The sequence below is a fragment of the Drosophila suzukii genome, unplaced genomic scaffold (assembly GCF_043229965.1).
Source record: "Drosophila suzukii unplaced genomic scaffold, CBGP_Dsuzu_IsoJpt1.0 scf_6, whole genome shotgun sequence".
NCBI classification, from domain to species: Eukaryota; Metazoa; Arthropoda; class Insecta; order Diptera; family Drosophilidae; genus Drosophila; species Drosophila suzukii.
Genome location: NW_027255938.1, coordinates 1,733,326 through 1,877,504, shown reverse-complemented (window position 1 = coordinate 1,877,504; position 144,179 = coordinate 1,733,326). Strand labels below are relative to the sequence as shown.

Genomic DNA, 144,179 nt, shown 5'->3' with positions numbered 1-144,179 from the left:
CAGTGGCATACGCATCAAGATCCTTTACGAAAGGTGAAAGCAACAAGAGCACCACAGAACAAGAATTAGCAGCCATTCATTGGGCAATAACACACTTCAGACCATATATTTATGGTAGACACTTCACTGTCAAAACAGACCATAGAGCACTGACATACTTATTTTCAATGGTAAACCCAAGTTCCAAACTAACACGAATGAGACTTGAATTAGAGGAATATAATTTTACGGTGGAGTATCCAAAGGGTAAAGACAACTATGTAGCCGATGCGCTCTCCAGAATAACAATCACAGACCTAACAAATATACAAACAAGTAATAAAATTCTGAAAGTCACAACCAGAAACCAAAGTAGACAGAAATCCTGCGCAGGAAAAGATCAAATAGAATTGCATAAGCAACCTATAGAAAAAGCTTCAAAGCCCAACGTATATGAAGTCATAAACAATGATGAAGTACGTAAAGTAGTGACCTTGCACGTAAATAATAAAATGTGTTTATTTAAGCACGGAAAGAAAATTAAAGCAAGTTATGATGTTAGCGATTTGTATACTAATGGAACCATTGACTTAGGTCAATTCTTTCAAAGGCTTGAAAAGCAGGCCGGTATTCACAAAGTCAGCCAACTCAAAGTGGCACCATGGGAAAATATCTTTGAACATGTTTCAATTGATAATTTTAAAATGATGGGCAATAATATGTTGAAATCATTGAGAGTAGCGCTACTCAACCCGGTGACCATAATCAAGAATAATAAAGAAAAAGAAGCTATCTTGTCTACATTCCATGATGGTGGTCATACAGGCATTACAAAAACCTTGGCCAAGGTCCAGAGACACTATTACTGGAAAAATATGTCCAAAGACATAAAAGAGTACATAAAGAAATGTCCTAAATGCCAAAAGTCGAAAACGACTAAACATACTAAGACCCCACTAACTATAACCGAAACTCCACAAAGAGCTTTTGATATAGTAATTGTAGATACTATTGGTCCACTTCCAAAATCTAATAACGAAAACGAATACGCAGTAACACTCATCTGCGATTTAACTAAGTACTTAGTAGCTATACCTATACCAAATAAAAGTGCAAATACAGTAGCAAAAGCTATATTTGAAGATTTTATTCTAAAGAACGGTCCAATGAAGACGTTCATTACGGACATGGGAACAGAATATAAAAATTAAATTATTGAAGATCTATGTAAATACTTACATATTAAAAACATAACTTCAACTGCACACCACCACCAGACTGTAGGTACCGTGGAACGAAGCCACAGAACACTAAATGAGTTCATTCGTTCATACATCTCAGTTGACAAAACAGATTGGGATGTATGGCTACGATACTTCGTATATTGTTTTAACACAACCCCATCTATGGCACATGACTATTGTCCATATGAGCTAGTTTTCGGTAAAACTTCAAATCTACCAAAACACTTTAATAGCATAGATAAAATAAAACCACTTTATAATATAGAAGATTATGCTAAGGAATCCAAATTTAGATTAGAGCAGGCAATTAAGAGAGCTAGACTAATGCTAGAATCTCATAAGCTAAAACAGAAAATTAGTTACGACAAAACTAGTTTAGATTTCGATTTAAAAATAGGAGATCAGGTTTTATTGAAAAATGAAACAGGACATAAGTTAGATTCGAAATATACAGGTCCTTATAGGGTAGAACAAATAGGAGATAGAGATAACATAACTATAATAAATAACAAAAATAAAAAACAAATAGACATAAAGATAGATTAAAAATGTTTATTTCATAATTGCACTTAACATGGCCATGCTTAGAAATACTTATGAGTGTAACCATGTTTAGAAATTCTTTTACACTCCATGTTTAAAAATACTTCTTCTTTTAATACATATATTATTCCCAATTCCATTCTCTTTAAAAAAAAAAAATAAGAAATTTAAAAAAAAAAAATTTTACAACAAAAAAAAAAAATCTTTAAGTAAAATATACTAACAAAATAACTTCATAATATTACGTTATTTTTCAAAAGGAGGGAGATGTAGTATGCACTTATATCGAATATCTACTGTACCAAGAGTACTTGAAACAAACACACTGTAACACTTTGTTGCAGTGTTTATATAAACAAAAGGCTCGGTCAAAAACCTAAGTGGCCGAAACATGAGTCGATCGGCACGCTCAAAGAAAGTGCAAGTGTCAGCATTCTGTTGCACACGCCGGCCGCTCAGCCACATACACATGCCCTCGCGCTCCAGCCAAAGAGAGCATAATTAAATACACTTTATATACATAAGATATACATAGCCATCTCTCTGCCGCCCAACTGTAAGCAGCGCAGCTACGAGAATAAGGCTTACTTAGATCCCAAGGCAAATTGTAAAATCAGAAACAACTTGACGTTGGAAGCGGCATTAACGCTGCTCCTGCCATGCAAACCAAATTAATAAAGAATATAACAAAACTACCAAAAAGATGCGTTATCAATAAATGGATAAAGATTATTAACATTTCCAACACAAGGAGTTTCACACAACAATATACTCCACAGATAAAAAGTTATTTTAACCTTCTAGGGCCGTAGTAGACGTGCGTGGACCCATCATACAACTTGTGAACTTCTTTCCTAAAACCAAGACCATAAATTCATTGTTCAAAAATCAGTATAGCATAGACATCGTTAACGCACCTCCTTTACACAGTAGCTCCAATGGGCAAGCGGAACGATTTCACAGCACCCTAACGGAGATAGCAAGGTGTATATAAATTGACAAACAAATTAGGGACACCGTCGAACTCGTCATGAGAGCCTCTGTAGAGTACAACAAAACGCTTCACATAGTCACGAATTTGTAACCAAAAGATGCTATGCACCCAGCCAGCGATGAACAAAGGTTGGCAACAAGACGACAAATCGAAAAAGCACAACAAGCTAATCTGAATAGGTTCAACCCAACAAGACAAAATCGCATTTTTGAGGTAGGAGAAAAAGAATACCTTAGGTTAGGTTAGGGAATAAACTAACTCCACTGTACACAGAAAAGCGCGTACAAGCAGACATGGGAGCGTCTGTTCTCATTAGAGGGAGGGTGGTCCATTAGGACAATCTCAGATAAAACCCCTTTTAATTTTTCTATCGGCTCACACGCACCCGACACTTACACATATTTACCCTATAAGGTGCACAGTAGTTTTAACCTTTCGCTTTTTTACAGGATCGCAGGAATTGCATTAATAACGTTAGCTGTAGCTAGCGCTAGAGTGACAGACTACTCCCACGCCCAATACGTTCCTGTCACGGATGGGATCGCACTGGTGTGGGAACAGAGTCATGTTTTGCGGCACTCAAGCAATTTAACGGAATTCTCAGCAATGATAGACGAAACTGCTAAGTTGTCCGATTTATTCCCACAGTCGCACATGCGAAAATTGCTAGAGGTCGATACTGACCATATTAGAAGCTCATTGTCAGTGTTAAAAATACACCATAGGATGGCCAGGAGTCTAGACTTCTCAGGTACCGCACTTAAAGTGGTAGCGGGCAGATACTGTTAATAAAATTATTAAGTATTAAGTATTAGTAGATCACCCCACACAGGTCCCTATCATAAGCCTATTTGAGGCATCTAATATTAAAGTCCTTCAGTCCGATAATATCATATATGTGCTGATTGCATATCCTAAAATTAAAATTACATGAAAGGTATCACACCAACACACCATCCTGACACTGCAGAACTACGTAGTAGCCGAATGCAACAATGGTGTCCTAGCCCACGATTCTTGCGCTCGAGGCCTACATGCAGTGGGTATAGCACGATGCGAAACGCAGGCCAGCCATCTAAGCCCCATCACACTGGTTGACGACGGAAAACTAGTTATCAACGAGTGTCCAGCTCGGGTCAGCACTGACGATGGCCCTGAGGTAACTATCAACGGTTCACATCTCATCACCTTCGAGCGAATAGCTTTTATCAATGGCACTAAGTATTCGAATCAACGTGAAGCTATCAAAAAAAAAAAGGGCATGGCGGCATCCCCATTGCTAAACATCATCGGCCATACTCTAATGCTAAGTATGCCCCTTCTCCAAAGAATGAACAACCAAAACTTAAAGGTCATCCAAGGGCTTAAGGAGGAGGTGAAATCGGCTGGAGTCACCAACATCTGGTTCGCTGTCGGCGTGAGAATCAGCATCCTTATCAGCTGCTCTATCATACTCTTCCGAGTGTTGAGAAGGCAGCGAGCGACGCGGGAAATACAAAAGGTCATCGATAAATTCCAGATGACCAAGGACGGTCACACTTCTAAGGGGGGAGTAGTTAACACAGTTAAGGAGTAACTTTTAAGTCGGAACAAACCTTGGGCGGTTCTCGGGTCACCCTAGTGTTTTTATGTGCAGACTCAGCATAAGACGCCTTTAGGGGCCGTGCCTGGTTCTTGGCATGATGAGTTATGCACTTTCTGCTAGTGTCAGCATTTTTGTATGACAAGCGGCGGCTTGCCAGCCACTTTTAGCCAGGGTACAGCTTATAAGTTTTAGTTCTCATTTGTCATTCATTGAACAAAGAGCTTGTGCTCCATTTAATTTAGCTTCTTATCACTTCAAACTGTCTGAGTCTCTAGGCCAACAGGTTAAGAAGGGCAGTAACCCTTCCATCCTAAACTACCTAAGTCAACCGGCCACCAACACCAATTGGAATATCGTCGAATAGACATCACGTCATTACTGACAGCCACCGGCCAACCGGCCACCAACACCAATTGAAATATCGTCGATTAAACACCATGTCATCACTGGCAGCGGCGAGGGAAGACTACAACTACAATACTTAATTTATATAAGTTAACTAACTTAGCCGAGCGACGGCATTAACCGATCGCCCAGAAGTTCGCTCCGGCCAAACTGGTGACACAGCGTCTGGTCGGAAGCTCATGCATAGCCGCCAAGCACTGCCCATTGGAGAGTTCATTTTCAACATTCAAAGAATAAAGTACAGAAGTTCATTCTGAAATAACTCCGGCAACCGCCGTATATCTTCTTATTACTTAAACACTGACTGTGTCTCTAGGCCAGTAGCGAACGGAGGGCAGTTACCCTTCCAGCGTAATCTTCATAACTCTTCAGTAGATGAGAAGCTAATCAACCGACTACAGGCAGCTAATCGAGAGCTACTGCGCAGAAGACTGGACAATTATCATTTCCAGAGAACACATCAATTTTAACCATCGGCCAACCGGCTACTGATTGAGGACTGCAGCGAGAGACTCTTCTGCAGCTACCCCCATACTAAACCTAATTCAACCGGCTACGGACTCTTCTGCAGCTACCCCCATACTAAACCTAATTGGCGCCCCACCGTATATTACCCATTGATATAAAATTGGGAAACCATGTAAGTGAGCCCCTCATACATATATTTTCCCGGCATCTGCATTTGTTAAATATTTAAATGCATACACTGCCAGAATATTTTCTGCAGCTCCGTATTAAAGTTGCGTGTGAACAGTTTTATTAATTAACATACTCGTTAATTGTTTGACAATTTAATTGGTATTATCACAGGTGATATTGTAAATGTTTATCGTTTTTAAATTTTTTAAATAAATATCTTAGTGCCAAACATTATTGCCCATATATCAACCAGGCTTATTAAATATCCCAGACTAGGCGCAAAGGCGCTGCTGGAAAATAAATGAATTTAGCATTTATTAAATTAATTTTTTGGCGACTGTCACTGTCTCATTTAAATCATTTAAATTCACCTTTTATATGTAGTTGTTTTTTTTTGCTTGCACCGAAATTCTTTGTGTTAGCTTCGCAACAATCTTGGGTTTGTCTTTTTATCGCTCCCCACTCCACTACAACACTCGAACTCGACACCCCGACGTTTGTATTCCAATTTTGTAAGCTTCGCTTTTTTGCCCATCAGAGCGGCCTTCGTTACCAAGCGGCGACTCAGCCCCCGCAGCCCCCTCGCCATATCCATGGGCAAGACTGCTTGAACATACATTAATTCGCAATTGCGATTTAGTTTACACAGCTCCATATGAGCGACCCGTTGCAGCAATATAGGAGTAACAAACAGTTCGACAGCCACTCTGAGTCCGAGACCGAAGGGCCGACCAGAGCTTCTACACCGAAAAGTGTAAACGCTAGCACATCCGCAGCTATAATATGGCATTTCACCCAGACCAAATAAAGGCGGTCGTACAGGCTGCCTATTACTATGATCTCGAGGACTTTAAAGGACAGGGAGGTTAATTATGCTACCAACGAACGGGAGCTATTAGCCATAGTTTGGGCACTGACCAAATTGCGCCATTATTTATATGCAGTCAAGGATATAAATATCTTTACTGACCACCAACCATTAACTTTCGCAGTGTCGGAATCCAATCCGAATGCGAAAATCAAAAGGTGGAAAGCTCGCATTGACGAGTCCGGCGCTAAAATTTTTTACATGCCCGGCAAGGATAACCTCATCGCAGATGCCCTCTCCAGACAGCAACTTAACGTTGTGGAGGAGGAAGAAGCTTATTCGTGTGCGGCCACTGTGCACAGTGAAATGTCGCTAACACACACAATTGAAACCACGGATAATCCTTTGAATTGCTTTCAGAACCAGAACTTTCATCAGAACTTTCCGTCGAAACGCCCCTTCGTGCTGTTCGGAAACAAGAAACGTCATGACGTTAACTTCGTATGCAAGGAGTCGTTGCTAGAGGAGCTCGCAGACATTATTGTCCCTAAGGGCATAAACGCCATTCATTGCGATTTGCACACGCTAGCGATGATACAGCTACCAAAATTTGGCACTGCCAAAACCGTGTTACGGATATTTTTGCACTAACTGAGAGGCGAGAAGTCCTCACAGCTGAGCATAATAGGAAATAGGAATAGGAAAATGTTAAACAAGTACTATCAGGGTATTACTTTCCAAAAATGGCAAAGTTGGCGAATGAAATCGTCACTAACTGCAGGACATGTGCCAGGGTAAAGTATGACAGGCAACCAAGGAAACAAGAACTCGGCGAAACGCCAGTCCCGTCGCGGGTAGGAGAAATGCTACATACAGACATTTTTTGCACAGATAGGAAATACTTCCTTACGTGCATTGACAAATTTTCAAAATTTGCCATGGTCCGGCCGATTCCATCTAGAACCATTGAGGATCTTAAACTCTTAAAGGTTTTCCCCAAAGCTAAAGTCATCTATTGCGACAATGAGCCGTCATTGAACTCGCACACTATTTTCACCCCGCCCCTCCACAGCGTCTCAAGTGGACAAGTGGAACGTTTCCAACACACCCTAGTGGAGCTCGCCAGATGCCTTAAAATTGACAAGGGCATTAGCGACACCGTGGAGCTAATTTTGCTGGCCACTGCCAGGTACAACAAATCTATCCATTCGGTCATCGACAAGAGGCCAGCTGATGTGGTTATGGCACAATCGAGTGACCCACAGTACGAAATTCAGGATAGGATTAGGCAGGCCCAAGACAAGCTTAGAGCCAGGGAAAATTCTTCCCGACAAGATAGGGTGTTTAAGGTTGGCGACAAAGTCCTAGTGAAATCCAACAGGAGGCTAGGCAACAAGCTTTCACCGTTATGTGAGGAGAAAACTGTGGAAGCGGACATGGGGACCAAAGTCCTCATTAAGGGGAGGGTAGTCCATAAGGACAACCTTAGGTAGGCGAAACACAACCATGTTGTCATTCGTCTGGTAAATTTTCTATTATTTTCACTGTTTTTCACCCCTATCCACTTGGCATACGTTTTTGTTATCATTACGCTCAAATAAACACTAAATTACATCCAAAATTACAGGTTTACGTCCATATCCCTGTTATCCTTGTTGACCTTAACATCGGCCCACGTCACGGACTACTCACAGGCTAAATATATTCCCATCATTGATGGTCGAATTCTAGTTTGGGAAGAATTCGCAAAGACATATTGTCCGTTGCGTCCGTGAAAATATTACAGTCCATTAACATATTGCATTTTATTATTAAATTCCCTAAAATCAAATCGGCGTGTATTAAAATCACTATTTTCCCCGTGTCACATCACGACACGATGCTCAGGCTAGAGGACAAGATCATAGCGGATTGGGATAATTGCTCCGTAACATCTGGAGCTACATTTTGCCAGCTGGCGCATAGAAGGTCGTGCGCCCAGGAGCTCCACGCTGGGGTCATAGCGCATTGTGAGATCCAACACAGCGACCTACATCCCATTACCTACGTAGATGAAGGCATCTTTATTGTAAACGAACCTCCGGCACGTGTGAGTGTGGATAATGCCACTTACATCCATATACGAGGCACGCACCTCATCACCTTTTCTGAAAGTGCCACGGTTAATGAAACCCGTTATGTCAACCATGACATGGTCCAAAAAAGGGCCCCAGGAGTAGCTAGCTCGCCCTCCCTGAATATTACTGTGGAGCATATGCTGCGCGTTGATCTGCGTCGGCTTAACTTATCGGCGAGTCATCCAGACCAGGAGATCTGCGGCCCAGATAGTAGAAGTGATCGCCCAAATAGGGTCGGCCGAGGGCAGCCTTACTCCTGAGGGGGAAGTAGTTAACTGACTCAGCCGAGCGACGGCATTAACCGATCGCCCAAAAGTCCGCTCCGGCCAAACTGCTGACACAGCGTCTGGCCGGAAGCTCATGCATAGCCCGCAAGCACTGCCCATTGGAGTGGCCGCTATGAAGCTCAATTATGTTAGCTTTAAGATTCAGTTCATTTTCAACATTCAAAGAATAAAGAACACAAGTTCATTCTGAAATAACTTCGGCAGCCGCCGTATAACTTCTTATTCAGTTTCACTCTAAGCTTTGAGGAGTAAAGACGTGTGACTAGCGAGCGAGCCCCAGACCTAACCCTTATCAGTTAAAAACAATAACTACAACAAAAACAAGTGTACAAGTGCACAAAACAAATTTCGAAAAAAAAAAAACAATAACAAAACAACTACTGAACAGTTCCAAAAACCTCAGCAGGGCACCTGCCCTACAACAACAACAATGCCCCCCGATATAAATAGACTTTTCAAGTCAAGCGACACCGGCCCGAAATTCATCAACATAAACAGAACAGACCATAAAACATTTGAAAATGTATCCCCCTTCCTAATCAAAAAAGTAATTGACTATACATGCAATGGTCTAGTGGAATCGTGCAAAAAAACAAGAATTGGCGGTCTACTAATCAAGACCAAAGACACACTCCAAGCCATAAAACTCATAAAGCTGAGCATCTTCCATGACTTTCCCGTATCAGTTAGTGAGCATAGTACTCTTAACTTTTCCAAGGGAGTAATTTACTCAAATGATCTTAGAAACATCGAAGAAGAAATCATATTGCAAGAACTCAAATCGCAAAACGTCACAGAAATACGAAAAATTAAGAAAATGGATAACAACGAACTAAAAGAAACCGGACTCATCATTATAACATTCGCATCACTGACACTCCCAGAGACAATGATGATTGGTTATGAAAAGGTAAACATACGCCCATACATACCACTCCCACTCAGATGCCGCAACTGCCTCAGACTTGGTCACCCCACAACAGCTTGCAAATCAAACACACTATGCAACAACTGCTCCGCAGAGAAACACACATCCAATGACGAAACATGTGCCAATGATAAGTTCTGCATAAACTGCAAATACGACCTCCCAACCAACAAACACAGCCCAATTGACAAAACATGCCCAGCATTCATAAAGCAAAAAGAGCTGACATCAATCAAAACCCTAGAAAAAGTTGACCACAAAACAGCCATCAAAATATACTACACCCGACACATACACCAACCAGCACTATACTCTACCATATCAGCAGAACAACCAACCAAAAATGCAACAATACCCACAAAACCACCTTCTTGCTTCTCCAATCACCAAACTGCAGTCAAACCATCCAAAAATATCACACCTGCCCAACCACAACAAAGAAAAGCAACATCATACGACGATCTCGAAATGCCCATGGACACCACACCCGCATTAGCCTCAACATCAAAATCAACATCAACATTCAGCTCATCCCTATCAGAAGAACTCAAACTTAAAATTTACACAAGCAAACAAAACACACTTGCCAAGCCCCTTAAATCTAAGGAAAAAAATGAACAAAAACCTAAGAAAAACAACAAAATAACTAACCATTTGCTTAACAGCGATAGCGACAGCATTTAACCTTAGCCTACATACAAGAAAATACCATATAGCACTATCAACAAAAACCTAACTTTAACAATGCTAAAAGTCCTCCAATGGAACTTAAACGGGTATATTAACAATTATAGCCAGTTGCAAGTCCTCATTAAAAACCACAACCCAAAAATAATATCATTACAAGAAACCCACCTACACTCCACCCAAAACATTCCTATCCCAATTAACTATACCTTTTACCACGAAAATACGGCTATAAACGGATATGGAGGTGTAGCACTTCTAATCCACAACTCAATACAACAACAAATCGTACCGACTAATGCACCCGACTTTGACACAATAGCAGTAAAAGTTCACTCCAAAATCAAATTCACCATAATCTCATCCTACATACCCCCCAGCAAATCTTTTAAAATCCAAAACCTCAGAAACATCTACGACAGTCTACAACCACCCTTCCTAATTACAGGAGATTTTAACAGTTGGCATAGAAGTTGGGGCTCACAGGCCAACAACACTAGAGGCAACATAATATTTAAATTTATTAACCAATCCTCACTAATAACACTTAACAACGGATCACCAACTCACTTTACAACACACCATACCTTCAACCACATAGACCTCTCCATCGCATCACCTTTACTCTCTCTTAGCTCCAAATGGTATACAGATAACTCCCTCTCGGGTAGTGATCACTATCCCATCCATATCGACTTGTTTGAACAGAACATCACCTGCCCTGTCGAAAGACCCAGATTCAACCTTAAAAAAGCTAATTGGCCCCTATTTCAAGAGATTTCCGAAAAGTTATCTAACGAAAGATTTCCCAGCTCAAACATAAACAAAGAAGCAGCCAACATAACTAAAATAATTATTCAAGCAGCCAATGAAACCATTCCCCAATCACATAAATTTAAAATAAAGAAAACTGTTCCATGGTGGGACCAAACCCTTCAAAAACTCAAAAACGAAAAAAACATATGTTGGCTCACTCTAAACAGAAACATTGACATGACAAACATACTTGCATACAAAAAAGCAAACGCCAAACTTAAACGGGAAATAAAAATTAGGAAACGAACATCTGTTCAAGACTTTACAGCTGAAATAAGCCCAAAGTCCTCCACTCGACAACAATTTTCCCCCAACCTTCATTCACCAAAAATCAAATTCAACCCACGACTTCTCACACATCCCATCTACTATTGCCCTTAGTATTGAAAAAGATATTACCATGATCGAAATGCTAGCTTCCATTAATCAACTTAAAGGCACGACTCCGGGACGAGATCGTATTAGCTACCCAATAATAAAAAACCTATCTCCAAGCCTACTGCAAAGACTTCTCAACCTTTTTAATAACATCCTTAACTCACAAATCCCCCAGCAGTTTAAAGTGAGCACTATCATACCTATACCCAAACCAAATATGGACAAAACCTCCATTGACTCTTATCGCCCTATCTCCCTCAACCCATGCATAGCGAAAGTCATGGATAAAATTATATCTAAACGGCTTTGGTGGCTAGCTTCAAATGGCAAGCTATTAGACAGCCATCAATTTGGATTCAAAAAGGGAAAATCGGTCTCTGATTCTCTAGCCATGCTAGATTATCAGATAACCTCCTCCCTGTCAACAAAAAATCATGCCTCTATCATCTCTTTAGACTTTGCCAAAGCCTTTGACAGGGTAGGCATCCACAGCATCATGGACGAACTCAAAGATTGGAAAATAGGACCAAAAATAGCCAAATATATATTTAACTTTCTCACCAATAGAAAAATATCAGTTCTTGCCAATAAGGTATACTCGACATCACAATCCTTAGACAACGGTATACCCCAAGGTTCACCCTTGTCGGTTATCCTGTTTGTTATAGCCTACAACAAGTTAAACCAAATAATAGCCAAACAAAAGAACTGTCAATTCACCGCCTATGCAGACGACTACACTATAATATACAAGCTCAACAAAAAAACAACTAATCTCAACATAGATCCACTATTTAGGGAAATCCTTGTATGGTGTGACTACTCAGGAGCCAAACTCTCAGACACCAAATGCAAACATTTGCATGTATGCAGGAAGAGAAACTGCAACTTTGCCTTCCACCCATCTAATATAACATTACAGCATGTAGACACCTTAAAAATCCTAGGAATAACAATAAATAAGAAATACAAATGGAACAATCACATTGAAAACTTAACTTTACAACTATCAAAAAGACTTAACATAATAAAATGCCTATCCAGTAACAAGTTTGAATGCAATGTTACCACCATCCTTTATGTAGTAAAAGCAATCTTGATGTCCAAAGTCGATTATGGAATACATTTATATGGCAATGCCCCCAAGTCCTCCCTAAACAAAATTAAAACTTTATACCACACAGCTATCCGACATACCTTCTCCGCTTTTCGTACAACACCAATAAACAATTTATTACTTGAAGCAAACATAAGACCCTTGGAATTTAGAGCATTACACGCCACACAAAAAAACTTCAAAATAATTTTAAACTCTAAACACTCACCTATCGAAAAAATTTATAAAAATCTAACTAAAACCAAGAAGACTCCAAAAATCCCCTCCTCCCTCTATAACACTATTAAACTCTGCAACCAACTCAACATAACATTGACCCCCATAACCACCAAGAAAGAAAAAACACCACACTGGCTTGGCAGCCAAACAATCACTAATATCTCCTTAAATTCCACCAACAAAACAAACACAACCCCGATTGCCTATCAACAAAAGTTTAAAGAAATTGTTAATCAAATGAAAAACCGTACATTTCTTTATACCGACGGCTCAAAATCACCAAAAGGCGTATCATATAGCGTCACCACAGATAATGAAATAATTCTGCAGAAACTACTCCCTGAATTCTCTTCCATTTTCACGGCGGAAATTGCGGCAATCCTTGCCGCATGCATATACGCCAAACAAAATAGAGGAAAATACGTAATATGCACTGACTCCCTCTCCTCCTTAAAAGCAATTAACAACACCAACAACCAAAACTATTGTATTACACAAGCGAAATACGAAACATAGTATGCAAATACAAAACTGACAAACTGACCCTGCTTTGGATACCCGGACACTGCGGTATAAAAGGTAATAACCTTGCAGACACAACTGCTAAAAACACCCACATCTTCCCTCTTATCACAGAATGCAACTACAACCCATCAGATGTAAGCAAATACATCAATCAAAACTTACAAACTCTAGACAACACAACACTTACAAAAGCATCCCCTTACTACAAATTAATCTGCCACGAAAAAGCTACCCCTGAGATAGTAAAAAACACATCACGGACAAACTTCAAAAAATTCAGCAGAATCAGACTCGGACACACCAACTTAACCCACAACTATATCCTTAACAAATCCCCACCAACCCTCTGCCCCAACTGCAACATACCCCTTACTATTTGTCACATTTTTATAGATTGCCCTCTCTACCACAATGAAAGAACCAACCACCTTGATAATACAATAGAGAAAATAACTTCTTACAAACACTTAAATAAAACAATAGACTTCCTAAAAGCCACAAACCTGTACCACCTAATTTAATATAATACACACCCTTAGCTTCTTCTTATTACCTATAAATTATATTACAACTTAAGCCCTTTGAATCAGAAAAAAAAATCATGTAAATAATCACTCGGAACCTTAACTCAAATAAGCTTAAGGCCTTAGTTGCTATAGCTTTAATCATTAAGCTAATCGCGGATTTATAATTTTCGTTTAGCTGTTAATAATAATAATAATAATAAAAACTTCTTATTACTTAAACACTGACTGAGTCTCTAGGCCAGCAGCGAACGGAGGGCAGTTACCCTTCCAGCGAAATCTTCATAAGTCTTCAGTAAATGAGAAGCTAATCAACCGCCTACCGGCAGCTAATCGAGAGCTGCTGCGAAGAAGGCTGGACAATTATCATTTCCAGAGATCACATCAATTTTGACCATCGGTCAACCGGCTACTGATTGAGGACTGCAGCGAGATACTCTTCTGCAGCTACCCCCAAACTAAACCTAATTCAACCGGCTACTGATTGAAGACTGCATCGAAGGACTCTTATGCAGCTACCCCCATACTAAGCCTAATTGGCGCCCCACCGTAAATTACCCATTGATATAAAATTGGGAAACCATGTAAGTGAGCCCCTCACACATATATTTTCCCGGCATCTGTATTTGTTAAATATTTAAATACATACACTGCCAGAATATTTTCTGCAGCTCCGTTTTAAAGATGCGTGTGAACAGTTTTATTAATTAACATACTCGTTAATTGTTTGACAATTTAATTGGTATTATCACATGTGATATTGTAAATGTTTATCGTTTTTAAATTTTTTAAGTAAATATCTTAGTGCCAAACATTATTGCCCATATATCAACCAGACTTATTAAATATCCCAGACTAGGCGCAAAGGCGCTGCTGGAAAATAAATGAATTTTGCATTTATTGAATTATTTTTTTGGCGACTGTCACTGTCTCATTTAAATCATGTGCGTTTAATTCACCTTTTATATGTGGTTGTTGTCGCAACAATCTTGGGTTTGTCCTTTTATCGCTCCCCTTTCCACTACAACACTCGAACTCGACACCCCGACGATTGTATTCCAATTTTGTAAGCTTCGCTTTTTTGTCCATCAGAGCGGCAGTTTAGCCACCACGGTCCCCCGACTGTGACAATTTGTTGTTCCTTCGTTACCAAGCGGCGACTCAGCCCCCGCAGCCCCCTCGCCATATCCATGGGCAAGACTGCTTGAACATACATTAATTCGCTATTGCGATTTAGCTTACACAGCTCCATATGAGCGACCCGTTCCAGCAATATAGGAGTAACAAACAGTTCGACAGCGACTCTGAGTCCGAGAACGAAGGGCCGACCAGAGCTTCTACATCGAAAAGTGTAAACGCTAGCACATCCGACACATCCGCACAGACCAAATAAAGGCGGTCGTACAGGCTGCCATTAACCATGCCCTACATGAAGCGGCCGCAGACGGCCAGCGTAGGGAAGATCAATTACGTCAGACTATTCAGGAACTGGCCAGCCAAGTGGCGGCGATACAAATCGCGCCCGCCCAAACAGTAGCCCCTCAGATAAAAGTTTATGCACCTATAGATATAAACAGGGACATAGTTTGTAATGAGCCGCTAGACGCTGGAGACATACGTCTCCTGGCGGCAAGCAGCAGTAGGCGCGTATTACATATTTAAGAACTTCGAGGGTAGTTCACGCCATTATCAGGCGGTTATTATTATTAGGAGTAAGATTAGAGGCCCTGCCGATGCCGTACTATCTTCATTTGGCACCGTGTTGAACTTCGATGCGATTATAAATCGACTCGATTTCACATACAGTGACAAGCGAACAATGCACGTCATAGAGCAGGAGATGGGTATCCTCAGACAGGGAAATCTCTCGCTTCTACAGTATTACGACGAGGTGGAAAGGAAGCTTTCCCTCCTCACTAATAAGGCAACTATGTCATATGAAGCCTTGGCGGCACAAGTTATATGCGAAAAATTCCGGGATGATGCCCTCCGCGTATTTATCTCTGGACTAAAACGCAGTCTCACCGACGTCCTCTTCTCGGCAAAGCCGAAGGACATGCCATCAGCACTTGCATTGACTCAAGAAGTGGAGTCCAACCATGAAAGGTACACCTTTGCATTATCTTTTGCAAGAAGCCAGGAGGATAGGGACAAAAAACTATTTCCGAAGCCGCAAGAGCGCCAACAGGCCAATCCGCAACCAGGTTCTAGTAAAAATCCGTACTTCAATAAACAGCACAAAGCTCAAGTACACTCTGCTCGACGCAGTGATAGACTTCAAAGAAATACTCCCGAACCCATGGATGTTGACCCGTCACTGTCCAGGATGCTTAAACCATCTCAGGCCCCGGCATACCAAAATAGGAAGCCGGCCGCGTCCGATCGATCGGAACCACATAAAAAACAGAGGGTTCACCATGTCGCGCAAAGCACAGGCGATGCAGAAGAAACATACACCACCGCAGCTTGTAGCGCGGCGCAAGAAATTAACGACGACGCCATTTGCGAGTACGACTCGGACGTCATTAATTTTTTAGGGGAAAATCCCAGCTACCCGTCATCAGACGAAGAGTAGCGTGGATTGACATGAAGCTTCTCATAGACACGGGCGCGTAAAAATTTTATCCGACTATATGAGGGATTGAAAGGCGTCCGCCCGGTAGAATCGCCATTTAGAATCCATTCTATTCATGGCGCCACCACTATTACAAATAAATGCTTTGTATAAATTTTTAACTTGAAGGCCACGTTCTTCATCTTACCTGATTTGTCCTCCTTTGATGCTATTGGTGGTCTTGACCTGTTAAAACAGGCAGGGGTATCACCTTGTCTAGCCCCCGGCAACCTCAAATGGGGCAACGAAGTAGAAAAAGTCGAATTTCAATCATGCACCGATGCACCGCCTCTAGCTAGCGATGCTTTTGTAAAAATGCTCCGCGACAGTAAGAAAGCCTTCGCGAACCCCAACGAAGCCCTTCCTTACAACACGTCGGTGGTTGCCACCATCAGAACTATTAGTGAGGAACCCATTTATGCCAAACTTTACCCATACCCAATGGGAGCGGCAGATTTCGTCAACAGCGAAATTCAAGATTTGCTGAAAAATGGCATAATTCAAAAGTCGAAATCCCCCTACAATAACCAAATATGGGTGGTAGATAAAAAGGGCGTCGACGAATCGGGCAACCGAAAAATGCGGCTGGTGTTAGGCATTCGCAAATTGATCGAAAGGACGATACCCGATCGCTACCCTATGCCAAATATCTCTATGATACTTGGAAACTTAGGCAAGGCCAGGTACTTCACAACGCTAGACTTGAAGTCTGGCTACCACCAGATAACACTGGCAGAGCACGACCGCGAAAAAACCTCCTTTTCCGTAAATGTGGGGAAATATGAGTTTCGCCGACTGCCATTTGGGTTGAAGAATGCTGCCAGCATCTTCCAGAGAACCATTGATGATATTCTACGAGAACAGATCGGCAAAATCTGCTATATTTACGCAGATGATGTTATCGTTTTTCAGAAGACGAAAACGCCCACATCCGGCACGTAGACTGAGTTCTTAAGAGCCTACACGATGCTAATATGAGGGTGTCAGCACAGAAATCACGTTTTTTCAAAAAAAGCGTTAGCTTTTTGGGATTCATTGTCACCAACAACGGTGCCACTACTGACCCCGAAAAAATTAGGGCCATTCAGGAATTTCCCGAACCTAAAAACGTATTCGAGGTCAGGTCATTCTTAGGCCTGGCTAGCTATTATCGATGCTTTATTAAAGATTTTGCATCGATAGCTAGACCCGTTTCTGACATTCTAAAAGGGGAAAACGGAACTGTCAGTAGGCACAGATCAAAAAATATCCAGGTGCAGTTTAATGAGCAGCAGCGGCTGGCTTTTCAAAAATTGCGTAACATTCTGGCTTCCGAGGATGTCATCCTGAGGTACCCCGACTATAAAAAGGCGTTCGATCTAACGACGGATGCCTCAGCACATGGCATTGGCGCGGTGTTATCCCAAGAGGGACGACCTATTAATATGATCTCGAGGACTTTAAAGGACAGGGAGATGAATTATGCTACCAACGAAAGGGAGCTATTAGCCATAGTTTGGGCGCTGGCCAAATTGCGCCATTATTTATATGCAGTCAAGGATATAAATATCTTTACTGACCACCAACCATTGACTTTCGCAGTGTCGGAATCCAATTCGAATGCGAAAATCAAAAGGTGGAAAGCTCGCATTGACGAGTCCGGCGCTAAAATTTTTTCAAGCCCGGCAAGGATAACCTCATCGCAGATGCCATCTTCAGTCAGCAACTTAACGTTGTGGAGGAGGAAGAAGCTTATTCGTGTGCGGCCACTATGCACAGTGAAATGTCGCTAACACACACAATTGAAACCACGGATAAACCTTTGAATTGCTTTCAGAACCAGAACTTTCATCAGAAATTTCCGTCGAAACGCACCTTCGTGCTGTCCGGAAACAAGAAACTTCATGACGTTAACTTCGTATGCAAGGAGTCGTTGCTAGAGGAGCTCGCAGACATTATTGTCCCTAAGGGCGTAAACGCCATTCATTGCGATTTGCACACGCTAGCGATGATACAGGATGAATTGGTTCCGCAATTCCCAGCTACCAAAATTTGGCACTGCAAAAACCGTGTTACGGATGTTTTTGCAGTCGCTGAGAGGCGAGAAGTCCTCACTGCTGAGCATAATAGGGCCCACAGATCGGCACAGGAAAGTGTTAAACAAGTACTCTCAGGGTATTACTTTCCAAAAATGGCAAAGTTGGCGAATGAAATCGTCACCAACTGCAGGACATGTGCCAGGGCAAAGTATGACAGGCACCCAAGCAAACAAGAACTCGGCGAAACGCCAGTCCCGTCGCGGGTAGGAGAAATGCTACATATAGACATTTTTTCCACAGATAGGAAATACTTCCTTACATGCATTGACAAATTTTCAAAATTTCCCATGGTCCAGCCGATTCTATCTAGAACCATTGAGGATCTTAAACCGGCCCTATTACAACTCTTAAAGGTTTTCCCCAAAGCTAAAGTCATTTATTGCGACAATGAGCCGTCATTGAACTCGCACACTATTTTCACCATGCTGGAAAACCACTTCGGCGAGAGCATCTCGAACGCTCCGCCCCTCCACAGCGTCTCAAGCGGACAAGTGGAACGTTTCCACAGCACCCTAGTGGAGCTCGCCAGATGCCTTAAAATTGACAAAGGCATTAGCGACACCGTGGAGCTAATTTTGCTGGCCACTGCCAGGTACAACAAATCTATCCATTCGGTCATCGACAAGAGGCCAGCTGATGTGGTTATGGCACAATCGAGTGACCCACAGTACGAAATTCAGGATAGGATTAGGCAGGCCCAAGACAAGCTTAGAGCCAGGGAAAATTCTTCCCGACAAGATAGGGTGTTTAAGGTTGGCGACAAAGTCCTAGTGAAATCCAACAGGAGGCTAGGCAACAAGCTTTCACCGTTATGTGAGGAGAAAACTGTGGAAGCGGACATGGGGACCAAAGTCCTCATTAAGGGGAGGGTAGTCCATAAGGACAACCTTAGGTAGGCGAAACACAACCATGTTGTCATTCGTCTGGTAAATTTTCTATTATTTTCACTATTTTTCACCCCTATCCACTTGGCATACGTTTTTGTTATCATTACGCTCAAATAAACACTAATTACATCCAAAATTACAGGTTTACGTCCATATCCCTGTTATCCTTGTTGACCTTAACATCGGCCCACGTCACGGACTACTCACAGGCTAAATATATTCCCATCATTGATGGTCGAATTCTAGGTTGGGAAGAATTCGCATACGTCACACACTCGGCGAATCTCTCAGAGTATAGGCGCGTGGTGGAAGAAACTAATGGCCTGACCAGCATGTTTCCCCAGTCACACATGCAGAAACTTTTGAGCGTCGATGTCGCTCACCTGCGTGACCTGCTCGAGTCGTTGAGCATCCACCATAGAGTAGCTAGAAGTTTAGACTTCTTAGGAACAGCGCTAAAGGTAGTGGCAGGAACGCCGGACGCAGAGCATTTCGAAAAAATTAAACTTAATGAATTCCAGTTAGTTAATACAAACAATAGGCAGATAAGCATCAATAATAAGGTTCAAGACCAAATCAATAATATTTCCCCCACTGTCAATCAACTTCTGAGGTCGGCTAAAGAAGCCCAAATTGACTCGGGGCATCCATATGAGATGTTCTTATCTCGAAATAGGATACTTACAATGGAGCTGCAAAATTTATTACTGGCAATAGCGCTTGCTAAAGTCAATATCGTTAGCCCTAGCATACTAGACCATGCAGACCTGGAAGGTATGTGGATGGAGGAGCCCACAGATACTCCCATCAAAGACATATTTTCCGTTGCGTCCGTGAAAATATTACAGTCCATTAACATATTGCATTTTATTATTAAATTCCCTAAAATCAAATCGGCGTGTATTAAAATCACTATTTTCCCCGTGTCACATCACGACACGATGCTCAGGCTAGAGGACAAGATCATAGCGGATTGGGATAATTGCTCCGTAACATCTGGAGCTACATTTTGCCAGCTGGCGCATAGAAGGTCGTGCGCCCAGGAGCTCCACGCTGGGGTCATAGCGCATTGTGAGATCCAACACAGCGATCTACATCCCATTACCTACGTAGATGAAGGCATCATTATTGTAAACGAACCTCCGGCACGTGTGAGTGTGGATAATGCCACTTACATCCATATACGAGGCACGCACCTCATCACCTTTTCTGAAAGTGCCACGGTTAATGAAACCCGTTATGTCAACCATGACATGGTCCAAAAAAGGGCCCCAGGAGTAGCTAGCTCGCCCTCCCTGAATATTACTGTGGAGCATATGCTGCGCGTTGATCTGCGTCGGCTTAACTTATCGGCGAGTCATCCAGGCCATGAGATCTGCGGCCCAGATAGTAGAAGTGATCGCCCAAATAGGGTCGGCCGAGGGCGGCCTTACTCCTGAGGGGGGAGTAGTTAACTGACTCAGCCGAGCGACGGCATTAACCGATCGCCCAAAAGTCCGCTCCGGCCAAACTGCTGACACAGCGTCTGGCCGGAAGCTCATGCATAGCCCGCAAGCACTGCCCATTGGAGTGGCCGCTATGAAGCTCAATTATTTTAGCTTTAAGATTCAGTTCATTTTCAACATTCAAAGAATAAAGAACACGAGTTCATTCTGAAATAACTCCGGCAACCGCCATATAACATCTTATTACTTAAACACTGACTGAATCTCTAGGCCAGCAGCGAACGGAGGGCAGATACCCTTCCAGCGTAATCTTAATAGCTCTTCAATAGATGAGAAGCTAATCAACAGACTACCGGCAGCTAATCGAGAGCTGCTGCGAAGAAGGCTGGACAACTATCATTTCCAAAGATCACATCACATGACCATCGGCCAACCGGCTACTGATTGAGGACTGCAGCGAGAGACTCTTCTGCAGCTACCCCCATACTAAACCTAATTTAACCGGCTACTGATTGAGGACTGCAGCGAGGGACTCTTCTGCAGCTACCCCCATACTAAACCTAATTGGCGCCCCACCGTAAATTACCCATTGATATAAAATTGGGAAACCATGTAAGTGAGCCCCTCACACATATATTTTCCCGGCATCTGTATTTGTTAAATATTTAAATACATACACTGCCAGAATATTTTCTGCAGCTCCGTTTTAAAGATGCGTGTGAACAGTTTTATTAATTAACATACTCGTTAATTGTTTGACAATTTAATTGGTATTATCACATGTGATATTGTAAATGTTTATCGTTTTTAAATTTTTTAAGTAAATATCTTAGTGCCAAACATTATTGCCCATATATCAACCAGACTTATTAAATATCCCAGACTAGGCGCAAAGGCGCTGCTGGAAAATAAATGAATTTTGCATTTATTGAATTATTTTTTTGGCGACTGTCACTGTCTCATTTAAATCATGTGCGTTTAATTCACCTTTTATATGTGGTTGTTGTCGCAACAATCTTGGGTTTGTCCTTTTATCGCTCCCCTTTCCACTACAACACTCGAACTCGACACCCCGACGATTGTATTCCAATTTTGTAAGCTTCGCTTTTTTGTCCATCAGAGCGGCAGTTTAGCCACCACGGTCCCCCGACTGTGACAATTTGTTGTTCCTTCGTTACCAAGCGGCGACTCAGCCCCCGCAGCCCCCTCGCCATACGTAGGGCCGACCAGAGCTTCTACACCGAAAAGTGTAAACGCTAGCACATCCGACACATCCGCACAGACCAAATAAAGGCGGTCGTACAGGCTGCCATTAACCATGCCCTACATGAAGCGGCCGCAGACGGCCAGCGTAGGGAAGATCAATTACGTCAGACTATTCAGGAACTGGCCAGCCAAGTGGCGGCGATACAAATCGCGCCCGCCCAAACAGTAGCCCCTCAGATAAAAGTTTATGCACCTATAGATATAAACAGGGACATAGTTTGTAATGAGCCGCTAGACGCTGGAGACATACGTCTCCTGGCGGCAAGCAGCAGTAGGCGCGTATTACATATTTAAGAACTTCGAGGGTAGTTCACGCCATTATCAGGCGGTTATTATTATTAGGAGTAAGATTAGAGGCCCTGCCGATGCCGTACTATCTTCATTTGGCACCGTGTTGAACTTCGATGCGATTATAAATCGACTCGATTTCACATACAGTGACAAGCGAACAATGCACGTCATAGAGCAGGAGATGGGTATCCTCAGACAGGGAAATCTCTCGCTTCTACAGTATTACGACGAGGTGGAAAGGAAGCTTTCCCTCCTCACTAATAAGGCAACTATGTCATATGAAGCCTTGGCGGCACAAGTTTTATGCGAAAAATTCCGGGATGATGCCCTCCGCGTATTTATCTCTGGACTAAAACGCAGTCTCACCGACGTCCTCTTCTCGGCAAAGCCGAAGGACATGCCATCAGCACTTGCATTGACTCAAGAAGTGGAGTCCAACCATGAAAGGTACACCTTTGCATTATCTTTTGCAAGAAGCCAGGAGGATAGGGACAAAAAACTATTTCCGAAGCCGCAAGAGCGCCAACAGGCCAATCCGCAACCAGGTTCTAGTAAAAATCCGTACTTCAATAAACAGCACAAAGCTCAAGTACACTCTGCTCGACGCAGTGATAGACTTCAAAGAAATACTCCCGAACCCATGGATGTTGACCCGTCACTGTCCAGGATGCTTAAACCATCTCAGGCCCCGGCATACCAAAATAGGAAGCCGGCCGCGTCCGATCGATCGGAACCACATAAAAAACAGAGGGTTCACCATGTCGCGCAAAGCACAGGCGATGCAGAAGAAACATACACCACCGCAGCTTGTAGCGCGGCGCAAGAAATTAACGACGACGCCATTTGCGAGTACGACTCGGACGTCATTAATTTTTTAGGGGAAAATCCCAGCTACCCGTCATCAGACGAAGAGTAGCGTGGATGGACATGGAGCTTCTCATAGACACGGGCGCGTAAAAATTTTATCCGACCATATGAGGGATTGAAAGGCGTCCGCCCGGTAGAATCGCCATTTAGAATCCATTCTATTCATGGCGCCACCACTATTACAAATAAATGCTTTGTATAAATTTTTAACTTGAAGGCCACGTTCTTCATCTTACCTGATTTGTCCTCCTTTGATGCTATTGGTGGTCTTGACCTGTTAAAACAGGCAGGGGTATCACCTTGTCTAGCCCCCGGCCACCTCAAATGGGGCAACGAAGTAGAAAAAGTCGAATTTCAATCATGCACCGATGCACCGCCTCTAGCTAGCGATGCTTTTGTAAAAATGCTCCGCGACAGTAAGAAAGCCTTCGCGAACCCCAACGAAGCCCTTCCTTACAACACGTCGGTGGTTGCCACCATCAGAACTATTAGTGAGGAACCCATTTATGCCAAACTTTACCCATACCCAATGGGAGCGGCAGATTTCGTCAACAGCGAAATTCAAGATTTGCTGAAAAATGGCATAATTCAAAAGTCGAAATCCCCCTACAATAACCAAATATGAGTGGTAGATAAAAAGGGCGTCGACGAATCGGGCAACCGAAAAATGCGGCTGGTGTTAGGCATTCGCAAATTGATCGAAAGGACGATACCCGATCGCTACCCTATGCCAAATATCTCTATGATACTTGGAAACTTAGGCAAGGCCAGGTACTTCACAACGCTAGACTTGAAGTCTGGCTACCACCAGATTACACTGGCAGAGCACGACCGCGAAAAAACCTCCTTTTCCGTAAATGTGGGGAAATATGAGTTTCGCCGACTGCCATTTGGGTTGAAGAATGCTGCCAGCATCTTCCAGAGAACCATTGATGATATTCTACGAGAACAGATCGGCAAAATCTGCTATATTTACGCAGATGATGTTATCGTTTTTCAGAAGACGAAAACGCCCACATCCGGCACGTAGACTGAGTTCTTAAGAGCCTACACGATGCTAATATGAGGGTGTCAGCACAGAAATCGCGTTTTTTCAAAAAAAGCGTTAGCTTTTTGGGATTCATTGTCACCAACAACGGTGCCACTACTGACCCCGAAAAAATTAGGGCCATTCAGGAATTTCCCGAACATAAAAACGTATTCGAGGTCAGGTCATTCTTAGGCCTGGCTAGCTATTATCGATGCTTTATTAAAGATTTTGCATCGATAGCTAGACCCGTTTCTGACATTCTAAAAGGGGAAAACGGAACTGTCAGTAGGCACAGATCAAAAAATATCCAGGTGCAGTTTAATGAGCAGCAGCGGCTGGCTTTTCAAAAATTGCGTAACATTCTGGCTTCCGAGGATGTCATCCTGAGGTACCCCGACTATAAAAAGGCGTTCGATCTAACGACGGATGCCTCAGCACATGGCATTGGCGCGGTGTTATCCCAAGAGGGACGACCTATTACTATGATCTCGAGGACTTTAAAGGACAGGGAGATTAATTATGCTACCAACGAAAGGGAGCTATTAGCCATAGTTCGGGCGCTGGCCAAATTGCGCCATTATTTATATGCAGTCAAGGATATAAATATCTTTACTGACCACCAACCATTGACTTTCGCAGTGTCGGAATCCAATTCGAATGCGAAAATCAAAAGGTGGAAAGCTCGCATTGACGAGTCCGGCGCTAAAATTTTTTCAAGCCCGGCAAGGATAACCTCAGCGCAGATGCCATCTTCAGTCAGCAACTTAACGTTGTGGAGGAGGAAGAAGCTTATTCGTGTGCGGCCACTATGCACAGTGAAATGTCGCTAACACACACAATTGAAACCACGGATAAACCTTTGAATTGCTTTCAGAACCTTCGTGCTGTCCGGAAACAAGAAACTTCATGACGTTAACTTCGTATGCAAGGAGTCGTTGCTAGAGGAGCTCGCAGACATTATTGTCCCTAAGGGCGTAAACGCCATTCATTGCGATTTGCACACGCTAGCGATGATACAGGATGAATTGGTTCCGCAATTCCCAGCTACCAAAATTTGGCACTGCAAAAACCGTGTTACGGATGTTTTTGCAGTCGCTGAGAGGCGAGAAGTCCTCACTGCTGAGCATAATAGGGCCCACAGATCGGCACAGGAAAGTGTTAAACAAGTACTCTCAGGGTATTACTTTCCAAAAATGGCAAAGTTGGCGAATGAAATCGTCACCAACTGCAGGACATGTGCCAGGGCAAAGTATGACAGGCACCCAAGCAAACAAGAACTCGGCGAAACGCCAGTCCCGTCGCGGGTAGGAGAAATGCTACATATAGACATTTTTTCCACAGATAGGAAATACTTCCTTACATGCATTGACAAATTTTCAAAATTTCCCATGGTCCAGCCGATTCTATCTAGAACCATTGAGGATCTTAAACCGGCCCTATTACAACTCTTAAAGGTTTTCCCCAAAGCTAAAGTCATTTATTGCGACAATGAGCCGTCATTGAACTCGCACACTATTTTCACCATGCTGGAAAACCACTTCGGCGAGAGCATCTCGAACGCTCCGCCCCTCCACAGCGTCTCAAGCGGACAAGTGGAACGTTTCCACAGCACCCTAGTGGAGCTCGCCAGATGCCTTAAAATTGACAAAGGCATTAGCGACACCGTGGAGCTAATTTTGCTGGCCACTGCCAGGTACAACAAATCTATCCATTCGGTCATCGACAAGAGGCCAGCTGATGTGGTTATGGCACAATCGAGTGACCCACAGTACGAAATTCAGGATAGGATTAGGCAGGCCCAAGACAAGCTTAGAGCCAGGGAAAATTCTTCCCGACAAGATAGGGTGTTTAAGGTTGGCGACAAAGTCCTAGTGAAATCCAACAGGAGGCTAGGCAACAAGCTTTCACCGTTATGTGAGGAGAAAACTGTGGAAGCGGACATGGGGACCAAAGTCCTCATTAAGGGGAGGGTAGTCCATAAGGACAACCTTAGGTAGGCGAAACACAACCATGTTGTCATTCGTCTGGTAAATTTTCTATTATTTTCACTATTTTTTACCCCTATCCACTTGGCATACGTTTTTGTTATCATTACGCTCAAATAAACACTAATTACATCCAAAATTACAGGTTTACGTCCATATCCCTGTTATCCTTGTTGACCTTAACATCGGCCCACGTCACGGACTACTCACAGGCTAAATATATTCCCATCATTGATGGTCGAATTCTAGTTTGGGAAGAATTCGCATACCTCACACACTCGGCGAATCTCTCAGAGTATAGGCGCGTGGTGGAAGAAACTAATGGCCTGACCAGCATGTTTCCCCAGTCACACATGCAGAAACTTTTGAGCGTCGATGTCGCTCACCTGCGTGACCTGCTCGAGTCGTTGAGCATCCACCATAGAGTAGCTAGAAGTTTAGACTTCTTAGGAACAGCGCTAAAGGTAGTGGCAGGAACGCCGGACGCAGAGCATTTCGAAAAAATTAAACTTAATGAATTCCAGTTAGTTAATACAAACAGTAGGCAGATAAGCATCAATAATAAGGTTCAAGACCAAATCAATAATATTTCCCCCACTGTCAATCAACTTCTGAGGTCGGCTAAAGAAGCCCAAATTGACTCGGGGCATCCATATGAGATGTTCTTATCTCGAAATAGGATGCTTACAATGGAGCTGCAAAATTTATTACTGGCAATAGCGCTTGCTAAAGTCAATATCGTTAGCCCTAGCATACTAGACCATGCAGACCTGGAAGGTATGTGGATGGAGGAGCCCACAGATACTCCCATCAAAGACATATTGTCCGTTGCGTCCGTGAAAATATTACAGTCCATTAACATATTGCATTTTATTATTAAATTCCCTAAAATCAAATCGGCGTGTATTAAAATCACTATTTTCCCCGTGTCACATCACGACACGATGCTCAGGCTAGAGGACAAGATCATAGCGGATTGGGATAATTGCTCCGTAACATCTGGAGCTACATTTTGCCAGCTGGCGCATAGAAGGTCGTGCGCCCAGGAGCTCCACGCTGGGGTCATAGCGCATTGTGAGATCCAACACAGCGATCTACATCCCATTACCTACGTAGATGAAGGCATCATTATTGTAAACGAACCTCCGGCACGTGTGAGTGTGGATAATGCCACTTACATCCATATACGAGGCACGCACCTCATCACCTTTTCTGAAAGTGCCACGGTTAATGAAACCCGTTATGTCAACCATGACATGGTCCAAAAAAGGGCCCCAGGAGTAGCTAGCTCGCCCTCCCTGAATATTACTGTGGAGCATATGCTGCGCGTTGATCTGCGTCGGCTTAACTTATCGGCGAGTCATCCAGGCCATGAGATCTGCGGCCCAGATAGTAGAAGTGATCGCCCAAATAGGGTCGGCCGAGGGCGGCCTTACTCCTGAGGGGGGAGTAGTTAACTGACTCAGCCGAGCGACGGCATTAACCGATCGCCCAAAAGTCCGCTCCGGCCAAACTGCTGACACAGCGTCTGGCCGGAAGCTCATGCATAGCCCGCAAGCACTGCCCATTGGAGTGGCCGCTATGAAGCTCAATTATGTTAGCTTTAAGATTCAGTTCATTTTCAACATTCAAAGAATAAAGAACACGAGTTCATTCTGAAATAACTCCGGCAACCGCCATATAACATCTTATTACTTAAACACTGACTGAATCTCTAGGCCAGCAGCGAACGGAGGGCAGCGTAATCTTAATAGCTCTTCAATAGATGAGAAGCTAATCAACAGACTACCGGCAGCTAATCGAGAGCTGCTGCGAAGAAGGCTGGACAACTATCATTTCCAAAGATCACATCAATTTTGACCATCGGCCAACCGGCTACTGATTGAGGACTGCAGCGAGAGACTCTTCTGCAGCTACCCCCATACTAAACCTAATTTAACCGGCTACTGATTGAGGACTGCAGCGAGGGACTCTTCTGCAGCTACCCCCATACTAAACCTAATTGGCGCCCCACCGTAAGTTACCCATTGATATAAAATTGGGAAACCATGTAAGTGAGCCCCTCACACATATATTTTCCCGGCATCTGTATTTGTTAAATATTTAAATACATACACTGCCAGAATATTTTCTGCAGCTCCGTTTTAAAGATGCGTGTGAACAGTTTTATTAATTAACATACTCGTTAATTGTTTGACAATTTAATTGGTATTATCACATGTGATATTGTAAATGTTTATCGTTGTATGTTGTTTGCATTATTTACATTTTTTAAATAAATATCTTAGTGCCAAACATTATTGCCCATATATCAACCAGACTTATTAAATATCCCAGCCTAGGCGCAAAGGCGCTGCTGGAAAATAAATGAATTCTGCATTTATTGAATTATATTTTTGGCGACTGTCACTGTCTCATTTAAATCATGTGCGCTTAATTAACCTTTTATATGTGGTTGTTTTTTCTTGCTTGCACCGAAATTCTTTGTGTTAGCTTCGCAACAATCTTGGGCTTGTCTTTTTATCGCTCCCCACTCCACTACAACACTCGAACTCGACACCCCGACGTTTGTATTCCAATTTTGTTAGTTTCGCTTTTTTGTCCATCAGAGCGGCAGCTTAGCCCCCACGGTCCCCCGACTGTGTAATTTTTTTGTTCCTTCGTTACCAAGCAGCGACTCAACCCCCGCAGCCCCCTCGCCATATCCATGGGCAAGACTGCTTGAACATACATTAATTCGCTATTGCGATTTAGCTTACACAGCTCCATATGAGCGACCCGTTCCAGCAATATAGGAGTAACAAACAGTTCGACAGCGACTCTGAGTCCGAGACCGAAGGGCCGACCAGAGCTTCTACACCGAAAAGTGTAAGCGCTAGCACATCCGCAGCTATAATATGGCATTTCACCCAGACCAAATAAAGGCGGTCGTACAGGCTGCCGTTAACCATGCCCTACAAGAAGCGGCCGCAGACGGCCAGCGTAGGGAAGATCATTTACGTCAGACTATTCCTGAACTGGCCAGCCAAGTGGCGGCGATACAAATCGCGCCCGCCCAAACAGTAGCCCCTCAGATTAAAGTTTATGCACCTATAGATATAAACAGGGACATAGTTTGTAATGAGCCGCTAGACGCTGTCAAGTGCCTGCCCGAATTTGCGGGAACCCAAGAGACATACGTCTCCTGGCGGCAAGCAGCAGTAGGCGCGTATTACATATTTAAGAACTTCGAGGGTAGTTCACGCAATTACCAGGCGGTTATTAATATTAGGAGTAAGATTAGAGGCCCTGCCGATGCCGTACTATCATCATTTGGCACCGTGTTGAACTTCGATGCGATTATAAATTGACTCGATTTCACATACAGTGACAAGCGAACAATGCACGTCATAGAGCAAGAGATGGGTACCCTCAGACAGGGAAAACTCTCGCTTCTACAGTATTACGACGAGGTGGAAAGGAAGCTTACCCTCCTCACTAATAAGGCAACTATGTCATATGAAGCCTCGGCGGCACCAGTTTTATACGAAAAATTCCGGGATGATGCCCTCCGCGTATTTACCTCTGGACTAAAACGCAGTCTCACCGACGTCCTCTTCTCGGAAAAGCCGAAGGACATGCCATCAGCACTTGCATTGACTCAAGAAGTGGAGTCCAACCATGAAAGGTACACCTTTGCATCATCTTTTGCAAGAAGCCAGGAGGATAGAGACAAAAAACTATTTCCGAAGGCGCAAGAGCGCCAACAGGCCAATCCTCATGCTAATCCGCAACCAGGTTCTAGTAAAAATCCGTACTTCAATAAACAGCACAAAGCTCAAGTACACTCTGCTCCACGCAGTGATAGACTTCAAAGAAATACTGCCGAACCCATGGATGTTGACCCGTCACTGTCCAGGATGCTTAAACCATCTCAGGCCCCGGCATACCAAAATAGGAAGCCGGCCGCGTCCGATCGATCGGAACCACATAAAAAACAGAGGGTTCACCATGTCGCGCAAAGCGCAGGCGATGCAGAAGAAACATACACCACCGCAGCTTGTAGCGCGGCGCAAGAAATTAACGACGACGCCATTTGCGAGAACGACTCGGACGTCATTAATTTTTTAGGGGAAAATCCCTGCTACCCGTCATCAGACGAAGAGTAGCGGGGATTGACATAAAGCTTCTCATAGACACGGGCGCGTAAAAATTTTATCCGACCATATGAGGGATTTAAAGGCGTCCGCCCGGTAGAATCGCCATTTAGAATCCATTCTATTCATGGCGCCACCACTATTACAAAGAAATGCTTTGTATCAATTTTTAACTTGAAGGCCACGTTCTTCATCTTACCTGATTTGTCCTCCTTTGATGCTATTGTTGGTCTTGACCTGTTAAAACAGGCAGGGGTATCACTTTGTCTAGCCTGCGGCCACCTCAAATGGGGCAACGAAGTAGAAAAAGTCGAATTTCAATCATGCACCGATGTCAATTTTACTAACGTAGATTGCTCCGATGCACCGCCTCTAGCTAGGGATGCTTTTGTAAAAATGCTCCGCGACAGGAAGAAAGCCTTCGCGAACCCCAACGAAGCCCTTTCTTACAACACGTCAATGGTTGCCACCATCAGAACTATTAGTGAGGAACCCATTTATGCCAAACTTTACACATACCCAATGGGAGCGGCAGATTTCGTCAGCAGCGAAATTCAAGACTTGCTGAAAAATGGCATAATTCAAAAGTCGAAATCCCCCTACAATAACCCAATATGCGTCGACGAATCGGGCAACCGAAAAATGCGGCTGGTGTTAGACTTTCGCAAATTGAACGAAAGGACGATACCCGATCGCTACCCTATGCCAAATATCTCTATGATACTTGGAAACTTAGGCAAGGCCAGGTACTTCACAACGCTAGACTTGAAGTCTGGCTACCACCAGATTACACTGGTAGAGCGCGACCGCGGAATAACCTCCTTTTCCGTAAATGGGGGGAAATATGAGTTTCGCCGACTGCCATTTGGGTTGAAGAATGCTGCCAGCATCTTCCAGAGAACCATTGATGATATTCTACGAGAACAGATCGGCAAAATCTGCTATGTTTACCTAGATGATGTTATCGTTTTTCAGAAGACGAAAACGCCCACATCCGGCACGTAGACTGGGTTCTTAAGAGCCTACACGATGCTAACAGGGGGGTGTCAGCACAGAAATCACGTTTTTTCAAAAAAAAACGTTAGCTTTTTGGGATTCATTGTCACCAACAACGGTGCCACTACTGACCCAGATAAAATTAGGGCCATTCAGGAATTCCCCGAACCTAAAAACGTATTCGAGGTCAGGTCATTCTTAGGCCTGGCTAGCTATTATCGATGCTTTATTAAAGATTTTGCATCGATAGCTAGACCCGTTTCTGACATTCTAAAAGGGGAAAACGGAACTGTCAGTCAAAAAATATCCAGGTGCAGCTTAATGAGCAGCAACGGCTAGCTTTTCAAAAATTGCGTAACATTCTGGCTTCCGAGGATATCATCCTCAGGTACCCCGATTATAAAAAGGCGTTCGATCTAACGACGGATGCCTCAGCACATGGCATTGGCGCGGTGTTATCCCAAGAGGGACGACCTATTACTATGATCTCGAGGACTTTAAAAGACAGGGAGATTAATTATGCTACCAACGAAAGGGAGCTATTAGCCATAGTTCGGGCGCTGGCCAAATTGCGCCATTATTTATATGCAGTCAAGGATATAAATATCTTTACTGACCACCAACCATTGACTTTCGCAGTGTCGGAATCCAATTCGAATGCGAAAATCAAAAGGTGGAAAGCTCGCATTGACGAGTCCGGCGCTAAAATTTTTTCAAGCCCGGCAAGGATAACCTCATCGCAGATGCCCTCTCCAGTCAGCAACTCAACGTTGTGGAGGAGGAAGAAGCTTATTCGTGTGCGGCCACTATGCACAGTGAAATGTCGCTAACACACACAATTGAAACCACGGATAAACCTTTGAATTGCTTTCAGAACCAGAACTTTCATCAGAACTTTCCGTCGAAACGCACCTTCGTGCTGTTCCGAAACCAGAAACGTCATGACGTTAACTTCGTATGCAAGGAGTCGTTGCTACAGGAGCTCGCAGACATTATTGTCCCTAAGGGCGTAAACGCCAATCATTGCGATTTGCACACGCTAGCGAAAATACAGGACGAATTGGTTCGGCAATTCCCAACCTCTCGCTGAGAGGCGAGAAGTCCTCAGGAAAATGTTAAACAAGTACTCTCAGAGTATTACTTTCCAAAAATGGCAAAGTTGGCGAATGAAATCATCACTAACTGCAGGACATGTGCCAGGGTAAAGTATGACAGGCAACCAAGGAAACAAGAACTCGGCGAAACGCCAGTCCCGTCGCGGGTAGGAGAAATGCTACATACAGACATTTTTTGCACAGATAGGAAATACTTCCTTACATGCATTGACAAATTTTCAAAATTTGCCATGGTCCGGCCGATTCCATCTAGAACCATTGAGGATCTTAAACTCTTAAAGGTTTTCCCCAAAGCTAAAGTCATCTATTGCGACAATGAGCCGTCATTGAACTCGCACACTATTTTCACCCCGCCCCTCCACAGCGTCTCAAGTGGACAAGTGGAACGTTTCCACAGCACCCTAGTGGAGCTCGCCAGATGCCTTAAAATTGACAAGGGCATTAGCGACACCGTGGAGCTAATTTTGCTGGCCACTGCCAGGTACAACAAATCTATCCATTCGGTCATCGACAAGAGGCCAGCTGATGTGGTTATGGCACAATCGAGTGACCCACAGTACGAAATTCAGGATAGGATTAGGCAGGCCCAAGACAAGCTTAGAGCCAGGGAAAATTCTTCTCGACAAGATAGGGTGTTTAAGGTTGGCGACAAAGTCCTAGTGAAATCCAACAGGAGGCTAGGCAACAAGCTTTCACCGTTATGTGAGGAGAAAACTGTGGAAGCGGACATGGGGACCAAAGTCCTCATTAAGGGGAGGGTAGTCCATAAGGACAACCTTAGGTAGGCGAAACACAACCATGTTGTCATTCGTCTGGTAAATTTTCTATTATTTTCACTATTTTTTACCCCTATCCACTTGGCATACGTTTTTGTTATCATTATGCTTAATCATGCTTTAGTCTTTATGTTTGGTGGTGGGCTACTCTGTTTCAAATAAACACTACATTACATCCAAAATTACAGGTTTACGTCCATATCCCTATTATCCCTGTTGACCTTAACATCGGCCCACGTCGCGGACTACTCACAGGCTAAATATATTCCCATCATTGATGGTCGAATTCCATTATGGGAAGAATTCGCATTCGTCACACACTCGGCGAATCTCTCAGAGTATAGGCGCGTGGTGGAAGAAACTAATAGCATGACCAGCATGTTTCCCCAGTCACACATGCAAACACTTTTGAGCGTCGATGTCGCTTACCTGCGTGACCTGCTCGAGTCGTTGAGCATCCACCATAGAGTAGCTAGAAGTTAAGACTTCTTAGGAACAGCGGTAAAGGTAGTGGCAGGAACGCCGGACGCAGAGGATTTCGAAAAAATTAAACCTGATGAATTCCAGTTAATTAATGCAAACAATAGGCAGATAAGCATCAATAATAAGGTTCAAGACCAAATCAATAATATTTCCCCCACTGTCAATCAACTTCTGAGGTCGGCTAAAGAAGCCCAAATTGACTCTGGGCATCTATATGAGATGTTGTTATCTCGAAATAGGATGCTAATAATGGAGCTGCAAAATTTACTGGCAATAGCGCTTGCTAAAGTCAATATCGTTAGCCCTAGCATACTAGACCATGCAGAACTGGAAGGTATGTGGATGGAGGAGCCCACAGATACTCCCATCAAAGACATATTGTCCGTTGCGTCCGTGAAAATATTACAGTCCATTAACATATTCCATTTTATTATTAAATTCCCTAAAATCAAATCGGCGTGTATTAAAATCACTATTTTGTAGCGCTAGGATATAAATAAATAAATAAATAAATTTTCCCAGTGTCACATCACGACACGATGCTCAGGCTAGAGGACAAGATCATAGCGGATTGTGATGGATAAATCCACACGGTCAATAATTGCTCCGTAACATCTGGAGCTACACTTTGCCAGCTGGCGCATAGAAGGTCGTGCGCCCAGGAGCTCCACGCTGGGGGCATAGCGCATTGTGAGATCCAACACAGCGATCTACATCCCATTACCTACGTAGATGAAGGCATCATTATTGTAAACGATCGTCCGGCACGTGTGAGTGTGGATAATGCCACTTACATCCATATACGAGGCACGCACCTCATCACCTTTTCTGAGAGTGCCACGGTTAATGAAACCCGTTATGTCAACCATGACCAAGGGCCCAAGGAGTAGCTAGCTCGCCCTCCCTGAATATTACTATGGAGCATAACATACTCAGTCTTCCCTACCTTCACCGCTTGAGTGAGCTAATCTGGAACACATTAAAAGATTCGGGGAGGATATCAACGACTATCATTCACATCAAATAGTACTAGTCGCAGGAGCGATATGCTGCGCGTTGTCTGCGTCGGCCTAACTTATCGGCGAGTCATCCAGGCCAGGAGATCTGCGGCCCAGATAGTAGAAGTGATCGTCCAAATAGGGTCGGCCGAGGGCGGCCTTACTCCTGAGGGGGAAGTAGTTAACTAACTCAGCCGAGCGACGGCATTAACCGATCGCCCAAAAGTCCGCTCCGGCCAAACTGCTGACACAGCGTCTGGCCGGAAGCTCATGCATAGCCGGCAAGCACTGCCCATTGGCAGCTTTAAGATTCAGTTCATTTTCAACATTCAAAGAATAAAGAACACAAGTTCATTTTGAAATAACTCCGGGAACCGCCGTATAACTTCTTATTACTTAAACACTGACTGTGTCTCTAGGTCATCAGCGAACGGAGGGCAGTTACCCTTCCAGCGTAATCTTCATAACTCTTCAGTAGATGAGAAGCTAATCAACCGACTACCGGTAGCTAGTCGAGAGCTGCTGCGAAGAAGGCTGGACAATTATCATTTCCAGAGATCACATCAATTTTGACCATCGGCCAACAGGCTACTGATTGAGGACTGCAGCGAGGGACTCTTCTGCAGCTACCCCCATACTAAACCTAATTCAACCGGCTACTGATTGAGGACTGCAGCGAGGGACTCTTCTGCAGCTACCCGCATACTAAACCTAATTGGCGCCCCACCGTAAATTACCCATTGATATAAAATTGGGAAACCATGTAAGTGAGCCCCTCATACATATTTTTTCCCGGCATCTGCATTTGTTAAATATTTAAATACATACACTGCCAGAATATTTTCTGCAGCTCCGTATTAAAGTTGCGTGTGAACATTTTTATTTATTAACATACTCGTTAATTGTTTGACAATTTAATTGGTATTATCATTGGTTTATCGTTGTATGTTGTTTGCATTATTTAAATTTTTTAAATAAATATCTTAGTGCCAAACATTATTGCCCATATATCAAACAGACTTATTAAATATCCCAGACTAGACGCAAAGGCGCTGCTGGAAAATAAATAAATTTTGCATTTATTGAACTATTTTTTTGGCGACTGTCACTGTTTTTTTTTTTTTTTTTATTTAATAAAGCTTATGTATATACATGAATAAAAGTGGTAGAAGTAGAGAAGAGGTAGAAATGTTCCGATCCCGCGGGACTGCCGCAAAGCTATACTTCGCGGGTCGGATGGCGGTCAGGTTGCCGCTCGTCCTTATGACTCGATGCGTCGACTCCGTTCTCGACGCCTTAGCTCCTTCAGGATGCCAGCGGCCATGTTGGCTATCGCGTCCCACTTGCTTTGGTTTTCCAGCATGCAGCTGATCACGTTGTCCGCTGTCAGGTTACAAACGGTTGTCGTTTCAGCTTCGGCTCGGTACCTAACGTATAGGGGGCAGATGAATAGCGCGTGCTCCGCGTCTTCGATGCTTCCTGTGCCGCAGTGGTCGCAGTAGAGGTTTGGCTCGTGATTAAACCTATGCAGGTATTCCTTAAAACATCCGTGCCCGGAGATCATCTGCGTGAGGTAGAAGTCTACCTGTCCGTGTCGTCTCTGCAGCCAGGGGGTTAGACTGGGAATTAGCCTGTGCGTCCACCGCCCTGTGGTCGCATTGTTCCACCTCCTTTGCCATGCCTCGATCGTGTTGCTGCGCTGAGTCCTGCTTCCTATGCTCCCAGTTCTTCGTTCTGCCGCCGGCAGGTCTATCGGTATAGTACCGGCTACCACTAGCGCGGCTTCCTCGGATACCGTGCAGAAGCTGCTTGTGATGCTCAGTGCGCAGCGTCTGTAAACAGCTTTGCACTGGCGGCTGTATGATGCGGTCTTCATAGCTTCGGCCCATATGGGCGCGGCGTACAGTATGGTAGATGTCACCACTGTCGCTATGATCCTTCTGCTGTGCTGCTTCGGTCCTCGAGTATTGGCCATCATCCTTGAGATGGCTGCAGTCGATCTGAATGCTTTGGCTGCTGCATACGATATGTGCGTCTTAAACGATAGCCTGTGGTCGATCAGTACTCCAAGATACTTGATTGAGGCCCAGGACTAAGCCTTGAGGTACTCCTCCTGTCACCAGGTACTCGTGCTCTCCGACATCAGAGGAATATGTTAGCACTCTGTTCTTGAGGTCTATCAGGTAATTCGAGATTCCCATGCGATGAAGTGCCTGCAGGACCAGGTTCTAGTTGGCAGAGTTGAAGGCCAGTTGGGTGACCGTTTGGATCGCGTCAATGGTGCTTCTTTTCCTCCGGAAGCCAAACTGGTAGTCCGATAACGCTCTAAGTTGGTCGAGTTCTTTCTCGAGGTGGGTGCAGATTATGCGCTCGAATATCTTCCCCGTTGTATTCAGCATACATAGGGGTCTGTATGACGATGCGTCGTCGTTCAGCTTGCCCGGTTTTGGGGTAAGCAACAACCTTTGACGCTTCCAACCTATGGGGAAGGTTCGTTGGGTGAGACACATGTTGTACATCTCCGTGAATATACCCGGGTAGTTTGCCACCAATGTGTGCAGTGCAGCATTGGGAATGCAGTCGGGGCCAGGGGCTTTTTCGATTTTGGTTTTCCTTAGCGCAGCCAGGACTTCGGCTTCGCTGAGAACAGTGAGAACAGTATCGCCTTCTCCGGTAGCTTGCCAGGAAAGGGGCGGCTGGGTGGGGAACAGGGTGGACACTATTTGGCCAAGCTGTAAGTGGCCGGTAGGGGTCGGCTGTCTGTTGAGCTTACCCATGACCATCCTGTATGCTGACCCGAATGGTTCTGCATCCGCCGCTTCGCGCAGCTCCAGGAAGCATCTGGCCCTGCTAGCTTTGATCGCGTTCTTCAGGACCTTTCTCTTGGCTCTGTAGGTTGTTTCCCTTAGCTCCTGGTTTCCACGTCCTCTGCTTCTCTGACACCTGCGCCGGGCCGCAAGGCAGTCTCTCCTCGCGCAGCCTATCTCCTCGTTCCACCATGGTACTGGTCTTCGCCCGTTTCCACATTTCGTGGCCTTTTCTATAGACGCATAGCACGCCGCCTTCACTCTATCGGCTATGTTCCTCGCGCATTTGTTAGTGTCTCCTGTAACGCAGACGCCTTCCATGTGTGCTAGGAGGGACACTGTGTTAAGGGTATGCGCTTTGTAGGTTGTTTGGCGGCTGCTTGGAGCGGGCAGTCTGGGGCTTGTCTGGGTGATGATCAGGGCGTGGTGTATATATCTGACACCCTCCATACGCAGTTGCGTGCCAGTTCAGGGCTAGCGAAGGTCAGATCGATAGTTAACTCCCGACCTGACTTGCTGAAGGTCGGTCTATTACCTTCGTTGAGTAGGCATACGTTTAGCGAAGCCACTGCCTCAAGGAGGATGGTTCCCCGCTGCGTCGTACTAGTGCTGCCCCATGTTTTGGACCATGCGTTGAAATCACCTGCGATGAGGACTGGGGACCTACCGCGTGCGTCGTCAGCGATCTCCTGCATTGTTGTTCTGAACTCGCTAATGTGTACGTATGTAGCAGCTGTAGAATCTTATCCCTTTGATCTGCGCTCTGGTGTATCCCGTCCTGGAAGCCCTTTGCGATAGGTGTTCAGGGGGCTGCCCGCAGCTCCATATTGCTGCTCTGCCGTCCGAACTACGTTGCCATACGCCTTCATGCTTGTCCTTGTAGGGCTCGCTGAGTATTGCCACCTCAGCTTGCTGCTCGATGACCGTCTGTGCTAGCAGGTCCTGCGCCGCTCTGCAATGGTTAAGGTTTAGCTTTAGGACCTAACCCATTCTGTTTATCGTGCATGGCTCTCCGGTACTCAGGACACGCACTGCTGAGGGTCGAGTGTTCGGCCTCTCCTCCAGATTTTCCGCTTCTTGTGCAGTTGATGCATTTTGGTTTGCCCTGGGTACAAGTTTTATACTTGTGGCCATCATTGCCACATCTGAAGCAGGATTGCTGTGTGTTTTTGGCTATTGCCTCTGACGCTGGGCATCTGGCAGACATGTGGCCTAAACCCATGCATTTGTAGCATCGCCTGGGCTCCGTTTTCTGTCTTATGCGGCAGACGACCCATCCAACCCTGATTTTCACCTTGTCGAGGATCCGCTGCGCATGCTCAGGTCTGAGGTGGACCGTCGCCGTTTGGGTTCCGCCATACGCCTTCCGCATCCTAGGTGCAGCGCCCGCCAGGATGTCGCACTCCTCCTCAGCGTAAATTGCCTGTAATACCTCCTCGAAGGTGCTAATTTCGTACATGTCGCGGATTTCCACTTGCACCGTGTCCTCCAGCATAGCCCCTTCGGCTTTGCCGCTGAAGGCGGACTTGATGGCTGTGTGCAGTTTCTGCGTGGCTGGGTCTGAGGGCTTCTGCATCTTAAGTAGCAGACTCCCATTGGCTGTCCTGCGTATGCCTTGCACACCATCCTTAAGCCCCTGAAGGGTAGGCTCGGTTTTGACCAGCTTGAGCATGTCTGCGTACGATCATTCGCCTTCTTGCCGTGGGGCAGAAAGCGATGGTGTTGTCTGCTGGGTTGCGCTGGCGGTTGGGCCCCTGGCTCGGGATTCATCCAGCGTCGCACTGATCTCGCTTTGCAGCTTCTTCATTGCATGCAATGAGTCGATCGTGGCCTGTGTGACATGGCGGACAACCTTCTTGTTGTTGCTCTTTATGTCCGTGAACTTCGCGATCATTTCGTCGAGCATCTTGCCCAGCTCATCGGTGAGAGCTGCGGCGCTTTTCTGCACCCGCTGCTTCTTGTTGGGTCCATCGATCGCCTCTTCAGGGCTGGTTGGTTCCCGACTTTTCTTCGGGGTGGTTTGCTCATCCTCGTTACTGCCGAAGTTGAACATTGGCCCAGTCACTTTGGGAGGCGCTGACACTGGGTGGGCATCGGGAGCCTGCTCCATCCCCGTTGGCGACCGCTGCACCTTCTGTTTCATCATCTGAAACTTCTTTAGCAGCTCTTCTTCTGCCCTTGCAACTGCAAGAGCCTGGGTCTCGTCATGTCCGGACGATTTCTTCTTATCCATCGCCTGCACTAGTCGGAGGTCCCTCGGTGAGCCGGGATTTCCCCCGGTTACTGCCTGATGGGAGCTATACCGCGCCGGCTCGGTCCCCAGAGCCCCGTTTGAGCTGGAGCCGCTATCGCGGTGGGGTTGGAAATTGGCCGGTAACTTGGCTTTTTGCTCATCTGCCCCTGTATGTAGTGGCGGAAGTGGTTAGGTTGGATGTAAGGATTCAGAATTTGTGTGTTTTATTTTAGTTTTGATTTCCCGGGCAACCGACTTCGTAGAAGCTCCCGCTTAGCCGCTGTAGAGCTCGGCGGGGAAAGCTCGCTGTTAAGCTCGCTGTTAAGCTCGCTGTTAAGCTCGCTGTTAAGCTCGCTGTTAAGCTCCCTGTTAAGCTCGCTGTTAAGCTCGCTGTTAAGCTCGCTGTTAAGCTCGCTGTTAAGCTCTCTGTTAAGCTCTCTGTTAAGCTCGCGGTTAAAAGCGGCGCTGTCCAGCACTGCGATCAGCTGATCGGTGTTGTTTACTTGTGCCGGAAAAACCGCGCGTGTGCGGCTTGTGGAAGCTGTGAGCAGCACCAAATATATGTGGCGCTCTGGAGTGCGGCGTTGCTGTGTGTGTGCGGGAGAGTGAGGATCCCCCCCTTCTGTCCACCAAGCTTGGCCAGGCTTTGCGTAGAAGAAGCGTAGAAGTGTGGTTTGTTGGCTGGGTAGCACCTTCCTGTCGCGTCTGTGGTACGTACCTGCAACCTGAGGTGTACCGCACTAATCAAACGTACTTTTAGGTATAAAACACGGTTTACAACGACCAAAAACTCGATATATTGGCGCCGACTGTCATTGTCTCATATAAATTATGTGCGTTAAATTCACCCTTTATATGTAGTTGTTTTTTTTGCTTGCACCGAAATTCTTTGTGTTAGCTTCGCAACAACCTTGGGCTTGTCTTTTTATCGCTCCCCACTCCACTACAACACTCGAACTCGACACCCCGACGTTTGTATTCCAATTTTGTTAGTTTCGCTTTTTTGTCCATCAGAGCGGCAGCTTAGCCCCCACGGTCCCCCGACTGTGTAATTTTTTTGTTCCTTCGTTACCAAGCAGCGACTCAACCCCCGCAGCCCCCTCGCCATATCCATGGGCAAGACTGCTTGAACATACATTAATTCGCTATTGCGATTTAGCTTACACAGCTCCATATGAGCGACCCGTTCCAGCAATATAGGAGTAACAAACAGTTCGACAGCGACTCTGAGTCCGAGACCGAAGGGCCGACCAGAGCTTCTACACCGAAAAGTGTAAGCGCTAGCACATCCGCAGCTATAATATGGCATTTCACCCAGATCAAATAAAGGCGGTCGTACAGGCTGCCGTTAACCATGCCCTACAAGAAGCGGCCGCAGACGGCCAGCGTAGGGAAGATCATTTACGTCAGACTATTCCTGAACTGGCCAGCCAAGTGGCGGCGATACAAATCGCGCCCGCCCAAACAGTAGCCCCTCAGATTAAAGTTTATGCACCTATAGATATAAACAGGGACATAGTTTGTAATGAGCCGCTAGACGCTGTCAAGTGCCTGCCCGAATTTGCGGGAACCCAAGAGACATACGTCTCCTGGCGGCAAGCAGCAGTAGGCGCGTATTACATATTTAAGAACTTCGAGGGTAGTTCACGCAATTACCAGGCGGTTATTAATATTAGGAGTAAGATTAGAGGCCCTGCCGATGCCGTACTATCTTCATTTGGCACCGTGTTGAACTTCGATGCGATTATAAATTGACTCGATTTCACATACAGTGACAAGCGAACAATGCACGTCATAGAGCAAGAGATGGGTACCCTCAGACAGGGAAAACTCTCGCTTCTACAGTATTACGACGAGGTGGAAAGGAAGCTTACCCTCCTCACTAATAAGGCAACTATGTCATATGAAGCCTCGGCGGCACAAGTTTTATACGAAAAATTCCGGGATGATGCCCTCCGCGTATTTACCTCTGGACTAAAACGCAGTCTCACCGACGTCCTCTTCTCGGAAAAGCCGAAGGACATGCCATCAGCACTTGCATTGACTCAAGAAGTGGAGTCCAACCATGAAAGGTACACCTTTGCATCATCTTTTGCAAGAAGCCAGGAGGATAGAGACAAAAAACTATTTCCGAAGGCGCAAGAGCGCCAACAGGCCAATCCTCATGCTAATCCGCAACCAGGTTCTAGTAAAAATCCGTACTTCAATAAACAGCACAAAGCTCAAGTACACTCTGCTCCACGCAGTGATAGACTTCAAAGAAATACTCCCGAACCCATGGATGTTGACCCGTCACTGTCCAGGATGCTTAAACCATATCAGGCCCCGGCATACCAAAATAGGAAGCAGGCCGCGTCCGATCGATCCGAACCACATAAAAAACAGAGGGTTCACCATGTCGCGCAAAGCGCAGGCGATGCAGAAGAAACATACACCACCGCAGCTTGTAGCGCGGCGCAAGAAATTAACGACGACGCCATTTGCGAGTACGACTCGGACGTCATTAATTTTTTAGGGGAAAATCCCAGCTACCCGTCATCAGACGAAGAGTAGCGAGGATTGACATGAAGCTTCTCATAGACACGGGCGCGTAAAAATTTTATCCGACCATATGAGGGATTGAAAGGCGTCCGCCCGGTAGAATCGCCATTTAGAATCCATTCTATTCATGGCGCCACCACTATTACAAAGAAATGCTTTGTAACAATATTTAACTTGAAAGCCACGTTCTTCATCTTACCTGATTTGTCCTCCTTTGATGCTATTGGTGGTCTTGATCTGTTAAAACAGGCAGAGGTATCACTTTGTCTAGCCTCCGGCCACCTCAAATGGGGCAACGAAGTCGAAAAAGTCGAATTTCAATCATGCACCGATGTCAATTTTACTAACGTAGATTGCTCCGATGCACCGCCTCTAGCTAGGGATGCTTTTGTAAAAATGCTCCGCGACAGGAAGAAAGCCTTCGCGAACCCCAACGAAGCCCTTCCTTTCAACACGTCGGTGGTTGCCACCATCAGAACTATTAGTGAGGAACCCATTTATGCCAAACTTTACCCATACCCAATGGGAGCGGCAGATTTCGTCAACAGCGAAATTCAAGATTTGCTGAAAAATGGCATAATTCAAAAGTCGATATCCCCCTACAATAACCCAATATGGGTGGTAGATAAAAAGGGCGTCGACGAATCGGGCAACCGAATAATGCGGCTGGTGTTAGACTTTCGCAAATTGATCGAAAGGACGATACCCGATTGCTACCCTATGCCAAATATCTCTATGATACTTGGAAACTTAGGCAAGGCCAGGTACTTCACAACGCTAGACTTGAAGTCTGGCTACCACCAGATTACACTGGCAGAGCGCGACCGCTAAAAAACCTCCTTTTCCGTAAATGGGGGGAAATATGAGTTTCGCCGACTGCCATTTGGGTTGAAGAATGCTGCCAGCATCTTCCAGAGAACCATTGATGATATTCTACGAGACCAGATCGGTAAATTCTGCTATATTTACGTAGATGATGTTATCGTTTTTCAGAAGACGAAAACGCCCACATCCGGCACGTAGACTGGGTTCTTAAGAGCCTACAGGATGCTAAGATGAGGGTGTCAGCACAGAAATCACGTTTTTTCAAAAAAAGCGTTTGCCTTTTTGGGATTCATTGTCACCAACAATGGTGCCACTACTGACCCAGATAAAATTAGGGCCATTCAGGAATTCCCCGAACCTAAAAACGTATTCGAGGTCAGGTCATTCTTAGGCCTGGCTAGCTATTATCGATGCTTTATTAAAGATTTTGCATGGATAGCTAGACCCGTTTCTGACATTCTAAAAGGGGAAAACGGAACTGTCAGTAGGCACAGATCAAAAAATATCCAGGTGCAGCTTAATGAGCAGCAACGGCTGGCTTTTCAAAAATTGCGTAACATTCTGGCTTCCGAGGATGTCATCCTCAGGTACCCCGATTATAAAAAGGCGTTCGATCTAACGACGGATGCCTCAGCACTTGGCATTGGCGCGGTGTTATCCCAAGAGGGACGACCTATTACTATGATCTCGAGGACTTTAAAGGACAGGGAGGTTAATTATGCTACCAACGAACGGGAGCTATTAGCCATAGTTTGGGCACTGACCAAATTGCGCCATTATTTATATGCAGTCAAGGATATAAATATCTTTACTGACCACCAACCATTAACTTTCGCAGTGTCGGAATCCAATCCGAATGCGAAAATCAAAAGGTGGAAAGCTCGCATTGACGAGTCCGGCGCTAAAATTTTTTACATGCCCGGCAAGGATAACCTCATCGCAGATGCCCTCTCCAGTCAGCAACTTAACGTTGTGGAGGAAGAAGAAGCTTATTCGTGTGCGGTCACTATGCACAGTGAAATGTCGCTAACACACACAATTGAAACCACGGATAAACCTTTGAATTGCTTTCAGAACCAGAACTTTCATCAGAACTTTCCGTCGAAACGCCCCTTCGTGCTGTTCGGAAACAAGAAACTTCATGACGTTAACTTCGTATGCAAGGAGTCGTTGCTAGAGGAGCTCGCAGACATTATTGTCCCTAAGGGCGTAAACGCCATTCATTGCGATTTGCAGACGCTAGCGATGATACAGGATATTTTTGCAGTCGCTGAGAGGCGAGAAGTCCTCAATGCTGAGCATAATAGGGCCCAGGATCGGCACAGGAAAATGTTAAAGAAGTACTCTCAGAGTATTACTTTTTCAAAAATGGCAAAGTTGGCGAATGAAATCGTCACTAACTGCAGGACATGTGCCAGGGCAAAGTATGACAGGCACCCAAGGAAACAAGAACTCGGCGAAACGCCAGTCCCGTCGCGGGTAGGAGAAATGCTACATATAGACATTTTTTCCACAGATAGAAAATACTTCCTTACGTGCATTGACAAATTTTCAAAATTTGCCATGGTCCGGCCGATTCCATCTAGAATTATTGAGGATCTTAAACCGGCCCTATTACAACTCTTAAAAGTTTTCCCCAAAGCTAAAGTCATCTATTGCGACAATGGGCCGTCATTGAACTCGCACACTATTTTAACCATGCTGGAAAACCACTTCGGCGTTAGCATCTCGAACACAGATGCCCTAGTGGAGCTCGCCAGATGCCTTAAAATTGAAAAAAGGCATTAGCGACACCGTGGAGCTAATTTTGCTGGCCACTGCCAGGTACAACAAATCTATCCATTCGGTCGTCGACAAGAGGCCAGCCGAAGTGGATATGGCACAATCGAGTGACCCACAGTTCGAAATTCAGGATAGGATTAGGCAGGCCCAAGACAAGCTTAGAGCCAGGGAAAATTCTTCCCGACAACAAAGGGTGTTTAAGGTTGGCGACAAAGTCCTGGTAAAATCCAACAGGAGGCTAGGCAACAAGATTTCACCGTTATGTGAGGAGAAAACTGTGGAAGCGGACATGGGGACTAAAGTCCTCATTAAGGGGAGGGTAGTCCATAAGGACAACCTTAGGTAGGCGAAACACAACCATGTTGTCATTCGTCTGGTACATTTTTTATTATTTTCACTATTTTTTACCCCTAGCCACTTGGCATAAGTTTTTGTTATCATTACGCTTAATCATGCTTTAGTCTTTATGTTTGGTGGTGGGCTACTTTGTTTCAAATAAAAACTACATTACATCAAAAATTACAGGTTTACGTCCATATCCCTGTTATCCCTGTTGACCTTAACATCGGCCCACGTCGCGGAACTGTCAGTAGGCACAGATCAAAAAATATCCAGGTGCAGCTTAATGAGCAGCAACGGCTGGCTTTTCAAAAATTGCGTAACATTCTGGCTTCCGAGGATGTCATCCTCAAAAAGGCGTTCGATCTAACGACGGATGCCTCAGCACATGGCATTGGCGCGGTGTTATCCCAAGAGGGACGACCTATTAATATGATCTCGAGGACTTTAAAGGACAGGGAGGTTAATTATGCTACCAACGAAAGGGAGCTATTGGCCATAGTTTGGGCACTGGCCAAATTATGCAGTCAAGGATATAAATATCTTTACTGACCACCAACCATTGACTTTCGCAGTGTCGGAATCCAATCCGAATGCGAAAATGAAAAGCTCGCATTGACGAGTCCGGCGCTAAACATTTTTACAGGCCCGGCAAGGATAACCTCATCGCAGATGCCCTCTCCAGTCAGCAACTTAACGTTGTGGAGGAGGAAGAAGCTTATTCGTGTGCGGCCACTATGCACAGTGAAATGTCGCTAACACACACAATTGAAACCACGGATAAACCTTTGAATTGCTTTCAGAACCAGAACTTTCATCACAACTTTCCGTCGAAACGCATACCCAATGGGAGCGGCAGATTTCGTCAACAGCGAAATTCAAGATTTGCTGAAAAATGGCATAATTCAAAAGTCGATATCCCCCTACAATAACCCAATATGGGTGGTAGATAAAAAGGGCGTCGACGAATCGGGCAACCGAATAATGCGGCTGGTGTTAGACTTTCGCAAATTGATCGAAAGGACGATACCCGATCGCTACCCCTATGCCAAATATCTCTATGATACTTGGAAACTTAGGCAAGGCCAGGTACTTCACAACGCTAGACTTGAAGTCTGGCTACCACCAGATTACACTGGCAGAGCGCGACCGCGAAAAAACCTCCTTTTCCGTAAATGGGGGGAAATATGAGTTTCGCCGACTACCATTTGGGTTGAAGAATGCTGCCAGCATCTTCCAGAGAACCATTGATGATATTCTACGAGAACAGATCGGCAAATTCTGCTATATTTACGTAGATGATGTTATCGTTTTTCAGAAGACGAAAACGCCCACATCCGGCACGTAGACTGGGTTCTTAAGAGCCTACACGATGCTAACATGAGGGTGTCAGCACAGAAATCACGTTTTTTCAAAAAAAATTACAGGTTTACGTCCATATCCCTGTTATCCTTGTTGACCTTAACATCGGCCCACGTCGCGGACTACTCACAGGCTAAATATATTACCATCATTGATGGTCGAATTCTAGTATGGGAAGAATTCGCATTCGTCACACACTCGGCGAATCTCTCAGAGTATAGGCGCGTGGTGGAAGAAACTAATGGCATGACCAGCATGTTTCCACAGTCACACATACAGAAACTTTTGAGCGTCGATGTCGCTCACCTGCGTGACCTGCTCGAGTCGTTGAGCATCCACCATAGAGTAGCTAGAAGTTTAGACGTCTTAGGAACAGCGCTAAAGGTAGTGGCAGGAACGCCGAACGCAGAGGATTTCGAAAAAATTAAGCTTAATGAATTCCAGTTAATTAATGCAAACAATAGGCAGATAAGCATCAATAATAAGGTTCAAGACCAAATCAATAATATTTCCCCCACTGTCAATCAACTTCTGAGGTCGGCTAAAGAAGCCCAAATTAACTCGGGGCATCTATATGAGATGTTATTATCTCGAAATAGGATGCTTACAATGGAGCTGCAAGATTTATTACTGGCAATAGCGCTTGCTAAAGTCAATATCGTTAGCCCTAGCATACTAGACCATGCAGACCTGGAAGGTATGTGGATGGAGGAGCCCACACGTACTCCCATCAAAGACATATTGTCCGTTGCGTCCGTGAAAATATTACAGTCCATTAACATATTGCATTTTATTATTAAATTCCCTAAAATCAAATCGGCGTGTATTAAAATCACTATTTTCCCCGTGTCACATCACGACACGATGCTCAGGCTAGAGGACAAGATCATAGCGGATTGTGATGGAGAAATCCACACGGTCAATAATTGCTCCGTAACATCTGGAGCTACATTTTGCCAGCTGGCGCATAGAAGGTCGTGCCCCCAGGAGCTCCACGCTGGGGCCATAGCGCATTGTGACATCCAGCACAGCGATCTACATCCCATTACCTATGTAGATGAAGGCATCATTATTGTAAACGGTCCTCTGGCCCGTGTGAGTGTGGATAATGCCACTTACATCCATATACGAGGCACGCACCTCATCACCTTTTCTGAGAGTGCCAGAGAGTGGTTAATGAAACCCGTTATGTCAACCATGACATGGTCCAAAAAAGGGCCCCAGGAGTAGCTAGCTCGCCCTCCCTGAATATTACTATGGAGCATATGCTGCGCGTTGATCTGCGTCGGCTTAACTTATCGGCGAGTCATATCGGAGATCTGCGGCCCAGATAGTAGAAGTGATCGCCCAAATAGGGTCGGCCGAGGGCGGCCTTACTCCTGACGGGGGGAGTAGTTAACTAACTCAGCAGAGCGACGGCATTAACCGCTCGCCCAAAAGTTCGCTCCGGCCAAACTCCTGACACAGCGTCTGGCCGCAAGCTCATGCATAGCCGGCAAGCACTGCCCATTGGAGTGGCCGTTATGAAGCTCAGTTAATTTTCAACATTCAAAGAATAAAGAACACAAGTTCATTCTGAAATAACTTCGGCAACCGCCATATAACTTCTTATTACATAAACACTGACTGAGTCTCTAGGCCAGCAGCGAACGGAGGGCAGTTACCCTTCCAGCGTAATCTTCATAACTCTTCAGTTAATGAGAAGCTAATCAACCGACTACCGGCAGCTAATCGAGAGCTGCTGCGAAGAAGGCTGGACAATTATAATTTCCAGAGATCACATCAATTTTGACCATCGGCCAACCGGCTACTGATTGAAGACTGCAGCGAGAGACTCTTCTGCAGCTTCCCCCATACTAAACCTAATTCAACCGGCTACTGATTGAGGACTGCAGCGAGGGACTCTTCTGCAGCTACCCCCATACTAAACCTAATTGTTACATACTTTCCGACGAATCTAGTAGACCCTTTTCCTCTACGAGTAACGGGTATAATAAATTAAATGTTCAACGAATGTATTTATTAACGTATTTTATAGGTTTAGGGCTTCCTTCTAGTCCCACGGATGCTCTACCATGTTTCCAGCGCCATCTGTAGTCCATCCGAGTCCCAACCTTGAGGAAGTGGGAGCCGAATTGTGAACGGGGTTGTCCCGCCTGATGCTACATGAAGTCGCCCAGCATCCTGGTAATGGCTGGTAATGGCTCCTCCAGCTGTCCCTTAGCGGGCAACATTATTTCCTCCTCCCTATAGAAACTGGCGCGTCCTCCATATCCGCTTTAGCTGCCAAAAAGCTGGTGGAGGTGTAGTCCTTAATGGAGAGCTCGTCGGAGATCGAGCGATGTCCCATATTCCTTCCCACTGGTATTCTCTAGTGCATCTCCTCCAGCACTTCAACTATTCTGCGCATCTGCCCCGTTTTGGTATTACTTCCTGTTGGTCATTTCCCACAATAATGGGCAACATCTTGGATTAGGAGTCCTTTTTAATCTGTACTAACCTCCTTAAGCCGTTTTTGGGTTTTTTCTTCCATTTTTATACCCGTTACTCGTAGAGTAAAAAAGTATACTAGATTCGTCGGAAAGTATTAACAGGCAGAAGGAAGCGTTTCCGACCCCATAAAGTATTTATATTCTTGATCAGGATCACTAGCCGAGTCGATCTAGCCATGTCCGTCTGTCCGTCTGTCTGTCTGTCTGGATTAACGCTGAGATCTCGGAAACTATGGGAGCTAGTCTATTGAGATTTGGCGCGCAGCGCAAGTTTGTTTCAGCAGAGTGCCACGCCCACTCTAACGCCCACAAACCGCCCAAAACTGTGGCTCCTACAGTTTTGATGCTAGATTAATAATTTTAACTGAAATGTATTGTTCTCATCAATACCTATCAATTGCCCAAAAAAAAAGTTTGCCACGCCCACTTTGACGCCCACAAACCGCGAAAACCTGTGACGCCCACAATTTTCATGCTAGATAAAAAATTTTAACTGAAATGTATTGGTCTCGTCAGTACCTATCGATTATTCAAAAAAAAATTGCCACGCACACTCTAACACCCAGCTCGTCGTTCATCGAAATTCACTCGCTAAATATGGTATTTTTTCTGGTATTTCCTTAGCTCATCTGAGTACCCCGCTGAAAAACAGACCCGACGAAAAACGTTAGCTGCGTATTTGCCTCTCGCTCACTCCTATGGTTAGCTCGCGGTTTTCGTCGTTGTGAGTCCTAGGCTTTTCAGAAGTAAAAATATGTAATATTTTATTTTCATTATGAGTAAAAGCCTAAAGCCTAGTACTCACATCGACGAAAACCGCGAGCTAACTATAGGAGTGAGCGAGAGGCAAACAGGTGGCTAAAGGTTTTCGTCAGGTCTGTTTTTCAGCGCGGTACTCAGATGTGCTAAGGAAATACCAGAAAAAATACCAGATTTCGCGAGTGAATTTTCGATGAATGCCGTTAGCCGCGGCCCAAAGAATAAGAAATTTAATCTTTGGCGGTATTCGTGCAGAAGCGGTGGGGAATTTAAAAATGAAAAATGGAAGAAAATCACCAAAAACGGCTAAAGGAGGTCAGTGCAGATGAAAAAGGACGCCTAATCCAAGCTGTTGCCCATTATTGTGGGACTTGACCGACAGGAAGCAATACCACAACGAGGCGAATTCGCAGAATAGTTGAAGCGCTGGAGGAGATCCACTAGAGAATCCCAGTGGGAAGGAACATGGGACTTGACAACTAAAGCGGAGATGGAGGACGCGCCGGCTTCTATAGGGAAGAGAAAGTAAGGTCGCCCGCTAAGGGACAGCTGGAGGAGCCATTACCACCAAAGGAAGCCTTAAACTTGTAATTTACATTAAAAAAAACATTCGTTGAACATTTAATTTATTTATATTTTGTGCACCTCTTCTTTTTTAAATTGCTAAAATTGATTTTTTTCCGTTTGGCAACAAGCCCAGCTGCATGACAGTAAGACCATGCCACATGCATTGCGGGTGAACTTCGAAAACATCGGTCACACTACAAAGAATAAGATTTTTCTGAGTACTAGGCTTAATACTCAAATCGACTAAAAGTTTCACTAGTCGAATAATGTTATTCTCTGTAATGTGACCAAAGTTTTCAGCTTGTTATGTTGACGATTTAAAAAAAAAAGTAAGGGTGCACAAAGAAATATAAGTAAATGGAATTTTCAAAGGATGTATTTGTTTATGAAAAATGGTAGCTTAAAGCTTACTTCTTGTCCCACGGAGCAAGCGCCATCTGCAGTCCAGCTCCGATTCGTAATTTGCCAACATGTGCCTTTAGTAAGTGGGATACGGATTGGGGACGGGGTTGTTACGCTGATGCTGCAGGAAGACGCCCAGAATCCTGGCAATAGCTTATAAAGTACTTATGAAAAACAGACCGGACGAAAAGTGATTGCCACTCGCTCACTCCTAAGGCTTTCGTCGATACTATGTCGTACTAGGCTTAGTGCGAAACATTATTAATTAGCTAAGAACTAAAAATATAAATTATAACCGATTTTAAAGAGGAGTAAATATTACTCTGCTGGATATATGCTTCAACACGTACAGTGTACACCAGCAGTTAGCATACACACATGGATGAACTGCAGTTTTACATGTCATTAATAGGACAACAATGTGCTGATTTCAACTTCGGCCGAGCCGACGCTCTCATTCGACAATCGTGTCAAATCAACTCTCTCTCTCTAATTTTCATTTTCGAATATAATGTTTATGGAGGTTCGATGGTCAGTCGATGAGATTTTGATGATAAAACCAAGTTTTTGTCAACGACTTGTCAACTAAAAATGGATGAATTTGTCATTAATGACAGCCTAGGACATGTCCATGATAATGCCATTAAATTTCATGATGAACTTTCGATGATTTACAGATGACTGGTTGCAGGGTATGAACAGCTACCCACACAAAATTGCAAGTGTGCAGAGACTATTAAAATATTTTTAAATAGTATTTCTTGAAACTGAAATGGTATTCACTTTTCGGCTGAAATATTTGTATATCGTTATCAGTGCGGTAACACTGCCATGTACATATTTTTTTGGCCTAATTAATGAAGATCTTAATAGTCAAATAATCAAGAATATTTGATCATTGAAAAACCATTTTACCAAACCACCAACCCCCGCACCGGATTTATTTTTTGAAATGGCTAAACCTTTTCCGGTTAGTTTGGTATATTTTATTTTGTCTTAGAAAAAAATGCCTCTATACTTATAAATTATTTATTTTATTTAGTATTCTGGTACTGATAGTATAGAAGAGGAGGAAGTGGAGCCCAAATTTAAGTACCAACGTCTTGCAAACGATTTGAAAAACTTACTTAACGCTGATGTCATTACCTGCGCTGCTGTACATTTAAAGGTGTTCTTGACATACATAGAATTGTATTTTCTTATATTGTATTTAGTTTCTTATATTTGGCACTTTCCGAGGGCGCGTCTATTTATTTGACCATCAAGGAAACTCTGTCAATTCGAATCTGAGCAATACCGACCGCCACCATCAGGTTGCAGTTAACTCTATTGACGTAGGTCCTAAGGGCGAGTGTGTGGCCACATGCTCCGACGACGGGAAAGTGAGTCCTAAGCTTAACGATGGCTAATAAAGACTAACTTCTTATTTCGCAGGTGAAAATAACCGGTTTTTTTAACTGCGATAATAATATGGATTTAAGTTTTGGCAAATTTATAAAGGCCGTTGCTTTGGACCCCGATCCTAGGGCTCGCCATAGGCGATTCATAGTGGGTAGGTAGATTTATCAAATTTATCGATTTATCGAAAAAACGAGTCTTACTTAGGCGATGACAAACTCGTCTTGTACGACCGAAATCTCCTTAAGAATCTTAAAGCAACTGAGCTATGCTCAGTCGAAGGCAATGTTCTGTCGATCTGCTGGCATGGCAACTTGGTTGCTTGGGCGAGTCACTTAGGTGTCCGTGTCTACGATTTAAAAGGCAGATGTTCGCTTGGGTTAATTAAATGGGAGGTTCCTGCCCAGGAGTGCCTAGAAAACTATCACTGTCATCTACGATGGTCCAACGAGTATACTCTGTTAATCGGCTGGGTAGACACTATACGAATTTGCGAAATTAGCAAGAAAAATTCTGTCGAAACTTCAGCTAGTAATCTGCCTGGTTACATAGTGGATCCAGGTGATTAATGTGACACTTACTTGGACTTTCAAAATTTAATAGTTATTTTATTATTGCAGTCTCAACACTTCAAACTACTTTCTACATTTGTGGACTTGCTCCACTAACTGCCAAACAATTAGTAGTCCTTGGCTATCGCAAAGAAAGGAGCCCTTCTTTCAAAGCTCTGCGTCCTGTGTTGTGCGTTATTGAATACAAAGTGAATAATAGCGAAGAGATCTGTACAGATAGTTTGACTTTGCGGGGCTTCGAGGACTACACCGTAAACGACTATAGTCTGGGCAGCATAATCGAAGAGAATCGCTTTTATATTGTGGCCCCCAAGGACATTGTGGTAGCTAGTCTTATTGAAAATGACGACCGGTTGGAGTGGTTGATTAAGCACAGGTAAGCGAATAAACTAGTTTATAGTCCATCGTTCTAAAAGTTTCCACGACAGCTATACCACTAAGCTATCACAACATTTTTCAGTTGCTTTTTTCCAATCGTAAAAGTATTCTGATAACGAGCTTGAACCAGTGCCACTGCAGAGTTTACCATCGTATATATCGGCCATCATTTCTAGACTGCGTTTGTGCAACACCATATGATAGGGCTGACATTTGCGGGGCATGTACCCAGTATCGAATCTAGGATCGTGCCAGCGATAGACATGTCGTAGTGGAGCCAGCCAAGTTCCGACCGAGACATCCTCGGACACATAAGGTGTGAGCAGTTGGGAACTGTCGGCAATATACTCACAGAGTTCTCGAGATAAAACGTAACCACCGCCTAATGCATAAGGCAGGTAGTTTTTGCTAAGAAAATAATTAGACTCTTTCCAAAGGCCTTTCCTTTTAATTGTGGCTCGACCATTAAAGTATCCCCAATATAGCTGTGGTAAGGGATATTGACCGTACTCCGACCTTTTGCGAAGTAACTTTCGATCATAGGAGACAAGATCATTGAGCAAACTGTTCAGCTTAACGAAGGTATCGTCGTCCACTTTGATGACATATGAGAAATCGTAGTGGTGTCTCAAAAAATCCAGGGCCTGGATAAGTTTTTTTGTAAGATTGCCGTATGTGTCGTTATGTCGTTGCAGCATTATTAGATCGTTGTGTTGATTTTGCTCCTTCACTAGGTCCGCTTGCATGGAACTGCTTATATTCCAAGTACCAATGGCAAACACGTGCTTCACTTTAATAAGCCTTTGAGTCCTTGGGAGATCCTTTGTCATCATTCTTTTCTGCCAATCCTTATACTGCCTCAGGCGATTTGCCTGTTGCTCAACTAACTCCACCTGCAAGTGGCCATTAGAGCTGTAGGTTGGAAGAAAAATCAGCTCTTCAGGATAATACTGCTGATGGAGGGGTTGTCTAGCAGTTCGGAGCCAGGTGCTTCGCATGGCGTTCCTTTGATCAGCATTGCGTGGTGGACTAAGCACCAACACCACGAGAAACACATTCGGATGCGGCTCCAATTGGATGCGTCCAATGGTATGTGCTGGACATTGGTCTGCAGGACTGAGTATCTTCGTTATGAAGCTACCGAAAAAAAACGCGGTTATGGCCATGATAAAAGTAAATAAATTATTTAAACGCCTCATTTTAAGTTTGTTCTATATAATGTGACCGTGGAGAAGTAAAAAAAATTAGGCCCCGTTTACACTATAGTCGAGATATGAGGTTTACTTCGATTTTTCTTAAAGCAGAAATTGCACCTCAGCCTGACACATCTTTAAAAATTATTTTAATTTAACGGTCTAGAAATTGATATTTTGGAGTAATAAGTATGGATATGAAACCGGAGAGAAGGTAACAAGGCTTTTACGGGGTAGTCTCTGTTATTTACATATAGTCGCGAAGTCGTCGGTATTTTTATGGTATATTTACGTTTGACTCGCCCCAATATAAAAAAATTTTTTTTTTATTTTATAGCCTGAATGCATTGCACATTTGGGAAATGTAGCGAAATCTACATTTATTATAATCATGCGCATAGGCGAAATTTTGTCACTAGATCAAAATGTGTGTAACTGAGAATATAAATATGTATGACAGTCATTCCGCAGAACGATTTCGATATCGACATTGTAGTTTGACTTCTTCCGGCATTTTGTTTTAAGAACAAATTTTGATTGTTTCACAGACTTATGTCAAATATTTCCTTAAACTTTTTGATGTGTCCGATCATTTTATTTTTGGTTTCATATTTTTATATTTTGGTTTAATTTAAACTGTCAACAATAGAGCCATAAGTTGCTAAAAATTAAAAAAGGTCAACCGCTTCGACCGAAAATGACATCGCTAAACTGATCCTCTTAGTGGAAGCACATTTCACGCATTTTGAACGCCGAAGCTTTCGAATAGTCAAACAAGAAATTGAAAGAATGGTCGCTTACAGACAGGCGTAAACAACTTTATTCCACAAAGCGAAAGGAACCTTTTAAGCGACCTACCAATCGATGGTGTCTAAGCTTTCACATTTTATAACGTTATTATATAATTTGGTAAAAGGCAAAGTTGCTACCTTTTATTTCTTACTTACATGTTGGGACATAGTGTGGTTTCGGAAATGAGTATATGGAATCAGTCACTTTAAATGACCGAAAATGTGTCAATTGAATTAGGCAATAATTAATCTTGAGCCCAGTCCAACTCGAAAGAATTCGTCTGAAATGGAGAACACCTTTGCTCAGTTCGTGCACGCGTTGTAAAAATGGAATTATAACTATTGAGAGAACACAACCATCTCGTAAAAGTTACGCCCTTCGAACTTCAACAACTTATATCATTCTGGACCCTTGAACGCATATATTACTCCTTCCTCGCTTATGTATCTTTAATTACATAGATTTTTATTTTAATCGTTTTGGCCAGTTTTGGGATGGATGTCCCTGCAAATCGTACGGAGTTCTTTAGCGAAAATTTTTATTTGGGCAGAAATACTTTGCCACAGAGGTAGACAAGACAGTTTTCATTGTCTGTGGTTCTAGACACCTCTGCTTTTTAACCGAATTAACTATTGCTATTCAAATTCAACAAATTTTCTTTCCACAGGGTCATTAAGCCAAAAGTATATCACAAAAACATCTCAACGACTTGCACAGTAATTATATAAATTCAGAAAAAATACTGAAATACTTTATTAGGAATGCAGACAACCCTTTGCATAGAGTAAGAATCTATATAGAGGTTTCAATTGCTCTGCCCGAACCTCTGCCCAACCTCTGCTAAGAGCCAATTCAAGGCCAAGTTTGAAGCTAACTTAGGTGCGAAGCAACAGCAATAGGGATTTCGATTAAAAACAAAAACAAAACAGTGAGCAGGAGCGGTGCAGAATGAGGTGGGAACGAATTACAAGTTCGATCGAACTTGTCAAAAAGAGGGGAAATAAGCATTTTTCGCCTAGGTGGCATCATAGCCTCGTTATCTAAAGAGAGCGGCAGAGCAGATGACGCCTCTATACATTATTACTCTATGCCCTTTGTCTGAACAGACTATTCTACAGTATGTGAAAAATCAGGAAAATCTGTATAGAATGACCATTAAGTATATCTATATTATTTGTAATTGGTTGATGTTTGCACTTTAATTAAAAGCAACAAGTTCTTGAAACAAGCTTAGAAAATACGGAAATGAAAGTGTTGAGTTTTTCCCAATTTTGGTGGAATAATGAATAATTTTAAGTCAAAAGCCAATTGCCTCTAATTTTTAATTATTTGTATTTGAACTCGGCGCTAATCGATACTGCTCGATAAGTATCATAAATTGATAATATGAAAAGTGATGCTGCAAACTTGACCATGAGAATGGGGCGCAAGAAAGGAAGAACAAGATGGCATTTATTTCTCTCAAATTGTATAGAGTAAAGCCTAGTATTTAGATCGGCTAAGAGTTTCATTAGTCGAAAAATCTTATTCTTTGTAGTGTGACCGAAGTTTTCAAAGTTCACCCGCAATGCATGTAGCATGGTCTCACTGTCAAGCAGCTGGGGTTGTTCCCAAACGGAAAACAAATCAAAAGGAGAAATTTAATAAGAAGGAGTCTGTTGGTACACAAAGAAATTTAAATACAAATAAATGAAATGTTTAACGATTGTTTTCATTTATGTAAATTAGTAGTTTAAAGCTTCCTTCTCGTCCCACGGATGCTTCGCCATCTTTCCCCCTCCACCGCAGTACAGCTCCGAGTCCCAATAGGCATATTGGACCTTGAGGAAGTGGGAGAACGGGGTTGATCCGCTGATGCTGCAGGAAGCCGCCCAGCATCCTGGCAGTGGCTGGCTATGGCTTCTCCAACTGTTCCTTAGCGAGCGCCCTATTTTCCTCCTCCTTATAGAAGTAGCTGGTGGTGGTGGTGTCCGAAGTCCTATTGGAGAGGTCGTCGGAGATTGTATTACTGGTGGTTCTGCTAAAAAGATACTTCTATTAGTACAACGCAACCAAATTATTTTGGCCAGATCTTAATTTCTTTGTGAGGACGCGCCCGGCAGGATGTCCATGTAGAGATCGAAGACCTACTCGGCATGTTCCTTCCCACTGGGATTCTCTAGTGGATCTCCTCCAGCACTTCAACTATTTGCGAATTTGCCCTTTTTGTGGAATTGCTTCCTGGCGGAGAAATCCCACAATAAAGGGCATAAGCTTGGATTTGGCGTCCTATTTCATCTACTCTAACACCCTGCATCCGACTTTGGGGTTTTCCTTCCATTTTTAAATTTTGGTTTCCACATCGCCTTTGCACGAACACCGCCAAAGATTAAATTTCTTATTCTTTGGACTTTGGAATCTGGGTTTTTTTCTGGTATTTCCTTAGCTCATCTGAGTACCGCGCTGAAAAACAGGCCCGACGAAAAACGTTAGCCGGGTATTTGCCTCTCGCTCACTCCTATGGTTAGCTCGCGGTTTTCGTCGATCTGAGTACTAGGCTTAAGAATCTTTATAGAGACACCATTTGCTCTGCCCGAACCTCGGCTGTGAGCCAATTCAAGGTCAAGTTCGAAGCTTACTTAGATTTTTCGACACGCCCAACATGTGCGAAACAACAGCAATAGTGGTGAAGTTCCAATACAAAAACAAAACAAAGCGATGCTGATATATAAAAATATAAAACTATCGGGCCGAAGGACTTTAGCTTCCAGCGTTCCTTCTTTTTCAAATATTAATGTTATTATTATATACTAGCCTTAATTTGTTAAAATAAAATAAAATAAATAAATAAAACTCAGCACGGGAATAAATTACAAGGTCACATCGAACATTTTAAAAACTAGGGAAATTATCGTTTTTTGCCTGGGTGGCGTCATTGGCAAAGTCTCCAAAGAGTGCGCAAGAGCAAGTTGTGTCTCTATATAGACTCTTACTCTATGCATAGAGTAAGAATCTATATAGAGGTTTCAATTGCTCTGCCCGAACCTCTGCCCAACCTCTGCTAAGAGCCAATTCAAGGCCAAGTTTGAAGCTAACTTAGGTGCGAAGCAACAGCAATAGGGATTTCGATTAAAAACAAAAACAAAACAGTGAGCAAGAGCGGTGCAGAATGAGGTGGGAAGGAACTACAAGTTCGATCGAACTTGTCAAAAAGAGGGGAAATAAGCATTTTTCGCCTAGGTGGCATCATAGCCTCATTATCTAAAGAGAGCGGCAGAGCAATTGGCGCCTCTATATAGTTCATTACTCTATGCTCTATGCGAATTATCCAACAACCGTTCAAACTATAATTATTATTTCTAATTTGTATACCCTTGCAGAGGGTATTATGATTTCAGTCAGAAGTTTGCAACGCAGTGAAGGAGACGTTTCCGACCTCATAAAGTATATATATTCCTGATCATCATCGAGTCGAGACGAGTCGATCTTGCCATGTCCGTCCGTGTCTACGCAAACTAGTCTCTCAGTTTTAAAGCTATCCGGCTGAAACTTTCCCAAATGTCTTCTTTCTTTGCAGGAGTGTATAAGTCGGAACCAGCCGGGTCGGACTACTATATCTTATAGCTCCCTTGAAATAATCGGAAAAAATATTTTTTTTAAATTATATCTTTGGTGTTTTTAACATATACGCTCCTACGCTTGGAAATAACATTTTTTAATTACTTTTGAATTTCGAATTTCATTTTATCAAAATCGAAGGACTATATCATATAGCTGCCATATCAACGATCGGAAAATTGGTGTGAAAATAAAATGAAACAAATTATAGCTTCGGTGTTTTTTGACATATTATCTTATACTATTGGGAATATGAATTTTTGTATTTTTAAGAATTTCGAACTAAATTTAATAATTATAACTGCAAGGGTATACAAAGTTCGGCTTGCCGAAGTTAACTTCCTTTCTTCTTTTTATACCCGTTACTCGTAGAGTAAAAAGGTATACTAGATTCGTCGGAAAGTATGTAACAGGCAGAAGGAAGCGATTCCGACCCCATAAAGTACATATATTCTTGATCAGGATCACTAGCCGAGTCGATCTAGCCATGCCCGTCTGTCCGTCAGTCTGTCCGTCCGGATGAACGCTGAGATCTCGGAAACTATAAGAGCTAGGCTATTGGGCATTGGCATGCAGATTCCTGAGATTCCTGCGCAGAGCAAGTTTATTTCACCAGCGTGCCACGCCCACTCTAAGGCCGACAAACCGCACAAAACTGTGCCTCCTACAGTTTTGATGGCAGAGTAAAAATTTTAACTGAAATGTAATGTTCTCATCAATACCTATTGATTGAACCAAAAAAAAAGTTTGCCACGCCCACTTTTACGCCCACAAACTTCAAAAAATCGTAAGTATGATTGCGGATATCTCGGAAACTATCAAAGATAGAGAATTTGGATTTCAGATTTAGATCCACAAACCGGACAAACCTGTGGCGCCCAGAATTTTTATGCTAGATACAAAATGTTAACTAAAATGTATCAGTCCTGTCAAAAAGTTTGCTACGCCCACTCTAACGCCCACAAACCGCCCGAACCTGTGGCGCCTACAATTTTCATGATAGAAAAAAAATTGTAACTAAAATGTATTAGTCTCGTCAACACCTTTCGATTGACTCAAAAAAGTTTGCCACGCCCACTCTAACGCTCATAACGCTTAAATCTGTCTACCGTCCACATAATCACATATTTTGTGATCAGGGGTAGGTGGCGCATTTCAGTCTCGCTTTACTGCTTGCATATCTCCATTTCCCTTTTGTCTTTTTATCTGACTAATGGGTATCTGATAGTCGGGGCACTCGACTATAGCGTTCTTCCTTGTTTTTTCCCTAAAAGTAATGATTCTTTGTTGACTTTTATTATAAAACTCACACAATTAATCGTTATTAATGAGTAGAAAAAAAAAGTCATCAGTAATGATTAGCCGTGATTTTGATTTTATAAAACTTAAATTGTTTGTCCTTTTACTTTGTTTATTGAGTTTTCCATTTAATGAGACTAACAAAAAGTGAGTCATGTAGACTGACTGTAGACCAAATGGCCCTGGTAATTATTGCTGGGATGGTAGATCGCTTCGAAGTACACGGGTTCTGTTCGAGTCCCGTTTTAGATTTCTTGCGTGATTGTTTGGGTGGAGTGTAAGTTTCTTATAATTAACCGCTCTCTGCTTTGATATGTCATCTTTAACCGGCGGTTTGCCAAGATCCCTGTGGATGTTTTCGTTCCGAATATACCAAAGTGCCCCAGTTATTATTCGCAATATTTTTGATTGTGAGCGCTGTATAATATCAATGTTGCTGTTGCTGGCGTTTCCCCAAAGCTGGGATCCGTAAGTCCAAATGGGATTAAGAGTGGAATTGTAGAGCAGAACCTTGAGGTCCAGACACAGGGGTGATCAAGAATTGATTATCCACTGTAGGCTGCTAGCTCTAAGTTTGATATGTACTTTCTTGCATTCCTCCAGGTTAGACGTCTGTCGAGGTGGACGCCGAGATATCCCTTCAGTTCTGCAGTAGAGACGCGGTGCCATGGCTCAAGGCAAAAAGCTTTTTTGTTTTTTTTTTGTGCCTAAAACGCTGTGCCGCTGTTGACGTCACCAGAGAAGTCGGCGCAGCGTAGAAGACTGCCTATAAAAACGATCGTGCAACAAAGAGAGGCAGATATTCGGAGCTTCCCTCTCTTTCTTTGTCTTATAATTTGCCTGCACTCGGCGCTCTCAGAGACAAATTTCGGCAGGTCCGTTATTTCTTTTGAGTCTCTCCGTTATGTTGGGCTAGCGACTAATGTTTCGGCGGAAAAATTTTCGTGGCGCAGCGACATGTGAGTGCCCTAATATTTTAGGAGCATTATTGTACATCGAAAAAAACAACTAATACTGTTTTATAAAAGTAAATTATTTGATTATAGTAAAATTAAGTTAATTGAATTTACTTTTAATGTTATGCTTACGTATTATACATTAATATTACAATATAATTTTTTAGTTAAGTTATAGAAATTAAGTTCGTTAAAATTTATTTAAATATATAAAACATTTTAATAGTACCATTTTTAAAAAATTCATTTTGTATTTTTTACTCAAAAAAGTAAAAATTATGTTGTCGGATATTTTTCGCTTTTGAAAGGGTATAGGTGCAGTGGCAACCGCCTACAGCGAAGAGAAATTAAAAGAAATCATGTAAAGGGGTGAGAGGAATACTTGGTTCTTTCTTATTGAGTTATTAAAAGGGAAGCAAGCCATTTAAATTGTGCGCAGCAAATTTACTTCTTTCGTTTTTTAAAGTGAAAATAATAAAGTCAGGTAAGTGTTACATTAAGTTGAAGATGTTGTGCATTGATCTTAGTTTAAAGTATTGAGGTATTCAATGGGTTCCGTTAGCCGAAAGTGGATGATGAAATGTTTTGCGCCAATAAAAATCCTGCAAAGGGTGAAACACAGCTCTAAAAGGTAAATATGCAAATAAACAAATAAAACGCATTTTTTAAGCATATGACCATAATTTTTATCAGGAGCGTTGGCCATGGATTCGGAGGACCCGGACAAAGGTTTAAGGAAGGCGATGACCAATGTAAAAAGCAAATTAACGTAACATAAAATTAGGCTTACTAACAATAATTGTCCTTTAACAAAACACCTAAATAACATTATTTAATTAAAATATATTTAAAAGTATATACAAATTTATGTATTTCAAATTCTATAAGTAAAAACTCATGTGAAAAATTCTGATTTTCACAAGTGATTTCACTTGGGACGTGTCACTTGCAAGTGATTTCATAAGTGAAAACTCATGGAAAAAATTTAATTTTCACAAGTGATTTCACCTGGGACATGTCACCGGCACGTCACACGCCATACGAAAAATGAGTATAAGGAACAAGTGAAATCCCGTGGGACTTCAAAAAATTTTCATTTGAATTTTCACTTGTGAAAATGCGGACATCCCATACAATTTTCTATATGGAGCGTCACTTGTTCTTCACTTGTGCAAGAGGACATGTCCCACGGGATTCACAAGGTGATTCACAAGTGAAACTTTTTTTTTGGAACTAAAGGGATGTTACATCGTTGGCTTGTGGTATGTGGATACTGTTCAAAGTTAGCGGGGTTCACGATTGTCAGTTAAGGGTAAACGTTATATGTTTACTGATGAATGAACTTTTGTTCATTAATTTTGATTTGACCTTTAACTGTTGCTCTATTTGGGCATCTAAAGCGGATCAGGATTGCGGTGTCGTGAGCAAATTTGGACGTAATTAGCCTTTCGTTTGTAGGAATATCTGGTGTGTACAGGATATACAGAATATATCTTTAACGGTACTGGTTGGATGTTGTTGCATTGAATCTCACATCGAAAACTCTGTAGTAGAGGTGCAGTTCAAGTAACTTATTATTGTTTTCTGGCAGTAATGTTATGTTTTTATGCATAAGGCCTTTAAGCCAAACTCGGTCAAATGCTTGGATGATATCGAGGAATATCGCACTACAATATTCCCGATGTTCAAAGGCTGTACGAACTTCTGATGTTATCCGGGTGACCTGCTCGATAGTTCCGTGCCTTTCCCGGTACCCGAATTTATGTGCCGGGATTATATTGTGTGCTGTTAGATATGGTGCTATGCGCGTGAGAAGCCATTTTTTTAATAACTTGGACAAGCACGATAATAAGCTTATTGGCCTGTACGATAAGGGAAATGTATGGTCTTTCCCAGGCTTCGGTATCATTATGACATTCATTTTTTTTAGGAAGTACCCAAGTTTTGTGATCCCGTTAAATAGCTTGCATATAAAATCTACTGCACAGTTTGGAAGTTCAATTATCATTTTTGGGGTTATTAAGTCCTCACCGTCCCACCACCACCACCCACCGAAAGAAAATCGGCTCTTGCAATTTCAGGGCGAAGCGACGGTAGATCGAAAGAGTTTGGGCGGAGTTTGATTGAAATACATTTCGTAGGTGTTGAGCAAAGGTTTCGGCGTCGTCGGGCCCCAGTAACCGGGGAGTTCAAAGTCGGAGTGACTGTTTCTTTCAAAGAGCTAGATAACCTCTCCACAAGGGCTGCTTTGTACTGGTCGGCGATAATTTCCTAAATTAGCGGCACTACGCAAGTTCTTCTTGCTTTAGGGTTTTAGTGAGTCTGCGGGTGACTTCGTCAAAAAGTTTCTGTGGATGCGGTGATCTGCTGGATTGTTATGCGCGTCGTAGACGTCGTTTTTCCCAAATAAGTTTTTCGATTTTCAGATTAGTTTTGTATTGATTGCAACGTACAGTCGTCTCTTGTGGGGTTGAGGCTGCTGCCACGAGTACGGAGTCCATGGCATCGATGTCATTCTTGGTGTTGAGCTGTGGAGTTAGATCAATGTAGAATTTACGACGTCAGCCTGTAGAGGTGCTTGATTATTTTTGGGCTTTGAAGAAGAGGTATTAAGACCGGCGAGTGGTCCGATGATAAGTCCAAAAGAGATTTCGCGCGTATTAGATTTCTTGGGATGATCCTTCTCACAGCGAAGTCAGTTAAGTCCGGAACCTTTCTGGGGTCAGCTGGCCAGTAGTATGTAGGGCTGCCAGGGGAGACACACTCGAGTTTGTTCCTCATGTTTACGATTGCTTTATATAGTTGCCTTCCTTTGGGGGTCACGAGTCGTGAGCCACTATGCGTGTGCTTCGCATTAAAGTCTCCTCCTGCTACAAAGCGATCTCCGAGTGAATTGTAGAAGTCCAAGAATTGCCCTTCCGGTTTTTTAAAGCGTGGTGGGCAGTAGAAAGCGGCGATAGTTATACTGTCGTTGCCTGATTGTAGATGTAGCTTGCAAATAATTTGTTGCAAACGTCTGGTGAAAGTGGTGATTGTTGCGTTCCCTGGGTTTTACAATCCGGGTGATCAGTGTACGAAGTCTATCCCCTTATTTGGTAGATGTATTTACTTGTAAGGTGCGTTTCTGTGAGGAATTCACTTATTTCAAGTTTGTGCCGTGAAACGCCGTTGGCATTCCACATGGATATTCGAAGGCAAGACATCGTTTATGTAGATTGTTGGGATGCGAGAATGTTTTGATTTTGCATACGATTTTCATTGTTGTTTTCATGAACGACATCAAGTCCATCATACTTTGTTGTAATTTTAAAAATACGGCTCCGATATTATTTGGAATTTGTCCTATTGCTTGCTAAGAGGTTATTATATTCGGATCAGCGCATCGAGCTTGTGGGATCAACGACGGAGTTTATCGACTTGTTTTCAGGGCACTGGCGTATGTCATTCCCCCATTTGTGTTTAGAGGGCCAAATGAAGGTCTTTCTGATTTCCCAAAGAAAGTGTCAGGTGTGGTTTGAGATTGCGCGTACTAATTTTGTGTATTCTGGGAGAGTGCAGACTTGGCTCGTTGAAGTCGATTCTTCAGCTCCTTATAGACTGGGCAGCCTCTGTAGTTTGCGGTATTATTCTATCCACAGTTAGCGCGTTTTTTTGTTTTTGGGTTTTGGAACTAGGTCATGGATAAGAATTATGGACGCCTCCACAAGCTACGCAGACTGACCGAAGTCCGCAGTTGATTTTAGTGTGTCCGCATTCCTGGCAGTTTGTGCATTGCAGGGGACTGTTCCGCTTATGCGGTTCTTCAACATTAATCCTTCTAGGCAACAAGAATTGCATTTTATAGATCGGATGTACTTCGTTTTGCAAGGCTCTGCTCTATGGCACCAATTCGACCTTAAAGAGTGGTTGCGGCTTTTTATATCTGTTGATTAGGTTTATAATATTTTTGGCAAAAAACCTTTTTATTTTAAAGACTACTATCTCAGTGGTGTATATGTCGTGCTTCTCGTCCTTTAACACTACTTGCAAGACCTTGCTGCTCTTGAGCTGACTCGTATAGTAGGGTTTTTTAGACTCATCCAGGTATGTGGTTAAGACTCGGAAATAATCTTCTGTTGGGGGTGGCGTACGTAACGTCAATTCTGTTGAGGTTTTTGGTGCTAGCTTTTTATTCGTGATGGGGGAACATTTTCTTTGGTTATTAACTGTCGATGGAAATGCGGAAGTTCAAAGGCTTAATCGTAAAATTAAATAAAAACCTCAATCCGCAAAAAAAAACGTTGGTTGAAGTGAAAAAATATTTTATGGTTTTAATGGATAGAAAATCAAACTTCAGTACTAGCAATGGTAAAGACTTTTCAAAATTGGGAGATGTTTGACCATTCCCCGAAGAATTCGGGTATTGTTTGCCTTAAGATGTTCATATGTTAAATACCTTTTCACCTAAGCAATCCACAGTCCAAATCATAAAATTTCATAGCAAACATTTTGATTGGATATTTAGAATGCATAATGCATATTATTGAAATTTAACCCAGAGTTTCGCAGGTCTTGTCAATACTTAAACCTCCTTAAAAAGAGCATTGAAAAATATTCGAATTACAATATACCATAACCATAGTTTAATAACTAAAATTTTAAAAATGAATCACCGGTTGATTAATATTGTGTAACCTTACAGATAGAAACTTTTTTAATGCTATAATAATTCCACGCGTACTTGCAAGGCAGGCACAGCGCATACCACATTAGCCAACTGGTTAAGATTTGGTAATTGATATAATTTCTGTTCCCAATACTCCATTATATTGACATCTTTAGATACTGGCTTAGGGTTATATTCCTCAATTTAACGAATTAAAGATTTCAAATCATTATCCATTTCGTTACCTTCATCTTGCGATTGAATCTAAATATTCAGTGATCATGCAGGGCATGAGATCATGGACATCGTATGCTGCCTAAGACTATGTTGTTAACCTATGTCATTTCGAAAAAACTAAATAGTAAAAGTACTAGTAGTAGTACTTCTAGGATCCAAGTAAATAACGTTTTTCGATGCATTGAAGAAACCGGCCGATATGGGATGATTTTGATGCTATTACCAATAGTTTTAGCTTTAGCCGGCCTTTATAGAAATCTCCCATGAATAGCTGGTCATTTTGAAATTTTAAAGTTGCAGTGAACACCGGCTTTGAAAAAAGTACAAGGCTTTCGATCTCAGACCATTCGACGTTTTAAAGGTTTATATCAGGCTTTTAGAGCATTTTCACAAAATCTATCAAACTTGATGAGTTTATTTACCAATGAATAAGTCGTTTTCCATCGAGTGGCTAAGTCAAGCTCAGGTAGGGCATTTTCTCATATCAAATACCTTATTGCGTAAAATTAATTAGTTTTGCAAAAAAAAATGAAGAGGCTAATAACTTACCTGAACGTGGGAGTTTGTGAGTTTAGTCAAAAGTAGCCACTGGGTCAAACAGTGTGATTGCTGCGCAATTGATAGATTTCATAGACAGTATGTCAATGTCTTTCAGTAACTCTTCTTCGTCTGAGTTCATAAGCTTGGAACTATAGTCGTGGTCGTCATTATAATCAAGTTGATTCGTTTCAATACCAAAATCAGATAGAATGAAATTGATTTCGGAGCTCAATAAGGCTCAGAGTCCTTTTACATAGTTTTTTTATAGTGATAAAATTTGACATTTAGTCCCAGTACTCCACGACCGTATCTAGTTGCTGTACCCATCAGGGTTCAAAAACTGACACACACGTTAAAAACATGAAAAATTGTATCTAACATTTTTTTGACATGTCTGTCAAATATAAGTATTTAAATGTGAAAAATAATTGTTAGCATACACAGCCCACTTGTGTTTTTAACACGACGTGTTAACACAATTAGGGTATTCAATTGCGTTGCAAACGTTTAAAAAGTGTAAAAGTGTAAGCAGTTCCGACAACAATTTCCGTACAAAATAGTTTTCAAGGCCTACAACACCCCAGCCTATGTATACAAATCTGTTGTACTTGTGTAGAAATAGGGGGTTAATAATGGGTAGGAATTTTATCTAAAATACTAAAAATATACTGAAAAGTCGGGTTTAAATCCATGGAATTGACAGTGAAAGGAAAGAAATAAATTTGAATTTTAAATGCAAAAGAAAAAAAGTTGTCTTCTATTAAACAAAATCATTTAATAACAATTTCAATTGAGGAAAAACCCTCAAGAAAGCAAGCCAGGGAGGTCGACTCTAAGCGATGGTCTGAGAGCGAAGTTAATAAAGCCCTAGATTATATGCTGGAGCAATACAAAAATTTAAAAGTTGTCTTTCTTTTGTACGTCAATTTCCTGCAACGATGTTTTAAAATAGAGGGCGTTCACAATTCTCGTCTGGCAAACTTACAAAGTTTACACTTTTGCAACGCAATTGAATACCCTAAGTGTGTTTTTTACATATGAAGTTTTTAACACAGCTTACAACTGTTTGAAATTTTATATTCACTTAAACCAGCAAATGCAATGTTTGCTTTGACATTTTTATACCCTTGCATAAGGTATTATGATTTCAGTCAGAAGTTTGCAACGCAGTGAAGGAGACGTTTCCCCGACCCCATAAAGCATATATATTCTTGATCAGTATTACCATCCGTTTCTACGCAGACTAGTCGGGCTGAAACTTTCCCAAAAGTCTTATTTCTTTTGCAGGTAGTATATAAGTCGGAAGCAGCTGGATCGGACAACTATGTCTCCCATAGGAATAATCGAACAAACATTTTTTAAAATTATATCTTTAGTGTTTTTTAACATATACCGCCTACGCTTAGAAATAAAATTTGTTAATTAGTTCTGAGTTTCGAAATTTCAAAATCGGACGACCATATCATATAGCTGCCATAGGAACGATCGGAAAATTGGTGATAAAACAATATGAAACAAATTATAGCTTCGGTGTTTTTTGACATATTATTTTATACTATTGGGAATATCATTTTTTGTATTTTTTAAAATTTTGAAATAAATTTAATAATTATAACTGTAAGGGTATACAAACTTCGGCTTGCCGAAGTTAACTTTTTCTTGTTTTTTGTTAGAATTCTTTAAATTAAATTAAAAAAAACACAAGTGTGCTGTGTGTGTTAGCAATTATTTTTCAGATTTGTCACTATTGTATTTACTTCATTTCCTTACATTTAACACGTTAAAAACGCTAGTTTTTTTTACAGTGCGTGCTATTTTACGAATTGTTGTATCCATCTTTAAACTTATTACTTTTTTTTTTAAAGATGACATGATTTTAAATTTGATTTTCTCATATTTCTTCTCCTCCAAACTTATTATATTTCAGGAATTTACAACGGGCTTATAAAGTCCTTTAAATATTTGCTCGGTAAATACCCTAAAACCACTCGAGTCCCATGCCACATGTGTAAGAAAACTTGATTTTTTTTTCAGATTTTCCTGGCTTTTTTCAGAATTTTTCAAGCCGCATTCGTTTGGATGACGAGTTTATAAAGGTCCTTCCTAAAAATAATCCATCCAAGTATTGGGTGCGATATCCCGCCTTGAATGGCAGACGTTTCCAAGGTACTAAGTCCTACCAATGTCGAGTCTGCTAATGGATTCATCCTCCACGGAAGTGCTACCAGTTTCTGCAGAAGTACCACGAAGTAGAAATTAATTAGACTTGAGATCCTTTACGAGTTCCATATGAATGGCTTTTGTCGAGGAGCAGATAAAAACTCCCACTTATATTTTAAGTGGGATTTTGCCGCGCATGCCTAATGAAACTCTAATTGGGCCAAAAAGATCAACTCCGCTAACTCTAAATGGCCGAATGCTTAGAAGGCGATCAGCCGGTAGATTGCCCAATATTTGCGAATACTGCCGGTGCTTGTGTCGAAAGCAGTGGGTGCATCGACGGACAACAGCACTGCATTCTTTACGAGCGTTGATCAGCCAAATACTTTGACCAAGCAAGCCGACGAGTGCCAACGTGACAATTGGAGCGATGAAGATGCTGAAAGTACAGTCTAACAGAATAATTTTCCTTCGGCATTTAAAAGGGATACTTAACGTTATGTTCCAATGGAGCGTCCAACAACCGGCCACCAACTCGCCACCAACTTGTTACGTACAATTACGAACTGTTTCCGTGCTTAAAAATGGGTTAAGCTTTTGAAAGAAATTTGCCAAGTACAGATAGATAGACAACTTCTTAAATTCAAAGCGAATAATTCACACTCCTTAAAAATATAACATGGTGTTACTAACATTGATTATTTCTTATAACTGTAAGTGTATTAAAACTTCGGCTTGCCGAAGCTAACTTCCTTTCTTGTTTTTACTGAGATTCCGGCTGCGTGAATTTATTTTTCATAAATATTCAAAAATACAGTCCACTTCATCTACATACGATTGCGAGCTTATTGTTTCAGTTGTGAAAAAATCCCGCAATCATATTTACCGTTTTACCGCTACTCGTAATAGGCATATACATAAGTCTCTCCAAGTCCCGCAATCGACATACATACACAAACTTTCCACATATTTAGCATCGCACCGTAGTTCAAAGGTATCCAAAAAATGAAATATTTCATTTTTTTCCATCAGTGCAGTGCACTGTGCTAGCATTATTTATTACCGTACAAGTATCAATAAGAGGAAATCTATCTCATATGGGCGGCTAAGGAAGGGGTGGTCAGATCGGTCTGAAACTTAGATATATTTTTATGTGCATCGAAAATATCATATGTACCAAACTTCAAAACTTTTCGTCGAAAAATCGGCTCGCTGGCCCAATGTGCAGTGTGACCGTCCTTTTTTCATTATTAATTAATTGTTTATTTCATATACAAGTCCAAGCAATGTATCGTAAGGTGGAGCAATCAAACCATGTATGTTTAAATTGCTTTGTGACTACAGGCATTGTGCCGCAGACTTCAAGTACGTTTGCCGCTCAGATCTTCGTACACATCAAACAGGGCTTCTCCCATTTATCTCAACCTCTAACATCTCCGTCCCAAGATTATACTTTGTTTGGATACGGAGATTTTCTCGGGAGAAACAAATCCGAAGTTCCGAGTGCCATCGAATTGAAGAGGCCGCCGATAGCACCCGATTTGATAATTTGATTCAACTTCAGTCCAAAGTGACTGGTTCAAGACAACATCAAAGGCTGCGATCTGTGTTCACAAAAGAACCACCCCGTACGTTTATGTCAACCCTTCTTCCAATTGACGGTAAATAATTGTTAAGCCTATATATATTGCCTTGCAAGCAACCATCAATTCCAGGCTTGCACAAGCGCTCACATCTGTTTCACTTGCCAGGGTCGACAACGGAACAGTGGTTCCACTAATGCTCCGAAACCATACGAACCTCCTAAGTCAGTATCCGCCTCAATTCCACACTGAATTTGCGCCAAAACGGCGTATAGTTTATAGAAATAGTTTCGAGCGGCAGTTTTATAGAGATCTTCACATCTCGCTAAAATAGTTCTTATTTTCAAGCACACAAATAAACACACAATTCACTGATCAAGACACCCCCGCCCCAACAAATTCAAATGACAGTATTATAAGTGAACTGCAAAATTGTATGTGCAACAGCTTATTTCAGAAAAAAGGACTGAAATTGAATCTTAAATCATTATAATTAACAAAATTATGTTTTTGAACTCATGTTTTCGGAATCCAAACCCTTTTGTAAATACACTTAATTAAAAACAAAGACTTCTGAAAGTCCAAATTAAAGCATGACCACATTAAACATTTTGTGCTTAACAACTCTATCGACTCTAGTTTTTGACCACTCACACTCACTAGAGTTTTTATTATCTAGACATACCACTTGCTAAATGAGTGAGCTCGAGCAAGGCTCTAGTTCACAAAAAGCTCACTCGTCTGCCAATGGACTTCGTCAAGGATTTTACCGAAAGTATCTATCAGTAGACTTTGAGCCAAGTATCAGCTGTAGATCCACACTTGCCCAAACTTGGCCGTCTTTAAAGTCAACGGCTCCTTGTCCGCACTTTCAAAGATCAGCCTTTTTTGTCGAGTCTTTTAGCCATCCATTTCATTCAGCAACTCTGAATGGCTCGCTTAGAAAGGCGGGCACAGTCCTCAGACCTACAGGGCTTACAACAGCATATATTGCGCCGCCCTACAGTTTTTTAGGCTGAATTGAATTATCCCTTTGCTTTCTATCTGCTGTACGGCACCACCTAGATTCGATCTGTTCTGGCTCTAGGCATCTGATGCACCTTGTTGAGCCTTTTCTAAACATTACTCGACACAGCGTCTAGCCAACTTCGATCTTATCCTACAATTTAGTCAATCTAAGGCTGTCTGCGAATCTCAAAAAGCGGTTTGGATGTTTTTAACCACTATCTTGTTCCCAGTTATGCCGCACTTTTTAGCCAGATTATGAGTCTTGCCGTTTAAGGAAACCAGAGTCGTATCCGGTCGGTTTCTTTTGGCCGTTATTTTCCTTCATGGAACTTTAAGCCATGCAGGTTGTGGCTTATCTCCTGCCTCCGCGGATCTTTCTGTCCGAGCTACTCTTCTCTACTCTTATCCTACAAAGGCTAAATACAATGCCTCCTGGCTGGGTCACTGCGACCTCTCCACCACCTGCTATATTAGCATTCAGCTCGATCATCCTGGACATCATTGTACGCATCGCCATGGGTTTGTGCCTCTTGTCAATATTATGGCGTATTATTTTCCTCGGCTGAAGCTGGAAGCAGGAGTTAACCTGTATTTGTGGCGGCACAGTTAGTAGAAGACTTCCCCGTTGGATGGACGTCTAGCACAGGCCTCTATATTCCTTGCCCAAGCCGCCTTCCGTTATAGTTGCTGCCACCTGTTTTCCATAGACATTCCTTGACTCTTTCGCTCTAACTTAAAGCTTGGTTGCATTTCATGCCTTCTGCAAGTATGACATCAGAGTCTTTCAGCGGTGTCCATCTGAATTCCATCGATGGGGTATATACAAGCTACAAAATTGCTTATCGTTTGTAAAAAAAAAACAAGGAAGAACGCTATAGTCGAGTACCTTGACTATCAGATACCCGTTACTCAGCTAAAGGGACCAAAGGCAAATGGAAATATGCAAGCAGCAAAGCGAGATTGAAATGCGCCACCTACCGGCGGTAGACAGACTTAATCGTTATGGGCCTTAGAGTGGGGGTGGATATTTTTTTGTTTTGGATCAATCGATAGGTGTTGACGAGACCAATACATTTCAGTTAAAATTTTTTATCTAGCATGACAATTGTGGGCGTCACAGGTTTGTGCTGTTTGTGGGCGTTAGAGTGGGCGTGGCATATTCGCGTAACTAACTTGCGCTGCGTACAAGGCTACGGAGTCTAAATCCTATTTCTCTATCGTTGATAGTTTCCGAGATATTAACGTTCATATTTACGATTTCTTCAAGTTTGTGGGCGGTTTGTGGGCGTTCAAGTGGGCGTGGCGTTTTTGGGGCAATCAATAGGTATTGATGAGAACAATACATTTCAGCTAAAATAGGAGCCACAGTTTTGAGGAGTTTGTGGGCGTTAGAGTGGGCGTGGAACATTGCTGAATCAAAGCAGCAGAGTGTCACGCCCACTTTAACGCCCACAAACCGCCCAATCCTGTGACGCCCACAATTTTCATGCTAGATAAAAAATTTTAACTGAAAGGTATTGGTATCGTCAATACCTATCGATTGACCAAAAAAAAAATTTGTCACCCCCACTCTAACGCCTATAACGCTTAAATCTGTCTACCGCAGGTAGGTGGCGTATTTTAATCTCGGTATGCTGCTTGCATATCTCCATTTCCCTTTGGCCCCTTTAGCTGAGTAACGGGTATCTGATAGTCGAGGTACTCGACTATAGCGTTCTTCCTTGTTTTTATACTTTGGGGTATGAGGGTTGCTATTTATATTTTTGACCTAATATTGGTTTTATTGTTTTTCAAAGTATTCTTCAGCAAGAGTTATTCAATTTCATGCCCTCAAACCAATTGTCAAAGAACTTTTTTCACTCCGACTGAGACACTTCCACTTTGAACGCATCAACAGCGTATTCTGGCGATGAAAATCGTTGACCAAGAATTTTTCTCTTGATGTGCGGGAATAAAAAGAATTCATTGGGTTCCAAGTCAGGGCTGTTCGGTGGATCACACATCAATTAGAGCTTTTGGCCTGTCAAAAAGGCGCTGGTTTGAGCTGATGTGTGCAAGCTTACATTCTCATGATGCACAATGATACGTCTTCTCGTGTTCTTTTTTCGAATTTCTTCGATAACTTCAGGAAAAACAAGGAAGAACGCTATAGTCGAGTACCTCGACTATCAGATACCCATTACTCAAAGGGAAATGGAGATATGCAAGCAGCAAAGCGAAATTAAAATGCGCCACCTACCGGCGGTAGACAGATTTAAGCGTTATGGGCGTTAGAGTGGGCGTGGCAAAATTATTTTTGGATCAATCGATAGGTATTGACGACACCAATACATTTCAGTTAAAATTTTTTATCTAGCATGCAAATTGTGGGCGTCACAGGTTTTCGCGGTTTGTGGGCGTTTAAGTGGGCGTGGCAAACTTTTTTTTAGGTCAATCGATAGGTATTGATGAGAACAATACATTTCAGTTAAAATTTTCTATCTAGCATCAAAACTGTAGGAGTTACAGTTTTGGGCGGTTTGTGGGCGTTAGAGTGGGCGTGGCAGTCTACTGAAACAAACTTGCGCTGCGTAAGAAGCTCAGGAATCTGTACGCCAAATCTCAATAGCCTAGCTCTCATAGTTTCCGAGATCTCAGCGTTCATCCGGACGGACAGACAGACGGACAGACGGACAGACGGACAGACGGTCAGACGGACAGACGGACAGACGGACAGACGGACAGACGGACATGGCTAGATCGACTCGGCTAGTGATCCTGATCAAGAATATATATACTTTATGGGGTCGGAAACGCTTCCTTCTGCCTGTTACATACTTTCCGACGAATCTAGTATACCCTTTTACTCTACGAGTAACGGGTATAAAAATTGACTGTCCTACGTTGCTCAAGCGAAACAGTTGCCACATGACCCGTTTTACCGACGAAATAGGCGACCATTTGCATCGAAACGCTACGTCCACAAGAAACTTTTGTTGGACTTGGTTCGATTCGAAGACCCACAAGGTCAGTTGCCTTTTTCTTTTATAAGGACAGATCCTTGATTCGTCACCTGTGACGATCTTATAAACGTTTTTTTAAACACCGCAATTTTATTTCTCCGAAAATTTCTTTGCACCAATCCACAAGATCCTTTTTTTGAGCGATTGTTTAATGTATTCATTTTCAGGTAGCGCCAACGATTTGAGAAATGGATTCTGATATAATAGCTTTCTAATACAACAACATTAAAAAACACTTTTTTCGCGAATTTCTAAAGAACGATTTTTAGTAACCTTTTTTATACCCTTGCAGATGATATGGTTTCAGTCAGAAATTTGCAACGCAGTGAAGGAGACGTTTCCGACCCCATAAAGTGTATCATCATCACTAGACGAGTCGATCTAGCCATGTCCGTCTGTCCGTCCGTTTCTACGCAATCTAGTCTCTTAGTTTTGAAGCCATCGGGCTGAAACTTTCCCAAAAGTCGTATTTTTTTTGCAGGTAGTATATAAGTCGGAATCAGCCGATTCAAAGAACTATAGCTTTAAGCTCCCATAAGAATAATCGGAAAAAATTTTTTTTTAAAATATATATTTGGTGTTTTTTAACATTTTTTAAATAGTTCTGAATTTCGAATTTAATTTTATCAAAATCGGACGACTATATCATATAGCTGCCATAGGACCGATCGGAAAATTGTTGGGAAAATAATATGAAACAAATTATAGCTTCGGTGTTTTTTGACATATTATCTTTTATTATTGGGAGTATCTTTTTTATTTTTAAGAATTTCGAATTAAATTTAAAATTTTAATTTAATTAAATTAATTTACAAAGATTATTTACTGTGAAAATTGGTTTAGCTTTGTGTGCGTAGATCAATGTGAGATCCTTGAAAGTGTCCTTAAAGTTAAGACTAATGCTGAAGGCCTTGATATAATATAAGACCTACATTTTTGAATATTCTACTGTCTTTGCCCTACATGGCTGTTATATGTAACAAGGCTTTAACCACTTCTTTATTCATGACAATATGGAAAAAAGCAAAAATACTACCCATCTTCTTGACCACAGAAAGGAATTTGATTCTGCTAATCATAACATTCTATGCACCAAATTTATAAATCTATTTAATTTCTAAAGTACAGCAATCAGATTTATTTATTATTAATAACAATTAATTAATTTCTAAAGTACAACAATTAGATTTATTTATTCATATCTGCCTGAAAGATTTCAGTCTGTAGTCTCTGGAATCCCCTAATCATCTTTTAACAATCTTACAAGAGGAATTCCGCAACGATCAGTGTTCGGCGCTTTACTGTTCTCCATACATATTGGGTTGGCAAGAAAGTCATGTCGTTTTTTTTCAATATTTTCAAAGATGATTTATTTATATCAGGACTTATAATTAATCAATTATGTATTGGCCGTTTTGTTCGACCACTAATGACCATCTCTCGGGCAGCTGCATAATTCCGCGCTCGAAGAACTTTTGGTCTTTTCCAGCAAAGAATCGAGACAAGTGGTTTTCGACAGCCTCATCTGAATCAAAGTTTTTACCATTCAAAGAGTTTTGAAGAGAGCGAAACAAATGGTAATCTGAAGGTGCTAAGTCCGGACTATAAGGTGGATGTGGTAGCACTTCCCAATTCAGCTCCGTTAATTTTTGCCGAGTGACCAAAGATGTGTGGGGCCTAGCGTTGTCATGGTGAAAGACTATACCCTTGCGATTAGCTAGTGCCGGCTCCTTTTCTTTAATTTTTTCCGCCAAATTGGATAGCTGGCGACAGTACACATCTGAATTGATGGTTTCATTCCGTCCCAGCAGCTCAAAGTGCACTACACCCTTCCAATTCCACCAAACAGACAGCATAACTTTCCTCTGATGGATATCGGCCTTTGATGTGGCTTGGGCTGGCTCATCTTTCTTGCTCCATGATCTTTTTCGTTGGACATTATTGTAAACAACCCACTTTTCGTCGCCAGTAATGATCCGCTTCAAAAAAGGATCGTTTTTAATCCGTTGCAGCAGAGAATAGCAGATGTTGATACGCTTAGTTAGGTGAATTTCCTTTAAGTTATGCGGAACCCAAACATCGAGCTTGCTTACGTAGCCAAGTTTCTTCAAATGGTTTTCAACCGTTGTATGCGACACACTGAGCTTCTCTGACATCTCCCGCGTTGAATAGCGCCGGTTTTCATCCAGCAAAGCCTGAATTTGTTCGTCAAAAACGGCCGATGGTCGACCAGAACGTGGGGCGTCTTTAACTCCAAAATCTCCAAGCCTGAATTTGGCAAACCAGCGCTGACATTGGCGATCACTCATGGCATCTTTACCATACACTTCGCACAATTTTTCGCGAGCTTCGACCGCTTTTTTTCCTTTTCGGAAGTAAAAAAGCAAAATATGCCGAAAATGCTCACTTTGGTCCTCCATGTTTAATTTGCTATAGCTTCCACAAATGTTATCGAATAATTACCAAATTTTCGTCGATAGTACCTAAGACAATAAGCTTTAAAACGATACTAAAAAGTGTGACCCTGGTGCTCGATTAGTCGTAAATAAATTAGATTAAAAAAGATTACTAAAAAAAACGACATGACTTTCTTGCCCACCCAATACATATATATGTTAATGATGTACTAGATACATCATTAACATATATATGTATGTAAAGTTCATTTATTCGCCGGTGCGTCCAAATTTATGTGACTAGCCCTAATCGAGCAAATGGCAAATTTTAATGAATTGGGAAAAAAGAAGTGTGTCATAACTCGCAGATGGCCGATTGACACAACTACTATCCAAATTTTTATACCCGTTACTCGTAGAGTAAAAGGGTATACTAGATTCGTCGGAAAGTATGTAACAGGCAGAAGGAAGCGTTTCCGACCCCATAAAGTATATATATTCTTGATCAGGATCACTAGCCGAGTCGATTTAGCCATGTCCGTCTGTCCGTCTGTCTGTCCGGATGAACGCTGAGATCTCGGAAACTATGAGAGCTAGGCTATTGAGATTTGGCGTACAGATTCCTGAGCTTCTTACGCAGCGCAAGTTTGTTTCAGTAGACTGCCACGCCCACTCTAACGCCCACAAACCGCCCAAAACTGTAACTCCTACAGTTTTGATGCTAGATAGAAAATTTTAACTGAAATGTATTAGTCTTGTCAATACCTATCGATTGACCCAAAAATTTTGCTACGCCGACTCTAACGCCCACAAACCTCTTAAAAAAAAAGCTATGACGTCAGAGCCAGACAATGCGAAATGTTTTTACGCGTGTATGTGTCTGTATGTAAATAGTTGCCGGCCGAACTTAGCGGCAAAGAAAAAAGCACTGCCGGCGCTCAGAGAGAGCAAAGTGCGCGGCTAACTGATTCTTTTGAATAATGAACAATTTATCCATTTGTCCCATAATCGGGAGCAAATTCGAGCGGCGAAAAACATACATGAAGGCATATTTATTTTAAAGTTTGTTATCTGAGTAACGGGTATCTGATAGTCGAGTTACTCGACTATAGCGTTCTTCCTTGTTTTTTATTAATAACACACAAATTGATTATGAACATAATCCTGTGACTCTGGGCTTTACATTTAGTAAAATGACCTTGCCGATTGACACAACAACTATCCAAAATTGTTTATTAATAATACTCCAATGGATTATGAAGAAAATGCTGTGAATCTGGGCATTACATTTAATAACATGCTGTCTTGGCGCAAGCACATAGAAAAAGCAACTGGGAGTACTTATGGCCTCTCGCCTCTTGGGACTACACTGTAGTTCGCCGGGACTGGTCCCGAACTGGCGGAATTGCCATACAGCGGGGCCGTGGGACTGACTTCGTTCATACCACCCGCAGTGTAAATTTCTATCCACTTTTTCATGGGCATGTCCTAGGCGGTGGTCATATGGCGAAGTGCTTCGTTACCTTTCGCTACAACAAATTTAATTCAAATTTATATCGGTTCAAATACATGGAATAGCAATACATTAAAATTCGTAAGAGCCACCACATATCTTGAAAAATCAGATGGCCTACCCGACTTTTTGTACTTTTCATAGAAATTTGTTTTATGGATTCTAAGTCTTTGCAGCTCCTTGGTAAACCAAGGAGGCCTGTCTAACTTAGAAGGAAGCCTATCAGGAATACATTGACTAAGAAAATAGTTGAGGACACTATAAAATAGTACCGTAGCACTTTCAATTTCCAAGCAATTATATAAATTTGTCCCATTATATTAACAAATCATGTGGTTGAGTTTATTATAGTCACATTTACGAAAGCATCTACTTTTAGTTGGAGAAAGTAAAGGAGAGAGGGTATCGACGCAGGGGAGACATATTGTTAGTTCCAATGTGGGATGATATCGGTCTTCTGGCACAACAAGTGCGTCAATTCTAGATACCGTGACTTCAGACGGCTCTAAAAAAATACAAGATCTAATTGTCTGTTTAGTGAATTACCTATAAAGCTTACTTGCTGCAAAGATATTTCTAACAGACCTTCAACAAAGTCATGGGCAGATAAAGGTGTAGAGTCAAGTGAGTCAGTAGAAGGGGACCTAGAAATTTCAGGGAGTGTGAAATCACCAAAAACAATCAAGAGATTCCTGTCGGAAAGATGAGATAGATAAGCTTTTATTGAAGACAAATGCACTAATTTGAAATTTGAAATTTGACCACTTTTCCTGGCCAAAATGAATAACTCAAGAATGGAACAAGATATTTGGCTCCTGTTTTTTGCATTGGGTTAAGTTAGCTAATACCTATTAGAAATAGAAAAATAGAGATCGTGGCACCGCCCCTTTTTTTGGGAGTAATGTAAATTTAACAAGGAAGAACGCTATAGTCGAGTACCTCGACTATCAGATACCCGTTACTCAGCTAAAGGGACCAAAGGGAAATGGAGATATGGAAGCAGCAAATCGAGATTTAAATACGCCACCTACCGGCGGTAGATAGATTTAAGCGTTATGGGCGTTAGAGTGGGCGTGGCAAAATTTTTTTTGGATCAATCGATAGGTATTGACGAGACCAATACATTTCAGTTATTAGTTATTTTTTATTTTATTTTATATTTTTTATCTAGCATGAAAACTGTGGCCGTCACAGGTTTGGGCGGTTTGTGGGCGTTAGAGTGGGCGTGGCAATTTTTTTTTCGGGTCACTCGATAGGTATTGATGAGAAGAATACACTTATGTTAACATTTTTATTCTAGCATCAAAACTGTAGGAGCCACAGTTTTGGGCGGTTTGTGGGCGTAAGAGTGGGCGTGGCACATTGCTGAAACAAACTTGCGCTGCGTAAGAAGCTCAGGAATCTGCACGCCAAATCTCAATAGCCTAGCTCCCATAGTTTCCGAGATCTCAGCGTTCATCCGGACGGAAAGACAGACGGACAGACATACAGACGGACATGGCTAGATCGACTCGGCTAGTGATCCTGATCAAGAATATATATACTTTATGGGGTCGGAAACGCTTCCTTCTGCCTGTTACATACTTTCCGTTACTCTACGAGTAACGGGTATAAAAACACGTCTGTAAGGTTTTCAGCCCTACCACATTTTCTGGCGAATTGCAGACGACCAGATTTGTAAAATTTATTTCGACATTCAGCTCCTTCTTCTCCGAAATATCCAATAGGAAGAACGGTATTTTCAGTGATGTTCCCGACGTGAATTAGCAATTTATGAACGCTAGCGGTCATTGGTAACCACGGGTGCTTCTCAATGATAATCTCGGCAGTTTGATAACAAAAGGCTTGGAATTTAGGAACGGCAATTGGAAGCTGGCATGAAAGGCATATTAAGGCAGAGTTGGCCGACCTACTGGCTTCTTGGTTACCGGTAAATTGATAACAGTTTTTGAATCTAGCCAAACGGCATGCTTCCTTCGCAACTGCTTTAAATTAGCATAAGAGCTCTTCCACATTTGCGTCAAGCGGTACCAAAACTGTTTACTTGCTTGGTCTACAATGTCGTTGTGCTGTTTAAACTCCACTTCTGATAGTGCAGCTTTCATAAAATTAAATACTGCATTCTCTTTTGCAACTTTTCCAGTTGCTTCGTACCACTTGACAAACATCTCTTCGTTAGCCAATTTGAGGTTATGTCCTAAAAATTAAAATTTCTCGAAAAATCGTAAAAAGTTATATTTTTAATAACATTCATTCAAAAAAGAATTTATTACTCTACAACATACAATACATCTGATGATGTTGATGAAATCTTCTGGACTCACCTTAAATCCCTTTTAGAAGATCAGACTGCATCAAAAATATGAATTTTCAAAGCTTTTTTCTACAGGGGACATTCGCAAACACATAATACAAGCCACAAAGATTTGAATTCATTTTAAAACATTGAGTTATGTTGACTATATTTTAACTTTTGGCCTTTTAAGTTTTCAAAAAAAACTTATTGTTGCAGACGTATGCGCTTTGCAAATGCAACAGCTGCATTTATCAGCTGATTCTTTTGTTGAGGCGCCATCTATAAATATTTCTGTTATGCAACACTGGAGATTAATCAATTGTGATTGCGTTGCACTAAGAATTGTTTTTCGTTTCCGACTTTCAGAAAATGGGTTTTGGCCAAAAAAAGGGGTCAAATTTCCCATAGCGAAATGGTACTCATAAGTTATTAAGTCAGATCCATGTGGAATATATAAGAACCTGATACAAAAATAGAAAAAGGTTGAAAATAAACTTTAACACCAACGAATTCTATTTCATTGGGGTAACGGGAATCAGCACCCCCACGAGGAGAGCGATCAGTTTTATACGTACTAAAATTGTTGGACAGAACTTCAGAGTCAGATATCTCCGGTTTCAGCCAAGTCTCAGTAAAGGCCAGAATATCTTCAGAAAAAGAAGAGGAGTCAGCATAAAGCTTAAGTAGCTTTATATTGTCCCCTAACATTTGGAAGGTCTACTAATAGTTCTCCGTCTGTTGGGAACAAATTCTTTAATTACCAATTCATCATTAAGCCAAAAACTTTTAGAATTTTATACATTAATTACTTCAGGAGCAGATATTTTACATGAAGATATCCTAAGTACATATCGAAATTTAAGCTCTTCCACTGTGATGTTTTGAGATGCCAAATCTTGGTGGATTCTCTAGGATTCTCTAGAATCTGCATCCCTAATCCCAGTATTGCAGCTTTAATAGTTTTTGAGATCACGGCGTTCATACGGCCAGACGGACATGGCTAGATCGACTCGGCTAGTGGTCCTGATCAAGAATATATATACTTTATGGGGTCGGAAACGCTTCCTTCTACCTGTTACATACTGTTGGGGCGGTGCGGCTTGATCGATGGAATAGTAGAAGCACCAAGATCGAATGGTACCCAAAAACCACGGGGGTATTTTGGGGGTTTTACGCGACGTGCGTAGGTGTTTATTAGTACACTTTGAAACATGAACTGCTTAAGCCTAACTTAACTTAAGCGCTCCAGAGCAGAGCGGAGACTTAGGGGAGAGATGGAGAGGGAGAGCGGACGGCAGTGCGCGAGATGTAGACATCTGGATAAAACTGCCGCTCGACACTGCCTCCTGAAATTAAACGCCCTTTTGACGTAAACATTCTCCCCCCCTTGCGAGGACACCCGTAGCAAGAACCTCAGGATAGTAGGCTCAGGAATATGTTGGAAGTGTAGATCGGTCGTCCGTATGTAGGAAAGTGTGGTGGTCCTTTCCACACTTGTGGCAGTGATGACCACTGCGGCAGGAGTCCTTGGTATGATTGTGAGCCAAGCAATTGGAGCAGTACTTCTGGATATGTACTTCCTGGAGACGATTCTGAGGGCTTAGCCGTAGAAAGTGGTGGCACTTCCGTAGAGGATGGATCTATTGGCAGACTCGGCATTGGTAGGATTTAATACCTCGAGTACGTCTGCCATCCAAGGATGGGTATGGAACCCAATACACGGATGGAGTATTCTTAGGAGGGACTTTTTGTACGGAAACTTGCGCTGAATAGGAAGAAATGATGTGTGGAACTGAGGCGGATAATGGCCTTGGAGGGTCGGATGGAATCGGCGGAGTAGTAGGACCGCTGTTTCGATGCAGCAATGTGTGATGCCGATCTTGTCAAGTGAGACAGTTGTGAGCGATTGTGCAATCCCGGAATTGATGGCTGCTTGCAAAGCAATTGGAGCACAACTGCTTCTTTTGAATATAGGCTAGGCGATCGTCTACCGTCATTTGTAATAAGCGTGGACATATACGCACGGGGTGGTTCTTCTTCGAACACAGATCGCAGCCTTTGGGTATCGGAACTAGCCTTGTGTTGAAGGAATTTATTTTTGGAAATTCTGCCACTCGATTTGTGTCTTTGGACTGGACGTGGTGGAAATTGGCAGATCGGAAGCTATCGACGGCGTCAAGAGTTCGATGGCGCTCCGTCAAATAGGAATCAAGCTCAAGCCACGTAGGAATTTCGGCTTTATTTTGATAAAGAGATAATGAGAGAGTGAGCTTTGGTAGTTTTGTCGAGCACATATAAACCAGGATAGGGTCCCAATTCTCAATATTAACACCGGAAAATTTTAAAAAAGTAAAGCAGCCTTGAAAAGTGCGTTGAAGTTCTTTTAAGGCTGCTCCCGACTCCTGTGCTATGGATTGCACATTGAAAAGTGTCTTCAGGTGACTGTTCACCTGCAATCGCTTATTTTCGAAACGTTCAGTTAGGTTATTCCAAGCTGAGCGAAAGCCATCTTTGGTGAGTGGGGGTCTCGAAACTATGGAATGAGCTTCGTCACTTGTTTTTGAATTTAAATGAAATAATGTTTCAACGGGCGTTAGACTCGGATTGTCTAGTTATATTGTTGTAAAAAGGTCCCGGAAAGTCTGCCAGCGAAGATAATCGCCAGAGAAAACCTCTGTGTCGATAGGAGGGAGCCGACAGCCATAAGACGTGGAATTTTGGGACGGAGTTACTGGAGCTTGAGGTATTTGGGAGGAGCCTTTTTGGATTTGTTCCATCAGCTGCACGGCAAATATTTCGTAAGTGGAGTACGTTTGGTAATACTTGGACTTTAATATGGATTTTGTGTCTGCGGCGCTCTCGCCTGCAGCTTTAATGCAGTCGGAGCATATGTCGTATGCTGCCTTTACCGTTTGCCACAAGGAATTGAGGTGATCGCGACGGATTTTACAGGCGGATAACGTTGGGGTAGGAGCACCTGGAGTGTTCACAGTGGCCTCAAAGTGGATCAGACAGTCAGCTGTGGCCATAAATCGGGTTAAAGCGGATTTTACTGATGTTGCCATGACGTAAAGTAGTTTAGAATTTTAATTCAGAAGTAAGGAAACGGGCTTAAATCCAATTGGAATTTAGGAACCAATCAAGATTGTAAATATATACGGTCACACTGTCGGATAGGCAGAGTCAATAGATATTTATTACATCGGATGGTCGGACTTATGTAAAGAATTACGGACTTTAATAATGTATGTTTGGAAGGCACATTTATTGTGAGCTCTTGACCCACTGTGCACTGGCGAAAATATCGATATATGTACACTGTACATATGTACATATGTGGGGTGCGAATAGCGGAATAACGTTGCGGGAATAAAAAAGACTTCGCTTATGTTTGTATGTCGGTGCGTTTGTTTGTCACCTGCACATCTAAATTGCAAACGATTTGCTGGAGTAAATTTGGAATTTGTAACTTTGTTTTTAATTTGAGAAATAGTTTAGCCGATTTGTAGGTCGAGAAAAGTAGTTGGAGTGGACTGTATTAGAAAGAGTAGTTAGAGTGAACTGTATTAGAATATTTATGTAAATATACACACGCAGCTGGAACACAGTTAAAAATAAAGAGTGCAAATCTTAAGGAAAAATTTTATGATCGTGAATTTTTTACTGTGGCTGAGTAATATTTTACACACAATTGGAATTGAAAATATATTTGAGAACTATTTTAGTTGAATAGTAGCACTGAAATATCTTCTGGAATTGTTTCAAGTGTACAATTGTGGGCAAAGGAAACTGGAATATTGTCGGGCACAAGTAACGGAATTGAAATACATATATTAAATGCCGTTGCGTCGGATTAATCACTTTTGGATTTAGACAATTATGATACAGAAAGTTAGTCGAAATAGGGTTCGAAAAACTGGCTGTATGACCGGCAATTATAGTAAGTGGAACTTATCTGGAGCGGTTCAAGCCTGCTGGGACAAAATCAAAGGAAACTTCAGGAAAGGAAAATCCAAAGATTTTGAAATCAGGCGCGAAGGACCAAAATGTTGGGGCGGTGCGGCTTGATCGATGGAATAGTTGAAGCCCCAAGATCGAATGGTACCCAAAAACCACGGGAGTATTTTGGGGTTTTTACGCGACGTGCATAGGTGCTTATTAGTACACTTTGAAACATGAACCCTTAAGACTAACTTAACTTAAGCGCTCCGACGAACCCAGTATAGCCCACCGGACTTTCGACTCTGCCGTGGACCTTGGAGCAGGAAGTGCCAAATCTCGGCAGCGGGACGGCGCGCATGTGTGCCACATGCCACAGGAGGACTAGCAGGACGACGCCAAGACATAGGAATCCAGGCGGAAACCTTAGGGCGTTGACAGTATGGTAAAACGGTATCCATGGACTTTGGACCTGGAGTGGAGAGTACCGGCGGTGTGCAAAACGGAAGTAACGGATTCCGGGTGCCCTATATAAGACCGCAGGGCGCTGTGAGCTTCATCAGTCGATCACGAGGAGTCGATCCACCAAGATCAGTCAGCTATCAAAGTCAAAGAACCAAGTCAACCAGCAGCACGTGAACAACAAGTCAAGTCGTCGGAAGCAGCGCCGTTGGAAGGCTACAAGGAGCAAGAGCGTTACGTGGAGACGTTCGGGATTGGGACATCAGGAAACTTCAAATTAAGGCATAGGTAGCTGAGATCCAGTGGGCATCACAAGGCTAAGTCAAGGCGGTTTGTATCATAGTTTGTCACACATCGCCCGGCGGGTCCGTCAGAGTCGAGCAATAGAGTTCTGCGACGAGGAACAGTGAGCTCAGGATGAAAGTTGTCTAAACACAGCGTGCCTTGCCTGACTGAACAGGACCTGGAGCGAAAGACAAGCGGACGATCGATTTGTGTTTTCAGATGATGTTAAAATATGCTTACAGTACAAGGATACTTCATGCAGCAAGCACGATAAGTAGCATAGAAGAGGACATCGGCAGCGACATCACCGGCAGCCACGTCACGATCGCTGCGGAGAACTCAATAAGGAGCGCAGGAACATCACGAACGACAAGCAATAGGGTAAGGCCGGGGTGGAACATTCGCCTGCGCTAGGCGTATAGCGAATTGAACTAGTCAGCTTTCTGGCGTTAGCCCTGACTGTCAGCGCGAATTAATGGAAACCCTAGTGGGACCGTCCGGGACACAGCAAGGGACAGGCGGTCATTGTCTCGAAAGGCGTTGCCCTGGAGAGCAAGATACCTGTCCACCCGCAAGACCGATCTCTCTGCAAGACCAAGGCGCGACAAGCGGCCTCAAGTCAACGAGACGGCGAGCGAGCAGAAACTTTTATTGGGATTTTATCCAATTTCAGCGAAGGCATCGTGATTAACCTTTTTATTTACCTTTTCAGCGACATACAGCCTTAGTCGTTTAGTAAAAGTCAGCCTTTTAAATCTCCCTTTTTAATGATTTTTCGCCAAACTAGCTGATTTTCCCAAAAGTCGTAGAACGAACGTTTTTTATTTAAAGCTGGATCCTAAAACAATGATTTGATGCATGGGAGCAAAGGGAAAATCATTTTCATCTTGGAAATAGTCCTCCAAAATCTTGCTTTTGGAATAACATTTGAATGGAGCAGCGGTTTTAACAAATAGCCATTTGACGCGTATTTCCAATAAAAAAAATACAACTAGTCTACTAAACCTAGGGCATTTATCCACAACGACCCTAACTGATCATAATTCCTTAATTTTTAATTTTACACTTTCATTTATCTTTCTCCTAGACCAATTACCTTTCGATCGGTGTATCACTCGATAGATCGGACCATCACAGCTGATGTTAATTCTTTCATGTATAAATTAGTATGTATTAAAATATACGATAACTCTGCCGATGCCGATAGTAGCCGTACCAGCGGGGTTGATTCAATTGTTTATTATATTGAATTATTTGACTCCGTCGGTGCCGATATTCGCCACATTGATTGATTGATTGTTTTGAATGTGGAGCTGCCCCAATAAAAGTTGAGTTATTTCCGAGGAGAGACTCCTTGCTCGCTTTATCAAATCAGAACTGAATACAAAAATATGTGCGGTTCTGTGCGGATGCAGCTAGCACAATGCTGGGTCAGCAACGTGTCCATTGCTTTGTCGCGGGCTCTAAGTCCTGTTAAATTAGATAGCTTATATATAGTAGTTGCCTTTGCCCACTCTTCTGCTGCGCTTTGTCACTACGTGGACCATCGTCCACAGTAATACAATTTGATAAAAAGCAAACATGTCATTATTGTTACACATTAATGTCTAAACATCTTGTGAACGTTCTCCAGTTTTCTTACAAGCTCTTACCACTTTTGTCATTTATTCAAATTGGCTTCCATCATTACATGTTACGAATCAATCTTAAAATTATGCTATGAATACTCCGAATTTAAGTTAGCCTTAGCAAACTCCCTTCTGACCAAACAGGCACTGGAATTAATTTATATAATGTTTATTTAAGCATTTTTTATACTTACACCTCCTATTACTCTATTTCAGATAGACTTTCCAAGATCTAATATATTTTGCCTTTCAGTTGGTTCGGCTTAATAATATTGGTGTTAAAATGTGTATCAATTAGCAAGCTTATTATACATAGCTGCTTGTGCCTTTTTTCAATCTTCAATAAATATAGTCAATGGCTTTGTTACCATAAATAAGTTTGTGCTTAGACTATCTCCGTTGCATTCTCTATCCGTTTGTTCATGTATTTAAAAGTATTACAATCCTCATTTGTCTTTATAAAAATATTAGCTGTCGAATCCACTATAGACAGTTGCCTTTTGCTTAGTTTAATGACGCAGTGTTTGTTATCTAATAAATTTATAATATTTTACTCCATTTGTGTCCTATCAGCTTCAACCATTATTCCATACGTATCCTATACAATCAAATGGAGCTCGTTTCGTTCTTCGGTTGCCGTGAGTCAGTTGTTTTAACGTCTATAACGATGTTGCACTGATTTTTGACGCCTCTCACATAACTGTCTCATATTGTTTACTAGAGCATTTCCTTTGCTTATCACTTCAAAACAAGCATTATTATAAAAATCGATCAAATTTCAAGAGGAAGGGACAAATACTATCATTGAATCCAAATATATTTTACATTTTAATTTCAGTAGCTTACAGCCAAAATGCCACAAGAAGGATGATGGTAGTACCTGGTAGAGTTACCCCCTAAATAACAAAAAAAAGACTACAAAATTTTAAATAGAAAATTTTTTTTAATAATTTGTTTAAGATAATTTTTTGGTATCTCCTTCGTTTTTAGTTTTATCTACCAATTTATATGGTATGTGTTTAACTTACAACTAAAATGTCACCCTGTAATTTTGCGGAATAAATTATCGCGAAAACTCGAAAAAAATAAGGCCACAAATCGAGACGCGTTCAATTTTAAAGATGCCGGCAAAAGGAACCAAATTAGCCAAATTTTTTTGCAAAATCCTTGGTTCTGTTTTTTTTTGAATTTGCAATAATATAAATAATAATATAATAAACATATAAGAATTACACATACAGACTTTTTCGGTATTTGTATTCTTTATTTAATTTAAAATAATTTCTTTTTTTCCATATCCCCCGATGCGACAAGACTAGGTTTTATAAATATTTACATCGGTGATTTCCTAGAATTATTATTAATAGGATAAAGTTGTGCCTTTCTAGTGATTATATAGACCTTTTATAATGTGTGTTCCGTTCCTTATGTTTTTAATGTTATTAGGGAGGTAATTCCAGTAGCGAACAGCCTGGGTGATAAATGAGTTTCTGCTTTTAATAGCTTAGTCCTTTTGCAGATTTAGATGTTTATCATAGTGGACGTGGCGAATCGCACCTGCTCCACCAAATAAGCGTATTCGTTTTTTAAAATAACTTTGTCGAGAAATGTAAGGTTCTAAGTTTAATTCATGACTCAAAACGCAATGCAAAGATGTTATTGGAGTGTCTTATATCGTGGTACCTACGGTTAAAGTTGAAAATAATTTCTTTTACACCGCAGGATTACTGCAGAAGAGCCCCACAATAGAAGCGTACCAGTGCAATGCACCAACTGCAAGGAGTATGACCATTCCAGAAAGTACTGTACCCTCCGCTCGCTCTGTCTGCGTAGTTTACTGAGACTATCACAACTCCAAACCCTTGCCCAATTTACAAGGCACGCGCCCGAAATAGACAAAATGCGGTCCTACGTTCTTAAACAATTACTTATGTCTTCCTCGCTAAAGCAGATAGATCCTTTTTTGGACCGTTAAACACATCCAATGACATGTTATAGCCAGCGTGCTAGAAACAGGTCTAGACAAACTTGTGCAAAACATGCAAAATATGCAGCAGGAAGTAGGTCAAACACAGCAACATTAAAGCTATGTTGATGAGTCTCCTAAACAGTGTGATGGACTTTATGTCATCTATGAAATCAATTATGCAAAAGCTGCTGCAAAATCAAAATTCACTAATCCAGTTGCTCGTATCTCAGCGGTCCAAATAACTAAACGATGAAACGAACCTCAAACAAATAATTCAACTTTCAAGTAAAAGGATACACATATTACGGTACTGATCATCCTATCAATAAGCTGAGCAACAAACTGGACAACGTTTCCCCCGGCACTTTAACATAATTGATTTTGCCGTGACAAAAAACATCTCACGATTTCCCAAATCCTATTCGGATCTATCATCCGACCACTCACCTGTCTTAATATATCTAAACCAAAGCCCTTAAATAACCGACAACCCTCCAAAGGTAACCTCGTGCAGAACCAAATGGCTACAAAAAGTATGTAGCCAGTTACCGCAATGAACTTACGCCACACCTTAACACTGAGGCGGACATCGACTGTTCCGCGTACGATCTGCAATCTATACTCGTGGCAGCGGCCAAGGTCTCAACACTACAAGGGACGGGGGTGCAGACCAAACAACACAAAACAAACCAGCAAACCGAACAGCCCGTTACGGGTAAGAGACGCCTGCGATAAGCTTAGCAAGCCAGCAGATCGCAGCACGAAAAAGACTCCTGAATGCAGCTTCCCAAAAATTAACCAGGGTCCTAACGAGAAGAAGAAAATTCACAACGGCAATACATCAAGAAGTTATCGCTCTAGGCTTAGCAGTATAAACAGTCACCTTCATCAGAATCTCTAGATATGCCATTAAAGCCATTTTTAGACTTTTAAATATTATCACAAAACTCGGTTTTTTGGGACAAAATAAAAAAGTCAACCATTATAAGGATACATAAGCGCGGAGCAGATCTAACAAGTTCAGCATCGTACAGGCCAATAAGTCTTCTGTGTTGCCCGTCGAATCGAATTGTAGCGATTTCAGAATTGTTGTGTTATCGTCTCAGTAACGGTAGGTACTCCCGTGTCACGAAATAAAACGCATTTTCGACACAATTGTTCCACTTCACCTCACTTATGTTACAAGTTTGTATTCTTCTAATCGACGTGTCTCAAGCGGTGCCCCAGCGTGTTATTCCCCAATTAAGGGTCGGGAGAGCAATGGCTTTGAAGAGCCTTACTTTAGCATGAATAGATAAATCACTATCTGGGCGAAGTAGCCAGTTTATTTTGTCCAGTTTCGTTCTTGCTGACCCACAGACTCGGTCGATCTGACCCTTCCAGCATAGACGGCGGTCTAGGGTAACACCGAGGTACGTTACTTTCTGCTCATGCTTAAGTCTATCACCATCTAAGTAAAGGCTACGGAGCGGCCAGGTCGAAAAAAAAAGGTGGCGTGTTGCGTTTTATCAACGTTCAAAATCATTAAAGAAAGTCTGTTCACGCCACGAGGTCGAGGATGGGATGCTGCCAGTGGCTAGGAATGCAGTACCATCTGCGTGGTTGGCAAGAAGAGTACCATGAGCTACTAGGTTTGGGAGATCCGAAGTGTAAATTGTGTACAAAAACGGACCAAGGACGCTTTCCTGCGGGACACCAGCTCGAATTTGACGTAGTCCAGAAAGATGTCCACGAATGTCAACGGCAAACACCCTGTTGTCCAGAAATGACACAACAAGCTTCCCCTATCAAAAGTCTGTCTGACATCAAAAAAAAGGCCGAGCAGTATTTATGACCTTTTAAAGCATCTGGAATGTGGTTCACGACTCTGTGAATCTGTTCAATAGCTGAGTGGCGACTACGGAATCCAAATTGATGGCTTGGTAAAGCGTCATTAAACGTGTCAATATCCAGGAGCCTATTAAGTACGATCCGCTCAAAAATCATGGAAAACGTGGATAGAAGACTTATTGGCCTGTAGGACGCAGGCCCAAGTCCAAGTGGCATAGCTTCGTTTAAGAGAAAACCTGTGAATGGGTTTTCTTTTCAGATTTCGTGAGCATTTCCATAACGCGAAACCATGATCCTGGTTGCGATTAATGGCACTGAGATTATTCACGGCAAATTCTGATTTGGCCATTCGGAGGACTTTTCTAATTTCTGACACGGCAGCCCTCCACCTTGCAAAGTCCAGGGTATGCCTTGTGCAGTCCAAACGCGGCGAAGTGTAGGACCCTTTCTGAAGAAGCCCATATTGCCGGCGGAATAAGTACACTTGTAGCAGGAGGGGCAGCTTGATGGATCTTGACTACCAAAACCTGAGCATAGGAATCAACGTCATCCGTAGTGATAGAAAATGGGTTATCAAAGCAGTGAAACTGAAACTTCTAATATCCGAGCTTCGAGGTAAAAGCCTTGTTTTGCTAATGACCTGATAGGCAGCAACAGAGAAATATATAAGGAGCGGAATATGATCAGGGGAAAGGCTCGAACACTCAGAAATGGAAAGGTGGCTGCACGGGATACCTCTATACACAGCAAAATCAATGGCAGTCGAAACATGATCATTGAGCCAGGAAAAATGCGTGGGCCCCCCAGTGTCCAGAATCTGCATTGTTGAGCTGGAGACAACAGACATTAGAGTGTTTCCACGAGGGCAGGACCGTCTGCAACCCCAGAAGCTATGGTGTGCATTCCAATCACCTCCAAAAACAAAGGGCTGCCCACAGAACCGAAAAGGCGGCTCAACTGGCCACGAATGACGATGACCAGAAGGACAGTAGACAGCGCAAAACAAAATTCTTCCAAACGACGTGACCAAATTGATAACAATGGCATGCAGGTGATAGTCCAGGGGCGATTTGATAGTGACAGCAGCACCACCACGATTTCTGTCATAGGGGTGATTGGCGCAGTGTACAGCATATCCATGGATTCGAAAGCAAGAACGGCTGGTAAATGTTTCGTACCATGTGATTCGTTATCCTTCGAGTGAGCTATCTTATTTTTACAAGCGTCAGCCATTGGGGTTCTGGCATCCGACATTGGAACAGCGTACGGAAACTTATAAAATTCAAAAAGAAAAAGTTAGAGGAACAGCCGGCCTGTCAATAGCGGAGGCACGGCCTGCAAAAGCTGCACAACGCAAAGTTCAAAAAAGAACCAAATAAATAATGAAAAGAATCAAATTTTTTAAAAATGTTATGTAAAACGGAGTTATCGAAATGAACACAACCAGTTATTTTGACACTAAAGTCAAAATCCGTGAATTCTGTAGTGCAATATTTCTCGACGTATCTCAAGCAATCGACCGTGTCTGGCTGACGACACCGCGATCCGAAGTCGCTCGAGATGCCCAACTCGAGCAGTAGCTAAAATAGCTAATCTTCTCTTAATAGTTGAGAAATGGTTATCAGACTTATCCATCTTATTGAAAGCAAAAAACTTTAACTGAAACTGAGAGCCAACAATCTTCATTGTCTGATCAATCCACGGCCCTATGCATAGACTTCAAGGTTCTACTCTACAATTCCACCCTAAAGCCAATCTCGACTTACGGAAAGTCGATTGTCATTGATTATTGAACCGTATGCAGTATTAATGACGTACGGCATGTTATCGCCGACTCCCTCTGTGTTGATGAGAATGTGGATTTTCTGCGACTTGTTGAAGAAATGATCGGCTAACTGAATTCTAATAGCAATTTTCCATTCTGAGGTGTCGAACGATTCATGCGGTTGGCGGGCACAAATCCTCTAAATGACAGAGAAGTTGGTCGACTAGAATTCGAATTTGTGTAATAAAGTGTAAACTGTTGATTGGCACACCTTGCATCGTATAAGAGATGGACAATCATTAACCCCGTGTGTCTTTTGAGGACATTTAAGGCTCGCATTCGATCACTTCACGATCTTAAACCGTCTTGCTTAACTAGCTGCAGCGCTTTGGGCCAGTGGACCTGTTGGTAGATGTTCAGAATTACAGAATTCTTCTCTTGCTATTTGTATCTAAGTCAAACTTCGGAGCAGGGTCATGTCGCATAGCCCTCGCAGCTGGTTGCTTGCCCGACTCCAAGTTAAAGAGATTTAAAATGTAATCCAGGCAGATGAGAACATTATTGCCGTAAGGTGCCTCATGTCTTCAAAGGGCTTTATAACGAACACACTCTATGAGTGTCGTCCCCCGTAACACCTCTGTCTACGTTTTGACCCACCTTTATTATGAAGATGGGTGTGGGTTTGTGTTAAGGGGGAACAAGAGTGTCAGAGAACTAAAATTAGTAGACAGAGAGACCATGTCGATAAGAATTTTAACCCAACGGATAAGATTCGGACGAGAGAGAAAGCAGCAGGAGCGAGTTGTGGACGGCCGGGTGGCTGGTCGATGCACGTATATGGTTGCGGGGGGTAGTCCCTCGCTGCAGTCACAATATTGAAAGGCCGGCTGGCCGTTGGTGATCCAATGTAGAGCTGTTGAGTTACGTTAACACGTAGGTGGACGCGGGGGTGTCCCTCGCTATAGCTTCTTCTTAGACGGGCTGGTTGGCCATTGTTTATCTGTTGCAGAATTAGGAAGATAACGCTGGAAGGAAAACTGTCCTTTTCTTGCTGGCCTAGAGACTCAGTCAAGATCAAATCAATAAAATTTTAACGGCAGTTGCCGGAGTTGTTTAGCAGAGAACTTCTGTTCTTTATTTTACGAATGCCAAAAGGGAACTGACTTACAGCTACAAAAAATTGAACTTCATAGCGGCCATGCAAATATGCTGTGCTTGCCGGCTATGCATGGGCATCCGGCCAGACGCTGTGTCAGCAGTTTGGCCGGAGCGAGCTCTTGGACGATCGGTCATCGCCGTCGCCCGGTTAACTCAGTTAACTACTCCCCCCTCAGGAATGAGGCCGCCCTCGGCCGACCCTATTTGGACAACCATCTCTTTTAACTGGGCCGCAGTTCTTCCGGCCTGGGTGACTCGCCAATAGGTCAAGCCGATGCAGATCAACGCTCATATGCAATATGCATATTGCTCCTGCAATTAGTACCATCTGATATGACCGATAGTCATTGACCTCCTTCCCGAATTTTTTGATATGCTCCAAATTACGCTCACTCAAACGGTGAAGGTATTTAAGACTGAGAGCGTTGCGCTCCATGGTGACATTCAGGAAGGGTGAGCTGGCTACTCCTGGAGCCCTTTTCTGGGCTGTGTCATGGTTGACAAATCGGGTTTTGTTGACCATGGCACTCTCGGTAAAGGTGACGTGGTATTTATCCCGTATATGGACACTAGTGCCATTGTCCACACTCACGCGAGCCGGGCGGTCGTTTATAATGACAATCCCATCGTCGACGTAAGTAACGGGATGCAGGTCACTTTGCTGGATTTCGCAATGCGCAGTGCCTCCAGCGTAGAGTTTTTGGGCGCAAGATCTTCTTAGCGCCAGCTGGCAAAACGTAGCCCCTGGTGTTGTGGAGCAATTCTTTACCGTGTGGATCTCTCCATCGCATTCCGCTATTACTTTATCCTCCAGCCAGAGCGACACCTTAAAAATAGTAATCTTATTGCAGGCTGACTTAATTTTAGGAAATTTAATAATAAAGTGTAAAGTGTTAACGGATTGTAGGATTTTAACGGGTGCTACGGACAAAACGTCTTTAATCGCGGTCTCGGTGGGATCTTCCATCCACACACTTTCCATGTCTGCATGATCTAGTATGCTAGGGCTAACTATATTAACTTTAGCGAGAGCTACTGCGAGCATTACATTTTGCAGCTCCATTGCGATCATTCTATTTCGGGTTAGTAACATCTGGAATAGGTGTCCCGTATCAATTTGGGATTCTTTAGCCGATCTCAAAAGTTGATTGACAGTTGTGGAAATTCTATTGATTTGGTCCTGTACTTTGTTATTGATATTTAATTGCCTATTGAGCGACAGTTTTATCCAGATGTTTACATCTCGAGCGCTGGCACTGCCGTCCGCTCTTCCTCTCCATCTCTCCCCTAAGTCTCCGCTCTGCTCTGGAGCGCTTAAGTTAAGTTAGGCTTAAGCAGTTCTTATTTCCAAGTGTACAAATAAACATCTATGCATGTCGCGTAAAATCCCCAAAGTACCCCCGTGTTTTTTGCGTACCATTCGATCTTGGCCCCGACATTTTGGTCCTTCGAGCCGGATTTCAAAATCTTTGGATTTTCCTCTCCTGGAGTTTCCTTTGATTTTGTACCAGCAGGCTTGAACCGCTCCATATAAGTTCCACTTACTATAATTGTCGGTCCTACAGCCAGTTTTTCGAACCCTATTTCGACTAACTTTCTGTATGATATAGTGTCTAAATCCAAAAGTGATTAATCCGACGCAACGGCATTGAATATATGTATTACCATTCCGTTATCTGTGCCAGCCAATATTCCAGTTTCTTTTGCCAACAATTGTACACTTGAAACAACTCCAGTAGATATTTCAGTGCTACTATTCAACTAAAATATTTCTCATTTCTTTCAATTCCAATTGTGTGTAAAATATAACTCAGCCACAGTAAAATATTCCGATCATAAAATTTTTCCTCAAGATTAGCACTCTTTATTTTTACTGTGTTCCAGCTGCGTGTGTATATTTACAAAAACAATCTACTACAGTTAAATCTAACTACTCTTTCTAATACAGTCCACTCCAACTACTTTTTTCGACATACAAATACGGCTAAATTATTTCTAAAATTAAAAAGAAAGTTACAACATCCACAAATTTACTCCAGCAAATCGTTTGCAATTTAGTTGTGCAGTTGACAAACAAACGCACCGACAAACAAACATAAGCGAAGTCTTTACTGTTCCCGCAACGTTATTCCGCTATTCGCATCCCACATATGTACATATGTACAGTGTACATACATACGTGTATCGATATTTTCGCCAGTGGGTCAAGAGCTCATAAAAAAGGTTCCTTTCAAACAAACAAAATTAAAGTCCGTAATTCTTTACATATGTCCGACCATCCGATATAATAAATATTTATTGACTCTGCCTATCCAACAGTGTGACCGTATATATTTACAATCTTGATTGGTTCCTAAATTCCAATTGAATTTAAGCCCGTTTCCTTACTTCTGAAATAAAATACTAAACTATTTTACGTCATGGCAACATCAGTAAAATCCGCTTTAACCCGATTTATGGCCACAGCTGACTGTCTGATCCACTTTGAAGCCACTGTCAATGCTCCAGGTGCTCCTACCCCAACGTTATCCGCCTGTAAAATCCGACGAGAACACTTCAATTCCTTGTGGCAAACGGTAAAGGCAGCATACGACATATGCTCCGACTGCATTATAGCTGCAGGCGAGAGCGCCGCAGTCACAAAATCCATACTAAAGTCCAAGTATTACCAAATGTACTCCACTTACGAAGTATTTGCCGCGCAGCTGATGGAACAAATCCAAAAAGGCTCCTCCCAAATACCTCAAGCTCCAGTAACTCCGTCCCAAAATTCCACGTCTTATGGCTGTCGGCTCCCTCCTATCGACACAGAGGTTTTCTCTGTCGATTATCTTCGCTGGCCGACTTTCCGGGACCTTTTCACGGCAATATACATCGACAATCCTAATCTAACGCCCGTTAAAAAATTATTCCATTTAAATTCAAAAACAAGTGGAGAAGCTCATTCCATAGTTTCAAGATCCCCACTCACCAATGATGGCTTTCGCTCAGCCTGGAATAACCTAACAGCGTTTCGAAAATAAGTGATTGCAGGTGAACAGTCACCTGAATACCCTTTTCAATGTGCAATCCATAGCACAGGAGTCGGGAGCAGCCTTAAAGGAACTTCAACGCACTTTTCAAGGTTGCTTAACTTTCTTAAAATTTTCCGGTGTTAATATTGATCCTGGCTTATATGTGCTCGACAAAACTACCAAAGCTCACTCTCTCATTATGGGAGCAATCCATCCAAAATAAAGCCGAAATTCCTACGTGGCTTGAGCTTGATTCCTATTTGTCGGAGCGCCATCGAACTCTTGAGGCCGTCGATAGCTTCCGATCTGTCAATCCCCACCACGCCCAGTCCAAAGACACAAATCGAGTGGCAGAATTTCCAAAAATAAATTCCTTCAACACAAGGCTAGTTCCGATACCCAAAGGCTGCAATCTGTGCTCGAAGAAGAACCACCCCGTGCGTATATGTCCACGCTTCCTACGGTAGACGATCGCCTAGCCTATACTCAAAGGAAGCAGTTGTGCTCCAATTGCTTTACAAGCAGCCATCAATTCCGAGATTGCACAAGCGCTCACAACTGTCTCACTTGCCAAGATCGGCACCACACATTGCTGCATCGAAACAGTGGTCCTACTACTCCGCCGATTCCATCCGATCCTCCAAGGCCATTATCCGCCTCAGTTCCACACACCATTTCGTCCTATTCAGCGCAAGTTTCCGTACAAAAAGTCCCTCCTAAGAATACTCCATCCGAAATTTGGGTTCCATATCCCTCCTTGGATGGCAGACGTACTCAAGGTATTAAATCCTACCAATGCCGAGTCTGCCAAAGGATCCTTCCTCTACGGAAGTGCCACCACTTTCTACGGCTAAGCCCCCAGAATCGGCTCCAGGAAGTACACATCCAGAAGTACTGCTCCAATTGCTTGGCTCACAATCATACCAAGGACTCCTGCCGCAGTGGTCATCACTGCCATAAGTGTGGAAAGGGCCACCACACTCTCCTAAATACGGACGACCGATCTACACTTCCAACATATTCCTGAGCCTACTATTCTGAGGTTCTCGTTACGGGTGTCCTCGCAAGGGGGGGAGAATGTTTACGTCAAAAGGGCGTTTAATTTCAGGAGGCAGTGTCGAGCGGCAGTTTTATCCAGATGTCTACATCTCGCGCGCTGGCACTGGCGTCCGCTCTTCCTCTCCATCTTTCCTCTAAGTCTCCGCTCTGCTCTGGAGCGCTTAAGTTAAGTTAGGCTTAAGCAGTTCTTATTTCCAAGTGTACAAATAAACATCTATGCACGTCGCGTAAAAACCCCAAAGTACCCCCGTGTTTTTTGCGTACCATTCGATCTTGGGGCTTCATCTATTTTCAACGATCAAGCCACCCCGCCCCAACAGTTTGCAATTATTAGTTGGAATTCGTTTAATTTAATTTTTTCAAAATCTTCAGCGACTGGCGTTCCCGCCACTACCTTCAACGCCGTCCCTAGGAAGTCTAAGCTCCTGGATACTCCATGATGGATGCTCAATGAGTCGAGCATGTCGCGAAGGTGAGCGACATCAACGCTCAAGAGTTTTTGCATGTGCGACTGGCCTATATTCTGAGAGATTCACTGAGTGTTTTACAAATGCTAATTCCTCCCATACCAAAATTCTACCATCAACGATAGGAATGTATTTAGCTTTTGAGTAGTCCGTGACGCGTGCCGATGTTATGTCAAAAGGAATAGCAGGGGTGTTTGTGGGGAAGACAACAAATATGCCACCCTTATATTTATAATTAATAACGCACGAATAGGTTATATTAAAATGTATAGCTTTTATTCGGAGCGGCAGACGGACTGTGAATGTGTAAAAGCTTGGCTCCAAGATCTTCATATAGACATATGCAGGCTTACAAAGTAGTTGCTGAATAGATAAGCGACAGCTTTATGGGTATAAGAAAGAAGGCGAAAGATAAGCAGAGAGCGATGCAGGTGCCGTCGTACACCTATGCGCGCATGACTAGGCGCTGGCGATCTGCTCCGAACATACTCCCCCCGTTGGAAGAGGTAAGGTTCCAACTATCTCGGAATCGATGGGCAGAACGGCTAGCTTGGCGACGGCTCTCTTGATCAGACCCGTAGCTGTACGGACCATAGCTACTCTGATGACTCCGTCCCCGCCGGGTATGACTTCTTGGATGCACCCAAGCTGCCATCTCAAGGGTGGAACGTTGTCCTCCTTAAGCAAAACTATGCGTCCAACCTTGATGTTAGACGTTTCGACGCGCCACTTGCTCCTCTCTTGAAGTAGGGACAAATACTCGCTGCTCCACCTTTTCCAGAAATGTTGCTGCATCTGGGTAACCCGCTGCCATCTGCTGAGGCGGTCTTCGCGGAGATGAGTAATGCCAGGCTCAGGAAACTTAGTGTAGCTGGAACCCTTCAGGAAATGCGCCGGTGTTAGCACCTCAAGGCTTTCAGCATTTTCTGAAATTGGACAGAGTGGACGGGAGTTAAGGATGGCAGAAATCTCATATGCAAGAGTTCTTAATTCATCGATGGCTAAGATGGATGCACCGACGACTCTGTAGAAGTGAAAATTAGCTGACTTCACAGCGGCCTCCCATAAACCACCGAAGTGCGGGGCACGCGGAGGGATGAACTTCCAATCGATCCCATCAGCTAAACAGACGGAAGATGTCGATGCTGTGTGCTGCTCGCTCAAAAAGAGCTCTTTCAGCTCGGCAAGCTCTCTCTTTGCACCGACAAAGTTTGTAGCATTGTCGCTCCAAATGGTACGCGGACTGCCTCTAAGGCTGATGAATCTCCTCAGCGCTGCGATGAAAGAATCCGTCATGAGATCCTGGACCACTTCCAAATGAGCAGCCTTCGTGGAAAAACAGACAAAGACGGCGATATAGCACTTGTGGGGTGCCTTATTTCTGGCCTCTGCTTTATGATAGAATGGCCCACAATAGTCCACTCCTGTGGTATGAAAAGCTGGATTAGGCTGCACTCTATTTGCTGGAAGGCTACCCATGACGTGCTCCCAAGTAACAGGCTTCATTCGGAAACATCGGACGCATTTGTTGATAACGCTGGCGACGCACTTGCGGCCTCCAATGGGCCAGTACCTTTGCCGTAATGCGGCAAGCAGCGCCTGCGATCCTCCATGCAAATATTTCTCATGATAATAAACGATGATCGCCTTGGTGACTGGATGATCCTTGGGCAACAGTATCGGATGCCTCGTGTCGTAGTCCAAGTTTGCGTTCTGAAGCCTTCCACCCACGCGAAGTAACCCATCGGAGCCGAGTATAGGTCTAAGCGAAACCAGCTTGCTTTTCTGTGGAAACGGCTTGCCCTGGCTAAGAGATCCTTTACTGAGTCTAGCAGGGACGGCCAATTTGACGAGCTTTGCAGAAGGAATGGAGGCCCGTTAGCCCAAAGGGAATGTTCCAACAATTCTCTTGGGGTACATCCTCGCGATACGACGTCTGCCGGGTTCAAGTTTGTAGGAACGTGATGCCAAGACATGTCTTTCGTCATCTCCTGAATTTTCGCGATTCTGTTTGATACGAAAACGTTAAACTCCCTCGGAGGTTGCCGAATCCACGCCAACACAATGGACGAGTCCGACCAGCAATGAAAGGTGCAATCGAAATCTATGGCTTCCTTGGCGTTTACGATTAGCTCAGCCAATAAAAGCGCTGCGGAAAGTTCTAATCTTGGAATTGTTAAGGCCTTCAATGGAGCTACCCTTGACTTGGCACAGAGCAGATGGACAGATGGACCGATCGCAAGTATAGACACGCTCCATAAGCTGACATGCTAGCATCGCAGAATCCATGCAACTCAACGGAAGCCCTTGGTTGCAGTACGAATCGTGGGAATTTTAAGTTCTGTACGACCGATAACTGTGAGGTCAACTCCCCCCATGTCGAAAGAATGGGCTCTGGCAGTGCATCATCCCAATCCACGTTCGCACTCCATAGAGATTGCAGAAAAATCTTAGATTTTGTGATAATAGGAGTTATTAAACCGAGTGGATCATAGAATTTGGCAATCGTCGACAATGCAACCCGCTTAGTGGGTCGTTGATTGATTGGCAGTTGACAAAAATGAAATAGGAGCTGATCAGAAGATGGATCCCAGACTAGTCCCAATGCCTTGGCGACATCCGATTCATCGTGAAATTTGATTAACTGCTCCTTGTCGCATTCAGACTCTCCCTTCAGGGCTGCTGACTCATTCGAACACCATTTGCGAATTGGAAAGTGGCCTCGCGACAGTAATTCCTTCACCTGACGACGAATTTCTCTCACCTCCTCAACTGAGTCCCCACCAGATATTAAATCATCCACATAGAAATCTCTACGAACAATTTTTGCTCCAATAGGAAATGATTCCTCCTCATCGTAAGAGAGTTGATGCATGGCCCTTATAGCCAAGAAGGCAGCTGGCTTGGTTCCGTAAGTCACCGTGTTCAATTTAAAAACACTCAATTCTTTCCTGGAGCTCTCTCTCCAAACGATGCACTGCAAGAAATCATCCGGGTACGAAACACGCACGCAACGGTACATCTTGCAGATATCTCCACAAAGGGCAACTTTAAAAAATCGAAAGCGAAGCAGTATATTGAAGATTTTTTGTTGAATTGTTGGTCCTGCCAGAAGTAAGTCGTTCAGAGAGCTACCAGAAGTTGTTTTAGCAGATCCATCAAAAACGACACGAAGCTTCGTACTCGTGCTTTCCTGCTTATGTACGCAATGATGGGGCAAAAAGAATTGTGTTTCTGGCGGTTCCTTAGTTACAAGAGACATGTGACCTAGGTCGATATACTCCCTCAAAAATGCTGAATACTGAGCTTTCAGGGCTGGGTTTCTATCTAATTTAGCTTCCAAACTCTTGAAACGACGACGAGCCAAGCAATAAGAATCACCTAAAGATTCGAATCCGGAAGTGGTCAAGAGACGAACACAGTATTGGCCGTTTCCAAGTAGAATGCAATTTTCAGTAAAAAGTTGCTCACATCGCAAGTCTTCCGGCAATAAAGATGGCTTAGACGAAGTGAAGTCCTCAATTTCCCAAAATCGCTTTACAATGGCGGAAAGTGTGTCATCGGAATAATCAGCTGGGTCCTTGATGCTGGCTTGTAAAACCGACTTATGAGTTGGCATGTTCGATGATAACCCTCCAGAGACTATCCAACCAAGCTTGGTGTTCTGAAGAGTTGGCAAAGCCCTATCCAAATGAATTTGTCCCATAGAAATTATTTCGAAAAACAACCCAGCGCCGAGTAAAAGGTCAATTCGTTGTGGTTGATTGAAATTAGGGTCAGCGAGTGAAATGTTTTGCGGTATCCTCCACGATGTTGCATTTATATTGAAATGGGGTTGATAATCAGTAATACTGTGAGTCACAACCGCTGTGAATGCCGCTCGATAGCTTGCATCCCGTGATTGCACAAGAATATCGACAGTCTTATCAGAGATCATGGAAGATTCTCCTATCCCAGAAATCGACGTTTGCGATCTTCTGTGATTCAAGTTTAGTTGGCTGGTTAAGCGAGAGGTTATGAAGTTTAGCTGGGAGGCCGAATCTAAAATTGCTCGGCAAGGCATAAATGCTCCAATTCTATTTCTGACGTAGATAATAGCAGTTGGAAGCAACACGTAGTCGATCGGCAAAATATTTAAGGCTTTGGGTGGAGGGCTTGGTAAATGATGATCAGGATGCGATGATGTATGCGAACATGATACTAATGCTGATGAAGTAGATGGTAATGGCTGAGAGCTCGAGGATGGATCGCATGATGGAGATGAAAATGAGGTTGATGTTGCGGATGGGTCATGGTTCATGTGTAATAATGAATGATGCTTCATGCGACAATACTTGCAGTGAGTCGACTTGCATTGCTGCAAACTATGCCCCTTGCGCAAACAGTTGAGGCAAAGGTGCAACTTCTTTGCTTCTCTATATCGAAGATTCGGACTCAAATTTAAAAATCGAGGACACTTTGGCAAATAATGATCCCGTGCATCGCAAAATAAGCATGTCAAATGATTTGAGTTAGTAGCAGATGCAATAAGTGTATTTTGGTTATATTTGTGCAAGTTTTTTCCCCACCTGCTGGCCTGGTGTTTGAGTTACCAAGGCTTGATCCAAGTTTTCCATCATCCTGCACCTTTTTTCCAAAAACGACTCCATAGCATCCCAGGTAGACAGCTCAGTGATTGACAAATCCTCTTCCCATTTTTCCCGCGTCCTCTGATCCAGTTTCCGAGTGACGATGTGAATTAAAAGTCCATCCAAAATTTGTTGCGTATTGGCCAGGGTTCGAATTGCTCGCAGATGCGAATTCATGCAATCGCTCAGCTCCCGAAGACCCTTCGAAGATCCCTTCTCGACACCCTTTAAACCGAATATTGCCTGAACATGTGCCTGAAAGTGTAAAACTTTATTATCAAATCGATTAACCAGCAAATTCATAGCCTTTTTAAAATTAGCATTCGAGGGTTCGAGCGAGCGTATGGTTTCCAGAGCCACGTCGCCCAAACTCGAACGCAAATATTGTAATTTTTCAATGTCGCTTAGCTCATCATCATTTCCGATGACCGTAGTGAAAGTCGCAAGAAAATCCGGCCACTCAGAGTAGGATCCATGAAAACGAGCAATTTCCAAATTTGGCAACCGAGGCTTTCTAGATAGTGATGTCAATAGATGTTGAATTTGCAGCGGTTGAAGCCGGCAATTGTGACTTGCGATGAGCCGCCAAGCCTCGGCTTAGTTTCGCCTTCACATCCATGAAGACTTCAGCAAATTCAATCCGATGGTCGCTCGAGATCTCTGCAAAGTCCAGTCTTTCCAACGATGTCTGCGTAGAATCAAATGCCTGGTTTAAGGAATTGATCCATTCCATTCGCGCCAGCAAATCAGATTCGTCAAATTGATTAACCGCATCAGCGTTTAAATAGCATTTCATCGAGCTCATTTGCCGCAAAATAGATTGGGCTTTGACTCGGTAGTAGTCGACGTCACTTGTGAATTCATTTTGAGCCCGAACCGAGTTTTCCGTATCAGACATTTTTCAATCACGAGAAAGAAAAAAATGAAATGAAAATGAAGAAAGTAAAATGTCCGACCGCGTTAGAGGCACAAAACACCGTATACCCTTTACCGCGAAAACGTGAAGGTTAACAAGCGTCGCCGAGATGCAACGGAACCTTTAACTTTGTTGTTGTTGTTCTTGCCGATAAATTGCCTGCCTAGCAACAGTGGATTATGTAACTGGCAAACGAATGTATGTATGGCTATATGTACATGTATATATGTAATATGCGCTATTAACAAAGATTAAATGCGATTCACTTTGTTAAGAATTATTTGCACAACACAAATTTGGTGTTTTTTCACAGCGCAAAATGCACAAAAAATCAAACGGCCGGCTGTGCACTTTTATATGCACTTATGTATGTATGTGTGTTCGTATGTTTGTGCCCGAATGCACGATAACGACAGCGAAACAAAGCGTTTGTTTAAACTATATTAAACAATCGCGAAACCGAGTTGCAGACTCCGATTAAAACTGCTATCACGTCGGGGTCACCAAATGTTTGTGGGGAAGACAACAAATATGCCACCCTTATATTTATAATTAATAACGCACGAATAGGTTATATTAAAATGTATAGCGTTTATTCGGAGCGGCAGACGGACTGTGAATGTGTAAAAGCTTGGCTCCAAGATCTTCATATAGACATATGCAGGCTTACAAAGTAGTTGCTGAATAGATAAGCGACAGCTTTATGGGTATAAGAAAGAAGGCGAAAGATAAGCAGAGAGCGATGCAGGTGCCGTCGTACACCTATGCGCGCATGACTAGGCGCTGGCGATCTGCTCCGAACAAGGGGTATGGAAGCAAACCTGTAATTCAGATATACTGTAATGTTTGTTCAAAACGGGGTAGCCCACCACCAAAGCATGTAAAATGAAGCACGATTAAAAATAATAGTAATAAAAAAAAACTTACGCCAAGTGGCTGGGGATAAAAGGATAAAAAATGAAAAATTATTAGGCTAGCGATAACACGGTTATGCTTGGCCTACCTAAGGTTGTCCTTGTGGACAACCCTCCCCTTAATGAGGACTGTGGTTCCCATGTCCGCTTCCACAGTTTTCTCTTCACACAATGGTGAGAGTTTGTTGCCTAGTCTGTTGGATTTCACCAGGACTTTTTTGCCAACTTTGAACACCCTGTTTTGTCGGGAAGCATTATTCCTGTTTCGGAGCTTATCTTGGGCGTGTTTAATCTTATCCTGTACCTCGTGGGTCATTCGATTGTGTTTGAACCACGTCGGCTGGCCTCTTGTCGATGGCTGAATGGATAGATTTGTTATATCTGGCAGTGGCCAGCAGAATTAACTCAACGGTGTCACTAATGCCTATATCAATTTTAAGACATCTAGTAAGCTCTACCAGAGTGCTGTGGAAACGTTCCACCTGACCCTTTGGACAGTGCAATAGCGGTGCATTCGAGATGCTAACGCCGAAATGGTTTTCCAGCATGGTCAAAATGGTGTGCGAGTTCAACGATGGTTCGTTGTCGCAATATATGACCTTGGCTCTAGGGAAAATATTCATGAGTTGCAGCAGCGCCGGCTTGAGATCCTCTATGGTTCTAGAGGGAATTGGCTGGACCATGGCAAATTTCGAGAATTTGTCAACGCACGTAAGGAACTATTTTTTGTTCGTGGAGAACATGTCTATATGTAGCATTTCTCCTACATGAGATCAGACTGGTGTTTCACCAAGCTCATGTTTTTGGGGTGTCTGTCGTATTTTGCCTTAGCGCATGTCTCGCAATTAGCGACGATCTCACTCGCTAGCTTGGCCATTTTCGGGAAGTAGTACTCTGAGAGTACCTGTTTCACATTTTCTTGGGCTAATCTGTGAGCCCTGTTGTGCTCGAAAGTGAGAACTTCGCGCCTCTCAGCGACTGCAAAAATATCCGTTACGTGGTTTTTGCAATGCCAAAATTTGGTGGCAGGGAATTGCCTCCTTGCATGTGAAGTCAATGTTATGCCGTCTTTTGTTTTCGAAGAGTACGAAGCTGCGTTTCGACGGAAAGCGTGCTTCCTCCAGAGCTACCTGGTTTTGAAAGCAATTCAAAGGTTTGTCCGTAGTCTGAATCGTGTGCGTCAGCGACAGCTCACTGTGTATTGTGGCCGCGTTAAAAAAAGTTTCTTCCTCTTCCACAACGTTAAGTTGTTGTGTGGAAAGGGCATCCGCAACAAGGTTTTCTTTGCCGGGCTTGTAAAAAATTTTAGCGCCGGACTCGTCGATGCGAGCCCTCCACCTTTTGAATTTCGCATTCGGATTGGATTCCGACACTGCGAAGGTCAACGGTTGGTGATCAGTAAAGATATTTATATCTTTAACTGCGTACAAATAATGGCGCAGTTTGGCCAGCGCCCAAACTATGACTAACAGCTCCCTTTCGTAGCGTAGTTAACTTCTCTGTCCTTTAGGGTTATAGAGATCGTAGTTATGGGTCGCCCCTCTTGGGATAGCACCGCGCCAATGCCGTAGTCGTAGTCGGGATATCTGGGAACGACGTCCTCGGAAGCCAGAATGTTACGCAGCTTTTGGAAAGCCAGCCGTTGCGGCTCGTTGAACTGTACCTGGATATTTTTGGATCTGTGTCTACTGACACTTCCATGTTCCCCTTTCAGAATGTTAGAAATGGGCCTAGCTATTGACGCAAAATCTTTTATAAAGCATCTATAATAGCTAGCCAAGCCCAGTAATGATCTGACCTCAAATATGTTCTCAGGCTCCGGGAATTCCTGAACTGCTTTGGTTTTTTCCGGGTCTGTAGTGGCCCCGTTGTTGGTGACTATGAACCCTAAAAAGCTAACGCTTTTCTTGAAAAAAATTGATTTTTGCGCTGATGCAATCTGCGTGCCGGATGTGGGAGTTTCGTCCTCTGAAAAAACGATATCATCATCAACATAGACATAGCCAAATTTGCCGATCTGCTCTCGCAGTATATCGTCAATTGTTCTTTGAAAATGCTGGCCGCATTTTTTAATCCAAATGGCAATCTGCGAAACTCGTATTTTCCTCCGTTAACGGAAAAGGAAGTTTTTTCACGGTCGCGTTCTGCCAGTGTGATTTGGGGTATCGGTCGGGTATTGTTCTCTCGTTCAGCTTGCGATAGTCCAACACCAAACGCATTTATCGCTTGCCAGTTTCGTCGGTACTGTTTTTATCTACTACCCATATTGGGTTATTGTAGGGGGACTTCGACTTTTGGATTATGCCATTTTTAACAGATCTTGAATTTCGCCATTGACGAAATCGGCTGCTCCCATTGGATATGGGTAAAGTTTGGCATAGATGGGTTCCTCATCAACAGTTCTTATGGTAGCTACCACCGACGCGTTGTGAGGTAGGGCCTCATTAGGGTATGCGAAAGCTTTTTTCCTGTCGCTGAGCATTTTCAAAAATGCTTTTCTGACCAAAGGTGGTGCCTCCGGGCAGTCCACTTCAGTGAAATTGACATTGGGGCATGAGTGAAAATCAATCTTCTCTTCTTCGGTGTCCCATTTGAGGCGACCAGAAGCTAGACAAAGTGATGTCCCCGCCTGTTTTAATAGGTCGAGACCGATGATTGCATCAAAAGAGGACAAGTCAGGTAAAATGAAGAATGTGGCATTTAAATTAAAAATTGACACGAAGCATTTCTTCGTGATAGTGGTGACGCTATGAGTGGAATGAAGTTTAAACGGAGTTTCTACCGGGCGGACGCCTTTCAATCCTTCGTATGGTCGGATGAAATTCTTAGCCGCGCCGGTATCGGTGAGAAGTCTCATGTCGATCCCCGCTACTCTTCGTCTGATGAATGGTAGCAGGGATTTTCCCCTAAAATTACCTTTACCGCTGCACTGGAGGCTGCGTCGTCGTATGCCTTGTCAGAAGTATCTGTGCCCTGAGCAATGAGGTTAACGCTTTGCCTCTTGTGAGGGCCTGAGCGTCCAGACGCATCCGTCTTCGCGTTCTGGGCACGGGGCACGGGACGGCTGTAACATTTTGGACAGCGACGGATCCACTTCCATGCGCTCTGGTGTGTTTCCCGGAAGCCTGTCGCTGCGAGGAGCAGTGTGTACTTGCGCCTTGTAGTTTTTAGTAAAATGCGAGTTCTTCCCGGCACCTATTTTAGAATTTGTTTGTGGAGGGGCTTGTTGCCGCTCTTGCGCTTTTGGGAATTGCTTGCGCTCTCTATCCTCTTGGTTCCTTGCAAACGTTGTTGCGAAGATGTATCTCTCATGGTTGGATTCGACTTCCTGCGCCAAGGCGAGAGCTGTCGGCATGACTTTGGGTTTTGCCGAGAAAAGCACATCCATGAGGCTGCGCTTTAGCCCACAATACCTTAGCCATGGCCGCCCCATACGTCTTGTTTGTTAATAAGGTGAGTTTCTTCTCAACCTCATTATAGTACTGTAACAAGGTTAGGCCACCCTGTCTTAGAATGCCTAACTCTTGATCGTTGACATGCATCGGTCGCTTGTCACTGTATGTGAAGTCTAACCGATTTATAATCGCGTCAAAATTCAATACAGTCCCAAACGAAGATAGCACAGCATCAGCGGGACCCCTGACCTTACTCCTAATAATTATGACCGCTTGATAGTGGCGGGAGCTGTCATCATATCGTCTGAAAATGTGGTAAGCGGCTACAGCTGCTTGTCGCCAAGATACGTACGATTCTTGCGTTCCCGCAAATTCGGGCAGACATTTATCGGCATTGCATGTCTTTTATTATACCCGTTACTCGTAGAGTAAAAGGGTATACTAGATTCGTCGGAAAGTATGTAACAGGCAGAAGGAAGCGTTTCCGACCCCATAAAGTATATATATTCTTGATCAGGATCACTAGCCGAGTCGATCTAGCCATGTCCGTCTGTCCGTCTGTCCGTCTGTCCGTCTGTCCGTCTGTCCGTCTGTCCGTATGAACGCTGAGATCTCGGAAACTATGAGAGTTACAATACTGGGATTAGGCACGCAGATTCCTGAGATTCCTGCGCAGCGCAAGTTTGTTTCAGTAGAGTGCCACGCCCACTCTAACGCCCACAAACCGCCCAAAACTGTGGCTCCTACAGTTTTGATGCTAGAATAAAAATTTTAACTGTAATGTAATGTTCTCATCAATACCTATCGATTGACCTAAAAAAAAGTTTGCCACGCCCACTTTAACGCCCACAAACCGCGAAAACCTGTGACGCCCACAATTTTTATGCTAGATAAAAAATTTTAACTGGAATGTATTCGTCTCGTCATTACCTATCGATTGACTCAAAAAAAAGTTTGCCACGCCCACTTTAACGCCCACAAACCGCAAAAACCTGTGACGCCCACAATTTTCATGCTAGATACAAAATTGTAACTGAAATGTATTGGTCTCGTCGATACCTATCGATTGATCCAAAAAAAAATTTGCCACGCCCACTCTAACGCCCATAACGCTTAAATCTGTATACCGCCGGTAGGTGGCGCATTTTAATCTCGCTTTGCTGCTTGCATATCTCCATTTAGCTGAGTAACGGGTATCTGATAGTCGAGGTACTCGACTATAGCGTTCTTCCTTGTTATTTCTATGGCCACATATGTTTTTATCTGAGGGGTCTGGGCTGGAGCTGACGCAGTGCTTACTGCCGGTACTCGCAATTCTTCAATCTGCAGCTTAAGCGCTTGCTCTCTGATCTGGCTTTGGGCGGTCTGTTCTGCAAGGCCATTATTAATGGCGGCCTGTATGACGGTTGGGAGCTGATCGCGATCCATATTAGTAGGGGGTACTGGGGGCTTGGTGTTGAGGTTCGGACCTTCCCTTCACTCTCGGACTCTGAGTCGCTTGAGTATGGTTTCTTGTTCCTATATGTGAGAACCGGAGTACTCATAGGCAGCTGAATTCAACTGCACAGAAATCCGTGCGCGTAAGCAAAAGCGCTACACAAACAAAAACAAAGTCGAAAGGCTCTGGGGGTTGCGGGGGCTGAGTCGCCGCCTCAGCAACGGATGAGAGCTCGTCGAACTGAGCTGTTGCCTTGCCAAGCCGTGACAAGGTGAAGGGGGCGCGGGGACTGAGCCTTCGCTAAGGCAAGCAAAGAAAATAAAAACAAGTTGCCACAAAAAGTAGAGTGGGGGGATAATAAGACAACTAAGACTGCGGGGCTAATGTCAAGAACTCGAGCATAAGCAAAGATACATATAAAAGCTGAATTAAATGCACACAATTAATCGAAGCAATGAGACGGTGTTTTTATTAATTATGATCAGTTAGTATTCAAATCTTGTGCTAGTAATTTATTTTTTAGCTTCGGTTGAGATATTTAACTTCCAAATTTTCTGTAAAGCTGCACCAGAATATTAATTTATTTATTCACAAAAAAGAAAATAATATGCAAACAATACGCAATTATAAATACCTTGAATAGCAAACTGTCACTATTAATTATCTAATGACATATAATTATTATGTAAAAAGTATATTATTATGTAAAAATATATATATAATGCAATATATTAATATCAAGCTGTCAATCAATTAATGAGTGTTAGTTAATTACGATATTAATGTGAAATATTAGTATGAAGCTGCAGAATTTTATTTATAATAATTTTAACAAAACTAATGATTACGCTGGAAGGAAAACTGTCCTTTTCTTGCTGGCCTAGAGACTCAGTCAAGATCAAATCAATTTCATTTTAACGGCAGTTGCCGGAGTTGTTTAGCAGATAACTTCTGTTCTTTATTTTACGAATGCCAAAAGGGAACTGACTTACAGCTAACAAAAACTGAACTTCATAGCGGCCATGCAAATATGCTATGCTTGCCGGCAATGCATGGGCATCCGGCCAGACGCTGTGTCAGCAGTTTGGCCGGAGCGAGCTCTTGGACGATCGGTCATCGCCGTCGCCCGGTTAACTCAGTTAACTACTCCCCCCTCAGGAATGAGGCCGCCCTCGGCCGACCCTATTTGGACAACCATCTCTTTTAACTGGGCCGCAGTTCTTCCGGCCTGGGTGACTCGCCGATAGGTCAAGCCGATGCAGATCAACGCTCATATGCAATATGCATATTGCTCCATATTGTTCACCCTAGTCTGAGAACGGTGACGCTTCCCTAAGCCCACAAGGCCGATCTCTCTGCGGGTCTAAGGCGCAACAAGCGACCCCGAGGCAACGCGTTGGCAAGCAAGCAGAGGCGGCCACTACGAGCGTCCCGAGACCCAGGATCCAGAGGAGGACGAGTCAACGCGTCGAGGAGTCAGAAAGAGGAGCGCCAGCAGCCGGCGGAACCAGAGCCAAGAGATACCGAAGCCAGCCCAGCCACACACCCGCTGTACTAATACCACGAGAATAAATCCCACTATTACCATTTGAACCCTTTGTTTTCTCACTGATCTACGGGCAATCACGTCATATAAATTTGGTGGGACGAACACACAATCTTCTGAGCTAGCCGCACGAATCTCGTAGCGAGCAGACACACAAAATCAGTTCGTTACACTGTCCGTACGAACGCTGAGATTTTGAACACTAAAATAGCTAGAAATTTGGGATTAAGCATGCAGATTAAAGGACTTCTTAATCAGCGCCAGTTTTTTATCAGCTTAGTGACGTGACCACTGTATTTCTTAAATTCTTATATTAATCAATAATCAATAATAAGTGGTGACAATCGCATAGTTTGGCATGGTAGTACCGCTAGGCGCTGAGGCGGAATATAGAAATATCTGATAGTCGAGACACTCGGCTATAACTTTTTTTAGTGTTTTACATTTTTTGTGCAGAAAGAACTAGAGGTGGGCAAAAGTGAAGCCTTGGTTGGGTCGTTGGTATTATTTTTTATTTTTCTAGAATATTTCGTTTGTTTTTGCCTATTGTCGAGAATTCATCACTAGTGTAGGGATGGGACTGCTTCGGTACGAGTTAGCCCGGTAGGGATGCAAAAATGATTTAAAAAGGGTTAGCAAAGTAAAAAATATATTTATTACACAAGCCGCCCGAACTTAGCTTTCCATATATGTTTCTTTAATTTAAACAGAAAATTTGAGGAGGCACTAGAACTGCTTGGCACGCATGGAGGTAGCGTTCCCATTCACTCCGTTGCCAGGTGAGTTACAAATTGTTGTTGTTGATTTGTTTACAAATGTGTGAATTTATATATAGACTATACATTAGTCATTTACTGGCGTTAAAGCAATATGAGGGCGCTGCCAAACTTTGTCTGCGAATGCTGGGAAATAACAAAGTTCTTTGGGAAGAAGAAGTTTTCAAGTTTGTAAAGTGTCAGCAGTTACGCTCTGTTAGTGCTTATCTGCCGACATCCGACGAATGCAAACTCGATCCCCACGTGTACGAGATGGTTTTGTACGAGTTTCTGAAATTCGATGTAAGCGGTTTTCTAAATCTTGTTAAGGAATGGCCGCCTCACCTGTACGACGGCCTGGCTGTTATTAACGCCATTCACGATAACTTTCGGAAGCAACATGCTAGTCAGTTGCTCGAATCCCTGGCTCTTCTATATTCGTATCAGGGTGATTTCGAAAGTGCCCTCCGAATGTATCTAAAGTTAGTATTTAAATCGTTTTAAAGGACCGACTGACAAAATATCAAAAGGTTACAGAACAAGGACGTCTTTCAATTAATACGCCGTTATGAGCTTTACGATGTCATTCCAAAATTAATTATTCCACTAATTCAATTGGATCGTGAACGTGCCTTTGAAATACTACTAGATAAGAACAAGATAAGGACAGAGGTCGTTGTTCATCAGCTGGAGCACAGTCAAGAGTATCTATACTGGGTAAGGGCCTTATGTAACATGTCAGAAATACACTATATTTATACCCGTAATTCGTAGTAAAAGGGTATATTTGGAAATAACGTTATCAGACAGAATAAAGCGTTTCCGATCCTATAAAATATATATTTTCTTAATCAGGATCTTCAGCGAAGTTGGTTTAGCCAAGTCCGTCTGTCTGTCTGTCTGTCTGTATGAACGCTGAGATCAACTGAGTACCACGTCCACTCTAACGTTTATAAATGTCCTTAAACCTAAAAGATTTTATAGAATTTTATATGGGATTTTGTTTTTTTTTCCAATAGCCATCTGCATGAAAAAGTATCTAATCGAACTATTCATTAAAAAGTTATTAGCAAGTGCAGTTTTTACCGCTAGGTGGAGCCAGTTCGCGAAATCGGAAACGGTTGCTTTGCTGCATGCATATTTCCATCCCTTACCCTCCCTTTAGCTGAGAAGCGGGTATCTGATAGTCGGGGCACTCGACTATAGCGTTCTCTTTTGTTTTTTTTCAGTATTTGGACTCTTTGCAAAAAGTGGATGCCTGTAACGCATTTCAAAGTAAACTGGTTTCCTTGTATGCAAAATATGATCGAAACCAACTTTTGCCCTTTCTTATGCGTTCAAAGGAATACGTAATTCTGGAGGCGTTGGCCATATGTAAAAGGGAAGGTTTTTACCCGGAGATTGTCTACTTACTGGGTTGCATGGGCGGAGTGGAAGCGGCCGAAGCTTTAAATATCATTATTCATAGAGTAAGAAAACTTAAAGCGATACGTTATTAACATATATAGCATTTAAATTCCGCAGATCAGTGACATAGAAATGGCAATCGAGTTTTGCAAGGAACACGATGACAACGATCTATGGCATCTGCTTATCAGTGAAACTACCAAACAACCCGAAATTGTGTCCAAAGTCTTGGACGGTATTGTGGGTAAGTAGTATGGTAAAGTATAATGTTTTCTGATTAATATAGAAGTTCTGATTGCTTTAGACTATGTGAACCCCGCGGTGGTCGTTAGTCAAATCGAAATGGGCCGGACTATTCCGAACTTGCGGAAATCGCTTATTAAAATGTTGTGGCACTACAATCTCCAAGAGCAAACAATATCTACCGCCCAAAAGATTCAAGTGAATGACATTTTTGATACCCACTCCGAGGTGGTTACATCGCAAAGACGTGGTCAGCAAGTATCTTGCGAACAACTTTGCCTTTTGTGCCAACGCCCAGTATTAATAAAAAATGCTGTTTATAATTGTATCATCGGATTTAAATGTGGCCATGTCTTCCATAAGTCGTGCATGCTGGGCGTTCCTGCCAACAAACGCTGCAGAGAGTGTAAGCTGTGGGCCCCCGATCTACCTTTGGAAGATTAAGTTAATAATGACTCCATACCTGTTGTCTTATCCTTCTCTGTTAAAAGATTCTGAAGATAAAGAAAAAGCTGAAAAAAGGAAATATCTTAGAGATAAATGATAATCTATGATTAGAATAAATATTATATAGTTATATTTGCGTCATGCTCCCCCAGCCCAAACCACATGAAATAAAATTAATAAAAAATAGTTGCTGAGAACTTGGAGTTTTGATTATAAATGGGTACTTATCACCTATGACTAGTTTAACTGAATAACAATTAAAGCGACTTAAATGGATTCCCAGCGAGACGATTCATTATCTTATTGATGTTGTGTGAAATACGCAGCATATTTGGGATGCGAAGCATCCAAATTATAAAAAATGCGAAAACCACACATTCCAGGAAACTGCCACCGAAAAGGGAACCTCAATTTGCAATCCGCAAACACCATTTTCCAGAGGTAATTTGATACATGTGGAAATGATTTTATAATAACACAGGGACACTTATTGAAACTGTAAAATTTTGAGAAACCATTTCTACTTTTCCATGATATTTGGGTCCTTCTGAAAAACGTTATGTTAAAAATTAACAATTTTTTAAAATTTCTCTAATGGCCCTAACATGCCCTAAAAAATAAATCTTAAATAGAAGTAATTTTTATTTTCCTTGGAACGGTCGTTTTGCTGCACGCATGTTTCCATCTGCTTACCCTCCCTTTGCTGAGAAGCGGGTATCTGATAGTCGGGGAACTCGACTATAGCGTTCTCCTTTGCTTTTTTCAGTATTTGGACTCATTGCAAAAAGTGAATGCCTGTAATGCATTTCAAAGTAAACTGGTTTCCTTGTATGCAAAATATGATCGAAACCAACTTTTGCCCTTTCTTATGCGTTCAATGGAATACGTAATCCTGGAGGCGTTGGGCATATGTAATCGGCAAGGTTTTTACCCGGAGATGGTCTACTTACTGGGTTGATTGGGCGGAGTGGAAGCGGCCGAAGCATTAAATATCATTATTCATAGAGTAAGAAAACTTACAGCGAAACGTTAATAACAAATATAGCATTTAAATTCCGCAGATCAGTGACATAGAAATGGCAATCGAGTTTTGCAAGGAACACTATGCACTATGGCATCTGCTTATCAGTGAAACCACCAAACAACCCGAAATTGTGTCCAAAGTCTTGGCCGGCATTGTGGGTAAGTAGTATGGTAACGTATAATGTTTTCTGATTAATATAGAAGTTCTAATTGCTTTAGACTATGTGAACCCCGCGGTGGTCGTTAGTCAAATTGAAATGGGCCGGACTAATCCGAACTTGCGGAAATCGCGTATTAAAATGTTGTGGCACTACAATCTCCAAGAGCAAACAATATCTACCGCCCAAAAGATTCAAGTGAATGACATTTTTGATACCCACTCCGAGGTGGTTACATCGTAAAGACGTGTGTGTGTGTCTTCACACCTGTTGTCTTATCCTTCTCTGTTAACAGTTTCTGAAGATAAAGGAAAAACTGAAAAAAGGAAATATTTTAGAGATTAATGACAATCTATGATTAGAACAAATATTATATAGTTATATTTGCGTCATGCTCCCCCATCCCAAACCACATGAAATAAATTTTATAACAAATACATATACAAGGGTGGTCAAAAGTATTTTCACAAAAAAAAAAGTTAAATATATTCATAATTTGAACTTACATCTTGTTAACTTTGGCATCAATGGAAAGGTAATTTAAATGCCGTTTGAATGATACAATACATTTCTTAACACATTCAGTACTTATTGAAAAGGACGAATTTGTGTGAAAATGTCCTTTTTGAACTTTTTTCCTCGACTTGAAAACTTAAATTTTTTGATGCAAAAATTTTCTTCAAACAAAAATAATAGTAACTGCAAAAAGAATTTTTCAAAAATCATTTTGCTTCTATTTTTTATGATTTTTTGAAAATGCTTAGAAACATGCATTTTAGGCATATTTTTCTCTTTTTCATACAAATTTTTTCCGACAGTGTCACCTTTAAAAAACCATAAAAAATATAAGCAAAATGATTTTTGAAAAATTCTTTTTGCAGTTACTATTATTTTTGTATGAAGAAACTTTTTGCATCAAAAAATTTAAGTTTTCAAGTCGAGGAAAAAAGTTCAAAAAGGACATTTTCACACAAATTCGTCCTTTTCAATAAGTACTGAATGTGTTAAGAAATGTATTGTATCATTCAAACGGCATTTAAATTACCTTTCCATTGATGCCAAAGTTAACAAGATGTAAGTTCAAATTATGAATATATTTAACTTTTTTTTTGTGAAAATACTTTTGACCACCCTTGTAGGTACATATCACCTATAACTAGTTTAACTGAAAAACAATTAAAGCGACTTAAATGGATTTCCAGCGAGACAATTTATTATCTTATTGATGTTGTGTAAAATACACAGCATATTTGGGATGCGAAGCATCCAAACTATAAAAAAAAAGCAAAAACCACACATTCTGGGAAGCTGCCACCGAAAAGGAAAACTCAGTTTGCAATCCGCAAACACCATTTTCCAAAGGTAATTTGATAAATGTGGAAATGATTTTATAATAACACAGGAACACTAATTGAAACTGCGAAATTTTGAGAAACCATTTCTAATTTTCCATGATAATTGTGAGAAAAGTTATGTTAAAAATTAACTATTTTTTTAAATCTCTCTAATGGCCCTAACAGGCCCTAAAAAATAAATCTTAAATAGAAGTAATTTTTATTTTTCTTGTAATCTGTTTTTTTGGATTAGTTATAGCAATAACAATTTTTTTTTAGTTTTATAATGTGCTCCTATATATTGTCATTTATTTATTTTTTTATTAATTTATTGCTTAAAGTTAAAAACTAAAGCGACAGGGATAGGCAGCCAGAGCTACTTAGGCTTTAGGCTGGCTTAGTTTCAATTTGCTATTCGGTTCTTAATTACTAAGGGCATAATTCATTCATTTTGGTTATCGCTTCTTAATTAACAAAGTACATTTCAGGTGTATTAAAGAACTGTCTTAATTATAAGAGGTTTGATAAATTAGATTTTTTAGGGGAATCGAGAAGTTAAAGGAGGTCGGTGGTCGTAGGATTGGAAAGAAGTGGAGTAAGGTTTCTATTCGGGATGTGGATTAGGTTGTAGTTAAATGCAGTGCATTCGTTAAAGATATGCTCTATTGACATTGAGTTGCAGAACTTACAGAGGTTGTCTGTAGCCTGAACGAGTCTAAATTCATGGGTAAGTCTGGTGTGGCCCAGACGTGATCGTATTATTCGGGTTTGGTCTTTTCTTGTTAGTTTGATGATTTCTTTTGCTTTTGTGTAGTCGCTTATGTTAAGATGGTTGCTGTTTATGAATTGGTACCAACTGGAGGAGTATTGGAAAAGATTGAGGGAGGTGCTATAGAAATGTTTTTTTAACAATGTCGGACGGGTTAATATTATGTGTGGTGATCAGCGGTGCGATAGTTGCGTTTTTTGCGGCGTCGTCAAATTCGTTGCCCTAGTTCCAACATGGCTCGGAACCCACATGTTTTTTATACAACGAATTTTCGTAGGATAACAAGCGGAATTGTCAATGTTTTGAATAGGGTTAATTGCGGAAAGAGAGTCTGAGCAGATGCAGATGTTAGTACGGCCTATCTCGACGGCTTCTAGTATTGCGATAATTTCTGCAGTATAAATTGATGTATAATTTGGAGGAATGGCTCTTTTTAGAACAATGTTCTCTGTGCCATAACATAACCAGTTGTGTCTTGGTTTTGTGAAGCGAAATAAAAGTGTAGTTGGTAAGTTTTGATTTTATGTCGAGAAATTCTTTCCTTTGCCTGGCTGCTCTTTGTTGCTTCTTTATATTGGCTTAAATGTGTGTCTATAGCATCTGATTGTAAGTGCCAAGGTTTTGTGTAGGACCTAGTTTCTGTATTTCACCGTTTTCTTTTTTGTAATTTTATTTATTATTGATTTTACACGGGTATCTGATGATTTCGTTATTGTATTACACAATTTGGCTTGAATATGATTTGTTCTAATGTCTAAGGGTGGTATGTTCGATTTTAAGTGTTAGTTGATGACGGGTGCTGGACGGATTGCTTTGTTGAGAAGGGTTTGGATCGGTTTGATTTGCGATTTTGGAGATAGACCATAAAATGGCAAGCCGTAATCTGTTTTTGACAAACATACCCCTCTGACTATTTGGACTAAGGTCAGTGGCTGGCAGTTGTATTTATCATTTGAGAGGCATTTTATAATTATACCCGTTACTCGTAGAGTAAAAGGGTATACTAGATTCGTCGGAAAGTATGTAACAGGCAGAAGGAAGCGTTTCCGACCCCACAAAGTATATATATTCTTGATCAGGATCACTAGCCGAGTCGATCTAGCCATGTCCGTCTGTCCGTCCGGATGAACGCTGAGATCTCGGAAACTATGGGAGCTAGGCTATTGAGATTTGGCGTGCAGATTCCTGAGCTTCTTACGCAGCGCAAGTTTGTTTCAGCACAGTGCCACGCCCACTCTAACGCCCACAAACCGCCCAAAATTGTGGCTCCTACAGTTTTGATGCTAGAATAACAATTTTAACCGAAATGTATTGTTCTCATCAATACCTATCGATTGACCCACTTTAACGCCCACAAACCGCGAAAACCTGTGGCGCCCACAATTTTCATGCTAGATAAAAAATTTTAACTGAAATGTATTGGCCTTGCCACGCCCACTCTAACGCCCATAACGCTTAAATCTGTATACCTCCGGTAGGTGGCGCATTTTAATCTCGCTTTGCTGCTTGCACATCTCCATATAGCTGAGTAACGGGTATCTGATAGTCGAGGTACTCGACTATAGCGTTCTTCCTTGTTTTAATTGAATTTGTTAAGGATTTTGCTTGGTTATTTATGTGGGGTTGCCATTTGTATTTTGTGTCAAATGATAAGCCTAGCATTGTTAGTTCCGCTACTGTGCATATATAGTTTGTTACTGTAGAAAGTTGGCAGACACAGTTGTGTTTTCTGCTCATGTTTATATGTTTGCATTTAGATTGGGATAACGACGCTCCAAATAATTTACACCAGTTACTGATGTCCTATTTATGTTATTTGTTGTGTTTTTCTGTTTATTTAGGTCAACTATAATGTTTTAGTCACCTAAGTTATTTGTTGTGTTTTTCTGTTTATTTAGGTCAACTATAATGTTTTAGTCATCTGCAAATGCTGTAAAGTCAAGATTCTTGTGTTTTCTTATTGTGTCTGAAAGACTGTTATATGCAATGAGAAAAAGGATCACAGATAGAGGGGATCCCTGCGGTATTCGATTGTGAAGCGGTTGAATTAGTGAAGGACTGTGATTGCTTTTAACTCTAATTTTTCGACTTGTCATAAATTGGGATACGTATTTGATTAGCCTTTGCCCACAGCCCCATTTAATCAATTGGCTTTTTATTGTGTGCAGTCCTACTTTCTAAAATGCTTTTTCAAAGTCAAGAGATATAATTGAGGCGTTTTTTTTCTAAGAGGGCCTTGTTGATCAGGGAGTCTACATATAGTAGAGAGTCTGTCACAGATTTTCTCTTTTTAAACACAACTTGACGACTGTTCAGAAGTTTGTTGGAAGTAACCCACCACTAGAGCCGTTTAGAGATGATTTTATCAAGAGTTTTTAAGATACATGGGTTAAGGGAAATGGGTCTATATGATTCAATAATGGTTTTGTCTTTGCCAGGTTTATGAATTGGGACTATCGTACTTATTTTAAAGGCCTGAGGTATACATGATTTTAGGATAGAGTTGAAGAAGTATACTATTCTAATTTTAACTGGTTTTGCCGTTTGCTGTATCATTGTATAATTGATCATGTCGTTCGCAGTATTTTTTCATTTTAGACTGTTTAATGCTACAGAAAATTCATTGTGGTTCGTCGTTGTTTTGTCTGTATGCGTTGCACTTTGCATCTAAAAAAGCTTGCGAAAAGTTGTGATCATCGGATTGAGATGACCAATGTTTGGAAAAAACTGTAGCAATATCTTTTGGATTTGAGACTATTGTTTTGCGATTGTTTGCTCTGAATACAATGTATGTGTGTTGATATGTGAGTTTCACAGAATTGTCTAATTTTACTCCACATCATGTCTTGCTTTGAGTCGATTGAAATACTGGAAGTTAGTGCTATACAACTTTTTTGCTAACCCGAATTTCTCGTCTGAGCTGAGCATTAGTTTTTATACCCGTTACTCGTAGAGTAAAAGGGTATACTAGATTCGTCGGAAAGTACGTAACAGGTAGAAGGAAGCGTTTCCGACCCCATAAAGTATGTATATTCTTGATCAGAATCACTAGCCGAGTCGATCTAGCCATATCCGCTGAGATCTCGGAAACTATAAGAGCTAGGCTATTGGGATTTGGTATGCAGATTCCAGAGCTTCTTACGCAGCGCAAGTTTGTTTCAGCAGCGTGCCACGCTCACTCTAACGCCCACAAGCCGCCCAAAACTCTGGCTCCTACAGTTTTGATGCTAGAATAAAAATTTTAACTGAAATGTATTGTTCTCATCAATACCTATTGATTTATCCAAAAAAAAATTTGCACGCACACTGTAACGCCCACAAACCGCCCACAAACTTCAAAAAATCGTAGGTATGAACGCGGACATTTCGGAAACTATAAAAGATAGAGAATTGGGATTTTAGATTTAGATTTCGTAGCCTTGTACGCACAGCAAGTTTGTCACGCGAATATGCCACGCCCACTCTAACGCCCACAAACCGCCTAAGCGCCCACTATTTAAATACTAGAAAAAAAGTTTTTACTAAAATGTATTAGACTCGTCAATACCTATTGATTTAACCAAAAAAAAAGTTTGGCACGCCCACTCTAACGCCCATATCGCTTAAATATGTCTGATAGTCGAGGTACTCGACTATTGCGTGCTTTCTTGTTTTAAAATGTGTTAGGTTAAACAGGGACATTTCCCTATTGAATGCTCTCCAGGCGCGATTTTTGCTGACCTTTAAGTCGTCGTCGGTTAGTCGGTTTTTATTCCACCATGGGACGTTTTATTGACTTTTTGGAGGGTGGGTTTGGGGAATACTATAATAGGCGCTATTTAATATTATTTTGTTTATGTTGCTGTGTTCTTTGTTTGTGTTAGTTGATGCTGGAATTTGGTAATTAAAGCGGTTGGTAAGACTTTCGAATTTACCCCAGTGTGCTCTTTTAGTTATAAATCCTTTTGTATAGTTAAATGTTTGGTTTTCTTGGGCTAAAATGTTTACTGTTATGGAAAAATGGTCACTACCCTGGGGAGTGTCCATGATTTTAGAATCGCAGTCAATTTTGAGGTTAGGAGAGCAAGGTCTATGTGTTGGTTGGCCGGTGTATAATATGATGTAGTTGTTGCTGTGAAAGTAATCTCCGAGGATTCTACACTGCGATTGCTTTTGGGAGATCCCTAGAGGCTATTCCATCCATTAATGTCTCCTGTGATCAGTGTATCTATATCTGTCTTGGTAAATTTTTGTGAAGGTGTTATGCAGATGAAATGATATACAGCTTTTTATGGGATTGTATTTCCAATCTAATGGTCTCGAAAACTTGTCCTACATTTATGGATTAGTAGAGCAATTCCACCTTTGGCTGAAGTTGTATTATAGATTTTAAGTTAACTGGGAATGGAATTAATGGTTTTCCTGGAGGGAAATAATTTAGGGTTTTTGGTCTGTTAAGAGTATTAGTAGTTCATTATAATTATTTACATAGCCATTGATGTTCCATTGTAATGCAGTAAGTGTCATATTCACTATTGTGGGGTTGGTGTGTTCGCTAAGTTTTTCTATTAGTTATTTATTACGTTTGAGCTAGGGGTATTTTAATCATAGATCTAGTTAACATTATGGCATTCAATTTTTCCTTACTAATAAGATGTGTTCAGGCCCACTGTCCGGCGAATCTGGACTGGCCCCGCTATCCAGTTGCACCTCTCTACCGCTCTCCCGCTCTCTCGCGCTCCCGCTCTCCTGCGCTGTTCCTAGCTCCCTCCATGAAGTCCTCGCTGCGCTTTGGAGCGCAGAGCGGAGCTTAGACTTAGTTAGTTCGATTCTGGAGTTCAACTGAAATAAACCGCGGTCGCACCCCCGCCTACTTTCCAAGTTAACTTTTTCTCGAGTACTTCTTTTCGATCAAGGGGCAATACGCGTTCGAGTGGTTTCTCCCCTACAGCTTCCGCAGCACCAGCAGTAAACCGCACCAGCAGCAAACCGCCGAAGCCCAGCGCAGCAGCCCGCCGACGCCGCCAGTTTCCCGCCGTCGCCTCCCACGCCATTCCATCAGCGCCACCACGGTACCCCGCTACCCCCCGGTGTACATTTTGGTCCCTTGAGCCGGATAAGATAAGTAAAGATTTTCGTCTTATTAATTGCCGGTCTGCAGTCAGCCACTCGAAAATTTAATTCGTTTGACTTTCTGTACGATTTGTCCAAAATCCTAGTCCGATTAAATCCGACAACGGCAATTAAAAATTATTTCGCCATTTTTTTCTTCGATTTTCCTTTTGCTACGTGCGGCCATATTGCCAATTTTTTCCGACTCCTTTTTTTAATTGCATTTGGCCGCTCATCCATACTTATATAAACATATACAAAATCGAGAAAAAATTCCAAGCTTAGAAAAAATATTGTGCAAATATAAGCCAAGCATACAGTGAGAATTATTAAATTTCTAGTGTTCTGCCAATTCAGGCCCCCAAAACTTTTCAAGATTTTTCTCACTGTATATCCACAGCCGCTAAAATACTTGCACATATTCTTTCGTTTTTCCAAATACAGTCCACACACAAGATATCGAAAACTTCCACAACAACACATACCCCGCCGGCAATAATTATTTAATAAATTTAAAACCGGCGAAAATTACATTAATGCAAGTATCTACATACATACAAATATCTACATACATATAAATATCTACATACATACAAATATCTACATCCATACAAATATCTACATATATACAAATATCTACATATATACAAATATATACATACAGTCACATATAATTTTTAACTCCACCATCCCGTTCCGACTAATTAAAGTTTTCCGACGGCCATCCGGTCAAAAATAATAAAAAAAAAAATTACACCAACCGACGTGAAAAATTTTTGGTCATTGTGTTTTATTTACCATCAAACTTTTTAGTATTTTTTTCGGTATTTGGTATGTACTCCGTAAAATTTATTTTACTTAAGCGAGAAAAATACCAGCACTCCACCGGATGCATAGCATCCTCCATCCACCAATTTTTTTTGGTATATTTTTAGTATTTTTCCCTCTGAATATTAAATCAAATTAAAGCAATACTCGAATATTAAATAATCAACCGATCGCATCCACCGGCCAGCCACTATTTCATTGATCCTGGGCGCGGACGTCTACCCGAAGGTGATACAGCCGGGCTTCCACATGGTCGACGAGGGACTGCCAGTAGCCCAGAAGTCGGTGTTCGGGTGGATCCTCTCCGGCGCCTGTACGCAGGCTTGAGGCGTAGGCGACTGGCCGAAGTTCCGTCTCCTTCATTTTTTGCAACGCTAGCGATTGCAAGGGGGGCGGAATGTTCAGGCCCACTGTCCGGCGAATCTGGACTGGCCCCGCTATCCAGTTGCACGCTCTCTCGCGCTCCCGCTCTCCTGCGCTGTTCCTAGCTCCCTCCATGAAGTCTCCGCTGCGCTTTGGAGCACAGAGCGGAGCTTAGACTTAGTTAGTTCGATTTTGGAGTTCAACTAAAATAAACCGCGGTCGCACCCCCGCCTACTTTCCAAGTTTACTTTTTCTCGAGTACTTCTTTTCGATCAAGGGGCAATACGCGTTCGAGTGGTTTCTCCCCTACAGCTTCCGCAGCACCAGCAGTAAACCGCACCAGCAGCAAACCGCCGAAGCCCAGCGCAGCAGCCCGCCGACGCCGCCAGTTTCCCGCCGTCGCCTCCCACGCCATTCCATCAGCGCCACCACGGTACCCCGCTACCCCCCGGCGTACAAGATGTCTTTTAGTTTTGTTACTTATATTTCTTGGAAGAATAGTTATTTGGGTTGTTTTACCATTTTTGTTCTTTGCCAGTGTCCGTAGACATATTTTCGTCATCATTATCGTCGTAGGAAATTATTTTTCTGCCTGTGTTTTTTTTTGTTGGTGGTGGGTTATGAGAGGTGGAAGCTGATTTTGATGGCGTGTTCTGGCTGATCTGTTGTTTTGATTTGAGAAGCTTGCAACCGATGCGTACAAGGATCCGTCATGATGGTGTCTGCTTTTGAGAATGTTCCTAGCCGTTCTGTAGGCAACTTTTTGATTGGTTTTGATGGCTTGTACTTTTCGGTGAGTGGGAATTACTGGTCAACGTATATCTCTGGGATGGGGATCGGAGTTAAGAAGGTTTTTGTCCGAGCAAACAATGCAGCTTACAGCACGCTCGCATTTTTGTCCTTTTGCCAGGTCGACGTGGTTCGTTTGGCTATACCTATAGCACGTTTCTGAAGTTTTGCTGGACCGCATTAGATGACCTAAACTTAGGCAATTGTTGCATCGCATTGGGGAAGGTATGTAAGGGCGGACTTCGACTCTCTCGTATCCAATTTGTACGTAATCTGGCAGGTCTAGTAGGAATTAATCCAGTGTCGGTTGGCTCGCCGCAAATTGCTCTCTTTATGATTTTTTTCACTTCATTGACCTTTTGGGACCTTACATTTTCTAAGTTTTCTTGTTCTTTTATACCTCGAAGGTCATTAGAATATATAACTCCCTTTACGTAATTCAGGGTTCGGTGTTCTGATACTGCTACTGGAATATTGTTTGGAATGTTGGTGAGTTTTAATAATTTATCGGCTTGTTGGTCTTTTGTTTGAACCAGAAGGTTTCCGTCGCGTTTTTTCTTGCAGCTTACTACTTCGCCTCCGCATGTTAAGTCGATGATTTTTTTTATGGTAAATGGTGATTTGGTTTCTTTACTAAGAATTTGCTGGTGGGTGAAGGCTTTTCCCTCCAGATGTCTGGAGGATCTTGCATGGTTCGGTGTGTTTTAGTAACATAGTCTTGTATTAAGTGTGTGTCTCAGCAAAATATTTCGGTCCGGCAAACATCGGTTTTATATATTCTTAGCTATACTGCGGATCCTTTAGGTGACGGAGCACAATTATTATGGAAAACTAGGACTGGGCTAAGGAAATTTTTGGATTTGGATGAATTTCCAAACGACTTCAGCTCCTTTAGTGGTGCTAGGCATATTGGGGAGAAAATGACTTGAAAGCTGTTTATTTAAATTCCAAATGCACTTGCAACGACGCGACAATTTTTTAATGATTTGTATAGTGCCGAAAAATCGTATGGGGGAACGTAATCTTCAAAGGATTGTAAGCAATATTGCCGAACAAACTTATGGTCTAAAATGGCGTTTGACCCCCAAAACGCGAATGAAAAATACGTCTTTTTAGGGAAAATTATCATAGTAGACAAAACGGATTGCACATTTTACACAGTACGCCCCTTCGCAAATAAACAGTTAAAATCTGCCAAGACCAAACCCGTCCTTTTTTTTTTTGCATCTCAAGTAGGAACACTTGCACTTCAGACTTTATGGTAGCTCGGACGCACCCGTTCAGTACAGGTCGCTGTGAAACCTTTTAGTATCCTTCTCCCTACCCTCCCTCGTGCCTAGCGGCAGATCGCTAGGCTAGCCGACGTGAACACGAAGTGAGTCCTCTTCGAGACGACCGCCCTCGCCGTAAAGCGATTACCGGCCCGGTTAATGTTTTGCACAATTTTTCGCAAAAACAATAAATCCAATAGATTTTATAAATAAAAAATTCCCGCTGAACAAATTATGTTTTTTTTTTAAATAAAATTTGGATGTTCATAGCCAAAATTATTTATTTTTATCGATTTCAGATAAACCGTTCTCCCGGAATCGTGCCCACCGCAAGCCACTTGGAATAAAAATAATGTACTTTAAGACCCCAAATAAAAAAACTGTTATAAAAGTTTTGCTTCATAAAAATAAGTAAGGGTCCGGCAGTTTGGCAATAGCTCCGTTATTTTTTAAACTTCTGGCAATCACGCAAGTGAAAAACCCTATAAGGCGCTTTCCTTCCCGAAATCGAAAAGAACATCGAGCAATATAAACAACAACGGTTCCGATTTCCGGTTCTTTAAATTTCCGGTTTCTTTCTATTGTTGTTCTGTCCTTTAAGCGAGGTCCCGCTTGCCTAACAAGTCTTTGCATATTCCGTTTAACATCAAAGCAGGGTATTTATAGACATATCTGTATATGCAAAAAATATATTTTAAAATTCACATAATAAACTTACTAATTTTGCTGTACGGGCGTTTTCCTGTACTTGTTGTGTTTGTTACTTCTTATTAGTGCTTACAACAATCCTGTCATCGTTTTCTCATCAAGTCCTATCGATATCAAACCAAGACCCCTATCGGAGCAACGGCCCCGTCTCTAAAATTTGTCGGCCATTACCTTAAGCTTACGACTCACGATCGCACTATAATATATATTTTCTCCTATCATCCATAGTATTGCTCTCCATAATCAATTAAAATTAAAATCAATTGAACTCAAAATATACATTTTATGTTTTTCTTCAAATGCAACCGCAAGTCCCCATAGCAGGTTTCTACTAATCATTGACTCTCGAATCCTATCGGCGCAGTCACGACACTTGTACCACGGAAGAAACAACGGGACTTGTAAAGACATATTAGGAAAACGGGGTCGTGCCTAAGGAACAGAACAACAATAGAAGGAAATGGGTTATATGAAAAACAATATAATTTATATTTGACGTGTTGTATACGAGAAACAGGTGACCATTTGCTTTGATATGATTTTTCCACGAAAAACTTTCGTTGGACTTGGCTCGTCTTCGATGACCAACACGGTCGATTGCTGTTTTATTTCGGGCTCATAAACATAGATCCATAAATCGTTACCTGTGCCGATCTGGTAAATTTCTTTTGAAATACCAAGATAGTTTTTTTCCAAAATTTCTTTGCACTAACCCACAAGGGCTTTTTTTGAGCTATTGTCACATCGTGCGGGATCCAACGATTACAAACCTTTTTTACGGCCAGATGTTCAAGTAATATCGAATATGTGCTGGTGGAAGAAATACCCAAGGATGTCTCTTTCTCACGGTATTTACCATGACGATCTTGCATTCTCCCATTGATTCCATCATTGGCCAGTGATTGTGTTAGATTGCGTTGATGCTCCTGCGAAGATAAAAATTGCTGCATCTCATCTAATGCCCGTTTGGCACCAACAAAATTCGTCCGTTGTCGCTGAAGACATGCCAGGAATATGTCTGTGCTAAGATCGGTGGCCAGTTCCAATTGTATGGCTGATGTAAATGATGCAAACAAAGAGGCATATGTAGCCCTTAGTTTTCGGGGATTTCGCTGTCTCCTTTTCTTTAGTATAAATGGTCCAGCGTAATCACAGCCTGAGTGCTGGAAGGGTAAAGCTTCTGTTATACGGATGCCTGGTAGATCGGCCATGAATTGGTGCTCCGTTGGCGAAAACATTTGATGCAGCTGTGAACCAGATTCCTTATCAGGTTACGCGCACCAAAGATCCAGTACTTTTGACGAGCAATTACAAAAAGTGCAGAAACTCCTTTTCGTAGAAACTCCTGGATGAAGATTTGACGTATGCTCGTGCTCTAAAATCATTCTTGTGATGCGGTTTGACTTCAGAAGCAGTATAGGGTGTTTAACATCAGCTGGCAATTGTGAGTTGTCCAGTCGTCCACCAACTCGAAGAAGGCCATCCTTGCAGATAATCGGCGAGAGCTTCTCCAACTGGGAGCGGCTGTGAAGAGACTTATTTTCCGTCAGTAGTTTGCGATCCTCCATGCAAGAAGCTCAGAGATGTTAGCTTCTTGCAGGCAAATCATGCGAGCAGCCTGAATTTTCTCAAAGGTGATCATCTTTCCATTTATCCAGGACGAGACGCGTTGCGTCAAAGCTTCGATTGGTGACAATGAGCAGCTTTCCTGTGCGGTTAATGCGGTGGTCTTTACTTCTTCTTTTCCATGGTTTTCTGAAAGGGAAGTCTATAACTTTTTACAGCTCAACTTTACCGCTTGCCTTTCTGGATCTTGCAGCCATGAAGGTCCCATCCACCATAAGTCAAAATGGAGAAGGTCTGAAGCAAGCATTCCTCGTGTGGCGCAGTCCGCCGGATTCTCCTTTGTGTTTACGTGATGCCATGCGTTGCGCGGTAAAGCTTCGAGTATTTCTGAGGTTCTGTTGGATACAAATGTTTTAAGCTTAGATGGTGTTCAAGACGCGGTAGAGACTGCTGCTTCAGCGGAGCAACTCTGGTTTTTCCTGCAATGAGTGAAACAGATACGGTGCCATCTGCTCGCACCACTCTGATATAGATGACTGCGAAATATGCCTTGATAGAGGCATCTGAAAATCCATTCAGTTCGATGTGATCTTCATTGTTTTGGACAAACCGTGGCAGGCTATGATGTGTACGTCGTAACGGCATTTATTCCACCAGTCCGCAATTTTCGAAGGAAGCTCCGTGTCCCAGCCGAGATCGAGTAGCCACAATTCTTGGAACAGATTTTAAAACGGCACTACCACTGACCACATCTGACAGCACTTGGCGTTTTGTGTTGTGCGGATTTGTTGTAAGGCAAACTTTGTAGGAAAACATGTCCTCTTCTGGATTCCAATGAATGCCAAGAACTTTTGCTGTAGAATTGTAACCTTTGTCTTGTACTCCGATTGTAGCGAGAGATCTGTCAGCGACACGTGATGAATTGGAAACCCATTTACCAAGTTCCATGCCTGCACATTTCACCAACTGGATCAACTCATTTTGATTGCGAATGAGTTCCACCTCGGTATGTGCTCAGGCCAGTACCTCGTCCACATAAAACTGCTCCTTCAAGATCTTTGCAGCGGTAGGAAAGTCGTGTTGATGGTCGTGAGTTAACTGATCCAGGGCCCTCACTGCCAAAAATTGTGCGCAGGATGTGCCGTATGTTACAGTGGAGAGTTCGTAGTGTTTAATAGGAGTTGTTTTATCTTCTCTCCAAAAAATTCGCTGACAGCCACAATGGTTGGCAGCCACCTAGATTTGTCGATACATTTTGACAGTATCTGCTGAAAAGATGAACTTAAACATTCTGAAAGGCATACAAATCGAGAAAAGGTTTCGTAGAATGCTGGGTCCAATGTGCAGATCTTCGTTTAAGGACCGTCCATTCGTGTCCTTTAATGAACCGTCAAATACGACCCGTAATTTTTACAGGATGATGTGGCAAGTAAAAGCTCGATCTTTTGTCAATGTCTTCTGACGATAGTTCCCGCATGTGGCCCAACTGAAGATACTCACGCATAAATTGCACGTACTGTGAATGCAGATTGGGGTCTTTCTTTAGGCGGCACTCTACACCCCTGAATCTTGTTAGCGCTTCCTGTAAAGTATCCGAAAACTGTTCCTTGGAGTTTTTGAACTGAAGTTCGACGATGTAACGCCCCTTAGAGTCCCGAGTGTGCGTCTTCACAAAGTGCTGTTCAACTTCATCGTCCTCTGGTTTCCCATGGAATTTCTGTTTGACATCCTCCAGCTCCCAAAAGCGCCGTAGTGATTCGTCAATGTCAATAGCCGTGTGCATTGTTGTTGTAGATGAACATCCGGTAGTAACGATAGATGTGATGACCCATCCAAATATGGTCGAAATGGCGATGATGTTGCCCTGATTGTCGAACATCTTTTGACCGGTGAGTACGGTCCAAACGTAGTCGCTGCCCAGGAGTATATCAACTGGCGCCAACGACTGATAGTCAGAGTCCGCCAGCTCAAAGCCTGCGAATGCCTTGAGTGCTGAGGCGGCGATATCGTGTCTTGCCAACGTGGAGGTAATTTTGCTGAGTACGTGGGCACGTACCTTCATTGTGTGATCAGAGATCCTTGACTGCAAGTCCAGTGTGCTGCAGCCTCTAGTTGTCTCAGCCTTGATTGACGAGATTTCGGTCACCAAAATACGTGACGGTGAGCGTGCCAGTCCGAGTGCCTGTACGCACCGCTCAGAGACGTACGACAGTTCCGAACCACTGTCCAAAAGCACCCGGCAGGTAGTGTGCGATCTTATTGAGTTTCTAACGAATACTAGAGCTGTTGGCAATGCACTTTTTCGTAGCCCTTGTGGCTGTGTTGCGGTTGTTGATCCGTTGCACAAGGATTCAGCTGTATGAGCCACTTGTGCCTGTGCAATATGGCTGATGGTAACCCTAGCATCTTCGGGAGCGCTTGGGATGTGCCTTTCATCATCTCGTGAGTGTGTCGAAGTGACAGCGGCCTGCGAATTAAGAATATCTGCGTGTAGCAGAGAGTGATGACGATTATGGCAATACCTGCATGTGAATTTGGATTCACACTTTCGTGACACATGCCCAGGCTTAAGGCAGTTAAAACACAGGGATTTAGCCTTAACAAATGTGCGTCTCTGCTCGATTGACAATTCACCAAACTTTGAGCAGGCGTAGATCTTGTGCTCCTTGGAGTTACACTTCACACAAGTGTTTGCTTCCATCGGTACTAAAGCGTGTGACGATCGCTTTGCTTTGCCATGTTGTGGGCCAACCTTGGAGTCTATGTCTGACTCACATTTGTTGAGCTCAAATTCCTCGCAACGTCGGTCTAAAAACTTTAGTAGATCATCCACAGACGGAGATTCCAGTTCCCGGCTTCCTTCGATCCATTTGCGACGGGTTTCAGCATCGATCTTGGCCAGAACGAAGTGTATAATCCAGCAGTCCTTATTAGTTTGCCCTGCTGCATCCAGGCCGCGTACAATTTCGGTGGCTCCGTCCGTCACCTTGCACAGAACTGTTACATATGCTCTGGCGGTCGAAGGTAAGTTAACAAATGTCTCCAGCAGAGAGTTAACAATGTGACGTGGTCTATTGTACCGATCAATTAGGAAAGTCCAAGCAGCCTCGTAAGCTGCGTCCGTTATTGGCATATGTCGAATCAAGTCAGCTGCTTCGCCAGTGATGTACGTTTTCAAGTAGTGCAACTTTTGTATTGCTGTCAAATGCTGCTTGCTATGGATCGTACTCTCGAAGATGTTTTTAAAGGCTGGCCACTCCTTGTAGTCGCCAGTGAACAGCTTGATATGGATTTTGCCCTTAAAAGCGTTGCTTGATGCTGAGCCAAACGCTCTTTGAGCTGCTGCTGTTGTTCCAGAAAACGAACTAGGTTTTCGTTTCCCACTCCTGATGCCATTGGTGCGGCCTCATCAGGGTTGCCAGCTTGTCTGAAGTTATTGCCTTCTCTTTCATTCTCCTGAGATTCTTCAAAGGTGCGTATGAGGTTGCGAAATAATGTGCTTGCTTGTAAGTACTTGTCCTCGTACCTTTATTTGTCGATGGCTGGATCGACGCACCCTTCCTCTTCGTCAAAAAGGACCATTTGGTCGCTGATGGACTCGAATTCTTTCCAGACGATGTTGAGCCTTTCCAATGAAACTTGTAGTTCATCAAGTTCCCATTTTGATCCCGCACGTCTTGAGACGCCGTTAGCAAACGCGTAATGCTTGCCTCGCACGACTTCTAGCTGCCTTCAAAAGTTTAAACTGATCCAAGTTAATCAGTTACTAAGTTTGGCTAGAAGGACCAAAGATATGGTGTAGAATTAAAACGTTTTATTTCCCGATTTGAGTGGACTGTATTTCAATGATTAAACTTTGTCACATTTTCTTGTGTGTCCGATGCTTTCCGTTGTAGTTTTAACACTTAGTCCTTAAAAATCTCTAAAGTGTGACGCAGCACCAAAATACATTAAAAAAGCAAAAATTAGTATTTCATATACCAAAGAGAATAAGATTCAAAATTAAATAACGGCTGTAATGCGTTCATCAACAGGCAGCTATATGATATAGTCGTCCGATTTTGATAAAATTTTATTCGAAATTCAGAACACATTAAAAAATGATATTTCCAAGCGTAGGAGGTTATATGTTAAGGAACACCGAAGCTATAATTTGTTTCATATTATTTTCCTACCAATTTTACGATCGTTCAGATGGCAGCTATATGATATAGTCGTCTGATTTTGATAAAATTAAATTCGAAATTCAGAACTAATTAAAAAATGTTATTTCCAAGCGTAGGAGGTTATATGTTAAGGAACACCGAAGCTATAATTTGTTTCATATTATTTTCCCACCAATTTTACGATCGTTCCTATGGCAGCCATATGATATAGTTTTCCGATTTTGATAAAATTTAATTCGAAATTCAAAACTGATTAAAAAATGTTATTTCCAGGGAAAGGAGGAAATATGTTAAAAAACACCAAAGATATAATTTTTTAACATTTTTTTTCCGATTATTCCGATGGGAGCTATAAGATATAGTTGTCCGATCCGACTGGTTCCGACTTATATACTACCTGCAAAAGATATAAGACTTTTGGGAAAGTTTCAGCCCGATAGCTTTAAAACTGAGAGACTAGTTTGCGTAGAAACGGACGGACAAACGGACAGACGGACATGGCTAGATCGACTCGTCTAGTGATGCTGATCAAGAATATATATACTTTATGGGGTCGGAAACGTCTCCTTCACTGCGTTGCAAACTTCTGACTGAAATCATTATACCCTCTGCAAGGGTATAAAAATGTCATTTCCAAGCTTAAGAGGTTTTATGTTAAAAAAAAAAAAAACAGAAGCTATAATTTGTTTCATATTATTTTCCCACCAATTTTCCAATCGTCCCTATGGCAGCTATATGATATAGTCGTCCGAATTAGATAAAACTAAATTCAAAATTCAGAACTAATTAAAAATTATATTTCCAATTTTACGATCGTTCCTTTGGCAGCTATATGATATAGTCGTCCGATTTTGATAAAATTAATTTCAAAGTTCAGAATGAATTAAAAAATGTTATTTCCAAGCGTAGGAGGTTATATGTTAAAAAACACCGAAGTTATAATTTGATTCATATTATTTTCCCACCGATGTTACGATCGTTCCTATGGCAGCTATATGATATAATCGTCCGATTTTGATCAAATTTAATTCGAAATTTAGAACTAATTAAAAAATGTTATTTCCAAGTGTAGGAGGTTGTATGTTAAGGAACACCGAAGCTATAATTTGTTTCATATTATTTTCACACCAATTTTACGATCGTTCCAATGGCAGCTATATGATATAGTCGTCAGATTTTGATAAAATTAAATTCGAAATTCAGAACTAATTAAAAAATGTTATTTCCAAGCGTAGGAGGTTATATGTTAAGGAACACCGAAGCTATAATTTGTTTCATATTATTTTCCCACCAATTTTACGATCGTTCTTATGGCAGCTATATGATATAGTCGTCCGATTTTGATAAAATTAAATTCGGAATTCAGAATGAATAAAAAATGTTATTTCCAAGCGTAGGAGGTTATATGTTAATAAACACCGAAGTTATAATTTGTTTCATATTATTTTCCCACCGATTTTACGATCGTTCCTATGGCAGCTATATGATATAGTCGTCCGATTTTGATAAAATTTAATTCGAAATTCAGAACTAATTAAAAAATGTTATTTCCAAGTGTAGGAGGTTATCTGTTAAGGAACAATGAAGCTATAATTTCTTTCATATTATTTTCACACCAATTTTACGATCGTTCCTATGGCAGCTATATGATATAGTCGTCCGATTTTGATAAAATTAAATTCGAAAGTCAGAACTAATTAAAAAATGTTATTTCCAAGCGTAGGAGGTTATATGTTAAGGAACACCGAAGCTATAATTTGTTTTATATTATTTTCCCACCAATTTTACGATCGTTCTTATGGCAGCTATATGATATAGTCGTCCGATTTTGATGAAATTAAATTCGAAATTCAAAACTAATTTAAAAATGTTAAATCCAAAGATATCAATTTTAAAAATTTTTTTCCCGATTGTTCCTATGGGAGCTATAAGATATAGTTGTCCGATCCGACTTATATACTACCTGCAAAAGATATAAGACTTTTGAGAAAGTTTCAGCCTGATAGCTTTACAATTGAGAGACTAGTTTGCCTAGAAACGGACGGACAGACGGACATGGCTAGATCGACTCGTCTAGTCATGCTGATCAAGAATATATATAATTTATGGGGTCGGAAAGGTCTCCTTCACTGCGTTACAAACTTCTGACTAAAATCAATATACCTTCCGCAAGAGTATAAAAATGGAACGAAACGGAGAACATCTTTTCTTGACAAACTACCAACTTTCACACTGCCCAGACCCTAGTTTCATGTCGCCACAATAACGCTTTTGAATGCAACATTTTGGCGCCCAGCGTTGGGCACGTGTGTTAGTTAAATTGTTTAAGTAAAATATTAAATACTTATTTAAATGTTCAAAAAACCTTGCCTTTCTCGCTTTCTCCGTCTGCACACAGCAGCACACATACACGCATACCAACGCAAGTGCAGTCCAGTGTCGCTAAGCAGCGGAGCGAGCGCAAAGCGAGCATTCATTCTTCGTGCTCGCTTTGCGCTCGCAATTCTTGATCTATTTTCGACACAGAATTGGAAACGAAACGTTTCGTTTTCTGTATTGCCTTCGATTCTCGATCTTTCTGTGCACCGATGAGCCACTTGCCCTTACATTTGTCGCACATTGAATTTGTCGCTTTCTTAAATGAACGGCAAGACGTCGCGCTACACCTTCGTTTCTGTCTTTTGCACGCATCAGCTTTAACCTTAAAAAATTGAATTAACTGAAAAAAGCATGGTATCATATCCAAGACCACTTGACGAGGCCAAGCGTCAAATAGCCAATGTTAAAAGAAACATTTCGCGAATTAAAAGTTGGTGATCATTTTAAGGAGGAGTCTCTGAACCGCTCTGCCGCTGAACTCCAACGTCGTCTGGGAATTTTGGAGTCCTACTTTAGAGAGGCACTAAACATTCAATCCAAAACTGAAGCGTTGGATTCAACCGACAACGGGCCTGTTGACATCGAAGTTACGTACATAACAACCAAATTGGCTATCAAAAACTCCTCAGCGAAGATCTAAGCAGCACAATGTTTGAGTCCAGTACCACAGCACCACCGCAGCTAAAACTTCCACGACTGCCGCTGCCTACCTTCGATGGTACTCACACGGAGTACAAAAACATCATAACGTCTTTCACAGCTCACTAGAATTTGTCATCCATCGAAAAATTCAACCATCTTCTCAACTGTCTGAAGGGCCCAGCACTGAAGGCAGAAAAGGCGTTCCCAATCAACAGTGAGAACTTTCCAAAGGCCCTGGATAAGTCCCAACCCCACTCTAGTGATAAATCCTCGGCAATAGTCAAAAACAAGGAAGAACGCTATAGTCGGGTACCTCAACTACCAGATACCCGTTACTCACCTAGAGGGACCAAAGGGAAATGGACATAAGCAAGCAGCAAAGCGAGATTAAAATACGCCACCTACCGGCGGTAGACAGATTTAAGCGTTATGGGCGTTAGAATGGGCGTGGTAAATTTTTTTTTTGGATCAATCGATAGGTATTGACGAGACCAATACATTTCAGTTAAAATTTTTTGTCTAGCATTAAACCGTGGGCGTCACAGGTTTGGGCGGTTTGTAGGCGTGGCAAACTTTTTATTTTAGCATCAAAACTGTAGGAGCCACAGTTTTGGGCGGTTTGTGGGCGTAAGAAAGGGCGTGGCACATTGCTGAAACAAACTTGCGCTGCGTAAGAAGATCAGGAATCTGCACGCCAAATCTCAATAGCCTAGCTCGTATAGTTTTCGAGATCTCAGCGTTCATCCGGACAGAAAAATAAGATAAATATTTTAGAAAAATAAAAAAAAATAACAAGGAAGAACGCTATAGTCGAGTACCTCGACTATCGGATACCCGTTACTCAGCTAAAAGGACGGAAGGGAAATGGAGATAAGCAAGCAGCAAAGCGAGATTGAAATGCGCCACCTACCGGCGGTAGACAGATTTAAGCGATAGGCGCGTTAGAGTGGGCGTGGCAAACTTTTTTTTTGAATCAATCGATAGGTACTGAGGAGAGTAATACGTTTTAGTTAAAATTTTTTATCTAGCATGACAATTGTGGGCGTCACAGGTTTGGGCTGTTTGTGGGCGTTAGAGTGGGCGTGGCATATTCGCGTAAAAAACTTGCGCTGCGGTCACGGCTACGGAATCTAAATTTGAGATTCCCATTCTCTATCTTTGACAGTTTTCGAGATATCGACGTTCATATTTACGATTTTTTGAAGTTTGTGGGCGTTAAAGTGGGCGTGGCAAACTTTTTTTTGGGTTAATCAATAGGTACTGATGAGGACAATACATTTCAGTTCAAATTTTTATTCTAGCATCAAAAACAGGAGCAACAGTTTTGGGCGGTTTGTGGGCATAAGAAGATCAGGAATCTGCATGCCAAATCTCAATAGCCTAGCTTTTGTAGATTCCGAGATCTCAGCGTTCATCCGGACGGACAGACAGACGGACAGACGGACATGGCTAGATCGACTCGGCTAGTGATCCTGATCAAGAATATATACTTTATGGTGTCGGAAACGCTTCCTTCTACCTGTTGCATACTTTCCGACGAATCTAGTATACCCTTTTACCCTACGAGTAACGGGTATAATAACAAGGACCCAACCAAGGCTCCACTTTTGGCCACCTCTAGTTCCTTCTGCAGAGAATATGTAAAACACCAAAAAAAAGTTATAGTCGAGTGTCTCGACTTTCAGATATTTCTATATAATCCTCATCGCCTAGCGGTACTAGCAATTCAAATACTGTTTTACTTTGATAGTCATAAGTTTATAATAAACAGTGCGATTGTCACCATTATCACCACTTCTTGATTAATGTAAGAATTTAAAAATTAGAGTGGTCATGGCACTAAGCTGATAAAAAACTGTCGCTGATTAAGAAGCTTAATCGCCAGTTTTTAGCTATCTTAGTTTCGAAGATCTCTGCGGACAGACGAACAGACAGACACATGGACGGGCAGAGAGATCGACTTGACAAAGTTATCCCAATCCCAAAAAAGGAAATATGTGTTTGTTTTTAAAATTGAATTACTACCCATATCGACTAGGTATAGACTAGATCGACTACATTTCTTACCTACCGACGGAAACTAGTGGTGCGGCTTGAATGCTTTAGAACCAAATCCTGTCACATGCGTGGTACCAAAACCTATAGCCTGTGTACTGCAGCGAAAACAAATATTTATTTCACGGCTGCATCCTGAACTTTCATCCCTGGATGAAATTCAAGTTGATGACTTAAAGGTTGAAAAATTTAAATGTTCATATGCTAGGAATATGTCATCTTTTAAAATTGGTATTCCTGTTCTTTAATTTGCAAATGTGTGCTCGACCAAATTTCGGCCTGTAGGCATTTTTTGTTAAAGAGTACGAAGCTAAATAAAAGAAAATTCGTTCAAAGAAAGTTGGAAATCCCTCTAATGAGCCATCCGCAGCGCCTTCTACTTCTGCTCCAGTCCCAAAAAACTAGATTCCTTCCTACTGCTTTCCTATCAGAATACAAGGAGTTTACAGAAAGCTGACTAATTTGTACAGCGATCGTTTTTCCTTGTCTTCCCACATTACTGCATTTACAGAAACCTGGTTAAAACCGGATATTCTTAGTTGCGAAGTTTTTCCAAGTAGTTACACAACTTATAGGCATGATCGTCCGACCCAACATGGAGGTGGAGTTTTTATTGCCGTTGATTCAGATTTAACATCTGATATACTTATTCTCGAGGAAAAAAACGACATCGAATTTCTTGGAATAACGCTATCTGAATTCCCAATATATGCGAATCACCTGTCCGCTATCCAGAATATCTCGAATAAGCTTTTAGATAGGGATCAGTTAATAGTTTTAGGTGACTTTAATAGATCTAAAGCGACATGGTACACCGTAGAAACATCCAACATTTTATTACTTTCGGCGCAACATGATTGCTTGATATTTCAAGTAAACCATGTTCAAAATATTTTAGGACGTTATTATTGTCAGAATCTCTACAATTACCTTACCAAAGTACCCAAACCACCCAACGCTTGTGCCGACTATCGACAGGTGGTTAAAACTAAATAATATATCTAAAAAGTCAGCTAAACAAATTTACTGCTTTTATAAAGTAAATAATATGACTGAGGCTGTTATATATTTTATAATTAGGGTATTCGATTGCGTTGCAAATGTTTGAAAAGTGTAAGCAGTTCCAACAACAATTTCCATACAAAATAGTTTTCAAGGCCTACAACACCCCAGCCTATGTATACAAATCTGTTGTACTTGTGTAGAAATAGGGGGTTAATAATGGGTTTTTTTTTTTTTTTTTACTTTTATTAATGTGGAAATTTTATTCTTAGGATTAGCACACTGCGACCCGACTGGCAGCTTAATCTAATCAGTTTTTTCAAAAATAGATACAATACTTAGTCTAAGGTTCCTTAAGGCAAGAAATAATTTCGTTATTTTTAGTTATTTGATATTAATATTGAGGGTGGTGATGTTGCTAGGTCAAAATCCGGTCCGGTAGGTCTTGAGGGTGGTGTCTTTTTAGTCTTCTTTTGACTCGGTTGCTTGGTTCGGCGCTGTTTATAGCAGCGGTACCAAGTTTTCTGGCTAGGCTGTTGGGGTGCTTGTTTAGCCTTTCCATATATTTTCGAGAAAGTTCCTGCAGCTTGTCTCCAAGTTTGGGCACATTGAGATCCCGTTCGATGTCTCTGGTTCGCATAAACCACGGAGCTCCGGAGATGGTTCGAAGTGTTTTCGCTTGCAAAACCCGGATTTTGTTGAGGTTGGTTTTTGCAGCGATGCCGTAAACCTGGAGTCCATAGAAAAGACTGGGCGCTAGTATGGACTTATAAATTTGAACCTTACAGCCAAGTGCGAGCTTGTTGCGTGGTGCGAGAAGCCAAGCCATCCGAGCAACTTTGGTCCTGAAGGAGTGTTGGATACACGTAATGTGCCTGCCAAAAGTGAGTTTTTTGTCCAAAGTGACACCGAGGTATTTGTATGCAGGAAGGGCTCTGATTGGACTTTCGTTGAGGCTGACTCCAGGGCAGCTACTTCGGCGGTTGGTGAACGTTACATTGGCACATTTGTCCGCGTTTACTCGAATGTTCCAGTTCATGGCCCATTGGTGAAATGCGTCCAGATACTCTTGCAATGCAAATGTGGCAGCCAAGATACTTTTGCTTTTTGTCAGGACAGCAGTGTCGTCGGCGTAGGTCGCAATTAGCACGTCTTGTTCCTCAACTTCAGTGATTGGAGTTTGTTTAGGCATATCTGAAGCATAAATTGAGTAAAGAGTAGGGCCGAGGACGCTACCTTGGGGAACTCCGGCAGAGATCGGTTTGGTGGACGACTTGTACCCATCGGCAGAGACGTGGAAAGTGCGTTCTTCCAGGAAGCTTTTCACGAGCTGGAATAGCTGTGGCGTAAAAATCCTTTTGGCTTTGTACAGGAGCCCAGGGTGCCACACTCTGTCAAAAGCCTGCTGTTAATAATGGGTAGGAATTTTATCTAAAATACTAAGAAAAAAACTGAAAAGTTGGGTTTAAATCCATGGTAATGACAGTGAAAGAAAAGAAACAAATTTGAATTTTAAATGCAAAAGAAAAACTTTTGTCTTCTATAAAACAAAATCATTGAATAACAATTTCAATGGAAGAAAAGCCCTCAAGAAAGCGAGCCAGAGAGGTCGAAACTAAGCGATGGTCTGAGAGCGAAGTTAATAAAGTCCTACATTATATGTTTGAGCAGTACAAAAATTTTAAAGTTATCTTTCTTTTGTACGTCAATTTCCTTCAACGTTATTTTAAAATAGAGGGCGTTCATAATTCTCGTCTGGCAAACGCAATTGAATACCCTAAATGTATTACACGCCGCATTTGGTACATGCGTTCCTACCCATTATCCATCGATCTCAAACAAGTATCCGTGGTTTAACAGAGGGTTGACACATTCCGCCTTTTCGAAATACTTAATCTACCAGTTACCCATCATCGCTCAAATTTGATTATACAGATCAAGCAATAGCCGATCTTTTTGCTAATTTTATCAAACGGCTTACTTAGCCTTTACTTTCCCAGATCAGTTTTACCCATATGCCATGTTTAAATCAAACCTTATTTTTTGTCCGCGTATGAGTGAAAGCTCACTTCTATTATATTTTCAAAGGGTTAAACCAGTCTACTCTCCGGTGCCTAAGGGAGTCCCAGGCTGTGTGCTTAGGTACTGCGCAGAGACCTTGTGTAGACCACTGCAAAATCTTTTGAATGGATTCAAGAAAATTTTTCAGACTTATGTGGCTTACGCTGATTTCAGTAAAGCGTTTGACTCTGTAGATCATCCGCATCTAGTTCAGAAATTGGACCAATTATGTTTGAATTTGAATGACAGGACACAAAGAGTCATTTTTAAAAATCTTTTTTATCCCTAATCCGAGTTATTTCAGGTGTACCACAAGGAAGTCACCTTGGTCCGCTCCTTTTTACATTGTTTATTAATGATCTTCCTGTAGTCCTAACAAAGTCACGTGTACTTATGTACGCTGATGATGTTAAGCTGTGCCATCAATATAATGATCCCGCGCAGAGCCTTGCTGTACACTCTGATCTTGACGCATTTTAAACTTGGTGCAATGATAACAAATGAAACTTAAAAGCTATGACCTTTTTTTTCGTGAGCCCCTACTACATCGATTATACTCCGACAAAAAACAGATAAATCGACCATTTTTAAGTCACCGTCCAAACAAACCAAACATGACGTAGTTGGACAAAATCCATGGAAAAATATATTCAATTTTATGTATAAATTTTTTTTTAAATTTTATTTATTTCTTTAAATGAATCCCTTTGCCCTGCTTCTGCTGATGTTTTGCTTTTGCGAGAGCTGTGTTCGGCGAAAATCGTTTATGAGTCATCGAAACTGTTAAAGCAAAGAAAAAAAAGGCTGCCAAAAAGGCCACCCGCAACCTTGAAAACCTAGAAAAAATCATATAAAATAAAACTTATGTCAAAAGAAAAAAATACATTTTGGAGTGTACGGTTACTAGCTGTTATGAGCTATTATTAGATGGTAACTATCTGTTTAGTAGATGTCAACTAGTTGCTTACTAGTTCTTAGATGTATACTAGTTGATTACTAGATGTTATTGGCTGGTTACTATCTGTTTAGTAGATGTATACTCTGTTATTTAACATGTTAAACCAATTATGTTCACTCAGCTGAAGCTGCCAATAAATCAGTATGATTTAAAAAACGCTTTTGGATGCAAAATTTTGACGCCCAACGTTGGGCACGTGTGTTACTTAAATTGTTGAAATAAAATATTAAATACTTATTTAAACGTGCAAACAACCATGCCTTTCTCGCTCGCTCCGTCTGAACAGAGCAGCACACATACACGCATAGCAACGCAAGTGCAGTCCAGTGTCCCTAAGCAATGGGACTATTCTTCGTTTTCGCCTTGCCCTCGCAATTCTTGATCTACTGTCGCCTCAGAATTGGTAATGAATCGTTTCGTTTTCATTGCTTTTGCATTGCTTTCGATTCTCGATCTTTCTGTGCAGCGGTGAGCCGCTTGCCCTTACATTTGTCGCCCACCGAATTTGACTAATCTAAAGTCAGCAGCAATTATATCTACATACACACACAACAACAATTTGTAACTCACCTGGCAACGGAGTGAACGGGGATGCAACCGCCATGCGTGGCAAACAGTTCAAAGAAATAGCAGTTAAAGAAACAAAAATGTAAAGCTAAGTTCGAGTGGCGGTAGGTATGAAGATCTGGTATCTTTTTTCGAAGTTGACTATAGGTGGAACGTAGTCTGTACTGCGCGGTAAGAATGTATTTTTCGAAAGGATATTGGAGTGACCCGTAGAGCCTGTTGCCCATGCCGCTGCTTCGCGGAGCCTCAGCGCTGTTGCAGATGCCCAGCTTTTGGCAAGTAGGTCCAGGGGTTGGAGGTCGAGAATTGTGTTTAAAGCTTCAGTGGCGGTGGTGCGAAGCGCCCCACTGATGCAGAGTTCAGCGCTTCTTTGGATCTTGTGAAGGATCCGGAGGTTACAATTCCTTTCTAGGGAATGCCACCATACAATGTTTCCGTAGAGGAGAATGGGCCTGACTATTGCAGTGTATAGCCAATGATCTTTCATGGGGGAGAAACACTACTTCCTCCCTATGGCTTTTTTACAAGCGAAGAAGCTATGGCCGCTTTGCGTGTGCGATCTAGGATGTTGTCTGTCCAGAGAAGCTTTTTGTCAAGGATGACACCTAGGTACTTTGCTTGGTTGCTAAGGGTTAGGCGCGTTTGGTGTAGTTTGGGGAGAATTAGATTTGGTATCTTATACTTCCTTGTAAAAAGAACTAGTTCGGTCTTTTCTGGGTTAACTCCCAGTCCACAGACAGCCGTCCACCTGGAGAGGGTGGATAAGCCTGTCTCCATTAGATTGCAAAGAGTTGGCGAGAATTTGCCCTGCAGTAGGATAACCAGATCGTCCGCGTAGGCTATCACTTTAGTGCCCGCCTCTTCTAGAAGTGATAGCAGTTTGTTGACCACTATAACCCATAGAAGAGGTGAGAGTACGCCCCCTTGTGGGGTTCCTCTGCTGACATTCTTGGTCGAGTGGGCTGATCCCATAGTGGAGTACACTACTCTGCTGGTTAGCATGGTGTGTATTAGTCCCACTATGGGCCGCTCAATGCCCAGTTCAGTCAGAGCACCGTTGGGGTGGAGTTGTTAAAGGCTCCTTCTATGTCTAGAAACGCTGCCACAGAGTATTCCTTATTGAGGAAACCTCTCTCTATACTGGCCACTAGAGAGTGGAGGGCGGTATCTGTTGATCTGCCCTTACGGTACGCGTGTTGTGCGTCAGAGAGTAGGCTTTGGTCGATGGTTAGCCTGATATGGGTGTCAATTAGCCTTTCCAGGGTCTTCATCAAGAAGGAAGAGACACTAATCGGGCGGAAGTCCTTTGGGTTGGTGTGGGAGGGTTTGCCGGCTTTGGGTATAAAAATTACCTTAACGTCCAGCCACCTTGTTGGAATATGGTTTAGAGCAAGGCAGCCGCGGAAGATGGCTGTCAGCCAGGGTAGGGAAATATCAAGGTCCGTTGTAGCTGGGCCGGGAAGAACCCATCTGGGACAGGGGATTTGAAGGGCTTAAAAGAGTTAACAGCCCATTGAATTCGACTAGGGTTAGAGATATTGTCTATACTCTGGTCGTCTAGGTTCTTTTCTATGTAGAGGTCCTCCACTGCATGAGTGTTTTTAGGGAAGTGGGTGTCTAACAGTAGTTCAACGGTTTCCTGACTGTTTTCCTTCCAGCTGTCAGCATTGGTCTTTAGATAGCCAATCGTTGATGGAGATTTTGCTAAAATTCTTCTGAGTCTGAACGCTTCCGCGGTAGATTCTATGCTACTGCAGAAACTAGCCCAAGCTCTTAGTTTTGATATTCTAATTTCCTTTTTGTATAGGCTTAGTTTTGTATGGAATAAATTCCAGGAAGATTCGCTGTTGTTGTATTTAACTCTATTAAAGTACACTCTCTTTTGAGGTTCGCCGGGGTTGCGTTCCACCAGGGGGGTTTGTGCTTTGCTTTGACTGTTCTGCTTGGGCAAGCCCTTTTTAAGGCCTCACCGCAGATATCAGTAAATGTGTTAACTAGGTCATCTAATTCTTGACCGTTTCGTACGTGCGTCGGTGGAGCGTGTAGGTTCCTGTTGAGGAGATTTTTGAAGTATCCCCAGTTGGTTAATCTTAGATTAATAATGTTCCCGACGGGAGGACAGTGTAGAGTTATTGTAAATTCGATGTAACGGTGGTCTGAGAATGAGTGCTCCATCCCCACCTTCCACGCTTCTAGCTGGTTAAGTAGGGGATCCGATATTAGTGTGATGTCTAAGACTTCCCTCCTATTTCTGGTGATGAAAGTTGGGTCATTACCTTTGTTGCAGATGAATAGATTTGATTGAAGGAGATAGTCGTAGAGTAAGTCACCCCTTTAGTTTGTGTTTGTACTTCCCCATTGTGTGTGGTGTGAGTTGGCGTCCCCACCCAGGATGAGTTCCTTAGATGAGTGAGTATTTATGAGTTGTTGTGTGGTGATGTTTGGTAGTGGCCCTTCGCGGTCGTGAGCCAGATAGAATGATGCTATGGTGTGATGTGTGTTTTCGTTTAGCTCCAGTCTGACCGCGGTGAGGTCGCCTTCGCTAAACTGTGGAATAAGAAATGTGTTAAAGTGTGTCTTTGTAAGAATGCAGGTTCTGGTTTTACCCTTATCCTTGGTGTAAAATAGCTTGTATAGGGGGATTGATAAGCCACAGATGTTGTTACCAACAATCCATTGCTCTTGAATGAGGACTACGTCTATGTTGCCTGTTGCCAGGCGGGTGAGGAGGGCAGCGGATGCTGACTT

The 144,179-nt window shown here is 42.3% G+C and overlaps 4 protein-coding genes across 15 annotated transcripts; 2 read left to right on the top strand and 2 right to left on the bottom strand.

The window, feature by feature from the left end:
- The first annotated feature begins 51,672 nt into the window (after window positions 1–51,672).
- Window positions 51,673–113,887, top strand: lt (vacuolar protein sorting-associated protein light). 10 transcript variants are annotated; one of them, XM_070999275.1, is made up of 12 exons: window positions 51,675–51,850; window positions 51,914–52,039; window positions 52,086–52,253; window positions 52,306–52,423; window positions 52,477–52,830; window positions 52,890–53,217; window positions 111,560–111,628; window positions 111,697–112,086; window positions 112,135–112,321; window positions 112,834–113,073; window positions 113,129–113,255; window positions 113,316–113,887. In XM_070999275.1, the coding sequence occupies exons 1-12, from the start codon at window positions 51,824–51,826 to the stop codon at window positions 113,696–113,698; spliced, it is 2,517 nt and encodes an 838-aa protein (XP_070855376.1). In that variant the 5' UTR covers window positions 51,675–51,823; the 3' UTR covers window positions 113,699–113,887. The 10 variants fall into 10 exon arrangements, 9 of the variants coding, with proteins under 9 accessions (XP_070855381.1, XP_070855380.1, XP_070855376.1 ...); XM_070999274.1 differs by having other exon boundaries at window positions 51,676–51,841; window positions 111,685–112,086; XM_070999273.1 differs by having other exon boundaries at window positions 51,676–51,850; window positions 111,685–112,086.
- beta3GalTII (beta-1,3-galactosyltransferase 6) lies at window positions 52,851–54,441 on the bottom strand. Its single transcript, XM_070999282.1, has one exon. The coding sequence runs from the start codon at window positions 54,416–54,418 to the stop codon at window positions 53,270–53,272; it is 1,149 nt and encodes a 382-aa protein (XP_070855383.1). The 5' UTR covers window positions 54,419–54,441; the 3' UTR covers window positions 52,851–53,269.
- On the top strand, window positions 113,808–122,859 carry LOC139355008 (vacuolar protein sorting-associated protein 41 homolog). Of its 3 annotated transcripts, none has more exons than XM_070999283.1 (4): window positions 113,808–113,921; window positions 113,985–114,142; window positions 114,763–114,883; window positions 114,944–122,859. In XM_070999283.1, exons 1-4 carry the CDS (start codon window positions 113,918–113,920, stop codon window positions 115,123–115,125), a joined length of 465 nt encoding a protein of 154 aa, XP_070855384.1. In that variant the 5' UTR covers window positions 113,808–113,917; the 3' UTR covers window positions 115,126–122,859. The 3 variants fall into 3 exon arrangements, with proteins under 3 accessions (XP_070855384.1, XP_070855386.1, XP_070855385.1); XM_070999285.1 differs by lacking the exon at window positions 113,808–113,921 and adding an exon at window positions 114,600–114,707 and having other exon boundaries at window positions 114,001–114,142; window positions 114,944–116,077; XM_070999284.1 differs by lacking the exon at window positions 113,808–113,921 and adding an exon at window positions 114,468–114,707 and having other exon boundaries at window positions 114,001–114,142; window positions 114,944–116,077.
- Window positions 122,860–128,615: 5,756 nt separating this feature from the next.
- On the bottom strand, window positions 128,616–131,251 carry LOC139355032 (uncharacterized). Its single transcript, XM_070999311.1, has 5 exons — window positions 131,128–131,251; window positions 130,968–131,065; window positions 130,236–130,899; window positions 129,102–130,085; window positions 128,616–128,716 (listed from the first exon to the last, which is right to left on the bottom strand). Exons 1-5 carry the CDS (start codon window positions 131,249–131,251, stop codon window positions 128,616–128,618), a joined length of 1,971 nt encoding a protein of 656 aa, XP_070855412.1.
- Window positions 131,252–144,179: the final 12,928 nt, after the last annotated feature.

Coding starts and splice junctions, on each gene's coding strand:
- beta3GalTII (XM_070999282.1), bottom strand. CDS start 54,418: ATGAGGCGTTTAAATAATTTATTTACTTTTATCATGGCCATAACCGCG.
- LOC139355032 (XM_070999311.1), bottom strand. CDS start 131,251: ATGAACTACAAGTTTCATTGGAAAGGCTCAACATCGTCTGGAAAGAAT. Junction 130,900..130,967: donor GAGTGGGAAACGAAAACCTA/GTTCGTTTTCTG, acceptor AACGCTTTTAAG/GGCAAAATCCATATCAAGCT. Junction 130,086..130,235: donor CTACGCCTGCTCAAAGTTTG/GTGAATTGTCAA, acceptor TGCTACACGCAG/ATATTCTTAATTCGCAGGCC.
- lt (XM_070999273.1), top strand. CDS start 51,824: ATGGCTAAACCTTTTCCGGTTAGTTTG. Junction 52,040..52,085: donor GCGCTGCTGTACATTTAAAG/GTGTTCTTGACA, acceptor TATTGTATTTAG/TTTCTTATATTTGGCACTTT. Junction 53,218..111,559: donor GAGTGGTTGATTAAGCACAG/GTAAGCGAATAA, acceptor TAATTTAAACAG/AAAATTTGAGGAGGCACTAG.
- LOC139355008 (XM_070999283.1), top strand. Junction 114,143..114,762: donor GCAAACACCATTTTCCAGAG/GTAATTTGATAC, acceptor TAAATTCCGCAG/ATCAGTGACATAGAAATGGC. Junction 114,884..114,943: donor AGTCTTGGCCGGCATTGTGG/GTAAGTAGTATG, acceptor TAATTGCTTTAG/ACTATGTGAACCCCGCGGTG.